We start from the raw sequence: 121073 nt of genomic DNA, 5'->3' as shown, positions 1-121073 counted from the left end.
ATCATCTGCAAATGAAGATGTAGTGAATATAATGAGAAGTGCTGTCAAAATTTGAATAAAAGAAGTCATTTTTTTTTGTATGGTATCACAACTAGTGCCATTGTGTTTATATAGCTATGCGGTTTTTCTAATTTCAATGTTCGTGGATTTAAACTAACAACCACTATTTTCTTGATTTCAATGTCATTTAATGTTTTAAATCATTCATTCATTTATTTTTTTTCATTAAAGTTATTATAGTAGTACTCTTTGTTTAAAAAAACGGTTTTTCTAGTGTGTGCGCATAGGCACATGCTAAGCGCGGAATTTTATATGTTTGACTAATTTTTATTGGCTCTCATATCTTAATAATGGTGGACCCCCCTGCATATACAACCACCACTCCAATCAAAAACTCCCAAACATATAAATTTTCGCGTTTAGCATGTGCCCAAGAGCACACACTATGACAAACCCTTAAAAAAAAGAAAGTTATTAGTAGTACTCTTGCTTGGTTAGTCCCTTAATTCTATCAATGGTATCCGACAAAAACCTCTTATGTATTTAACATATATAAATCGCATAATAATATTTTCTCTATCCCATATTTGAAGTCGTTATTGAAAAGATTATGTATAATAAAAAAATTCTAATATCTTCAAAGTTTTTATCTTCACCTGCATTAATTGTTTTGATTTTAATAGTATCTTATTAATTTCAATACAAAATCTGACTAATACGCAATTAATACATGGGAAAATTATATTTGTTTTAAAAGATTTTTTGAAACCGTCATTCATATTATTAAGTATTAACTATAGTATAGTTCTTTTAAGAGTACCCACAAATTTTTTTCAATTTTTTTTTAAATTACATAATATGTGACTGATTTTAATAGAGGGGTTGATGTACATACAAAGAATCCCACCATTATTACAATCTCATATATCTTCTTCGACCAAAACGTGCCAAAGAAATCATTTGAGAGATTAGTACACAGTCTACTCGTAGAATGATGACTAACATTAAATGAGTTTAAAAGCTAAAAAAGTGGATATTAACACGTGTTAATAATGTAATAATTAGATGTGTAATAAATGCTAATTAATTTATAATAATTACCACATATGTTTCATATATATTTCCCCACAAATAAAAATACTCCATCCATTTCAAAATACATGTCTACTTTGAAAAAATCATAAATATAAAATTATCAAGTAAAAATGTGATGGTACCATCGGGATAATCCAATTCCAGTATATAAGAGAAAGTATCCCAAAATTGGAATTTAATTTTTTAAAAGGAGGACCTACAATTTTTAACTGATAGTGAAACAATTTAAAACAATTTTATATCAAAACACAAAATTCACACATTTGACTTCCCTAATATGTTGCGTCCAATTTTTGTGATGTGTTTTTGATCGTGTTTTTTATGTTTCATTATTAAGTCTTTTTCGTATTATCTGATTAAACAACAGGATTATTTTAACAACAGTGAGCATATAACAACAGAACGCTCATAAACTTGATCATCATACACTCTTTGGAATCCTCTCACTAATAAAAAAAATTATATTATATTCTCCCATCCTTAAATACAATACCATATCCCCCACTTATACTGAAATACATAATCATAAGCATCTGCAATATAAAGATAAATCCCGTCATCTCTTACACTCCAGCGACACTCTTTACCACACCTAGTGCTATCTGTTTTGGGATTAAACATGTAAAAAAGGCCATATCGTTCGCTATCAAAATCTGTCTCCAGTGAACAACACCAAGCTTCGCTGGTTGTCCATGTGAAACTCGTACCAGGGCTCATTGTTCTTTTACCTAGATCTCTGCCTGTAATTGAATGGCAAGAACTGTTTAGATTGTCTTTAGTAAAGTCGTTAGATAGGTTTACTTGAATTTGAACACAACTCACTGAGGACGGAGATGTGAAGAATAAAATGAGAAGTATTGCAAGTATTTGACAAGTAGGAGGAGCCATTTGTAGTGTTTTTTTTATGATCATGATCACGTCTGAGTAGCCTAGCTTGTTGTGTATGGTTATCGAATATATAGTGGCTTTGATTGCTTACTCGTGACTGTCGATAATAAATTTTGGTATTGGAGTATTCATTAATTGTGTAACTAATAACCACCATATATCCATAGGATTATTAGACCATGCATATATATATCTCTAGGAAAATTTTAGGTATTCAAAAAATTATTTTCGATTTTTTTTCCAAATTTATTTGATAATATATAATTGGTTTCATTAATTTGACATAAACCACCTAATTAAAACTAGTCATCTCATTAAATAATTTGAAGACAAAATTTTGGATTGATAACATTAATCATGTCCCTAAAGTAGTTAGTTAATACATACTCTATTCGTTTTAAATATATGTAAAAAAGAAATATTTCAAATAAGCTCTTCTCTTCAAATTCCGTAATTCATTATTTTTGTTTTCAAAATTAACTTCATATCACATATTTCTAATTTGTATAAGAATAACTCTATCTCACGCATTATATTTGATCAATGAGATAAATATGACTATAAATTAAAAATATCAACAAAAATTAAAGAAATATTCTATATGATACACTCGTGAAATTAACTTTTCCCGATGGTATAATCACATTATTGATATCTATCTCTCGTGACTTTGTACTTATGTTTTTCCACGTATTATCCCCTCTTGTTATGTAATATGTAATTGAATTGATTTAAGATTGTAAAATAAATTGTATATTTGAAATCCTTATTAAAAAAAATACATAAAATAGATCTTTGAATCATATAAATTGAGTTAAATAGAGTGAGATATATTTAAACTTCATTCCTGACCTTTGATCATTTATATCTCACTTAGTTTGACTCCGATTTATATGATTTAAAAGTCTATTTCATGTAATTTTTTTTCAAATATTCATTTTATTTTATAATTTAAAATAAATTATATTAAATTTCACATAACATGAGGGTATATATTATATGTGAAAAATCATAAATACAGGGTAATAGGGTCATCAGATATAGAAATAAAAAATATGATGATATTATCGTAAAAATCTAATTACACAGGTGTATTATAGAGAGTGTCCCAAAATTGAAAATTAATTTTTTTTAAAGTAGACCTACAATTTTAAACTGATAGCGAAACAATTTAAAGCAATTTTATAACAAAACCCGAAATTCACACATTTAACTTCCCTAATATCTTGCGTCCAATTTTTGTTATGCGTTTTTATCGTGTTTTTTATGTTTCATCATTAGTCTTTTTCATATTATCCGAGGATTATTTTAAAAACAGTGAACATATAACATCAGAACGCTCATTAACTTGATCATTACACACTCTTTGGAATCCTCTCACTAATAAAAAAAGATATTATTAAATACAATACATTATATGCCACTTATGCTGAAATACATAATCATAAGCATCTGCAATATAAAGGTAAATCCCGTCATCTCTTACACTCCAGCGACATTCTTCACCGCATCTAGTACTATCTGTTTTGGGGTTAAACATTGCGTAAACCCCAGCTCGGTCGCTATCAAAATCATATAGTGAACAACACCAAAGTTCACTGGCTGCCCATGTGAAACTCGTACCAGGGCTCATTGTTTTATGACCTAGATCTCTGCCGGAAACTGAATGGCAAGAACTGTTAAGGTTGTCCTTAGAAAAATCGTTAGATAAGTTTACTTGAATTTGAAAACAACTGACTGAGGACGGAGATGTGAAGAATAAAATGAGAAGTAGTGCTAGTATTTGACAAGTAAAAGAAGCCATTTGTAGTTTTTTTTTTTTTAATGATCGTGATCACGTTTGAGTAGCCTAGCTTGTTGTGTATGGTTTTCGAATATATAGTGGTTTTGATTGCTTATTCATAAAGTCATAACTGTTGATAATAAATTTTGATATTTGAGTATTTATTAATTGTTTACCTAATAACCAATTAACCACCATATATCTCTAAATTAGTTGGTTTTTACATATTGTTTCTGTTTTGAAATATAATTCACTTGACTTTTTAAACATATATTTTAAAAAAAATTGATGACATAATTAAATTTATTATTTATAATCTTATTTTTCTGAATTATAAATTTTTATTGAATTATTTTAAAAATAATAATAAATTTAATTATATGATCAAATGATTTAGAAGTACATGTCACAAAGTGAATGACATATACGAAACAGAACAAGTAATTTAATAGTCATTAATAAGAGTAAGAGTAACAAACTTTTGTTTTTATATCACTACTAGCATTAAACTAGTGTTAAACCAGTGTGACGTGTGAACGACTATACACACACACACACACACAAAAGGTCCTACTCCAATATAAACTACTAGAATAGAAATTAAATGAAAACTAATGCGATTAAGTAGAATGATGCGGTTTTTGGGACCGGGGATGGACCCCGAGATGAGCCTAGACGGGGTCTAAATGGGGCCTAGTAAGGCCGGGTCGGGCCTAGTGGGACCATGGTGGGGCCAAGGTTTGGCTCTTTAAAACTGTCTAGAGTCTGTCCAGGCCTGACGGGCCCGGGTGGATTGAGTGGGTGTGAGAGTGGACTCTAGGTGGGTGATGACATATAGGGGGTGACAATTTTTTATTTTTTTGGATTTTAAAAATTTTGAAAAGGACAAAAAAAAAAGGTTGGCACTTTTTCTTTCCGATATTTTTGATTTTATTCACATTTTTCAAAAAAATTAAAAAAAATCAGGATTTTGTTGAATTTTTTTTCGGATTTTTTGTTTTTTGTATTTTCTTTATTTTTTTTGAACTTCCCGTTAATTACATAACGGAACTGATGGAAATGATACTTTTGAAACTTTTTTAATTACTTGATGATGCGTTTGAAAGTTTTTTTAAAAACATGACCCAGTTGCAAGTTTTCAGCTAGGTTAGTGATGAATTAGCTATTTAACTTTTTTTAAAATTAACATTAACTTGAAAAGTTCAATAATATTGAATTAAAGTTTTTAGTTTTAAAATTTTAAAACTCAAACTCAAATGTCATAAAAATTGATTAGCCCAAACTAATACTTTTAAGTAATTAAATTTGCTTCAATTTTGTTTATATATGCATTTTCACATTTAAGCGAATATTTCCCTTTCCCTAAAAAGAAAAGTGAATTTTAAAAAGGAAAATGCTTGGTGCACAAAATTTTGTACATAATGACATTCGGAAGATTTTAATTGGAGCGGGCCTCCTGTATTCACATCAACCACCCCAATTAAAACCTTCCACGCCAAGGGCCATGTCATTATGTACATATTTTATATACACAATTATGTGCACCTAGCCCTACTCTTTTAAAAACAATCAAATCTTCTCTCCTTGTTTTAATATTTATCTAAAATAAATATAGTGTTGGAATCAATTGATAACAGATTTGATAGGTCAATAATAATGTAAATGCAATCAAAAATTTCAATTAAAACTGAAAATGGTGAATCACAAAAGAAACAATGTAATCCATACATATAATAACTAATTTCCCCAATGGAACTGTAATCTCATGCCATATTCATCAGGAAGATAAAAATAGATTCCATCATGTCTCGCAGTCCAGGAGCACTCATGCGGTCCACATCTAGTTTGATCTCTGCTGGCGTTAAATAAAGCGAAAACCCCCTTTAAATTTCCGGGAGTATTTAGTAGACACCATCAAATTTCATTATCTCCAGGAACATTTATGTCGCCGGTCCATGTCATATAATCGTCAGGTCTTAATATTTTTACACCTAAATCTACATGGGTACTTGATTTGCAAGCAACTCTTAGATTTTCGTCAGTGTCGTTAAATAGGTTTATTGTAATTTGCTCAGAATGAATTGAAAATGGAAATATAATGAGAAAGATGAGAAATGTAGTATAGTGATCGATAAAAGAAGCCATGGAAGAACAAGCTGATGAGGTTTTTTTTATTGATACTTATTACTTGGCAAATACAGATGGCTCACTAATAATTGCTGATACCAAATTTTAATGTCAATATATCATTAATGACTATGTAATAACTAATTTATTTGATTTAATCTCATTACTGTTATATTTCCTCTATCTCAATTTAGATTGCTTAATAAATTTTAAATGCTTGTTTATTCTTTCAAATCTACCCATATTAATTATATTAATTTTTAGAGAGGTTATATTAGATGAACAAAGAAGGGATAATGTTAAAAAAATATTGACAATTATGCATCGAAAGAAGGAAAGAGATCAACTAAATTGGGAGAAAAAAATCTTGTAAATGGCTCAGCTAACTGGGATGGAGGTTCATGGCTGGCTTAGTTTTAAATGCATGAGTAATGAATGTTCATAGCTAGAAATCAATGAAATAACAAATTTTATATGTATATTATTTAATCATAAATTACTTAGAACTTGTTTGTCTAGTCTTAAATTTCTAGATTTCAAGTCATTTTCGAGTTTAAACTTAAAAAATATTTATTTGAATAATAAATCAAAAGTCGGTTTAAAATTAGAATTAAACCAAAAACTGACTTATAACATAAGTTAGTTCAAGATACCAAATGGCCTATTAGTCATAAACACTTGATTATTTAATGACCTAATATCATAGTTCTAAAATTTATTAATTTAACCAATTAATCATCCAATTAATTATCATATCAATTTAAAATATGTAATTAATGTCCAGATAATCATATTTATTTTTTCCCAATTATTCGATTAATCCCCAAACGACGATTTCAATGATTAATGTTAAATAACGCTTTTTATAACACTGTACTTGACGAAATATAAAATAAAAACGGTTAAACAGGAGAAGGATTCCAGAAAGTATGGTGTTGCATCAATTGATTTTCTACGATATAGTATATAGTTTTTGATTTTGTTAAGTGACAAATTCTTTTAAAATGGTGCTAAGATGACGGATAATATCATATTTTAAAATTAATATTTTTTTTAAAAAGTCCAATTATAATGAATCAAAATCTCTAGTTTAAAAATTTTGGAACTCAAACTCAAATCAAATGTTACAAAAATTGATGTAGCCTAACTAATATTTTAATTAATTAAATTTGCTTCGATTTTGTTTATATATATATATATATATGTATGTATGTATGTATGTATGATATTATATAAAATGTGAAGATTATCCTTTTTATAAACCATACGTGTATCAATCACGATTTTATAAGTTATGTAAATAGAAAGTGAAAAATAATCAATTTCCTCTCCTCATTTTCATGTTCATCATACGTAAATTATAGTGTTGAAATCAATCGATAACAAATTTATAATTCGATAATAAAATAGATGCAATAAAAAACTTCGATTAAGATCGAAAATGGTGAATCACAAAAGGAACAAAGTAATTCATACATATAATAACTAATTTTGCCAATTTTGCCAACGAAACTGTAATGTCATGCCCTGTTTGAGATAAAGATAGATCCCGTCATGTCTCGCACTCCAAAAGCACTCATTCGGTCCACACCTGGGTTGATCTCTCTTAGCGTCAAATAAAGCGAAAAGTCCCTTTAAATTTCCGGGAGTAGTATTCAGTAAACACAACCAAATTTCATTTTCTCCAGGAACATTTATGTCGCCATTCCATGTTATAAAATCGTCAGGCAATAATGTTTGTGCAGCTAAATCTTTATGGGTACTTGATTTGCAAGAGAATCGTAGATTTTCTTTAGTGTCGTTAGTTAGGTTTATCAGAATTGGGTACGAATGAAATGAAGATGGAAACATAATGAAGAAGATGAGAAATGTAGGTAGGCAGTGATTGATAAAAGAAGCCATCGGAAAATGTACTAATGAGGTTGTTTTAGTTTATTATTTATAATATAAGGTTTTGAGGTATTTGAATGTACATGGCTCACTAATAATTGTTAGATACAAATATTGATATTAAGTTATCATTAATGGTTATCTAATACTAACCATTTCTTTGTTTAGGAGTTGTATTCAATTATGATTTTAATGAATTGTTTTTGATTTATAGATTTTAATAGATTATACTTCCTTTGTCCCAAATTAACTGTCCAGTTTGACTTTTTGATGGTCAATTTGACCCAACTTTGACTGAAAATTAAAAAATATTTTTACAATTTTACAAAACCGAAAAATATATTCTAAAATAGATTTGATAATCTTTTCAATGATATATATTTCATAATTTTATTCAATTATTTAATATACATATTTTTCAGTCAAAGTTGGGTCAAATTGACCATCAAAAAGTCAAACTGGACAGTTAATTTGGGACGGAGGGAGTATCTGATTTTGATTTTGTGCGGATTTTTGATAAAATATCACATAGTTGATATTAATTTTTTAGAATTTAAGCACAATGTTTCAAAATCTCATGAATTTTGGTCGGATTTCAAAAGCTTAAAATATACCGAAAAGTCTCACAAAATCCATCAATTTATGAAGTCAAAAAAATCAATCAACATTTAAATATCATCAGATTTTAATGAATTTTAACTATCCTAATTGAATAGTATCAGATTTTGTATAAATAATTTAAAATCTCAATTAAATATTCAAAGATTCTGATATATTTTTTAAAATCCGAATTGAATAACCTCGTATTTCATTAATGAAAAAAAATCTTTTAAAACCCTAATTGAATACACCCTTTAATATCATTACAATTGTATTTCATACATCCCAATTTAGATGAGTCATTTGCTTTTATTCATTTCACATGTCTTAAAAGTTTTAAATGCTTGTCAATTTTTCTAAATCCACCCATACTAATTACATTAACTTATATAGAATTTATATTGGAAATAATAAATGTAGAATGGGTAATGAAACACAACACTAGGTTGCATTTAGTTGGATGGAATTAAATGAAAAATTACAAAAAATTTCAATGAAAAAAAAAAGATTGTTTGAAAAAATAGTGACCAAATTAAAGTGATTTTAATTATTATTTTATGAAACTTGCCGGAAAATATGACTAAGAAATGAAATAAACACTCTTTCAAAAATATGTGGATTACAATTCTATCAAAACCAATATATGATCATATTTGAGTAAAAAATATGGATTATATGAGATTACGGTCAAAATTCAGTCCCAATCTGATGAGTCTTTTTGTTCTCATTTTTGGTGATGACCGTCGGGTTAGAGAGAGACGGTCAATATCGGATGATTTATTTCTCCCGGTTGCGAGAGCTCTTGAATTTTATTTTGAATATTTCCTAATGAATTATCAAAAAACCAAATGGTCTAGGAGAGAGAGGCAAATTCAGATAATTTATCCATGCTTGTTGCTGGAGCTTTTGAGTACTTGGAATATTTTTCATGGAGTTGTAAGTTCTTAAAAAAATATATTTAAAATTTATCTAAAATTCAATCTTACAAATTACGACCACAGGTGCTTAAAAATATGGGATAGACCTGTTTTTCATAAAAAGCTCTGAGGTAAAAGTAACTGTTCAGAAGACCTGCATTTAGATTTATCAAACATTATTCACCTTATTCAGCAAAAAGCTGTTTTTGTATAATAGCAGTACGGTGCTAATTCGTTAAAGAAATTTGAGAAGTCACGATAAATGCTGAGCGTTAAACAACAGAGAAATATATAAAACAGGTCCAACAGGGAGCTACAAACAACAGGTCTGATCCTGAATAATTTGCTTGGAAGACGTGAAATAAGTTACTACGATCACAGTGAGAAATACTTGCTCAGATCATGGTAATCCATCACGCTTTGCACGACCTGGCACAGGCGGTGCAGGAGGTGAAGGCTTTGGGATATAAGGCATTAAGGGAGAGCCATGCTGGATAGTTCCATGTCGTATGTAAGCTTTCGAACTTGGAACTGGATCATTACGGCCATAATCTTCAAGATAGTAGTGATCAGCACCCGTCTTACTGGTATAACCAATATTCTGAAGATGATTGCCATTAATGAGAAATATGAGAAAATAACTGAAGTAAACAAAGTTGCCATATTCTGTTTCAGTAAAGGGATTTGGGGAATATCGGGGGGTGATGGAGAGTCGAACTTAAAACCTCCGCCAAACCTGGCTCTGATATTGTGAACAAATCAGTCTAAAATCTTAAGGTGTTAGAAGAAGATTCAAATAGATCTTATGCTATAATTTAACAGAAACAGATTTTCTGACTTGCAGACATTGCACAACAAACGACGCAAACATTTAGCGGGTTGTAGCATTTCATGAAAAGAAAAAAATGTGGATGTACCTTCATTTTCCTGCTTGTCGTAGTGAGAGTCATGTCTTTCTTATGTAGGTTGAAATCAGTATCTGGGATCATTTTGTGAGAAGGATAAATCAACACCAAAGAAATTAAGTACATATATGATCACTAATCTGTAATCACACTAGAAATTAATTTTGTACGATTTTTTCACCTAATTTAACAGCTAGACAAAGTAATTAAAGGCCAGTTTCCAGGGGTTCAAACTTCTGAAATGACCGATATTAAGTAGACACTCAACCAGGTGCTCACCTACAGAAATGTACTCAGTTTCCGGCCCGTTCTTAGTTTGACACACTTTATAGAGTCGCAAATTTCTTAAGCAGACTATACCAAAGTATCTATCTGATCTGTATGCATGATGATAGAAATGTTAACTTAAAACCGCGAGTTAACATTGTATGGTCAGTTGACAAACATGTACTACTGTTATAAATTATGTTAAACACCAAACTACATATAGCTTATAAGCCTATATATTCAGTAAATTAAGTTATGCTCGAAATTTACATGTTACAAACACGATACAGAACCCGAAAATGGCAAGTGATAAGGCAGAGACTTTTATTGTCAGTTAATACTACAGTCTATATCGCTTGGCACTTAAACGAAGAAGCTGAAGAATTACCAGGAAGAGAGGTATTGATGATCGTAACAAGGCAAACCAAAGCTGTCCCAACCAGAAGCAGCAAAATCCAGAACCCAAAGCTCCTCATGATCTCTCTCTCTCTCCTAAATCTCTCTGTCTGCTAAATCTCTCAGTGTCTCTCTCCCTCTCTGCAGGCCTTAAAAATATAGGAGTACTAGCAAAGATATCTTAAAGTTTACCTGAGAAAGGGGGAAGATAGGGGGTGGGGGGTGGGGGGGGGGGGGGGGGGGGGGGGAGAATGGGCCAGAGCCCATGTCTGAGAGTAGAAAATGTGTTTTTTTATGTAATTTTATCCTCATTTGGAAAGAAACGAGGAGAAGTAATGAGAGAATTAATTGCTGTCAAAGTAGTTGAAAAACCAAGACTCTTGCTTCTGAAATGTGCTGCAGCAGAGCAGACTCTTGTAATTCTTATAACTTTGAGACGGATTTTGGGATACCTAGCATTACTCTTAGTTCAAACATTTTTCATGGCTCAGCTTCCTGTGACCAAGATTATGCATATATAATAGCAGAAGCCGGCAAAGAATATAAGTCCTTTATAAGTTAGAAGATACACATATTTTTTATTATAAGCTGAGCCAAACGGTTTGTTAAAAATTAAAAAATGTATTACGGAGTATGTATAAAACTAAGTTTTATGTGGGCGCCATATATCTGCCTGGATTTACCTCAACAGGTTATCAGAAACTAATTTATGACCATACTGATCAAGAAAAATACTTAATCAGGAGAACAATTACCGAATGTAACTACTTAGACCGAAGCAGGGAGATTTTTTTCAAAGCAGTTTGCTATATGAACAGATCTGTTGAAGTGATCAACATTTTGTGATTGTTACAGATATAAAGGAAGAATCACAACAGGAGTGTGCAACACAGGAAGCTGAGGAACACATCACCACACAGGATCAAAACAAACCACATGCTCGTGCAGCAAGTTAGAGTCAGTTAGAGTTAGTTGCAGTCTGTTAGAGCTGAGCTGTATTGCTGAGCTGTAGTTGAGCTGTATCAGAAGATGGTAGAGGATTCTAGAATAGTGTTAGAGCTGTATATATACATAGACTAGCTATCTTCTCTTGTAAGCTTTCATTCTCTCTGTAAATACAAATCTCTCTAGTTCTATTCAAGCTTCATTTTCATGGCTTAGTTTACAATTCTGATATGGTATCAGAGCCAAACACAAGTATATTTTAGTTGTAAATGCACTCGTATGCTTCCGCACTTCGTTCTAGTTCATTAAGCTCATCAACAATGGCGTCTCAATCTCAACCAATCGACATCAATCATCCATACTTTCTCAGTTCTGCAGATCATCCAGGTCTTGCACTGGTTACTGAGGCTCTTAATGATCAGAATTATCATCAATGGAGTCGCTCAGTTCAGATAGCTCTTTCTACCAAGCTCAAGTTAGGGTTTATTGATGGCTCACTTGTAGCACCTGCTTCTACTTCACCACAATTTGTGCTGTGGAAACGCAGTAATGATCTAGTCATATCTTGGATTCTAAACTCTGTCTCTTCAGAAATTCGGAAGAGTATTGTCTATATGAACACTGCCAAACAGATCTGGGATGATCTATTCAAACGTTTTGCCCAAAGTAATGTGCCGCGCTTGTTTAATCTCAGGAAGGATCTGGTATCTCTTACTCAAGGTACTCAGTCTATTTCTACCTATTTCACAGTGTTCAGAGGATTACTTGATGAATTGAATAATTTAGGAGCTATACCTAGATGCAAGATCAGTAATTGTCCGTGTGGTATAAATGCACAACTAGATGAGTATGAGAAACAAGTCACTCTAAGTCAGTTTCTCATGGGGCTCAATGAGCAATTCACTACCACAAGAGGTCATATCTTATTGATGAAACCTCTGCCTGATATTAGTCAAGCATATGCTATGCTCTTGCAGGATGAAAATCAAAGAAATAGCACTAATGTCACGACTAGTATTACTGACAGTTTGGTAATGAATGCACGTTTCCAAAGCACTACCAACACGAACAAAGCTAAGCCTAAGCGTGATGATCGCAAAGGACTGAATACAGGACAGGTTTGTGATTACTGTCATCTATCTGGTCACAGCAAGGATAAATGTTTCGCTCTCCATGGCTATCCTGAATGGCACAAGTTGTATGGTCAGCCCAAGCCTAGAGTGAAACATACTCCTAAAACTACATCTGCTAATGCTGTTGCTACAACTGGTAATAATCTACAAACAAAAACATCTGATATCAATGTTCCAGAGCTTTCTACCTCAGGTTCTTGCACAGATAATCTTTCAGATGCACAGTGCCAGCAGATTATCTCCATGCTTCAGTCCAAGCTTACTCCCTCCACTTATGCTCCATGGATACAAAACAGCACCAACTCTGTCTCAGGTTCAAATTTCTACAGCACAAATTCTGTCATTTTTGCTTCTCCTATCTTAATAGATAAAACTAAAGATATATGGATTTTGGACTCCGGGGCAACACATCACATTACCCCATACTTAGAATTAGTCACTAATCCAGTGACAATTCATTCACAATTACATTTACCAAATGGGGCTAAGTCTGAAGTAACACACATTGGCACTATTCATCTTACTCCTGAATTAACACTTAGAAATGTGCTTGTTGTGCCTTTATTTCACTGTAATCTCTTATCCATTCCTCAGCTCACATATAACACATCTGCCACTATATATTTCTCTGCTGCTAAATGTATTTTACAGGACCATGTGTTGATGATGGAGAAAGAGATTGGTAACTTGTCAGATGGATTATACAAACTCAGTTCTGCTACTCTCAAGTCAAAGTCCTATCTACCTATACAAGCTCTCACTGTTACTAGTCCTTAGGATTCCACTATTCAGCAATGGCACTGGCGTTTGGGCCATCCTTCAGTCACTGTAATGTCTCATATTAAGTCTTTGTCTATTCTGCCTACTAGTAGTCTACAGAATTGTGATGTCTGTCATCTTTCTAAACAAGTTAGGTTGCCTTTTCCACCTAGAGAGTCTAAGAGTACTGCTTTGTTTGAAGTCATTCACTGTGATGTATGGGGTCCCTACAAATTTCCTACACATGGAAATTGTACAAAGTTCTTGACTATAGTGGATGACTATTCCAAATGTACTTGGATATTTCTGTGTTCTTCCAAATCCCAGATTCCACAACTAATCATAGATTTTGTGAAATATGCATTTACACAATTTCATAAAACTGTGAAGATTATCAGGTCTGATAACGGATCAGAATTCACAAATCATGTTTTGAAAACCTTTTGTTCAAACACAGGCACTCTACAACAATTTTCATGTGCACACACCCCTCAACAGAATGGTACTGTTGAGAGGAAGCACCAACATTTACTTAATGTTGCCAGATCTCTTCGTTTTCAAGCAAATCTACCTATTTCATTTTGGGGCGATTGTGTATTAACAGCCACACATGTTATCAATCTGCTACCTACTCCAGTTCTCAATTACAAGTCTCCTTATGAAGTTTTATTTCAAAAACCTCCTGACTATAATTCTTTGAAAGCATTTGGGTGCTTATGTTACATCTCAGATTTATATTCTATGCCTGATAAGTTTCAATCAAGAACACTGAAATGTGTGTTCTTAGGATACCCTTTCAACAAGAAAGGTTACAGAGTCATGGATTTATCCACAAAGAAATGTTATGTGTCTCGTGATATCAAATTTGTCGAAAATCAATTCCCATTTCATGACATACATGCCAATCCTAAATCCAGTACTCATCACATGTTTCCCTGCTCTCCATTTCATGAGCTATTTCCCACAGACAATAGCTTGAACATGCCTGAATTAGAGTCTCAGTCTAGTGACTCCGCACAGCCTGATCATCATAATTCTACAGAGCAGCCTTCTCCAGAGCTTGTGACTATTCCAATATCCAGACCTACTCGCACCAGAAAGGCACCTGAGTAATTTAAAGATTACACAGGCTTACCAATCTCTACTCTTCCATCTGCTGACATTGTTTCAGGTAAACATTTAGCAGCAAACTGCACTTACCCACTTAATGATTACATGTTATATCAATTTTTCTCTCCATCCTATACAAAATTTCTATGTGCCACTGCTGCTATTCCTGTCCCGTATACATACAAACAGGCAAGCCAGGATTCAAATTGGCTCAAAGCAATGAAATTAGAGATTCATGCCATGGAGTCAACCAATACATGGGAATTGGTTCCCAGACCTGCTAATAAACATATAGTGGATTGTAAATGGGTATTCCGGATCAAGTATTTACCTGATGGTACAATTGATCGATACAAAGCCCGTCTCGTGGCCAAAGGTTTCACTCAAACATATGGCTTGGATTTTTTTGAAACCTTTGCCCCCGTTGCGAAGATGACAACAGTCCGTCTCCTCATTGCAGTGGCTGCTTCACAGAACTGGCCTATTACACAATTAGACGTCACCAACGCATTTCTTCATGGTGATCTTCATGAAGATGTCTATATGCGCATTCCTCCTGGTTATACACAATTATCATCCATTCCTGCAGTTAATGCTATTACAGATATTGGGGCATGGGTGTGCAAACTCATCAAATCCATTTACGGGCTTCGTCAAGCTCCACGTTGCTGGTTCACCAAATTTCGAGTCACACTTCTCAAATTTGGCTTCATCCAGTGTCATGCAGACAATAGTTTGTTCACATATCACAGAGGATCACATTTCATTGCTGTTCTAGTGTATGTCGACGATATCCTCATAACAGGAACTAGCAAAGATATTATCCAGGAAGTTATGCAATGCATGGCCAAAGCATTCAAAGTAAAGGATCTTGGTCATTTACGTTATTTTTTGGGCATTGAGGCAGCACGTTCTACTTCTGGAATTTATTTGCATCAACGCAAATATACACTTGATATCTTAAACGATACTGGCCTCACTGCTGCTAGGCCTTCCAAGGTTCCAATGGAACAAAACCACAATCTCAATACCAATACCAGTCTGCCTTTAGCAGATTCTGATACATTTCTTTATCGACGACTGATTGGCAGACTTATATACTTAACAGTTACGCGTCCTGATATCTCTTACTCTGTTCAGGTGCTCTCTCAGTATCTAGCTAAACCACGAGTTGATCATCTCAGTGCTGCATATAAAGTGGTTAGATATCTTAAACAATCTCCAGGTCAAGGATTGTTTTTAGCTGCCAATGCTAAACCCACATTAGCTGCTTTTTGTGATTCGGATTGGGGTGGCTGTCAACAAACTCGACACTCACTTACAGGTTACTGTGTGCTTTTTGGATCTTCCCTGATTTCTTGGAAAAGTAAAAAGCAGCATACTATTTCACGTTCATCAGCTGAAGCCGAATATCGATGCATGGCAGATACATGTTGTGAAATTACATGGTTACTTAGCTTATTCAAAACCTTTGGCTATCACAACTTAACACCAGTAACCCTATGCTGTGATCGTAAATCTGCTCTACATATAGCTAGTAACCCTGTTTTTCACGAACGCACCAAACATATTGATATTGATTGTCACCTTGTCAGAGAACAAATGCAACTTGGGATCATTAAGACTTCTTACATTGCATCACTTGAACAACCTGCAGATTTATTCACTAAAGCACTATCTTCATCTCAGCTTACACATCTTCTTTGCAAGTTGGGAGTTTGTAATCTCTTTCAAACCTCCAACTTGAGGGGGGATGTTACAGATATAAAGGAAGAATCACAACAGGAGTGTGCAACACAGGAAGCTGAGGAACACATCACCACACAGGATCAAAACAAACCACATGCTCGTGCAGCAAGTTAGAGTCAGTTAGAGTTAGTTGCAGTCTGTTAGAGCTGAGCTGTATTGCTGAGCTGTAGTTGAGCTGTATCAGAAGATGGTAGAGGATTCTAGAATAGTGTTAGAGCTGTATATATACATAGACTAGCTATCTTCTCTTGTAAGCTTTCATTCTCTCTGTAAATACAAATCTCTCTAGTTCTATTCAAGCTTCATTTTCATGGCTTAGTTTACAATTCTGATAGTGATCTTCTTCTTGAGTTCATTTCTCAGAATGTTATTCTGCTCTCGGGTGCTTTGCAGCAGATGATCTCGAGCTCCATGATTCATCCTTCATTTTTTCAACACTTTCCATAGCACATATCACAAGCCTTGTTCAGCCTACAAGTTCTCCAATGCAGAGTTCAGTGGTCGTAACAAATAACTTCATAAGTACGAAAATCTTGGAAATGCCAAAGAGAAAAGTTTCAAACCGATCAGGGTAAACTCAAATAATTATGCTTGATATTATTTTCTCCATCATTTGTTTTCGATTCGCCACTGGTTATGGTGGACCCTGATTTCAGGATTCTGTACTCGTCTGTGAATTTAGGGGCACACTCAATGCAGATAAGAAATCCAAAACCATCACATTCCAGGGAAAAGTTCAATTGTTTGCAAATCTACAAAGGAGAATTCTTTCTCGCAGGTTTTTTTTTTTCAGGCCGTTGTTAATTATTAATAGTGCTAAGTTAAATGATCCCTCCAAATTTGGCACTTTCGTGCCAGGCAATTCAAAGTGAAAAGAATGATCACATCCACCACCACAGTGAACATAGTCTTTTTTTTTTTTGATAAAAAGGAATCAATTCATTAATTAAAAGCCATACGGCATCTACAAACACAATCGAAATTGGACAGACGCTGAAAAATATCGCTGTTGAATCCTTCCTTCTTGGAGAGGCAACTGAGCGATTTGAAGATGATTTGAATATACACACTTGTTTCCATCTGATTGGTTTTCACCTGAGTGTTCTGAACAATCGACCATAGATGTGATCCCATGATAACCTTCAAATCTGAATCAAACCCATGAAAATCATGCCGATCTATAACCTCGGTCATGAAAAACATCAAAACACACCAAACACAAAACAAACCAACTCTCACAAGAAGGAGAGACTAACAAAACCCAAATAAATTGGGAACTTATTGAATGAGAAATAAGATTTCAAAACAAGAAAATAGGAAAAAAAAAAGGGGAATCGGGGCTTTCCACCAGTGAAAACTGATGGAAGCCCCTTCAAAAATCTTTGACGGAGGCTAGGGAGGCTAGGGTTTTGAGAGAGAGAAGAGGAGGATTTTGCTGAGTACAGTGAACATAGTCTTATTAATTAATTTGACAGTTTCTATTATCACCAATTCTTATCGTTAGTGTTAAAATTTAATTTTATGAAGCATATACATGTAAATATATACTAACTTAATATTTTTAAAATATAAGTTTTTTCAATAATTAATATGATTTACGGATATTTTTTAGGGAAATTATCAGATATACCGGGTTTTAAGCTTTTAATTGCAAACTTACTACTTCACTAAATTAATTGCAGATTTACGGTTTTAATAGGCAAAAAGAGTTTTGATTGCATTAATACGATACTTCCATTCCTCTTCCCCATTTACTCTCTGAGTCTCTCTTCTTCCACCCTCTTCCTGTATCCCCATTTGTCTCCATCTTTCAACACGCTACCTACCACCAGATCCAACACCACATCCGCCGCACACCACGAGATCCGCCGTCGTCTCCAGCGACGCTGAGTCACCCTCTCCACTCAATCCCTAACCCTAACCCCCCTTTTCTCTTTCCCCTCCCACATCCTCCATCAAATCCGTCGCTCTCTCTGGCACGACGACGGATTCCCTCGACCACGGCAGCGCGATCGCGGGAGAGAAATAATGTCACGAAGACTAGAAGGAGAGATAAATATTTGAGTTGCTTTTGAGTTGATTTTTTATAATTGGAGTTGGTTTTGTTGATTCTTTTGGTTGCAATATTTGTTAATTTTGCTTTTGTGGTTGTTATTGTTATCGGCCCGCAGGGTATTCGTTTTTAACTATTTGTAACTAGTTGCAACTTATTATGCAACTGAACGTAATTTTCAAAAGATTTTTTCAAAGTTGCATTTGTGGTTGCATACGAGGTTAATAACAATTGCCGTATTTTTGCAATTTTTTTTGAAAGATAGTATTTTCGCAATTTGTTTAGAAAAGTAACAGTATTTTTGCAAAAATTCGTTTTGATATGGGTATATATATTAAAAATGCCCTATTTTTTATATAAATTTTAATATTAATACATATAATATAATATAATATATTTAATTTAATTTATTTTAAGAAATTGATTTATGCACGAGTCAAGATTTTATTATAAAAGCTACTTCTATTTAATACAGAACATATAAATTATAATTTATATTTAAATATTACATGTAAATATTTTTTATTATTACATAATTCCATCCGTTTATTAAATAATAAAATTTTTAAATTTCTTATATATATAATAAACATATAATATAATATAATAAAATTATCAGCTACTCTCGATTAGATGTTTTGCTGATCATCATTCTTGGCTTCAAATTTTGTCAAAAATAGAATTAACGGGGACCCTATTGAGTGATAAAAAGTATTTACGAATATTTGTTAATAATATAATAGTACACTTATATTTAATGATTAAAATTGCTTTAAAATTTACATACCTAGTTTGCACTTTGCATCGTATAACAACTTTACCGGATCTTATATAAACGAGCAAGAGCTTGAGGTTTCAATTTCAAGCTTATCAGAAATTTGATCGCGCTTTTTGAACAACACACAGCAATTGAAAAATGGACCCTTCTATAATGAAGCTGCTTGAAGAAGATGAGGTCTGTTTTCTCATTATGTATGGTTATATACATATAATTCTGTTCTGTGTGTATGTATGTTTATATATGTTTAATCTGATGGTTCTAATGAAATCACAGGATGAAACTATGCATTCTGGTGCTGATGTAGAGGCATTTACAGCTGCTTTGAATAGAGATATTGAAGGGGACACTTCTGTGAAGCCTCTCCCTTCTGATTCTGATAATGGTGAGTATAATTTGTGAATTTTGGGTAAATTTTTTGATTGTTTTTGGGTGATTTTGAAAATGGGTTGTCAAGATTTGTGATGATATGGATGCCCTTTTTGTCGATTTTGATGGGAAGTCTGTGGTTTTAGCGGGTCTGTGAGTACGGGGTTGAGTGGTTTTTGGAGGGGGAGGTTAAAGTTTGGATTTTTATGCTGAAATTAGGTGTTGTAGAAGTGGGTGATTGGTATGAATTGATGGGGTTTTCACATTTAGGTTGTGTGTATGAAGTTCTTTTGCGGGTAATCGAGATTTATGCTAAAATGAATATCCTTTTTGTTTGAATGGGTTGTCAAGATTTATGCTATAAAGAATACCCTTTTAGTCGATTTTGATGAAAATTATGGATGTGCTCATGGGAAGGCGAACAGGACCGCTCGAAAACCCGCAGCGCTTGAATTAATGTTTTTGGCGTTGACTGGCTTAGAGTTGGAGGTCAAAGTTTAGATTTTTATGCTCAAATTTGATGTTATGAAAGTGGGTGATTAATATGAAGTACTCGACTTTTTCCATTACGAAGTTATTTTGTGGCATTGTTGATTGTTGATGAAGGTAATGTGAGTTTATTGAGTTATTCAAATGGGTTGCTTAGATTCGTACTAGAATGGATTTGTTCTTTTTAATGGAAATTATGCCCTTCTTAGATTTTCTGAGGGTGAAGTTAAGTGGCGTAGAGTCGCACGTCAAGTTGATATTCTTATGAAGGAATTAGATGTTAGAGAAGTAGGTAACTGATTTAAATTCATGATGTTCTTGTCATATATATACCCTGCACAAGTAATTTTTGGTCTTTAGGTAATTTAGTTGAGGGTAATGTGTATTATTAAACTAGTCTTGATATTAAACTTTTAATGCACGAAAAATATTTAAAGTAATCTACTTTTCTTGACACGTACTGAATAATTTACTCCTAATTTGTGAATATATGTACAACTGGATTTTACAGCAGCTTTATCTCAAGGAAGCAACCATAACCCAGGCCAGTTGTTTCCGCCGTGGCAAGCTTCCAGCCAAAATGAGAATGCCAGTCAGCAAGTTGTAAATGTTTCCCAACAGGAGCTACATGCTTCTATAAGCGAAGTAAATCAGCATGGTTCTGCTACAGAGAATCAGCTACAACAACAGATCGACTCGAAGGAATTAAATTGCATTCCCATGCAACAGAAACAGTCTCAAGACAGTTTTCCGCAACAGCAGACTGAACAGAAGAATCCACATGTATCACAATCATCAAGTGTCCAGAACCCAGACAGGATTACTGCTGTTGGTCAAGAACCGAATAAAGCACAGGATCCAAGTAGCATATCTCAGTACCTTCGGTCACAGAAGATGAATAGTCAACAAGCTGCAGCAACAAGTCAGGCTAATAATGCTTTGAAAAATGGAAAACAAGTACCATTTGCCATGTTATTTCCAGTTATAGAGCCACTACTTGATAAAGACAAAGCCATGCAACTTAGAACTATCTATAATAGACTAAAAGTAATGCTATGACACTGATCTCTATACAGTTGCTGCATTATCGATAATCATCTGAAAATCTAAATCTTTCTGTTTCAGAAAAATGAGATCTCCAAAGATGGCTTTGTAAAGCACATGAGAAGTCTGGTGGGTGACCACATGCTCAAGCTGGCAGTTGTAAAGCTGCAGGAACAGGTAACGAGAAGAAATGTCAAGAATTATGATCCATCTGTTGCAAATGCGATGTTCTACGTTCCTTAATATCGGTTCAGATTATCAAGTTGGATTAAATCTATAATTCTACCTTTAATAATTTGAAAAAAAGCTGATTTGGGTTCCAATGCCGTTAGTTGTTTTTTCGTGAATGTGTTTTGAACCACACAGAAAAGTTACTAGTAATGAATGAGTCGCATCAAATTTGATTACTATAATGTTAAGATGGAAGTATGCTAAAGCAGAGCTGGATTGCAGGCTCCTCGCAGCTCACAAGTTGCACCAACACAAGCTGCCTCACACTCTCAGGTTCCTGCTCAACAACAGCATATGACAATGCAATCTGTTAGTGGCCAACAGTTTTCTGAATCTCACTCGTATTCCCAAATTAATCAGAAGGGTCTCAACTCTTCAGTAAACCCATCTGGTCCCTCTCCGGTGATACGAGCACCAATTGTTTCAAGCAATACGGCAATGGATAATAATGCCCATATTTTGCATGATATAAAACAAGAAAGGGAGCGCCCCATTGCAATACAGGGACTTAATAAGCAGCAGCAGCAACACATGCACTTTTCTCAGTCCTCTATTCCCCCTTATGGAACTACTACAGGCAGCAATTATAACCAATATGCTGGAGGAAATATGCATAGCTCAATGCAATCTCTTAAACAGCAGCCTCAAAATATGCAGGCAAGGCAAGTCCCAATTCATCCAGGCGTTAGCACAATGCAGTCAATTGGTGTGCCCAAGTATGAGAAGCAGAACACTTTCACTGAACCCATGAGAGTGCAAGGTGGAATTTTTTTTCACACAAACCATATAAAATTCCACAGAATTTAATAAATTATCAACATCTGTTATAGAAGATCAGGATAATAGTGCTCTAATTGCAGGACATTATGTGAAACAAGAGCCGATCGATCCAGCAAATGAGCAACAACAGAAATCTCAGCTGTCTTCTTCACAAGGGGTATTTTCTTTTTCCCCTGCACAGTTTGAACAGAAATATGCTTCTGGGAACTTAAGTAACGATTCTATTGGGATGCAGCAATCTAGGGCAGGCTTCTCTACATCAACCAGTATTATGCAGTCAAACGCAGGACTATCATCTATTACAACCCAGATGGACCCAAGTAACTCGGTATATTTCTTACGCGCTTCTGCTGTTCTAATGAATTTCTGATGATTACTTTGGTCTGCCAAATAGACAACTAAAGAGAGCATTAAATATTAAATCCCACAAGAGTTGACCTATAATTTTCAATAAAAGAGATTATACATGTGGAATATCTGATGACATGAATGATATGAATTAGAAAATTCAAATGGAATTACATTATAGAAGAGTCTCAACAATGTGATCTTGTAAGTTGAATTGAGATTACACTGTAGTTGCATCAAATATGTAGCCATTTTAATGTTAAAGACCTGCTTAGTTAAAATTGATCACCACCCAGTAGGAGGTAGTACAGAAATCTTAAGGGCAAACTTCCTGTACTACTAATATTCCATAGCAGGAAACTAATTGGAAGATAACATACTTACTCCAGGTTACTGTGTAATGATCCATGACATTGTGGTCGGATAGATTAAATGGAACGAGAGATATCGGCCCCACATCCATAGGTTTGAAAATTTAGCTGCTTTATACCGTTTTAGAGCAAAAACTGCAAGTGCAAGTTGAATGAGTTTTTAGGCCTATAACATCCTAAAAGACAAAACAAAACAGGAACTACTATTCTGATTATATATATATAAGGATATGGCATGAGCTTTCATTATCTGTGATATATATCTAAGTATATGTTATTGAAATATTCCTACGACAAGAACATGTTGATCTGTTTTCCTTGATAACTTGTTAACATGTATTTATGTACTATTATTGCCTTTATTATAATATTAACTTGGCAAGCCATATTTATTTACGTTCATTTGGTAGATCACAGAAGGAATACATGTATGGTTTAGTTTTACACCACTTTATCACTTGCTGAGTTGCTGGCATAACTTCTGCCTTCTGTTTTGTTGTTGATTTTCTATTTTATTTACATTCATGTATTTCTAATCTTTACACTTTGTTTATCATAGTTAGGTGCCCGGTTAGCATCAACTACACCTTCAGTTGGACCTGGAAGTATAGCTAAAACACCCATGAAGAAGGCCATTACTGGTCCAAAAAAACCTTTAGAATCGCCAGCTTCCGAAACCTTGCAGCCAGCGTAATTGAATATTATAGGCTCTCCTCAGCTTTGAATATCCCTTAGCCTTTTGTTTTCCTTCTAAGCAGTAAATACTTTCTTGTATTTTTTAACAGGAAAAAACAAAAGGTTTTCCATTCTGATCAAAGTATTGAGCAACTCAATGATGTTACTGCTGTCAGTGGAGTTAATCTGCGGGTATATACTTTTGCAATCTCTAATCCACTTCCGAGATAATTTGAGATGCAAGTATAAATATGTTGTGGTCTTTATGTATTTTGATAGGAAGAGGAAGAACAACTATTTTCGGGTACCAAGGAAGACAGTAGAGTCTCAGAAGCATCTCGTAGGGTTGTGCAAGAAGAAGAAGAAAGGTTGTTTTTGCAGAAAGTTCCACTCCAAAAGAAAATGACAGAAATCAGTAAGAATTTGTTTATCTTACAAAACTTAAATATTTCAAAGTCCTAGATGCATAAGTATGTTGATCTGGCAAGAGTTTTTTGCACTTCAAATATTGAAATTTGGGGTTTTTATTGTCAGTGAATAAATGGGGGGTGAAGAGTATAAGCAATGATGTGGAACGATGCCTGTCACTGGTGAAGCTTCTATGACCTTAGTTTAATTACAATATGTGGGATCTTTTCTTATGGTATGAGTTTTCAGAGTGTAGAGGAACGTTTGCGTGCGCTGATAAGTAATATGGTGAGGCTATCGAAACAGGTAATTTTTGTCTCTCTTTTACTTTAATATTAAACTTATAAAATTATTACAATCAAATAATCAATTATAGTAATTCCTCCCCCATTTAATATTTGTAGCGGGTTAGTATTGAGAAGGCAAGACACCGAACTATCGTCACCTTGGATGTACGCCAACAAATTGTAGCAATGAACTTGAAAGCTAGGGAAGAATGGGATAAGACACAGGGTGACCCAGAAAAAGGTCAGGGTGTAAATGAGGTAAGTTTATCTGCCATTCACTTATATATTGTAATGTATCTTAGTTCAACTGAATTTTGTGGAGAGCTGTAACTTTGGAGTTCGCAACTGCAGTCAGAAGGCAATTCTGGAACTGATGGAGATAAGGATAAGGATGACACTCGTGCAAGACCAGCTAAGGTATTTCTTATTGATTGGGAATTTCGTCATCAGGCGGGTGATAAGACAAATTATTATTTTTAATATGTGAAGGCCAACAAAGAGGATGATGACAAGATGCGTACAACAGCTGCAAATGTTGCTGCTCGAGCTGCTGTAGGAGGAGATGACATGCTGTCAAAGTGGCAATTAATGGCTGAGGCCAGGCAGAAACGCGAAGGAGGGGTTGATTCTGCTTCATCTTCTCAGCCAAGTAGAGAGGTAAACCGCAAGCTTGCATCAGCCCCTGTAAGAAATGCTAGAGACAACCAAGATGCTGAGAAAAGGAGTCAATCAGCTACTGTTGCTACATCTGGTAAGTGTTATTTATAATACTGATTCTCATTTTAATGTAAGCACCATGTTTACTGCTATGGATGCCACTGAGGCTACATTAGTACAAATTTGCATCAACCATCTAGCTAAATGAGAGTGGAATGAAATTTGCCAATCCGAATAAGAGGATACTAGATAGCCATTTGCTATAGGCTTACAAATGGGTGGGGGGTGGAGAGGGGGACATTACAAATAATAGTACTCAATAAAGAGGATGAGGAGTTTGACTTTGGTAGAGTGGACACTAGAATAGATATATTAGAAAGCATTAAATATATTTAGCTAGTACATATTTGTATATAAATCTTATATAAATTTGAATTTTGATCCAGCATAGTTAAAACTTGATCCCAATAATGCCAATTTCTGGGTTCTTCCCCGGCCCTATTAACATTTTTTCTGTAATCAAAAGTATATGTGTTGGTAAGAAGTTTTCTATATTGATAGTGCATGTTTGATCAGGAGCAATGAGGAAATCTGGCAAGACTCAGTCCGTGTCTCAAACAGACATTCTGCGTAGTATATCCGTCAAGGATGTGATCGCTGCCCTAGAAAGGGAGCCCCAGACTTCTAAGTCTACATTAATCTATCGTCTGTACGCGAAGCTGCATAAAGATGTCACATGTGAATAAGTGGTGAATTATCAAATATGCTTGCTCACCTGCATGTTCACGCTGGTACATAAAGCCGTAAAATGTCAGGCTGGCCCGACCTGTTTCACAGTTTCTGACTTGCCCTAAATCCTTGGCATCTTTTTTCTGCAACATACAGCACTGCATAAAAATGAATTACATACAGGATGCTTCATTGCTGCAGCTTGTTATAGAGAAACAGATTCAAAATCGATGCCAAAGCTCCATCTTTTTGGTCACCTACTTGTTTCCTTCTGATCTAGAAGAATCCTGACATTATTTTTTTGCACTTGGAATAATCTTTTTGTCCGTGTGACGTAAAAGAATCCTGACATTATTTATGTGTAGTTGAAATTTGAATAATCTTTTTGTATATTATAAACAGAAGTTGCTCTCTGTATACATTGAGTTTACGTTACAAATTACATTATATTCAAATTTTAATATAATCAAAATTTTAGTTTTTAATTTAAAAAATTGCAAGCTCCAATTTTTGAAGTGTATCTTGCAAAGAGCTGTTATTCGTACGTTTTTTTTATACCAAAAATGAAATTATCTATATTATTTTAAGTAATTCTGAGAAAATTTGTTTCGTTATTATATAATAGATAACACTACACAATAAAAAGAGTAAAACAAAATGAAAACATCATATAAAAGTGTCAAATTATTGTCCAGGAATATTTAGCCAGTCAAAAACTTTAAATTTAATTAGTTCGAACATGCTTGCTCCTAAATTTATAGGGCAAAAAATGCTATCGCCCAGGATCGAACTGGGGGCCTTTTGCGTGTAAAGCAAACGTGATAACCACTACACCACGACAGCTTAATTGTGTTAATATCCACTCGCTAACTTAATATTCCAAATTTCAGGGCCAATAAAAAGGGAAAAGATCACAATAACGATATATAAAACGCTAATACAAGTTGAAATGTCCCATACGATAACTCAGTCTCGAATTGATTAATCTATATATCTATATATATAATAAATCCTGAATCCTTTTGCCAACAAATTTACACCCCCTACCCTAAAACTTAATACTAAATTACAACAATTGCCATTGGTTTCAAAGCAACTGCTACAAACAGTCAAACTTAATTAATTTCCATCGCACTACTTTTTTGTCATGTTGTGACCACTTTCCCGTACTTTTGCTGCGTGTCTATACATACAAATACTAATTAAATCAAGACTGTAAGGACATTTCTTATTCAAACACGTGAAGCTTCGGGAAGAAGCCAAACATAAATTCAAATTATACAACCCGTACTCAGCTCCTTTGCTTCTCTACTAGATTTTCAAAAGTGAAAAAACCCTATCTTTACAAATTCAAAATCGATAAATTACCTAACCCAATCGCTGCACGAGATATCAGATCGATCGGACCGGTTTTCACCGGTGAAGCTCTGAAGAAGACGAAGAAAAATACAGAGATCTGAAGGTTAAGACGCAACTGATGTGTATGTATAGGTGTATGTATCTCTTATATTTCAAATTTCGAATCTGATTGATGTTTGTATTTTCTTTGCGCAGATTCATCCTTCGCAAGCTTTATTACGTTTTATTGTGAGGTGCGAGAGCTTTTCTTTGTTACTATATTTTATTTGTTATCTGCTTTTTTAGAAGATGTGTTATATATTCCGTTTGCACACCATCTGTTTGCTTAAAGTGTGAAAAGAGTTTAATTGTTAATACGTTTGTTTATATGTGATGAGCCTGAGTGACAAGGAGGTAGTACATCCAATTTGGTTTTGTTAATTTGTTCTTTCTTGCAATTTCTTTTTTCGTTTTTTTTATCATTTTTGTTTTATGATGCTTTTATTAATTTTAACTTTTACGTGATGTCTTAAGTTCAAATTTTAGGAAGCCATGATGATACCGAGATAATGTTCATCAGCTTTTCGTACAAATTGAACGTGGACATGGAGATATCGAGATAGTGTTACAGGTTCTTATATGTACTTTTTTTCGTTTTTTTACCATTTTTGTTTATGATTCTGATTTCAATTTTTAATATTGTGTGGTGCTTGCAATATGATGTTTACATTGAAGTTTTGGTGTTGGAAATTATTATGAGAAAGCATTGTGCAGAGTTGATATATTTTGTATGAAATAAAACAATGTGGAAAATATTTGGACTTTAAGGATGTAATAAAGCAAATTTAACATAGGAGTTGGCGACAAAGCAAAAGACCAGAGTTACTTCCAGGTTATAGATATATATATTTGATAAGATAATAAAGTATACAGTTTTTTAGTTTTCATTTCTCGCCCAAATGTGTAATATTATATCAAAGTATTCTGTCCTTTAATATCCGACATTCGTATATATTTTTAAAGACATTTTCTAATACTACAAATTTGAAGCTATTGCACTTAATAAGCTCCTAAATTCTTGCAGTTGTGTTGGAGATCAGAGTTGGTTAGTTGTCTATAGTTTTATATAATGATCTCTGCTGGCCTATCAATGCTGTATTGGCAACTTGCATTTCTGAAATTTCGAGCGTGTAATATCATTATCTCTTTTGAGATGTATGTTTACTGTCTTCTTTTATATCATTTCAGATGGATTCGATGATAAACACAAAGCTATTCGGGAATTGGGTCTGACAGGGGAAAACGAAATCGTTTAGAAGGTATGCAATTATATTAAGCTAATATGCATATGTCAATAGTATATTATTGTGTGTTGATATAAATAGAAATGAAAGAATGCACATAACATGTTTGATAATAATTCAAAGTGAGGGATATGGAACTACTAATATATTTGTTTTTGAATCTTTTGTTATAGAATATTTTATATGGATATTTGAGAGTTATTGGAGCTTCTTTTTTTTTTTTTTTTTGAATTACAGGGACTCATGTTGATGTTTAATGTTACCTGGAGTCTTTAGACAATGAGTATCAAACATTGAGATGTCATAGTGTTTATGCACTAAAAATCCTTATGATATTAGACTATTACTGTTTTTAAATTTGTTTATTTAATGTGTTTCTTTTGTATTATTTTTTGATTGCTTTGATGGAGTTTGATCTACATTTCACTCTTCACCTCATTCAATATAGGAATCCTATTGAGTCGAATTGCATTTCTAACATCTGATTACCATCAACACCAATCGATTTTGCCGCCGATTTATGGAAGAAGTATGTTTTTTGCTGTGATATCTTCATGATCGACTCCTTTAAATCTACTTGATTTGAATCTCACATCTTTTATCTGAACTTTCAGGCTAATTGCGATCATCTTAAACTTGATGGTTTCACCTCCTTCCAATCTGATTGTGGTTAGAATTATGATTTCTGTGCATTTTTGTTACCATTCTGTTGTATTATTGTTATCTAATTTATTACAACTGAAATGTAGGAGGCAATGTTCGAAGAAGAAGAAAGATCGATGGGTCCAACAAAAAGAATCATGGTTACTGTATTGCAGTCGGGCTTTGTACAGAAACTGTTCGATTATTTGTCCAAATGAAAGGAATTGATAACATATCATTATTCTAGGTAATCTTTTGTTACAGCATTTGTTTTGATTAATAAAACGATTATGTTCTATCAATTGAAAATTTTCTTCATGTCAGGTGTTCGTTTTTCAAATATTGATTCATGTTGATAGATTTTTTTTTATGAGTGTTAATTTAATTATGATTTATTTGATTATGTTCTTTAGATTTTTTTTATTAGTGATTAGGGTCTGCTGTCATAAAGTAGATTCGATTTAGTCAGATGAAATAATTGTGTGTACCAATTTTTATGAATAACATCTTGGCAGAAGACTGTTTGTGTATCTAATTTGTTGTTCAGTCATACTTTTTAATCATGTTTCAGCCAAGATTTGATTCAGTTGAATGTTCTATTTCATTAGTTTGTTAGCTCTGATGTTAGTTTTTGTGATATTATGCACAATAGCTACATAATGAATAAGTTTTTTATGCATCAGATGTGATTTGTCTAATTAGTTCCTTAACTTTCTGTTTTTATTTATGTTTCTTTTAGTGGAATGGACTTGGGAAAGAAAATGAATCATGGTACTCAAAACTGTGGATCTCAAGACTTAGAAAATCAGCTTAGTAGTTCAAATGTCTGGTACACAGATGAGGGCCAAAGCCAGCAACCATTTCTTCAGTTCAGTCTCCTCTTGCTGCAGAAACACAGGTTCCTGATTTCCGCGATGAAGAAATTATTATCTGTAAAGACGGATAAGCATACTGGTAATAAACTATGCTAGACGGACCATTTTTCCCAGAAGTGAAACTAAACTTGACTACTATGTAAATTCCAATAATATGGTACATATACCCACTTTTTCAGGCAGATGATGGCATGGGATTACCAGAGGAGATTCTTTATGATGAATCGAATTTTGCAGATGCGGTGAAATTGTACTTTATGTTCATCCGGTTTTGATCTCATCTGGACCTTAAATTATTTTCCTCTGTTATTGCTCAACTTCTTGGAGTTTGGTCAAGTTCTTTTGTGCTATTAATTTTTTCTCTTTTGATGGTGCTATATTTGCTATGATTATTCACATGCTTCATTTATTCACTACCATTCTATATTCATCAAGTCGGCATGATTATATTCTTGCAGAAACCATTGTGGTGCAGTCAGAATTTAGCAACATCTTGCATTTAAAGGGGATATTACTACTTTCTTGGACAGCTGCCTTACTTGAATGGGGCTGGTTCTCTTATATACGAGGTATGATCTATATGAATTTGCAAAAACACTTATATGTTGAATTGTGGCGCATGGGGAATCAAGAATACACCCTCAAACGCATTAAAAGTAAATATTTACAGCTTTACAAATCAAAATTTGTCTCCGGATATGCAAATAACAAGATAAGTACGCGATATAGATCAAATAGAGCTTCAAATTTATTTCTTGCTCCAACTCGGTCAAGATGTAACATAGACCACAAATCCAGAATGCTTAATATTTGACAAACTGGACTATTGTGCTACCAAGACAGTCAAGTATATTGTTGCTATCTTATGTTGAAACTGTTGCCCTATGGTTTAGAGGTTTGACACTTCTGAAATGTTTTAGACTAATAGTAATCGAAGCTGGCATTATACAGATGAAAAATGTGCGCACTTTGGGATTAATATCTTTCTCTTTTGCTTGCAAATAATTTTGTTTTGCTAAATATCTTGCAAATAATTTACAGTGTGATGTTTGTTTCTAATTCTATTACTACCATCTAATCAAGCTTTCAAAATATGATTAATGGAATGAAAATGAAACTTGAAAAAATCTCAAACTCCCAGTTCCACACACATTTAAAGAGCTCTATCTCTACTGTTACTATGTTGCCGGAAAATCATAGCTAATACGTGTTGCATCTAGAGGGATTGCACCAGAATCAAAGTCTGCAGCATAGAGTGTGTACACCGCATATAATGTCATTTTCCAGGTACACTATCTATGATTTCCTCATTGATGTTGCTGTAGTACAATATCTACAATTCTGTTTTTTTTTTCCTATCATTTTGCAGCATGATATTGACACTGGTAATATTGTTTCTTTTTTGTTGCAGAAAGAACATCCAAATTAAAGAGGAAGAGTGACGGCAAAATTTGAAGCTGACTTTAACTCTTGAGCGGCAGAGGTGTTACTTAAAGGAGATGTAAGTAATGGTAGATATTCGAAGATTGCATGTAAGTTTTAGCACCGAGAGCAAGAGCTGTCGGTTTAGTCGGGCTACCTCTGGAGCTGATGGTGAAACATGATCAGAAAATTAAATTTTGATTCTTTTTATCTAGGTGATAATATGACCTAAGTGACCATAAAAATTTATACTATTTTGCAGCCACATACTGTCACTGGAATGTGGCAGAGCATCCTTTCTTTTCCCTTTATTATCATATCCACTTGGTGAAGAAATCTCTCATTGATAAAATTCATATATACCATATTCTTTGTTTGCATGTAGTATGAGTAAAACAAAGTCCTCAAATTTATTTCAGCATGTTTTACTTCAGCTGGGGCTATCAGCTCTGCAACATTGTTGGATGTTTCATAGAATTAGGGGTATGTCTGAACACTTCAAACAGGGTTTTAATATGTGACTGGCCTATGTTCCGCTTAAAAAAATGTTTAATTTATTTAATATTATGATTAAGTAAATCTGATTGCTTTGAGCATCCGGGGACATACATGTTTTTACATGATATTGTTTTTAAAAAAAAATATAAAATATATACTATTTTAATGCTTTTACATGATAATGTTCATTAAAAAATCTATAAAATATATACTATTTTAAATATAACACACACATAATAATTTTCAGTGCACATATATATATTCTTATTTAAAAATTTTGAAGATGATATATTAAATAAATAAAATAAGTCAAATGTGAATCAAAAACAAAATTTTGATTTCCATAGACTATTTTTAAGTATATTATCATAAAAGATATATAGATTTTGTTATATAAAATTTTAATTTTAATTATATTGATATTAAAAAATCGAGGTATCGCCGCTAGGCGATGCCGAGAAATAAATATAATAATTTTAAAAAAAATGTGTAACTATATATGATAGATATAGTGACAATGTACAATTTTTATATCAATAAAAAATTAAAACAAAAATTTTAATTATATAACATATAAAAGTATATTCTCGATAATATATTAGAGCATACAATGTCAGTCTTTCTGTTTTATGATAAATTTTCACCAAACAAATAATTATCTTATTTATTAACTTTGAGAAATTTTAGAGATCTCAAAATTGTTACAAAAAAATTTATAAGATTATGTTATTGTAGGTAACTCGATGTAAACAAATGAGGGGGGAGGAGTATCATTTAACTTATAATTACATCATCAAAAGTTCAAAACTTGAAACCTTTGTGTTGAGATATTGAACAACAAATATTAGAAACTTGAAACAAATATCAATCTAACACTGCTTACTTATTACCTCTACCTCTATAGGTACCAAATATATTCACCAATTATAGAAGATTATGTTAAGTACTATGGTAGGAGATAGAGAATAATATTTTTCTTTTTTTTTCTCGCAAAGAGTGTCAAAAATGCTGAACAACACAAGAGGGATTTCTTTATCAAAACAACAAAATGTACATTTCTTATGCTTCTCATAAAAAGAAAGGTCATTTTTCTAAAGTAGATGTGACTGAGATGTAAATAAAGTGTAACAGAATGAATAGTATGTTTTAACAATAAAAGTGTATATCAAAATTTTCTTTTTTATAAAAATTTAGATAGTAGATTTTTATTTAAAAAAAAGTTTAAAATAATTTTTCCAACTATAATTAATGAGAGTATTAGAATTTGTGTTGAGTGCCCGTCCACCGATGTAAACAATTGAGCGGTACGGAGGGAGTAAAAGTTGACGAAAATAATGTGAGATTTATTTTTATATTATAAAATCATACTATTTTAAAAAAAATTAAAAAAATAAAGAATTAGAGGGCATCTTAAAAAAGATGTCAAAAGTGAAAAACATCGGAGTGGATGTTTCTTATATTGTAATAAAACAGAAATCCATTTTCCCAAAACAATTTTTTAGAATTCATGTTTAGTTTAATATTAAAATTAATAATTTTTTTAACAAACAACGAGATTTTTATATCAAATTATATGATGCATGAAAAAGTTTAATTCATTTAATAATTAAAAATGAATTATAAATGTAAAAATACCAAAAAAAATCCCGTGCATAACGGACACAAATGAAATGTACTGTTGTCCTCTAAATTAAATTTGAAAATACCTACAGTTAGAAATTAGATTAGCAAACCACGAATCAGAATATTACGAAGCATTGGAGAAAATAAAACTTTAACAAAAAATATGAAACATTAACAGAAGAGAGGCATTACCAAGCGGAGAAGAAAAACCCCATGCTTGCAAGATGAAGGGCTGTTTCGAAACTGAAAACAAACGACAAACCCCGTATAGAATATTTATATTACCCATTCACAAATAAAAAGCTCAATCTACTTATATACAACCCAATACTAATCCATATTAGAAATATCAAGTTTAAGTTTCACAAGAGTAAATTAAAAATGGAGAACAAAATATTGGGAAAGCAACTCGAACAAGCAAATAAAATATTTTATATTAATTATTATTTTAAAAAGAAAAATAATTTAAACATTAAAAATGCCTTAGCGAAGCGGGCAAAAATACTAGTCTAAATATGATTGACTAGAAGTTTTAGATGAATCTTACAGCGGCAGAGTATTTTCAGTAATGTTAGCAGCTACGTCAGATCCTACAGTACGAGAAATTTTTGTCATTTTTGGCTATTAATTTTTGCTTATTTGCTACTTCGGTAACAAAATTGAATGTAATATAAAATGTATTTTGCGTTCCAATTTCCATAAAAAAAATAATGTTTTTTGCGTGTGCATGATTATAATACGACTAAAACAATTATTGTGACATTCAAACTCACAAACTCACCGTCAAATTTGTAAAATCCTGATACCGAATTTTTGCATTCATAACCGGTCGACGGTCGAACTTAGGCATGAGCATGGTTCGGTTTGGTGCGGTTTTGAGTCAAAACCGCACCATAATCACATTAATTCGGTTTTTAAAATCAGAAATCAAAACCAAACCATAAGTAAATGGTGCGGTTCGGTTTTTGAAATTCGGTTTCGGTTTCAAATGGTGCGGTTTCGGTTTCAAAACCAAATATATAAAAAATATTTTAAATATATTTATTTACATAATTTTAGTAAAGAATGTTTCCAAGTTTTAAAATGTACTCATCTTCATTGTGTCTCAATCAGTTAATTTGTCACCAATAACTTGAATGCACCAGACAACATATAGTTTCTAGGTATGTGATCTGCAGCTAAAATCAAGAAGAGCAGTAGTATCCCAACTTCATTTTTCAACAAAATTCAAACCACACATAAGGTCTCAGCCAATTCTCAGCCTCCTGTTATTATAGTTGTAGACACTGCCTTCATAATTCGGTTTTTCTATGGTGTGCCCAAGGGCACACACTAAGCACTAATTTTTATGAGTTTGGTGCATTTTTATTGGTCATGTAATCATAAATATGGATGGCCCCCCTTGCATTTACACCAACTCCACCAATCAAAATCCACTAAACTCATCAAATTTAGTGCTTAATGTGTGCCCTTGGGCACACACTAGAAAGACCCTTCATAATTTATGTTCAAACTATTTCTATAATAAGATGTATATATATATAATATTATTTATATAATTATATTAATTTATAGAAAATAATATTTATTATAATTATTATTATGGTTCGGTTCGGTTTCTATTCGGTTTTAAAATTTTGAAAACCAAACCACAACCACATTATTGGTGCGGTTTTTATTCGGTTCGGTTTTTAATTGGTGCGGTTTTATTTGGTTCGGTTTTATGCGGTTTTGTACGGTTTCGGTTTCTAGTTCGATTTTGCTCATTCCTAGTCGAACTTGTGAAATTCCGGGATCAACTTTATATTTATGAGATTCTTGTATCATTTAACATTACAAGTAATTAGATGAATACCAGTTTCAACGACCCAAAATACTACCAATTCAGTATAATTATTTATATGTTTTTATTGAGATACAAATACTATGTGGAATGCGAGAGGTATAATATCGAAATTATGTGGTTTGGAATTTTGGATAGAATTTTAATTCGGACCATGCTACCCATGTATCACGGAATCGTTGAGAGTATGTGTCCTCGTTTGAAATGTTGCTGCAACAATTGTACACTATTCCTTGTTCAAAAGGTCTCTGCTACTAGTGTACATTGTTGGCAAGGGGCTCATCAAAGAGGATTGGGTTCCAAACCGTACATATCACATCACAGAGAATTCTTATTCACGGGGTCTTATCGCTCGGTTAGTCCAATTTACATATTTGTGTTAGCTATGGAGCTAGTCGGCAGGTTTCTCTGGACAAAATTCTAAACATGTTAGGGTATCCTGTAATAGGCGTTCTCAGTTCTCAACATATCAATTTGTTCTGCACTTCCTGTGACTTTTAAAAGGATCAATAGTTACGTAGATGAATTTGAATGTGTGCACTATCATGTGATCTTTATTATAATCCTCACAGGTCAAGACATCTTGCTTGATAACATAAATTATTAAGAAGGTGATTAAACAAAATTACAAAACCTTCTAGGTTATGCGTGACTTAATTTGTTTTGCAATATTGTAAGTTTCAGAATAGGTATAGTATGCAATGATGTCTGTTAATTCTTGATTAGGTTTCTTCCCAGTAGATAACATGATTAAAGTATCTCGTCGTGGTTTACCATCTCGCTGTCTTGCGACAGTGTAGTCAACTTACTTAGCTTATATATAAGAATTGAGCTCCTGTCAGTGAAGCATCAAGAAAGTCCAGACTAGGTTCACCCCCTATATTTTTATTTAGTTTCTGTAATTGAAGGAGCTGGTCTACTGAGAGAACATTAAAATTCAAGACTTGGGAAATTTAATAACCATGGATGGCTCTCACAGATCACAATCTTGCATCACTTTGTGGAAAATAATTTTATATAATCGCATTTGGGAAAAGATTCTTTGACTTTCAGAGAATGTTTAGGCCTTGCATCAGAATTCACAGGGCTCATGGACATTAGTAAAATGGCAAATTGCTTTTTTTTTTTTTTTTTTGACGATGATAGTACTTGCAATCTTATAAAGCTTCAGAACAAATTACATGATGAATAAACTCAGGAGCATTCACATGCCAATGGCAAATTGCTTTACTTTATTCTTCTCTTCCTTTTTCATTGTAACCTCCAGTGCAATAGACACACTTTTTCCGAATCAGATTATTGGGGATAACATGGTATCAGCTAATGGTGAGTTTGAACTTGGTTTCTTTAGTCTTGGTAATTCAAACAGTTGGTACCTAGGCATACAATACAAGAGGGCATTTGGGACAGTCGCATGGGTTGCCAATCGAGATGCACCCCTTACTACTTCATCAGGAACACTAACTTTAAGTAGCGAGGGCAAACTTATTATTCAAAATGGCACAAACATGACAATCTGGTCATCAAGCTCTTCAAAATCTTTAGGGAATCCCGTGGCACAATTATTAGACTCAGGAAATCTTGTTATCAGAACATATAATAACTCTGATACAGGACTTATTTGGGAAAGTTTTGATTTTCCTTATAACTCTCTCCTGCCAGGCATGAGGTTAGGGAAGAACTTGGTGACGGGCCTAGATTGGTCGTTGAAATCATGGAAACGCAATAATGATCTTTCTCCAGGGATTTTCCAGTTAAAGCTTGATATCAGTGGTTACCCACAAATGTTCCTATGGGATGGATCAGCTAGATATCTCCGGTTGGGTCCCTGGAATGGTGTTAGTTTCAGTGGTGTTCCTAATTGGGGTCCAAGTGATATCTTTAATTCTGAGTTTGTCTTGAATGAGAAAGAAATGTATTACAAGTATGATTTTATATACAGTTCGGGGCTTATTAGGATAAGCACAGAGCCTGATGGACAAATCATACGCTATACATGGACTGATGGATATAACACATGGAAACCATCTATATTGCTTCAGCCAGATTATTGTGATGCTTATGCACGCTGTGGGGAATATGCTAGCTGTAATTCTAACTCTCTTTGTAGCTGTTTAGACAGATTTCAGCCCAAAAACGTCAAGGCCTGGAGTCGTTTAAATTTTTCTGAAGGGTGTGTTCCAGAGAAGCAATTACATTGTAGTGACAAGGATGGGTTTGTACAGCAGTTAAACAAGAAATTGCCAGATACACGGAGGTCAACTTATAATCTGAGCATGAACCTTAAAGAATGTGAGATGAAGTGTCTGAAAAACTGCTCTTGTACAGCATATGCAAATACCAACATCACTAAAGAAGGAAGTGGTTGCTTGATTTGGTTCGGTGGCCTCATTGATATTAAAGAACAAGGGCAAAGTCCAGACGTTTTTTATGTACGAGTTGCCTCCGGTAAGATTATATTGACCAGTAACTAGAGTCTTTATACCTGTATGTCATCGATTGGAAAAACATAAAATTTACAACAGTTAGATTGAAGTCACCAAGCTAATGTAGTTTTGTCTTTTCAGGTGCAAGTAGTAGTTCCAGAGCAAGGCGAATTGCATTAATTGTAATTGTAACCATAGTATCAATTTTAGCAGTGGCACTTATCTTCTACCTGTGGCATGTCCGCCGGTACAGAAAGCAAAATAGAGAAGGTAGCTGTAATTGAATTTTCAGATTATGTTAACCCTCTCAGCAGTAGACTGTACTATATAAGCACTTCGGTGAACCATCTTAGGTGTCTTCAAAGGTTCAAATGTGCTAACTGGCAAACTTTCCACCAAAATGCATACGCATTCTCACTTTTTACAGGAGAAATGATGGAAAATGAGATAGATGATGGGAGGGAAGATCTCCCATTATTTGACTTCAGAACTATTGCTAATGCCACCAACAACTTCTCCAGCAACTTTAAACTTGGCGAAGGTGGCTTTGGACCTGTCTACAAGGTAATTATACTGCTCCAACTTTAAGTAGTCGGTTTGCTTATTAATTACTAATTAGGATTGAAATTCTTTTATTTAATAAAGTTATATTGAACACAATCTGAATCTTCGAATTCTAGAGAAGCAAAAGCAAAATGTAAAATTATGTACTGCACAATAGATAGCTTAGCCTGACAGTGATCAATTTTAGGGTGTTCTGGAAAATGGAAAAGAAATAGCTGTAAAGAGGCGTTCAACATGTTCGGCACAGGGAACAGAAGAGTTTAGAAATGAAGTATCCTGCATTGCAAAGCTTCAACATCGGAATCTGGTCAGGCTTCTTGGTTGGTCCACTGAGGAAGGAGAAAGAATATTAATCTATGAATACATGCCCAACAAAAGCTTGGATTACTTCATATTTGGGGGTACAATTATCAAATTTACACTTCTTATATTTTTCTAGGAAAGCCAAAACAATGAAACATACACAACATGAATGGAATTTTCAAATTTTGCAGATACAGACCAGAGAGCATCACTAAATTGGCCTAAGCGTTACAACATAATAAATGGCATTGCTAAGGGGTTACTCTACCTTCACGAAGACTCCAGATTAAGGGTCATTCATCGAGATCTTAAAACTAGCAACATCCTCCTTGATTATCATTTGAATCCAAGAATCTCAGATTTTGGCACAGCTAGACGTTTTGCAGACAGTCAAACTGAGGCTAACACTGCAAGGGTGGTCGGAACATAGTAAGAGTTTCCACAGAAATGCATATTTCCATTTCCGTTTTCTTTTCTGATTTATCCAAAGTCAAATAATTTTTTGTTCAATTTGCAGTGGCTACATGTCTCCTGAGTACGCTATTGAAGGAGAATTTTCAGTTAAATCCGATGTTTATAGCTTTGGTGTAATGATAATAGAGATCGTAAGTGGAAAGAAAAACAGATTTTTTAATCATCCAGGACACAACCTTAATCTTATCGGCCATGTAAGTACACATCTGACACTTATAACCTCACCTTTCTGTAAATTACTAGTTTGAAAGCTTACTATATGGCAACATCTACTTTTCTAGGCATGGACGGGTTATAACGAAGATAATCTTATGGAACTAATTGATGTACCAATCCAAGAGTCAGGTGAAGAACATGAAGTGTATCGAGTTATTCATATAGGATTACTATGTGTTCAACAATATCCTGAAGATAGACCAGACATGTCATCCGTACTCAAGATGCTGAGTAGCAAAGTCCCGCTGCCTCGTCCAAATCAACCTGTTTTTTTCACCGAGAGAAGATTAAATGAAGCAAATCCTTCTCATAGCCAGGATGGTTTCTCCATATGTAGCCAAACTAATACATTTTTCGCTCCTCGATAGGTACTGTGATTCTGTCGTGCAAACACTTCTATAATGTGATTGATCAACCTAAACAACCTGGTTTCTTGAGTAAAAGAAAATTGGAGAAGCCATAGCTCGTTTAGAAGAGTGAAAGAAATTCTTTAAGTAATATGCGTGATTTGTTTTGATCCTATCTTCTATTATTGTGGAACTGATATAATATTTCATCTATTATATGTTTGCTTTCATAATTACCAATTTCTAGATCGTTGCAGAGTATCCTCACTCCTCTGTGAGTACTCCTTGAGTAATGAGCAGGATTGGATAACCATGGTGAGTTTATCTTTTGTTATCCGGTTCGACTCTAACTCATTCCAAAGTATTAAAACAGATTGCAAAGCATAAACCTGCATTGTCAAAAAAATAAAAAAAAAAATCTAGTAACTACTATGTGACTATGTGTGAAGCCGCCTGCCCCCATTTTTCAGGGTTTTATTTAATTATTTTTTGTTATTAAAAAAATGTTTTGAGTCTACCGTGCCAGCAGCAAAATCATTCATAGGCACCATTCTTACACTTAAGCATCTTCCTGAAAAGTTGCAGAGTGGGTACAAGTTTTGGCTGATCACCGTCCTGAGCAGGGAAGACGAAATTCCAATAGAGATTCGAGCAATTCATTTATTTTTTAAAATTATTATAATATATTTAATAATATAAATTTAAGTAATTATATTAATATTAGTAAGTCGTTGATTATAAGATTTCAATTTTGATATAACATTATGAGTAATATATTAAATCTTATTTTTAATAAAATTAGAAAATAAATATAAATTATTTTAATTAATTTGTATTATAAACTGAAAAATATTTAAATAATAAATTAATGAGACATATTTAAAATAAAATATATACAATGATATATTTATGAATATTGTTTAATATAATATAAATATAAATATAATATTTATATTATATATGAAAATCGGAAAATAATCGCTAGACCTCATCATCCAACCAGCACCGATTTTCAAATCTTTTTATAAAGGATGTTGTTAAATACACGTCATTTTTAGCCCCGGTCATTCACGACAACTTGCAAAGCTCATTGCAAAGCTCAAGACGACAAGACCGGTAAATAATTCGGTGCGATTGTAACATCCTTACTCTTTACTGTTGTCTGAAGTCAGAATTCATGTAATTATCATAGTATCAATCTGCTGTCTAAAATCTGAATATATGTATTTATCATCGTATCAGTCTCGTTCTGTAGTAAAATTAATTAGTTGTCTGTAATATATATGTACTTTTAATTTTAATAATGTTATTCAGGGCATTTTGCATTTGAATTCTTTAGTTACCAAACCCTAGTGCTACATTTCTCAAAAATGATGAGATACTCTGTCGATTACCCGTTACGCCTCTTCTTCGTTTTCGATGTGTGTCGAAAGAATGGTGTGGCCTTATAGATAGCAATGCTTTTGCCAAGAAACAGCTTAGGAATACCCTTGATTGCAATGCTGGTCTTGGTCTTATGATAGTGGTCAAACGTAAAGGTGATCGAAGGTTTTATTTGGCGGGTTCAGATTCTTTAGATGATGATGAATCTGCTGCTGTTGTGGAAATAGATGATCCGCTCAAGAGTGTGCTATATAATGCTCATATTGTGGGCTCTTCGAATGGTTTAATGTGTGTGTTCAAAAATGTGATGGATGTTTTTGTGTTGAATCCGACAACTAGGAAGTATAGAAAGATAGCCCGTGTGCCCCCTGAGTTTTGTCGAGCTATTATGTGGAAACCCTTATGTGGATTTGGGTATGATGAGGTTGATGATGATTTTAAGGTTGTCATGTTTGCAGAGCCTCATTTTTTTCGTGGCTTAATAACTGTCTACAGCCTTAAAACCAATACTTGGGCAGAGGTTCAGGATGTTCCTGATGACATTCGTTTCACTTTGACTGAAACTAGGGCCTTATTTTCAAATGGATCTCTGTATTGGATGGCACTTAAGGGATTGGATGACCAACTCAATTACAAGTTTATTATTGTTGGCTTTGATCTCAAACTTCGACATTTCAGGGAGGTCCCTTTACCTCCTCTTGAGGGGGCTCATCCAGGTTTCAGTAACAGCAATTTGGTTGATATAGGAGGATGTCTTTGTTTTCTCGACATCCTTGATTCTCATATGGATTTGTGGTTGATGAACTATCCTGGGGCAAAAAGTACTTGGCACAAAGCATTTTCTGTGAAGAAACAGGAAATGCCAACACACACTTCATTCTCTAAACTTGTGGCATTTTCCAGAAAACGAGAGAATATACTCTTATGTTGTGTTTGGTTGGGATGAATGAACATGGAGAGAATGGAATGAGATTTGAACTATAATTTTATTGAATGTATAATAATTTCATTCCTTCCACCATTCCATTCCTAATATACTTAACTAGAGCTCAAACCTTTCATTTTGTGAAGGAATACTTCATTCCTTATCATATCTATTTTCTACCCAAATCTTATCATACAAAATTTGCACTCACTCATTTTTTTTTTCAAAGTCCTCTCTCATACACTCTATTATTTTCTTTTATTTTTACTCATTCTATTCTATTCCATTCCATTCCATTCACCCCAACCAAACACAACATTACAGGTGCGTGGCTTTCACACACAGCTTGCCTGGTATAACATTGACCGTAAGACAGTCAAGAATATTGGGATTCAGGGGATTCCTCTTCAATATTGTTCATTTCCATACACCGAGAGTCTCTTACAGCTCACTGAGGATGAGGCGCTGCAGCAGACCATCAAAAGACAAGAAAAAGAGGAATGCATAAAAATGGAGAAGGTACAGTATTTTTTGTTATTCGTGTGCTTTATAGTTCTGTTTTTCTCTCCCATTCATCAAAACTTTAGCTTTTGGTACATTTCATTAATTTGTAAATTAATTTGGCTGAGACATCAATCTTATGTGCTTATGTATCGCAGTATGTATTGTGAAGACTAATTAGAAACACGGTAGAAACAAACACAATAATTGTTGTGTTTCTGTATCGCAGTAGGTATTTTTTCTAGGTTCTATTACCTCAGTTTCGAGTCACAGTCTCACAGAGCATGAAACAATATCTTATATTTTCCCTAGCTGTTCCTTGACTTCAAAGTTGTACACATGTAATTGGGATATTCATTTGCACACTGTGGTGTACTTCATATCAATTCATATGACAGTTCCGTCATCTTAATGGTAAGCTCACATGTTTCTCTACTGTTTTTTCAATTGAGATATATATAAATTACATGAATAATGTCTAATCTGTTGCTCACCTTTATCAGATTAACATTTTCTTTCCTGGCAATTATCACATGATAATGTTTTGGATACTTTGGGGAGCTCCTGTGTAAATTTTAGAATGCAATAATTGTCTACTTACTCTGTCCTTCAGGCAAACGATCAATGGTTGCTGTTTCTGAGGGTCACTATCATATGTGTTTAGCGTGGCAGAATAGATATCGAGTGATATAGAGAAGATCTATTTAGCATGACAGAGCGTCATTTTTGTCTCTTTTTGAACCATTATTTTATTATTTTTTTGACAAAAAAAAACCATTATTATTTTTAAATTGGTGTATACATGTTGTTATGAACTATGAAGAGGGTAATCGTAGTCTATAATTCGTCAAACAAATGCCATTCTTTTTTCTTATTGTGATATTGCTTGCCAAGTTGAGACATATTTTTCTTGATGGCGGAGAGTAGATAATTCATTTAAGGGCTAATATAATCTCAGTCCAGAGGATCTAGTTCGAGGCTATATCACAATGCAGTATGACATGTTTAATGTTGAAAGTTTGAGTCTTTATATGTGTGCTGCAACTTTTTTCTGCTCGATATTCACTTCTGTAGGTTGCAGATCAGTAGAACTTTGCCACTAGCAAATTGAACATCTGAGTAGTTCACATAATTCTTTACTTCCACACATATAGTCTGTCCAACTTCATTTCTTCTTATTGAAACTAAATGAACTTGTATGAGTTATAAATATTTATAATAATAAGAAATGATTTGCATTGTAATTGTGATCTTGTTACCTGACAATATGGTTTGCTTATAACTTTGTTTTGCAGGAATTCGAAGAGAGAGAGGAGAGACAAGTAGATTTCAAGACAGTGGCTAGAATGGAAGGGAGTTCATCAGAGCACTAGATATATCTTCATTGCTCCATGCGTTTTATTTGTTTATTTAGTTGTCCAAGTGTTTTTAGAGGAAGCAAGTACTGCAGTTTGTTTGATGCAACAGATGATGTTATTTAGATGGGTAATAGTTTTAACATCCTTACTCTTTACTTCTGTTTGAATATATATACAACTTCATCTTATGTATCCCCGTAGTGAAATTTTATTAGTTTGTCTGTAATAAGATTCACACTATTCATACAATCATACTCACACTATTAATTTTGCTGCTACATTTCTTGAAAATGGCTCTCCCTTGTGAGATGATTGCGGAGATACTTTGTCGATTACCCGTTAAGCCTCTTCTTCGATTTCGATGTGTGTCGAAAGAATGGTGCTCTCTTATTGATAGCAATGCTTTTGCCAAGAAACAGATTAAGAATGCCCTTGATTGTAATGCTGGTGTTGGTGTTATGATATCGAAACTTGATTTTGGGGGTGAAAAAAGGGTTTATTTAGCAGGTTTCGATTCGTTGGATGATGAATCTGTTTCTGTTGTGGAAATTGATGGTCCACTCAAGGCTTTTCTCTCTGTTGCTCATGTTGTGGGTTCTTCAAATGGTTTGATGTGTGTGATCAAATATGTAACGAAGGATGTGTTTTTGTTGAATCCGACGACTAGAAAGACTAGGAAAATAGCCTGCGCGCCACCTGAGTTTCCGCGTTCCTTTAGGATGGGTGATAGTCATTTTTTTGGATTTGGATATGATGAGGTTAGTGATGATTTCAAAGTAGTCTTGATTGCAAAGTGTTATCGGCAGTTTCATGGCTTGATAGCTGTGGTCTACAGCTGCAAGACCAATGCTTGGACACGGGTTCAGGATGTTCCTAGTAACATTCAGTTGCTTGGAACTATGGGTTTGTTTGCAAGTGGTTCTTTGCAATGGAGGGCAACTACAATCGGAAAGATACGCAAGCATATTATTGTTGCCTTTGATCTTCAACGTCAACTGTTTAAGGAGGTTCCTTTTTCACCTACTGAGACTTGTGCCGATTTCAATTATTTGGTTAATGCCGGTAATATCTGTGTATTCTTGAACCCTTTAATTCTAGATGGAATGTGTGGTTGATGAACTATCCTGGGGCTGAAAAAACTTGGTGCAAAGTATTTTCTATGGAGCAACAAGAAATAGTCGATATTTATTCGTCCACTAAACTTGTTGCTTTTTTCAGAAGTGGTGAGGATCTACTCTTAGAATTGCAGTCACCACAACACAAAACTTGTGTGGTATAACCTTGACCAGAAGACAATCAAGGATGTTAGGATTCATGGAAATCCTGTTCATTTCAATTCATTTCTATACACGGAGAGCCTTTTACAGCTAACTGAGGATGAGCCACTGCTGCAGAAGCCATCTAAAGACAAGCTAAAGAAGAATAAACAAAACAAGAGAAGGTATAATATGTTCAGTTATTTGTAAGTTCTGTCTTCCTCTCCCATCGGCTATCTATCACTATTTTAGCTTTTGGTATATTTTATATGTTTATTTTTTTGTTTCCTGGGATCTTTATCTTGTGCGCTAACATATTGATAGGGATCAGTGTGTATCATGTTTGGGTTATTTTGACTTGTGCATGATGCAGTTGTGAGATTTTTGTCTTTTTGACTTATGTACTACATAGACGGAGGTTAATATTGTAGCTGTATAATTGGATCTGCCCCGTTATATTTTCTGGTGATAATATTGATTATTATTCTTGGATACTGTATAATTTTCTGCGTTTATTTATTTACGATACATCATTCGACATCACTGTATTAGTTGGTACCTGAGTGTTGGCTAGTACACTTTATTATAGCCCAGCTTTTATTTTTTATTTCTATATATATCTTGTAACTGCAGACTATTGAAATCAGACGACTTTTAATATGTATAAACTTTTCTTAGAATATTGATGTGCCATCAGTTTAGAGATAGCTTAGGGTAGAAATTGTCTGCTGTTCAATCTCCCAAGGTTTTAATCACTGAATTTGATACTGTGAATCATTATTTCATTATTGTGCTGCGTCAGACTGGAAAGAGATAAACTCCTGGGTGTTGTCATTGATAATTTCATGCTCTGGCATCTGTTTCCTTTCTCCAAGTGGGCACATTCTTTTTAAATTTCCGAAACCTGACTTCTGTTCAGTTGGCTTTTTGTTACCGGGTCTTTTTTCAAGATTTATTTCAGAACCCCTGTGTTTGATCAAACCCTTTTGTTTTATTAGAAAACAGGATCATTTAAATTCCAGGACTTAATATTCATGTTTCAGGACTTTCAGTTTGTAACATATTTAAAATTTTAATGCTTGTTTGAATTCACACCACTTCTTCACTTAGTTGCATAATATTCCATAGTAGTTGCATGTGCTTCTCTTCTCATGGTCCAAAATAAAACTATTGTATTCCCACCCAATAATATAGGTGAAGGAAAACTAGGGTACCAACTCAACTCGATTGGGACTCATGCACCGGACACAGGTCACCTCTTCACTCTTCAATGTCTGAATAATCATCATACTCATCACTGTAGTAAGATCCTATCAGTTTTGTAATAATTTATTAAGGGCATTTCTATTTGAATTCTAATTTAGCTTTTAGTTACCAAATCTTGATGCTATTACATAAAAATGGCACTTCCTTAGGAGATAATATGGAACTGCTTTTGTCAAGAAACATCGTAAGACTACCCTTGATTGCAATGCTGGTGTTCGTTATATGATAATGAAACTTGGCGGTGACAAAACGGTTTATTGGGCGGGTTTTGCTTTAGATGACGAGTCTGCTGTTTTTGTGGAAATAGATGTACTCGAGTGTTTCTCTCTGATGCCAAAATCATGGGTGCTTCAATGGTTTAATGTGCGTGTTTGAAAATGGAAGGAAGGATGTTATTCTATTGAATCCTACAACTAGGACGAGGGTTCAGAATGTTCCAAAAGGAATTCGTTTCACTGGCATTAGGGGCTCATCTGCATGTGGATCTCTGCATTGGATGGCAATTGAGTGTCAATTGTCAAACCAATTGCAAGGATGTGATTGTTGGCTTCAATCTCAAACTTAAACAGATCAAGGAGGTCCCTTTTCCTCCTATTGAGGGCTCATGCCCATTTCAATAGCAGAATTGTGGTTGACGTAGGAGCATATCTTCGTGTTCTCGACAGCGATCTGTGGTTGATGAAATATCCTGGGCTTGGAAGTACTTGGTATAAATTACTTTCTATGAAGCAACAGAAAGTATTCGGAACTTGTAGGTTTTAACTTCACTCTACTTGTTTTTTCCAGAAGTGGCGAGGATCTCCTCTTACAGGTGCACAGCGATTACAACGCCCAACTTTGGTGGTATAAACTTAACTGGAAGACACTTAAAAATGTTGGGATTTGTGGGATTCCTCTCCAATTATGTTTTTTCCTATATACCGAAAGTCTCTTACAGCTCACTAAGAATGACCTGCTGCAGCAGAAGCCATCAAAGACAAGTAAAAGAAGAATGTAAGAAAAGGTATAAAATGTTCTGTTATTTGTGTGGTCTATAGTAGTGTGGTTGTGTCTTGTCCCATTCATTATCACGTTTACTAATATAGTTGCTAATTATAGTTCTATCTTTTCTAGGGATATATTTCTATGATTCTATCCAGAAGATCTAGTTTGGGGCTATAAGATACTTGAAGAATGACACGAAGTAGTATGAAAAGGTAGATTTTCTTCAATCTAATGCTCTTGCCAGAGGATTCTTTATAGCAATCATGGTTATTTGTAATGTTGAAAGTCTTTTGTTTATGTGCTGCAACCTTTCTCTGCTCGATATTCATTTCTGTGCGTTGCAGATCAGTATAAATTCCCCACTAGCGAATTAAACACAGAGTAGTTCATTTCTGTGGGCTGCAGATCAGTAAAACTTTCCCACTAGCGAATTAAACATGGATAAGTTCATGTAGTTTTTCTATTCTATGCAAAGAAGCTATCCAACTTGATTACTTTGTATTGAAACCAAATGAAATTGTACGAGTTAAAACATTTCTAAGGATAAATGTGATCTTGTTACCTGACAAGATGGTTTGCTTACACCTGCCACAGGTGTCCCAGCTGGTTAAGACCGTGACTTTAGGGGCTTACCACCCCAAGGTCATAGGTTCGCCTCCACTCGGAGGCACAGAACTAAGTAGACTGTCATTATAATTATTTGTTATTTGTGCGTGGTCTATGGTCCTATATTTCTCTCTCATTTATAATTATGATAGATTTTAGTGCATTATTCTTTCATATAATATGTTCTATTTTGGCCAGGATATCTGGTGCGGCCTATTTTTATAAACAGTATAAACAAACACAATCATGTTTAGATATGAATTGTAGTATATATTTAAAGTTTGCATTGTTTGGGGGTTCAGTACTGGGAAGACTTCTGTTCCTCGCAATTGTTTTTGGGTTTACTTGTTCCTTACTTGGATATATCCATTTTTTGCCTAGCTTTTAATGTTTTGTGATTCATTGTAGAGGCTTAATTAGTTTATTTATCTATCCTAGATTATATTACCTCTGTTTCGTTTCATGGAGCATGAGACAATCTCTGATAATTTTCCTGGATGTTTGGTTAGTTCAAAGTTTGAACACACGAGATTGGGATATGCATTTGCAGTCCGTGCTGTACATTGGATCAATTAATACGACGATATCCTTATTGTAATGGTAAGATCACATCTGTGTCTAGTGTCTACTGCATTTTTGTTTTGAGATATTTAAGAGTTGTGAAGGTGCTTAATATATTTTGTGCTGCCTTTTGTATTCCTCACCTTCACCCAATATAAGTCCTTTTTATTTTACAATTTGATTTAGAATTGTCTGCAAGTGTTGTCTGATAGTCATCGGATGATAGTGCTATGGGTACTCGGAAAAACTCCTGCCTAAGTCAGACTTGCCTGTAATCTCCATTGAAGTTGAACCATGCAATCATACAGGCGGTCAACACTTGTTTTCTGTAATTTAATTTCTACGGACTAAAATAAAAAATCAAAACAAATTACATTTTTAATTATTAAAAATTGAAATCCAATGAGAAAACATTAAATCCTATATGTTGAGTGGAATATGACGACAAAGTTTTGGACGACAAGAGCAAATGTTTGAATAGACAAGACAAGTCCACCTTACCATACAATTAAAGACCTATCACGTAATAGTAATGAATCTAGAGACTAGAGAGTGATTGCTTGTAATTAATAAGTTAAACTAGTACTAAAATCTCAAGGAAGATAAATTTATTAATGTTGTAGTTTATATAATTAATTAGTTGTGAATATTTTAAGACATATAAAATATTATTTTTTAGGGAAAATAGATTTTTTTGCCACTCAACTTATAGTGTTTTTAGAAACTTACCACCCAACTAATTTTTTTATTCTTTTAGTCACTAATGTTAGGTTTGGTTTTATTTTTAGCCACCAGCTTAGGTTTGGATTTGATTACTAGCATTATGATAATTTTTTGTATCATCATTTATACATAGTGATAGTATCTAATATTTTGATGATGTGTCGTATGTTTATATCCTTATATATAGTAATAGTGATATGACGCATCATCTTTCGCTATTAAACTTTCAATGGACTAGCTCAATCTAAGATCTTTCTTAAATTTATCTTCAAAAATTTTAATAACTTTTTATCTTATTACAATTTTCGAGATAAATAAATAGAGAGGAAAACTTAATTTTCGATGATTGTCCTCTATATATAATGCATCATTTTATATTATTATTACTCCCTCCGTCCCTCTCATTAGTTTACAAATTTTCTCTAGTGCTTAGCATGTATTTAAGATTCTTATAAAACATAGTTTCATAACTTATTTTTGTGTGTAAAAATTCAAACGCTGAATTTTCATTCGGAAGAAAAAAAAATAAAGTTATATATGAAACTACATCTTTTAAAGGCCATATAATGCGTGTAAAATTCTTATCATCCAAGGTAAGCGACCTTGAAGACATAAAAAGTACTATAAAAATACAAACATATATCAAATCATCAAAATATTACCGACTACCAATATATTTTAATAATGATACACATAAAATGTAATGCTAATAATCAAATCTGAACCTAACTTCAGTGACAAAAAAAAGAGCTAAATCTAACACTAGTGAGTAAAATAAAAAAATTATAGTTCAGTGGTTAGTTTCTAAAAACACAATAAGTTTAGTTATAAAAAAATTATCATAATGCTGCTAATCAAATCCAAACCTAAGTTGGTGGCTAATAAGAAAACCAAACCTAACATTAGTGACTAAAAGAATAAAAAAATTAGTTGGGTGGTAAGTTTCTAAAAACACTATAAGTTGAGTGGCAAAAAAATCTATTTTCCCTATTTTTTATAATATAGAAATTTTCTTCTTTTTTTTTTGATAAAAATTTTTCTTAAAAAAAGTTATTTATAAAATTACACTATATAGAAGCCATTCTTAATTCTCAATTAAAATATTAACAACCCAGAGAGATAGGATTGAGAGAGCATAAAAATGTATATGTTATAGCTATTGTATTTTTCATATAATAATTTATATATAAACCAAAGAATACATGCTTTTCGGTTCATAAATCAATGACAACATAATTCAAATGCATCTATCTATCAAATAAACATTTACAAACCAACCAGAAAGTGAATTTGACATTTTGAGACTAATTTCCCAGTCATTTGTATATAAATGGCTGGGACACGGAGACCAATAAATTGTGTAAGATATGAGTAAAGTTAGATGAAAAGTAGGTAAAATGGTGGGATCTATTAATATTTAATAATAGATTTGAGATACTGGAGGAAAGTAGTGGGTGTAATAGTGTTTATATTATTATATAATAGAGATAGTGGAAGAAAGTAGTTGGTGTAATGATATTTTATATTATAAAAGTTTACTATTTTTGGAATGTATACAATTGATGGGACGTCCCAAAAAGGAAACTGTATACAATTCATTGAGACGGAAGGAGTAATCAATATTCATGACAAATTTAAATAACCTTTTTTATTCAACATTTTTGGTGTGACGTTTGAAAAGATTTGTGCAACTTTTATTTCACTAAGCAAGATTTGTTCCGTCAACTATTGCATTTTGCCATAAACCAACAAGAGTTTTTTTCTGAAACTAACAAGAGTTATAATTTATAAACCGAAAATAACAGGACATTAGGTGTCCATTCAGAAGGAAAGAGCTACAGTTCAAAAAAAAATTAATAGCGGTCCATTCAGATGGAAAGAGCTATAGTTCCAAAAATATTAATGGTGGTGGGGTTATCAAAAAACTAAAAAAAAAAAACAACAACCTTTTTTTGACTGAAACATCTCAATTGCCTATCTCTATAATAACTCATCTCCTCGTAACTAAAAGTCTGGGAGAAGTCTTCTTGTTTAACTACCTAAGAGTTTCATAAGGATGATCACTATATTTGTAAATTCTATGAAGACATTTTTATAATTTTGAAAATTTTAAAAAAATGAATAAATGAAAAGAGAAATTTTAGAAGGGATCTGTCCTCCATGTCTCTTCCTAAATCCGCATCGGGCTCTCAACCTTTCTATTCAGATCTTAATTATTATTCTAAATATTACATCAAACTTAAGTGACGTGTTTGCATGCATATTTTATCTCAGATAAAATAAGAAATTGTCTTCTACGCACATATAACTGTAATTTGAGTTGGAGTTAACGGTAGACAAATCTTTTTCTTTCCTCAACATCAAATGATATAAATAAGTAATATATCAAATAAAATAGATACACATCACAATAATTATATTTAAATAAATAGTTTATAAAGAAATACAGTAAAAAAACTATTTTTTTTAAATAAATGAGGACGGCACCTCGTATGAAATGGGAATACACAACGAGAGGACTCATCTCAAAAGACATCTAAGAACACACAGGATGCTATAACTAGTAACAGAAAAAATCTAAAAAAACAAAACCAAAATCTCCATCTAAGAAAATAAAATGAAAAAATCCAAAAAAAAAAAAAAAACTAGAAAAACACCGCGACTTCTCCCAAATCTGCCAACCCCAAAACAAGCGACCTGCTCAACTCAAAACAAAAAAGAAACCCATTACAGCAGAGAACCCGGGCTCCACACCTCCCACACCCAACCAACCAAGCCACGCAATACTAACTAAAACCCCCAGAATACCATACCAAACCAGTTCCCTACTTGAATCAAAAAAGCTGGAAAATTCAAAATTAAACTCCTATGCTTCCCAAAAAAAATAACAGTCTGGCAAAAACTATCCCATGCAAGCAATCAACTTAGCAAAAAAAATAAAAATGCAAGCAATCAATGAGACAACACCTATGAAGAAAATCAGCAAATAAAAACTCACACCAAAAAAGCAATCCCAGACCCCAACAAGTCTGCAACAGGCCCCTGCCCACACTTTCTACAGAAAATCGACGATCAGGCCTCTAAAATTGCAGCAAAAACTTGCTACAGCACCCAGAACCGGAGATAAACAAACACCACCACCCCTGCAGGCTACAGCTCTGAAATTTAACCACCACCACTCAAAAACATACCAGCAGCACTCTAAAAACAAAGCCATCTGATCACCAGCAGAGCATAAAAACAAATTAACACAGAAATCGGCCAGACTAGTTTCCACCCATATCTTGAATAATATGTTTACTTAAAAAAATTGAAAAAAATTGAAAATAAATATTTACACAATAATATTTTTTTTATAATTATTTATCATGTAAACTGAGAGGTTGGTGTAGAACTCCTTTTTGAGATTCCTGACCAAAATGGTCAATTTGTAAGATGATTCCGTTTAAGTGGACCTTCCACAAAGCTTCTGAGGATAGAATCATTCATGTCATGTAGGCTCCATAATCATGCATTATTAGTTTAGTTGAAGAAAGCAAACCAATATTATTATTTGACAAGAAAAGATAACCATGCTATAATCAACAGCTAAGCGTCCCCATTAGTATGATTTATTATTTTTGTTGAGTGATATGTACTGTTAACTCCCAATAATTATCCTTTTGTCATGAAGATGTAGCTGCAATAATTTCATGTCCTGCAGACTTCAAGTATGCAAAGACATATTATTTAGTTTAGATTAGTCACTGTAATGCAAATTGCCGGGGGACTATCTAATCATGAATCTTACAAGAGCACGCAAGTTTGGTTTCGTTTATCGTCATAAGATTCTCAGATTCGGATGTGTACAAGAATTTCGTGTCATGTAATTTCATGTTTTCACATGATCGTCTAGGCTTGAAAATGACTGGGAATCAAGAAAGATTTATGTTATGAAGGATGGAATTAATATCAGAAAACGAAATGACTAGTGCTATAAGAGTGGCAATTTCGGCTAACAGGTCTTGTTCGTGTCAGCGATCGGGTCGATTTCGGGTCAAGATAAAATAACTTAAAATTTGATAAAACTGAAATTTGAAGTTATTAGAAATGAAATTCTAATCTTGGGTCATTTCGGTCAATCGGGTGATTTTCGGGTTACTTTCGGATTTTGTCCCCGTAAATCAGATTGCGGGGTTGGGTCGAGTTTCGGGTCGTGTCTGATATTGCCACCCGTGCTAATCCTAGATATTTGCTAATTTTTTCTTATCAGCTCGGACTTAAAATGATTTCCTTGCTAGTATTTAGCTAAAAGTTGGGATTTTAAAAAAACTGAATTAAGGAATTCAGTGAGGACCGGAGCCTTGACTAGCCTCATCTTGATTCCGCTAATGCATTTTAGTCCAACATTTACTGATTTCGGTAGTGTGTCAATAGAGTGGAGCATTTGGCAGATTTTCTTCCATTCAAATCTATGGAGGTACAATCTCCCCCAACTATTCGATTTTGTGGTTACAAACCATTATAATTCCACTTAATAAAGCAGCTAAGCTGTAGCTAATAGACTGATTCTCAGTTGTACCATAACGTGTATCCTAACGTAAGTACATGATAGGTTAACTCAGATATGAAGTAGATTCTCACCTAACGTTAATTGACAACTAATTATGAACATAATTATCTTAAACACCGACGATTATACAATAACCCCAGTGGGTTCTGACACACCAAGGCTTCAAGTGTCGAAACTGTATCAGAAGACCTTCCGTGTTAATCCTCATTTCTTTCTCTTCCTGAGAAAATTCAGAAATACGATAGAAAAGATTAATTCCGCTCCTAATTGAACAATGTCACGTTTAATAAATCCCGATAGGTCTGCAACCAGGCGTAAACAGACATACGTGATGTAAGAATAGGAAACAGTTGCAATTGCAAGACTGTTGCGCTGATGTTAACTCTGTGAAATTCTCTGCACATGGGCCGTTATAGTATATGTCAATCATACATTGATTAGCTTACAAGAAAGACATTATAAGTAATTAGGCACAGTCATGATCACTTCACTGAAACTTGTTTAAGCAATTATCAGTAAGTTAAGCTTAATTATGGCTTCATAACTAGGCTGACAGGTGCGCAATCACATCTGAATAAAACTAAATAACTAAATATTCTTTCCTAGGCCACAAAGAGTTTATCAGTAAGAGCCACAGATTGATTGATTCATATTAGTTTTTAGCACTTAGTGGGTCCAATGCATTATGAAACTTATCTACAAAAGCTGGAATGAGAGTTCAGATTTTGAAGAACACTCATCTGAGAGTGCTTTTGCAAGTTACTGAACCCTGTCTTGAATTCTGGATTGGGTCCAAGAATTTGCAGAGGTGACTGAGTGAATTTTGAAAAAAAAATGAAACTTTGGTATGTTTTATTTGTTGTACTGGTGATATGCTACTATGGTTTTGCAGAAAGAAATATGCCGAAGAAGACATACATAGTTCACATGGACAAGTCCTCCATGCCCTTGAGTTACGACGATCATCTTCAGTGGTATGATTCATCCATTAAATCAGTATCAGACTCCGCTAACATGATTTACACGTACAACAATGTCATTCATGGTTATTCTACAAGGCTGACCACTTCAGAAGCAGAGTCACTTGAAGGGCAGCCTGGAATTTTACTAGTCCAAGAAGAAAGGATATATCAACTTCACACTACTCGGACACCAGAGTTTTTAGGACTTGATGAAAGCGCAGCAGTCAGACTTGAAGCAGGGGCAGTGAGTGAAGTCATTGTGGGAGTGCTGGACACAGGTGTGTGGCCTGAGAGTAAAAGTTTCGATGACACTGGGCTTGGTCCAGTCCCCAGTAATTGGAAGGGGACGTGCGAGGTGAGCAAGAGCTTTGCTGCATCAAGCTGTAACAAAAAACTCATTGGCGCCAGATTCTTTTCACAAGGGTATGAAGCTGCTTATGGACCAATTGATGAAACACTGGAATCAAAGTCGCCTAGAGACGATGATGGCCATGGAACACACACTTCCACTACAGCAGCAGGTTCAGCTGTAACAGGAGCTAGCCTCTTTAATTATGCAATGGGCACAGCACGCGGAATGGCAGAACATGCCAGAGTGGCCGCATACAAGGTCTGCTGGCTTGGTGGCTGTTTTGGCAGTGACATACTAGCTGGTATGGAGATGGCTGTGTCAGATGGTGTACATGTCCTTTCACTGTCACTAGGTGGTTCAGTTTCTGACTACTTTCGAGACACGGTAGCAGTTGGTGCATTTTCAGCTATGTCACACGGGATCTTTGTATCATGCTCAGCTGGGAACAGCGGGCCAACTCCTGAGAGCTTGTCTAATGTGGCGCCATGGATAGCTACAATTGGTGCAGGAACTCTGGATCGCGATTTCCCAGCCCACACTATCCTTGGGAATGGGAAGAACTTTTCAGGCGTATCACTATATAGTGGGAAACCATTATCTACTTCATTAGTTCCACTGGTGTACTCTGCTAAAGCCAGTAACTCGACGAGTGGCATTTTATGTATGACTGACAGTCTAGATCCTGAAAAAGTTGCCGGGAAGATTGTTGTATGTGACCGAGGGGGGAATTCCAGGGTACAAAAGGGCATCGTAGTAAGAGATGCAGGTGGTATAGGGATGATTTTGGCAAATACTGACTCTTTTGGGGAGGAGCTGGTGGCTGATGCTCATCTCATTCCTTCAGCAGCTGTGGGACAGACGGCTGGTGATGCAATAAAGAAGTACGTGTCTTCGGATCCAAAGCCAGTGGCCACAATCGGATTTTCTGGCACTCATTTAGGGATCCAACCATCACCAGTTGTGGCAGCATTTAGTTCAAGAGGTCCAAATCCGGTCACACCAGAAATACTAAAACCAGATTTCATAACACCAGGTGTAAATATTATAGCTGGTTGGACTGGTAAAGTTGGACCAAGTGGGTTGAAATCTGACACCAGGCATGTGGACTTCAATATAATATCGGGCACATCAATGTCATGCCCACACGCAAGTGGATTAGCAGCACTAGTGAAGTCGGCACATCCTGAATGGAGCCCTGCAGCTATAAAATCAGCGCTTATGACAACAGCCTACAACGCATACAAAAATGGAGAACCCTTAGAAGATATTGCAACTGGAATGGCATCAACACCGTTTGATTATGGGGCAGGACATGTCGCCCCTACAGCAGCCCTTGACCCGGGACTTGTCTATGATGCAGATGTTCAGGACTACCTAGAGTTCCTTTGTGCCTTAAACTACAGTTCAAATCTCATCAGGGTTGTCACAAAACAAGCTTTCACATGTGACAGCGGTAAGCAATACAAAGTGGGAGATCTTAATTACCCCTCTTTCGCTGTTCCTTTTGAGACAACCTCAGGAAAAGGGGGTGGCAGCAGTGAACCTGCAGTAATCAAGTACACCAGGACTCTGACTAATGTGGGTACTCCAGCAACATACAAGGTTTCAGTGTCCTCTGAAACACGTTCCGTGAAGATAGCAGTTGAACCAGAACTACTAGATTTTAGCAGAACAAATGAAAAGAAGAATTACACAGTGACATTCACAGCAACTTCCATGCCCTCTGGCACAGTCAGCTTTGCACGCATAGAATGGTCAGGTGGTAAATACGTTGTCAGTAGTCCAGTTGCTTTTAGCTGGACATGATCGAAGCAATGCTGAATAACACAGACCAACCATTGTAAATTATCTGATAGGTCCAAAGGGTTCGCCTCATCAAACCATTCATTACTGTACAGCATATCATTCTACAGCACTATGCAACCAAGAAGGAGATCTGACTGAAGATTTACCAGCATATCACGCAAAGGAGGGAAGGAGATTCATTCTTGATACTTATACTCAAGGATTCATGTGTGTATATTTCTATAGCTCGCTAAAACTGCTCAGACAAGCGACAAATGGCATATCATGGCCAGCTGTTGCACAACTGATTTCAATAAATATAGCACTACACTTCTACTTTTTAGCAATCTTTCCATATATGTTCTGCAAAGTCACACATTTGTGGCCAAAATGACACCTATAAGCACAATGAAGACTAAAAGACATAATAATTGACATCCAGGATATCATGTCAGAATATCAGATCATCTTACAGAACATACATGAGGTATGAGATTTTTCATTGCAACTCAGGCCCGACTTATCTGGGGTCGAACCTTAAGCCAGAGCATTTCATATTACATTCATTTTTGCCAGTACCAATCTTTACAAAAGAAATGCCTAATCTTCGACGCTGCTCTATAGCGATCATAAAAACACTGATAAAATCTAGAGTTAGTACTGTATATTATCAAAGCAAAAAATTCATTATAAGGTAGAAAACTTCCAATTTTCCATAAAATATTTAATTTTTATACAATTGTCTGTTTTACCTAAACATGCATTCTTACTCATTTATTTACCTGGAGACCCGCAAGAAACCTGACCGAGGCTTGTTGGAAATGTATGACCCTCCGCGGGTAACCAATAAGGATAGATGGAAGTTTGCAGGCTCTGGCATTCTGCAAATCTGCATCTCGCTCTGGTACTTACAATTTAGTCCAACATAACTAGTACGATATCGAAAAAGAGAGCATGGAAAGAAAATTGTTGTTTCATTTTTTGTGGTAAGCCATATTCCCGAACCAGCTAAGCATCAACATCAGATTAATATTTTGCAGTAGGAGCATCATCTTAATACATCAGTTTAATGTCCACATGTCGCCCCTGTAGCATCCACCCTGGTCTTGTCTACGATGCAAATGTTCAGGATTATGTGGACTTCCTTTGTGCCTTGAACTATAGTGCAAAACATATCAGGGCTGTCACAAAAAAAAAAAAAAAAAATCAAATGTGACAGCGCTAAGAAGTACAGCCTGGGAGATCTTGATTACCCTTCTTTCGCAGTTCCTTTTAAGACAGACTCAGGAAAATGTGGTAACAACAGGTTACCCACTGTGATCAAGTACACCAGGTCTCCGACTAATGTGGTGTTCCAGCAACATACAAGGTGTCAGTGTCTTCCGTAACACATTCAGTGAAGATAGCAGTTGCACCAGAAGAATTGGCTTTAGCAAATGCAATGAAATGAAGTACACCGCAACTTCCATGTCCTCTAGATTTACGAGACCAATGAGAAGTCATATTTATGGCCTAGCCAACTCCACATTCCAACACTACAAGCGATCCAGAGAATGATAGACACTCTGCACAACAGCTTAGATGTGTACAGGCGTGAACTCAAGTTATTGGATTCGTTTACATAATTTTTGCATCAAAAGTCACTAATATTAAATGAACAATAATAATTATGATTAGAAATGAATTATTTTTTATATGCATCGACGCTTTAAGTGGAATGATGTCTAATTAAAGAAATTTTCGACTCGTTCATGCCCTCAAATCAATCCAATTATTTATTTAAAAGTTTCAAATTAACAATTCGATCCTAATTATTCCAAAAATGTACTTGAATCATCAACTATCTTTGATCTTGTCGATATATGATATACATATTTTATCATATATACTTTTGTTTAATTGATACATGTCCTTATCTAACATGACAATTACAGTAGTCCACAAAATGATAACGGATCGATTTTATCAACAAATATGTAATATTAGTACGATTTTGTTAAAGTAGGTTTATTATCACTTACTATATCATTTAATTTTTTATTTTTGTGAATTTTTAGTATATATTTAATATTACATCATTATAGATTTCCAAAGAGCTCCATTTCAGAATGAAAAGCACATTATTTTATTTATTTAAACTAACAAGCATATTATTTTATTTATTTAAACTAATGAAGTTTTTGATAATAATTCATAAGAGTTTCTTCACAACATTTCATTCAAATAAACCATATCTGCTGGCTGTGTTAGGATTCTTGAAAATGCCTACGATGGCCATTGGATATCTGGTTCGTTAATTTTCCCCAATATTTATATTTTATTTCAATAAACTAGTCAAGCCAAATCTTATAGTGGGATATCACATATATTTTGCCCGTCTTAGTAAACATGAAAAATTGCTTTTCTTTAAATTACATGAGTTCCTATACCAAATTCATGATTTGGCTCAACTCATATACAAAGAATAAGAAATTGATAATGCAAGCACATTCCATTCTCGTCACAAGAGTTATGGCTCTCAGATATAAGCAAGCAATTGACATTAAGAAATCGAAGGTCAAATTTAATATTTCCCTTTACAGGTTCTTAAATCCACTCAGTTGGCTAACCAAATGATATCGTCTGTTGCCAGGAAATGGCACACTGGAATTCCAGGTTTTGCCTTTAAAAGATAAAACGCTACGTAATGAGCATTCCACGACGAGGTGTTCATATGGCAGACCGAAACAGCCTGCACTTTCATTCCATCCCGTCCAAGTAAAGGCACAACACGAATTAAAGTGTCAGGAACATTGTGACACTCATAGACTGCAAATGGACGAGAATCAGATTTGTGACATCCGGTCATTTTTCGCGCAATTACCTTGGGCATTGCGGTGATAGTGTACTCCTGCCACTTTCCAGGAAGAGCGGAGACTGGCTTAACATTTTCTCCCATGTGCTGATACACAAATTCCAGCATTTCTTCGAGGGAGGTCACACAGACTGCCTGCTCTCGTGAAACCGCTGACCCGCATAAAATTTGGCTGTTGTTGAGAGCCTCGGGCTGGGGTCTCTTCAGTAGAGATGCAGATGGAGGGCCTAGATTGGTGAAAAGCAGAGGCATCTTCGTTCCAATTCGATTCACGTCTTCATACCGGTGGTAGACTGTGAGATTGATCATGTCAAAGTTGATGCTTTCGAGCATAGCATCAGAGGCCTTGTTATATTTTAGTTTCTGATCGATGATATGATAAACTTGGCCTATCGTATCGAAGCCAACCCCTTCAGACAAATTTTTGTTAGCCAGGGCTTGGACTAATTGGCTCATATCAAGTATATGATCAGGATACGGTGCGTATTTGGCGGTTTCTAGATTGGCTGCATTCTGGTGACGAAGAATTGTATTATAAAGTGTTTCGAGATTTTGTTCGGTGTTAATTCTGTGGTTGGCAGAAACAGAAACAAAAAGGAGGGCAGCCATGAGAAAAACTGAGACAGCCATTGTTTAAGTACTTCTGGGGAGAGTGTGTTATGAATGAGATGGAACAGAACCTGTGAAAATGATAATATAAATACTAGAATGAGCATTGAATAGGTTGATATCAGTTGTAAGTTGCAACTGATAACTAGCTTTGTACCTTCTTCATATTAGCTGTCTCAGTATAGTAAGTCTTAGAGCAAGTCCAACAGTTGACCTATTTGGTGTCCTAAGTCATAATATAGGGCATTTGATGAAAAAACTTGCTCCAACAATGTCCTAGTGATGCCCTATATCACTAGGACAATCCATTCAAGCCCTATTTTTGAGGCACTCTCTCTCCTTGCCCTATCTCATATTTTATAATAAATTCTTACCAACACTCTTTTTCTCTCTCTATTTTATATTATGTTTTAATGATGAAAGTGAACTTTTAATAATAAAATATTAAACATATAGTGAAAATAAGGCACATTGTTGGAGTTGAAGCTAGTAGAATATGTCCTAAACTACTAGGACATAATTTTTTATATTATATTTAGGGCTCCAACTAGGACACTGTTGGACTTGCTAGCTGTGTACATTGGGCAGTTTTTGAAGAGTTACATTCTGCGGCTTAGTTGTCCATGGGGTCTGCATGGTTCGGATTAGTCGGTTTACCGGAATTGAACAACTCAACCCAATCAAATCAGGTTTTCAAATTTCAAAACAACCCGAACCATGTAAATCCTAAAACCAAACCAATTTGTATGTTTCGGTTTGGATCGGCTTATTAAATATATAATGAAAAAAATAAACAAATGCTCAACTCTCCTATGCATCTCCTATGCATACCAGTATAATCAGATCAGACTACTCGGTAAAACTGAAACATGTACCGCTAGTAACTTAAATATTTTATAATAAATTTTCTGAGGTAAGTTAACAAACTTTACCTTTGAAAACATTGCATAAAATATATCATTTGGTGAACAATAATCATATATTTGTAACATTAATCACTAATTTGGACAACATAATATATTTAAAATATATTCGGGTGTTGGGCTATGCATATATATAATATTTAAAATATTTTATTTTTTATTCGGGTTGGATTGGTTCAGACTTCAGCCAAAAAAACTCAAACCCGTAACCAACCCAATTAAATCGGGTTGATATTTCTTTAAACCAAATACCAGGTTAAAAAAATTTGGATTGGTTCAGTCGAAAAGTGATCAGTTCGAATTGGTTTGATCGATTTACCGAACCGTGTACACCCTTAATTGTCCATATATATTAACTGAATACAGTAGAATACAGTACAACATCCTAAAGGCACGGGTTAAGAGTGTATTTATTACACTACAAACATACTTATTCTTGTATTATAACATTTTCTCAAAATAAGGTTTAATTGCTTTTATGTCTGATTTTCTTTTATATTTCAAACGGAAAGAGTATGGCATTAGTAAAATGCTTTATAAACCTTAAAATACGTGTAATATAAAAAAATCTATATAAAAATGAGTGAGACCGAAGAAATAAGTCCTAGTGTGTGGGACCGAAGGCAGGGCGGAGGGAGATTGAGGCTCGTGGGGTCACTGGACCCCACTAGACTTTTCAATTTTTCGATATATTTATATATGATATATATGCATGTATGCATAAAACCTAGCTGATTGATTTTGTTAAATGGGTATCTATTTGATTAGTAAGGATTAACTGGTTCATATCTTTGGTCTAATACTACTCTTGGTTATAAATTATTATCAATGATGCTTCCTATGTCCGAGTATGCATGTCTTTTTAAAAAATCAAATTTGTCCTATCAATTCTTATTTCTATGCAAGTTTAAGGGCAATATTTTACTAATTTTTACTAATTTTTTTTGCCCCCACTACCATTTAAGGCTGGCTCCGCCACTGACCGAAGGAATATGTCCTAGAGGCGGGATAAAGAGTCAATGTATTCACATAAAGAATATTAGGATGACAAACGGATCGGTTGAAACGGGTTTGGTAAAAACCAGCACTTCCTCAAAATGCTTAAAAATCTCAATACAATCTTCTATAATAACATGAAAATTAGAATCAGCAATACAAAAGAACTGAAACTCGTGAATCAGGAAAAAAGAAAACCTACAAAAGAACAATCTTCACACGATCATACAACACTTCTTTTGTGTAGTTGGAATACATTTATAACATTTCATCAGCAATGGAAATGTTACAAAGGATAGCTTAAAGCCACGTTGAGTAGTCGAATCCCACAGTAGCCTCTATTTCTTTTCAGGGGCAAAAAAAAAAACACTATTTACTACCAGCTTTGAAAGTGCTTTTAGTTATGTCTAAATCCTTGTCTTGATCCACACTGTTCTTGTTGAACTCCATGCCCTGAAATGTGAGTTTGGAAGACCTATATTGGCTACCAAATCCAGTGCCAAATCCCCATCCAAGGCCTAGCCCAACTCCGCATCCTCCCCCTTCACAAGCGCCAATATATATTGAGGGAGATGATCAGCACAGTGATATTAGAAGTATCAAAGAGGTCTACTGTAGAATGTGCCACAAGAAAACTAAAGTTTTAGTGTTTACCTGCACCAAGACCCAGGATATTCATAGGCATACCTGTATCAAAATTTTAACCTTATGAAATCAGAATACCACGTAGATGGATCTAAACTGAGAAGCATAAAACATAAAAGTGTCCGTAGTAAGTTTTGAGTAGTGCATTAGATATCAATTCATTTCCATTTAGTGGGAAGGATTGAATCTCTAAAGTCTACACTATAGTTTGTTAGCTAATACATATAAAATGAAATTTACAAGAAATTGCTAAAATAATAAAACTGTGAGACTACTCTATGACACATGATCCTGTAAAAGATTTTAACAATTTGAAAGATCTCTCTCAATATATGCTATGACCGTTATACTCAACCAATCATCTCATATATCACTGCAAATATGCAATGTAATGTCTAATTTTGAGAAATGTAGTTATAGTATCCAAATCATTCAATTCAAAACATCAACTGATGATAGTACTGATAATGCGCCAAGGATTTTGACATTAATATCATTCAACAAAATTGGAAACAAGGTAACATAAATCTATTTGTACAACCATAAATTTTGACTCAGAACTAAGATAGGACAATAAAGTTAACAAGTCAATTCACTTTCTAATCTTAGACCCGTCCATTAATAGAAGACCGAGTTCATAAAGTCCTAAATCATGAGTCTTATCAGAGGAATTATGCAATTTGACAATTGAATGTCTGGTGTTCAGATAGTTGTTTGTGGTTTTTCTTGCATAATTCTGTGATATATAATTCACTTTTTAAATAAATTCGCTTCACTTCGATGATCCGTGACTGCGCGAAGTGAGGCTTTATGGGACCCTAGCCCCTTGGTGCATATCAGGTGTTTAATAACATTGTTATGTAGTGCTCAGGTCCTAAGCAACCTATTTTGGTGTAATTTCTGAGGCGTGAAGCTGAGGGGTTGCAGAGAGCAAATCAACTATGGAGACTGCGACTGTGACGGTAGGCTAAAAATTTGTGGCAGCAACTCCTAAGCATGGACTGAGGGACAAGAAGGCAGCCTAAGAGTCTAGGGTGAGAGGAAGAATGCCAACAGATATTCTCACTATGACATGGGCAACTGACTCACTAATACAGTTTATTATTAAAAACTCCTGAACCCATCACCCCTTTCTTTAAAAAGTTTCTGAACTTATCAGAGTTCGGACACTAAAAAAAATCACCGGACTTGTGCAGTTGCGCGTGCCCTGATTTCTTTCTACCCTTCCCCTGTTGCAATGCTGATTACTTAATAAACTTCATAGTAGTCTTTGCAAAAACATTTCACATAGAAGAAGTATTTTCTATTAACTTAATATAGGAATAACAAGGTAAGCTCCAAAATTCAGACAGAGAGCATAGAAAGACATCAATGCATATTATTTCATAATCCGAAGCTCTAAATCCTAATAGAATAATCAATTTTCTGGTGTCTGCACTCAATTTGACTGAAGACTTCTTTCCATAGTGCACTCTGTTATTCATATTTACCCAAATTATACAAATCTAGTTATAGATGTTGAAATGTCTCTGTGTCTACGACATCAACTTGGAAGACTTTATGCCAATTTGTATTAATTTAACTGAAAATGAACAAGCCAATAAAAAGTATCATAATCGAGGTTTGCTTCTTCAAAGCACAGGGATTGAAATTTTAGAGGACATGTGAAAGACGCATCAGCATGACTGGTAAATTCTTCAGATGGGCTACATTCTACAAGGCCTGATAGTATACGAGGAATAGTACCCGCTAGTGTTCTCAAAAGTAAACTTCCGTAACTAGTCAGAACCAAACTATCATTAAAAAACAAAAACGTTAAGCTAAAAGCCAGATAGCACATGAGTTCTTGAGAAGGCATTCCAGGGCCGTTCGTCATGAGTTGACCTATAGCTCTTAGATCAGCTAATTCAGATTCACTGATTACTTCTTTCACAGATTCCAGTAACAATTTCTTCTCTCCTCGGAACTGTACCATGTATGCTGCTCGCTCGATTCCAAATATCAGAAGATGTGTGATTCTCATTGAGGCCCTACAATATTTACATAGTACACTGCAACTCCGCGATATATTCAAGCAATAACTGCCTACATATTACCTTAAATTTGATATCTCATTATCTATTTATAACTTTAGGCGGAAAATAAAAACATTATAACTAAAAGCCCGTTCTCTCTAATTTCTGACGCAACAATATCTGTCACCATTAAAAACCAAATCATTCTAAGCGGGGTGTATTCGATTGGGATTTTAAAGGAATTTTTTTCATTCATGAAATCTAAGGGTATTCAATTGGGATTGTTTAAAATCCATTAAACTCCCAATCGAATACACCAAAAAATCACATCAATTTGGGTTTCCTATAGACATAACTCAGCCAAGCGCCAATCTTCCACTAATTAATTAACATTGTCCACTAATTACCACAAAACACAAATAGCAACATAAACCAACCAAACGACAGGAACCATTATCAATCAAACACATTCATTTTCCAAAACCTCAGAATAAAATTTTTCACTAAAATCAATCGAACCATCGAAAACTATCAAAAATTACCTCCAAAACCCCATCCAACACCAAATCCACAACCCACACCAAACCCTGAAAAATCAACACAACTCCATCAAACAATTCAGTTAAAAAAAGCACGCACACGCATATGGGTATTCGAAAATACAATCAATAAGTACTTACCAAATCCAATCCCAGCCCCCTGGAAGTTTGTGAGCACCATTGCTGAAAAAAAAGAAGAAGGAATTAAGTAGCATATACATACAAATATACGTCCATATAAAGAGCAGAGAAATGAAGTATACTTACAGAGAGTGATGAACAAAAACCCCAATTGAGAGACTTCTGAGTTCTGGGTTTTTCTTTGACAGGGAGTTCTTGGTTAGCTGATGCGAGTGAATAATAAAATTAAATATTAATTTTTATTTTTATATAATAAATACAAATTAATTTTATAATTTCTATGCCTAATACCTAGAATATAATACTACCGAAAATGATTAAGTTTTTTACGGAATGATATAGTGTTGTCAAATTTCTAGTTATTCACTTGATGCGGGAGTAAACTATATACTGAATTCAATAAATTTTTCGTGATATTGTAATTTATGATTATTTTTATAAAGAAATTTATGATCGTTAATATAGGATGTATTATGTATGATGGTGTTCCTGTAGTTTAATATTCGACACTGGATCTAAAATTCTTGAGGTTCCAACCAAATCCAGGTATGTTTCATTTAAATAGAATGACAACTCGTATGGATAAGACAAGTTTCAACTTATAAGTCAGATATTAGTTTTTTTCGATAATTACTTTTATTTTTGAAACATGATTTTTAAAAAATTCAGAAGACTATTTTTAAAAATAATCAATAATAATTTATTATTATATTAATAATTTTACACCCAATTTATTGTTAACACCAAAAAAATTATTCTGACACTGTATTAAAAATTAAGTCAGATGGCCCGTAATATTGGTTTGTTATTTCACTTTAGGACATGAAGTTCGAGATTTTGTACACCCTTGTCTACACTTCTGCCCCTGGGTCTTGTCGACTTTAGAGCTTACTAAAATGAATTCCTTCTTACCCTGCTGCAGAAATGTAAGGTTCGATGAAAATACGAACAATCGTCATTATAGGGTCATGTTGGTTTTATCAGATGGCGATGTAGTTGTGTTGCTGGCAAAGTTTGTTAGCATTAGGTGTCGCGGAGATGTCATGAAAGTGAGTGATGAATGGACTAAAGCTTGTCTGGTCTTTATCATTGAGTTTGTAGGGCAGTGCCGCAATGGCGTGTTGCTTTCAGAAAGGAATAAATAGCAACGAGAATGTAGGACATGTCTTTGAATCCGAAGTTGCAGGCGTAATGGATTGAAGTGAAAGAAGATTTTTCTGCAGATTATGACTGCAGTGAAGGACAGGTCTAATGGTGTTGTGATAATGCATGTGTTCTTAGATACGCAGCACAGGATTCAAATTTAGTATAGATTTGTAGAAATCTAGATCAGGGTGATGCTTGCAGCTACTGCAGAGCAGAATTTCCTGAACCCCTGTGCTTCATCATTAAATACACCAATCCAGAATCATGGCTACTTTTGAAAGAACACAGGAAACAAATTGAATCAACGAGGAAGTAACAAACATCGGACTGTTTCATACCATGCGTCAGAAGTGTCCTCAGTTGAAAATGGAACTCCCAAGTAATAGTTGAAAGAATTACCAGACTCGGCACATTCTGAAAATATATACATATTTTTGGAGAATCATAATCAATTTGCAAAACCTCTGCCAATTGCAATTCTAACTTGCAAGAATCTAGATATAGCCTAACATGTGGAATTTTTCCAACACGTTATAAGTTATAACTAATTTCTGGCATATCTATTATCAATGTAAAATCTGTTACTGGTTGCAAATTTGGTTCGATGAGCTGCAGCTGCAACGGTATTCTTTGCTCTTGTGTTCTGGGGAATCTCACATGTTTCACTGCTAGAACTATGTCCTATTTCAGCAGGAGGAATGAAGCATTCTAATGACAGACCTGGAACATTAAATGCAACTTCTTCGATTGTCCATGCCTCTTCCATCCTCGTCTTGGTGTGACTCATTGCTGTTTCTCCAAACCTGAAAAGGGTAACCACTGACCGCCCTGAGTGAGCAATCATGATTCCCTCAACAGACCTATAGTCATCCAGAAATGAATTGATCGTGGTTTCCCAATAAACAGCATCACCGCCAATGGTTTGCACACGAGTCAAATGAGAGTCTTCTAAGTGTAGGAGGAGCCCTGTTTTCTGGCTGAAATAGCCAAATAAGACATGTCGTATGATCTCTGCTGGACCTTCACTCCTTGCTTTCAAAGTTTGTGGATCAGCCCTAAGTTTGAGGATGAAACAATCCTCTCCATCGATCTTTTTTTCACCTATGCATCTTGCATTAGTAAACATATTTGCAGTTGTTCGTGGGTCAAGACCCTACAAGCAAACAATAAGTCCGATAATCAATTCCCAAAGTAAATCAAAAGAATATAAAGCTACAAAGACATGAATGAGTGCAGGCATTTTCACCTGAAGAGCACGGCGCAATGGTCTAACAGGACCCTTAGCAGCATGTGAACCAAGCCATGGTGTGTGCCTCCATACAAGTTTCCCATTGCAACCAGCATGAATCTTGCTACCACCAAGTGCAACCTCAACATACCACATGTCTGGATTCATCTGCCACAAAACAAAGCCACCAGATTCTGTTGTTCTAGAGGAATTTCTACTCTTAACCGCTTTTCCAGCTGTCTCACTATCAAAGGCTAGCATCCGCACCTTCCCCGTTGCATATGCATTGTGAATACAGTTGTGAAATTTCTGCCCTCCCGATGCTGCTATGTACTGTTGCAATATGTACTGAGCAGATGAAGATTCCTGCAACAACAAAAATTTAGAGTCAACATTTAACTTAATGTCATCAATTTTTGTTAAATTGTACCTTTTAAACTATTGAGGCAGTATTACAACCCCAAAGAAAAGCTATCTAAAGGTTGTAAAGCACACACTATGAAACACACAACGCCACAGACAAGTCCAATTGTAACTCAAATATTAGTTTTCTTCCGAAAAATGGAAAAGAACACATTGAAATCTCATATAAAGATTGCTAAAATAGGTAGCATTCAGCAAAGGAGGACTAAAATGGCGATTTTGCGTTTTTCAAACACACGAGTCTCACCTTTAGACCATCGCCAACTACATATAATTGCAGAAAGGTGATCCCACATCAAAGGTTCTATGTTCAACCACTGTAATAATCTATTTCAACAACGTTTGTTTTAATCTATATGATTCAGTTTAAGCAGATTGGAGGATATGGGTTAGCATTGTAAGAAACAAATCATGCATGAAAAGAAACAACACTCTTCACAAGAAAATGAACAATATTTTCTTAAGAATACTGACCAACTAAAGTGCACCAATAAAGTACATTATCAAAAGTACCAAACTGCAAAACATGGAACAAATTATAAATATGCTTCACAGTACCATAGAATAAGACCTGGACCAAGATTCTAGTTGGTTTCGACGTAAGTATTTAAATTTTTGTACGTGTAATCAAATATTTAAATTTAAATATTAATCACACAACAAGAATTAAAAAAATTATTTAAAAATATACTACCCCGTCCCGCTCATTTCTATACAGTTTTTTTCTCACACGCATTCTAAAACTTTTAAATATAGTTCTATAATTTATTTTAAAAAAAATTTGTTTTCAAATAAAATTTAAACATTAAATTTTTGTTAAGAAGAAAAAATAATGTTATAATTAATTAAACTGTATTTTATAGAAATATTAAAAATAAGTGTTGGTATTCTCTTCATTCCTACGTATACATGTATACTAATCAAATACTTGCTAATCAACAGGAGGGAGCAGTCAGCAGAGTAATGAATAAAAAAAAATAAGAGATAATAGAGTTAAAGGGCAACATACAATGGGAGTATCTTTGATGCTAAGATGAGGAAAAGGCTCATTCCAGCTAACATGCACAGGAGCCAAAGGCGCCCCCAACACACCCATAAGCATCCTCAAATCCGACGGTGCACGGCTCAGTGGGGCCCTCATCCACTGACCCCACTTCCAATCTCGACCGTCCATTCCTTCCTCTGTATCTGGGCCTTCTCTTAATGGCGCCAAAGCTTCAACAGGCCTGAGCCCACCGGATTTTTCGGCCAGAAACTCCTGCATTGCTACCTGGGTCACCCTTTTCCGGGTCACAGAACCCGAGACTGACCCGCCGGAAATGCTTTTCCGGCGAGTTCTTCCCGGAGAGAGGCCTCTTACGACTTCTTGCTTTAATGCAGAAAAGAAGCCTTGTTTTTTCTCCATTATTTAGTGTATTGCAGAGACAAAGAGCAGTTGCTTTCTGTCTTGTGACTTATCTAGTTTAGATTATGTAATAAAATGAAGTGTGCATGTAAATAGTGTAGAGCGTGTGGATTTATAGCTGCACATATGTGATATGTTTAAATTTTAATGTGTTTGCGAAAGAAAGCAGAAGGTAAATGTTTAAAGTCACCGAGTGTTTGTGTGTGTGACTGTGGTATGTATTTCGAATATGTACATATAACGTCCTCCGCACTAAAAATTGAAATTAATCGGTTAACTTACCCCTGTAAATCTATGAATTTATAGGATATAAATTTTTAGTTAAATCAAAATATATTTGATAACTTAATAAATATTTTTTAAAAGACTAATATAGACACAATGTTACGACAAAAAACAGATGTTTTTAATTTAAATTGAAAAATAGATGTAAAATTTTAAGGAGATGTTAGATGAGAATGTAAATTGACAATGAAAACGAGTATTTCAAGTATTGAGTGAAAATGGATTCACGTTCCATGCTATGAAATGACAAATACAAATGCCTAATATAATATTACAAAATAGCGAATCCAAATATGAAAGATTTCGATTATCCTTAACTAAGTTTATTACTATTCATTATTTATTATTCATGAACAAACGCCCCAAAAATATGCGGTCCTAACATACATTAGTGGTATATTACTATATTTATGCAAAGTGAAATATCGGGTAGTGTAAATGAGTTTGTCGTTCTAGTTGTGAGTTTGTTGCGAAGATAACGGTAGGGAATAGGTTGGTAATAACGAAATGGCATTTGTCAGAATCGGGATATCTGACTTCTTATCTAACCTGAGAATTTTTCAGATCTTGTCGTAATCATCTTTCTGTTTTTATTTTGTGTTGCTGGTTTATTGCGGTAAAATATCTATTTTATGTGGCACCGTATTGAAAAAAAATAAAAATATGAGAAAATTAGGATAATTTCAAATGATCTTTGTATTCTCGAGTCATAAGAAAATTATTTTATTGAATATCAAACTATAATTTTTAAAAAAAATTACATTAGTAAATAAACTTATACCAGTATTACAAGTATCTTTTGGTTTAACCCCATTACTTATTTTTCATTTTTTCCGTTTAATCTTTTTGGATTTTCGTTTTTTCCGGTTGTTTCCATCCTAAAAAGATATAGGAGCATAAAGTCGAATGTCTTATATGTATTTATTTTATCTGTTTTTACTTTTTGAAAATTTGGGAGTTGGTTGTGAGTGTGGTGTCGAGAGACAATTATAGAAGTTTATAGATATCGAATAATTTAAATGTAAGGATATATTATATATATTATATACTCACTCCGTCCCAGCAGGATGTTTACGTTAATTGTTTGCACGCATTTTGAGACTCTTATAAAGTATAGTTCAATAATGTTTTTTTAATTTTTCTTTTTTTGAATAAAAGTTTAAACGTCAAACTTTTTTCAGGATTTTTTTTAAAAATAAATATATAATGTAAGTATTTTTTATAAAAGTTTTAAAATGCATGTCAAAAAGTAACGTAAACTGATGGGACGGAGGGGGTATAATTTAGCGAAAATATATAAATAAATAAACATGAGGCCTACAACGCTCTTCCTACTATCTACCAATAAATTATCAATCCTTTTGTACGTATGTGTGTGCAAAAGTATATGGATAGCAAACAAAGACCAAAGTACAAGGGGTTGAAAAACTAGGTGCATAGTGACTAGCGAGGTGTGGACTACTCAGCTTTGTGCCGCAGATTGCGGATACAAATGGGTAGGCCGCTTCTAGTTGACCCATACACTTTAACCTCTACGCTTCAATTATTCTACTCCTACCAAATTAGGCGGGAGAAAATGCCTGAATTTCATGATTCGAGGCTGAAATATCCTGAAAAAAAATATAATAATCTGAAAATGTGATCGCTAATATAACAATAAAATATTATATCATAGAGTGTTAAATTTGTGATAATAAAACACTGAACTACACAATATAATATTTTAGTTTTACTCCCTCCGCAAGAGAAGCGGCACACATTTTAATGCTCCTCTAAAATATAATTCTATAATTTATTTTTTTAATTTTATTTTGAATAAAAATTTAACTATTGAATTTTTATTTAGAAAAAAAATCTTAAAAATAAGTTCTAGAATCATATTTTATAGAATCATTAAAGTGCGTACCAAATAGTAAACATATAGAATTAATTGAGACAGAGTGAGTATTATTATATGAGTTTGAACTTCAAACATTAGATAAAGTAACGAATGTTACATAATTTTACTTTAGGGATTTTAAATTTTGCAGGTATTTTCATATGAGTTTCGGCTAAAAAAAGGATAACATTGCAAAAGATAGCCTTTTCAAAACATGTTATAAACGTTGAATGTTAAAACGTTATAAATATTATGTATATTATCAATATAGGGTTAATGACTGATTTTTCATTCTAAATTTTACTCGTGTTACATTCATTTCTTTATACTATTTGTTGGATGTCATTCTCAATTTTTTATATTTTAAAAAAAAAAAATTTGTAAATTTTTATAATATTATAATTTATACCACGACTTTCATCTACTTCTACGAATCTACTAATTAAATTGTAAAAATACCATATTCACTTCCTCATTACTTTCTCTGTCCTATCACTCTCCATCCTCCCTGCACACTTTCTCTCTCCTCCCTCTCTATCTCCACCTCGGCTCCTCACGTTCATGATTAATAGCAATCGGCATTACATCTTCAACTCTCTTGAACATGAAAATTCATACACACATTTATGCATACACAGATGCAAAAATACGAGCAGAGCACATGTAGAGAGATTCGGGAGCGGTGAAAGAGCCTGAGCAAACAGAAGCGGTGGGGCAGAACGATCGCATAGAGGAGAAAACGCCGAGAGCGATTGAACGATGAGGTCGCGGCACGGATCTCGAGATGATGAGAGGTGGAGATGCGTCGAAAATCTTACACACTCCTCACATTCCGGCACTTATTATAATGTACCAAGTGAGAGTATTTATAACAAACTTATATATTAGGGTTTATTTTCTAGTAAACAAATTTTAAGATCTTAAAATCAACTAAAATAATAATTTAAGGTCAAAAATCCTTCTAGGCCAACTTTGAACTTCCATAGTGTGAGAAAGCCATATATATATATATATATATATATATATATATATACAGTTGAGAGATATTTGTGCCTGAGAAAATCTAAGAAGGTAGTCGATATGTTTAATATCCTTCTCAAATCCTCACCATAGCATGACCTCACCAAAATCATTGATGATGCAAAAATAATAAAATCATTATTGAAAGTAAGCATTAAAATCCTCATTCGTCATCCATTTCAATAAACTATACGTAAATATTATAAGGAGTCATATGATAAAAAATTTAGCGTAAAATACTGAACAACACAACCTCGGTTCCATAAGTTTTATAGTTGGAGAACGGGGACTCGACACGTATTTTAAGAGTCCGTAAAACATGCTTGTATAAATTTTTTTAAAAAAATTTCTCTTTCTAAATAAAAGTTTAGTGTTTACATTTTTATTCAAAAAAAGAAAAATTTAACATAAAAAATATTAAATTATATTTTATATGCACCTTAAAATGCGTGACGAAAAACGAAAAAAATATATGGAAATGGGTAGGTGGAGTGAGTATAACTTATAACATTGAGAATACTTGCTTTGCCCTTCTTGAGATTTTATATTTTATTGTATAATTTAAGTATAAGAAGTCGGTTGTTCGAGAAAATTAATCGATTGAATCAAATTTTGAAAAACATGAATATAAGTAATGAATAAAATAATAAAAATTTGCATAGATTATTTATTATAACTAAGTATATGCATAAGAGTATTGTATAGTCAAATGTCACAGTTCATACGATCAGATACTTTGTAGATTTGCTCCACCAGCCCCTTCCAAAAGAGTAATAACTTTAAGATACATGATAAATATGTTTCCTTAACTACATATCTGATTTGATTGTAGACTCTCTACTAAGATCATACAGTATTTTGCAGTGTTTTTTATTTTTTAGAATTTTGATTGTACCTGTGTCTTATTTCTATTTAACTAGTTGAATCTTCAAATGAAATCATTTGTGTGAGAGTTCTAATTTTTTTAAATTCACTGTTCATGTTTATTATATGTTTTTTAGCGTTTTAACAGTACCGATGCATTATTCATGTTTAACTAGTTGAATCTTGAAAATAAAATCATGTGTGTGAGTATCCTAGTTTCTTTACATGATTTAATGTGTTTTTTGTATTTTAAGGATTTTGATTGTACCTATGATTTGTTACTGTTCTATTAGTTAAAATCTTAAAATGAAATATTTATATGAGTGTCGAGACTCTTTTCTTCATCTTTATGTATGAAGTAATTAGTACAAAATAAGATGTATCTAATACCCAATATTTTCATTTATTAACTTTATTGGATGTCCAATATTTTCATTTATTAATTTTATTGGATGTCTAATCTGTAGTTGAACAAAAATGTTAGTATTTATAGTTATTAAAATGTCTTACTCCTCTGTTTATACTTTATCATGATATACAAAATTATTTATGTGTTTAAATTTATTTCAGTGCAATTTATTGAATGAGATGCCTGATCTGGAAAATGATTTATTTCAGTACAATTTATTGAATGAGATGCCTGATCTGGAAAGTTGTATTCAACCAGAGAGCATGCACTAAGCTTGTATATACTATTTTTCTCGACACATGTTTGTTTGTATATATATACTTTTTTGACTCTGTCTTGTTTGATTGTATATTTCAGACTGTTGCTGGGCGATTTCCGTTGCTACAGTGATAGACTATCTTTATTATTTTGAAAGGATATCTTCGATATATAATTATTTATATATTTGTTTCGGTATTTGTGACAAACATTAAAATTAAATTCACCTAGTAATCCTCCCAAATAGGACATTAATTTATTTGATTAATTAAAAGTGGAAAGTTATTTTTGGCAAGTAATTTTTAATCTCTAAATTTTCCTTCATATCAAAATACATTTATTTTTAAAGGAAATTTTTCTGATTACGCAATAGTGGCGCAGAGGCGTTTCGTAAGACTAGATTACTTCTTTCTTGCTACTGCAATATTAAAATTACATGACGCTCGAAAAAGGACTATCAAGATTTGGTATTCTTTAGAGTACTCATGTTACATTATTTACAAAATTTATATTTAAAGTAATTTATTCCATATTTAAAACATTTATTATCTCTCGGAATAAATTATTTTAAATCTTTCAAAAATTACTAAATCCTTCATTCCTCAAGATTTATTTTATCCAAGGAAGGATTTATTTTCTCCATATTAATATTTGTCTCTAAAAATATTAATATCACTTTTATACCTCTTCTGAAATATTTTCTCCCGGTCTCTCAAATTCAGTATTTTTTTCGGAGAAAAATATTCACAATACTTAGAAAGCTCTTTCAACGTATCAAATTCATGATTTATCATGAACAATATTTTTCTAAGTATTTTGGTATCAAAACCTTCGTCAAGTATCCTTCTCTGTTTTCCAAAAGACGAAGTGTTTCGGTTTTTCATAAAACGGCTTTTATCTTAGAAAATCGGTTTAAATACCTTAAGATTATTCCCGTCCCTCAAAAGTATTTTATCTTTATGGGAATATATTTTAAGTATTTATTCAAGTTTTAAGTTTGGCCATATTCCCTCTCTGATAATTTCGAAAGAATTATCGTATTTTATTTAAAACCCGAAAACCTGATTTATCGTTTTAAATCCAAATAAAATACTTCCACTTGCCAAAATGACTTGAAACTTGAGATTAGCCAATTAAACATTATTCTTAGTGCATGGTTAAATTTTCGTAATTTTCCGAGAACTTGCATTTCGGAGCGTTTTCTGTCTGCCGACCCGATCACTGGCTGAACGTTTGACCAAGCTAGGGTTGACCAAAAATTACCAAAATTTCCAGAATGCCATTTTCTAATATTCTAAGATTTATCATATTTTTTCCGTAATTTATTTCGCACGTTCGAAATATCGCATTTTTAATGTAACGATTTTTATCGGTATCTCGTAAAGCGTGTCTGTCTTCTAGTGCAATAAATGCCCTGCATTTTTAGTCCAAGATGCTGGTCAAGAACACCTTTTTAGGTGTGGGGGACAAGGGGACAAAGTTGAGTGGTGGCCAAGGTTTGCAAAATTACCATTTGCATTTTTACTTCTACTTTTCTTACATTTACCCCACCCATTCTCTCCTATAAATACACCCCTCCACCCATTCATTTTTCCTAAGCTAATAGCCAAATATATGCTGAGATTTTAGAGAAGAAACACTCTCCCAAAGTTTATTCAAGTGCCCACTTCTTCTACTTCATCTTTAAAACCTTCGATTCTTCATATATTCCGATATATACAAGGTTTTAAACCCCGAAGCTTCGTTCCACCCAACCAAGCTCCGCTCATCTTAGCATTTTCATAAACCACTCGTTTCAACCTCCCGAAGGGCTGCCCAAATTCGTTCGTGTGCTTAAAGTCGTATCGAACCTCCGACGAGTTTCTCCGGCGAACTTTCGTGCATTAATCGTGTAAGTGGTTTCTTTTAGCTTCAATTATCCGAGTCTTAATCGACCATTTTCAAAGGGCTTTTTAAACAAATTTCTCTTCATCTTAAGCTCTCTTGATTTCAAAATACTCGAGTTGGCCACTCGTTATTATCGGGAATTTGTGCACTAACTTTATTTGCTCACTAACTCATATTTGTGCTCCCATTCCCATCACTCCCATACCCTTCTTGTTTTAGTGAGAAACCCATTTTTCAGCCCTGTGCTCGGTGGGGATATCATTAAGATAAGATACGTGGTATTACGTGTTTATTTTCCGAACGTGTGTGACGTGAGTGATTTTACTTGTTTCGGTGGTAAACCCCGTTTGGGCCTTTTCGCTATCGCGGGGTGTTATCCGAACAAGCTACTTGGTTCGATTGCGTTCGTGAGAGTGTGTGCGATATATCTTGCTCGACTTCGACTCCGTCTTTTCAAACTCACTCATCACTCGATTTTATTAAAATCAACAACTTATATTTCTCCGCGCGATATAATTTGTTAAAATTGAACCAACGACTTAACCACCATACTAAAACGTTATAATCGACTAATTTCAACGTGGTTAAAATTGGACTAAAACTTGCGGAACCAAAACTTTTATAAAACAAGGATATATTTGCTTGTGGATATTGTGTTCTAACTTTTGCAGTGAGGTGAAGTGAAGTGAGGTGATCTTCGTTCTAAGACCCAAGTCTTTGACGTATTGACGGGGAGTTGATAGTCATCGCACCGTGAAGAAGAGGAAAGACCCAAGACCTAATACCTAAGATCCAAGACCGGCGAAAGGTTTAGAAGTACAAAGACCACTGGAGGTGCAACGACTTTGAGGAAGTAACGAGGATAGTTACGTTCCGAGACAAGTCTTGTTATTTACATTTATAGTGAGGAGGTAACGAAGAGTTACGCTCCAAGATATATATTTGTAAAGGCTTCTCCGCCTACTGTAAAGGAGTTCTTTATAGTAGAGAAAATCTCGAGTCCGGGGAGGAGCTCGGGGACTGGACTAGGGGTGAGTGGACTCCAAGGGTTGAGTTAGCCACCGCGAACCAGGATAAAATCGCTCGTGTGATATTTTCCTTTTCTTTTCTTACACTTCCGCACGTAACTGCCAATACTCTCGATACAAGTTCTAAAGAAGGGGTGAAAACTTTTTAAAACGACATAAATATTTTTAATTGGTGATTAAGCTATTCAACCCCCCCCTTCTAGCTTAATTAAACCATCTATCGGGACCTAACAGTTGGTATCAGAGCAGTTACTTTTTTAAGTGCTACGGTTATAAAAGCACTCTGTAAAGTAGATCCGATATGGCCTTTATTAATGCTATCGGTTGTAGTGAAGGTCTCTCAAATTCTAGACCTCCTTTGTTTGATGGCACAAACTTTGCCACATGGAAAACTAGATTTCGCATTTATGCTAGAAGTCAAGGTGTCAAAGTTTGGATGGCCATAGAAGATGGTACAATACTTCCGACTAAAATAGTCGACGATATTATCATCGAAAAGAAAGTAAGTGAATATACTCACGATGAAGAAGATAGAATGAATATCGCCGCTAAAGCGGAAATGGTTCTCACAAGTGCACTTGCAGAAAAAGAGTATAAACGAGTAAACAATTGCAAGTCCGCACAAGAAATGTGGAACAAGTTAGTAGTTACCTATGAAGGAACTACCGACATAAAAGATTCTCGAATGGATACTTTGATCCAAGAATACGAGAACTTTAAACTCCAAGATGGAGAAAATATCATCGATATGGAAACAAGGTTTACGCGTATCATCGATGAATTAACTCAACTCGGAAAGAACTATACTCAAAACGAAAAGAATCGTCGGGTTCTTAAATCTTTGCCTCCGAGTTGGAAAGTTAAAGTTACTACGATCAAAGAGATGCACAATCTCAATGATTACCACATCGATAACTTATTCGGGAACCTTCGTGCTTACGAAGAAGATAATGTTCCGGATAAGGTCATTCCTAAAGTGGAAGACAAAAAGAAAAATATGGCTTTGAAGTCCATCTTAATCGATGAAGATGAAAACGACGAAGAGTTGAACGAAGAACTCCAAAATCTCGACGAAAGTGAGATAGCTCTTTTAACGAGACAACTCCGTCGTGTACTTCAAAGTAAAGCTCAACGGTATGGAAAAGGCTTCCTTAAATCGAATAATCAACAAAGAGTTTTTAACTCTAACGGAAGGCCAAATTACTCTCAAAATTATACTCCTAACAATAAGAGTAATTATCCTACCACGGGCTATAACAAGGGCAAAATCAATCAAAGTCCCAATGGTTATAATAATGCCAATAACAATGGTACTTACACTCCTCCTAAGCCAAAAGAACAAACTCCGGAGGAAACACCTAATGTGTGTTTTGAGTGTAAGCAACCCGGTCACTTTAAACGGGAATGTCCTAAGCTCTCTAAGGGACGAATTCTCGTGGCCGAAAATGGTTGGGATTTAAGTGAAGATGAAGAAACTTCGGAAGCTACGGAAGAAGTGGTTAACTTGTGCTTAATGGCTCTCGAGGATGATTCTTCGTCATCGGACATCTCCACTTCAAATGATGAGGTAAGCTCTCGTACTAAACTTTTACATAATATGCATCTTTTTAATGACTCTTCGTTAAACTTGCTAGATATGAGTAAAAGTGATTTGATTGATTTGTTGGTTGAAATGAATGAAAGAAATAATAGTGTAAATCAACATACCCTCTCTCGGATAAGTGAATTAAATCTTAAACACGAGGAGGAAGTCTCATCTTTATGTGAACAAAACGATTTCTTGAAAAATGAAAACAACAAGTATAAGGATGTTGTTACAAAGCTAGAAATCGAAAATATATCCTTAGTTTTGAACACCGAAGAATTAGAAAACGAGAAGTTACAACTAAATGAAAACACTCGTATGCTTCATGTTGACTTACTAAACTTAAAAATTCAAAATGAGTCATTGGCTCAAGGTAAGTCAAATTCGGTTGTTCAAAAGGATAATGATGAATTGGTTCATGCCTTAAGTGAAAAAGATGAAATATTCGAGTTGGAAACTCAAAGGCTTAAAGATGAACACTCCAAGATCTTAGCTCAAGTTATGAATCAAGAAAGGATTCTTAACGACAAAATTAATATTTTGAGCAAAGAAAAAGATGATCTTGAGAGAACAATTCAAAAGTTCACAAAAGGGAATGAGTTGTTAGATAAAATGGTACATTCGAAAATATCATATAACCATGAAGGTTTAGGATATGATAAAAATGCTCAACCTAAGAAGTTTGTACAAGGAAAGAAACAAACTACTTTTGTCCCCGCAACACCAAAGTATAAATGCTCTTATTGCAATAAAGATGGACATACGGTTGAATATTGCAAAATAAAGAATGGTGAGATTAAGGGGAAGTATATGTGGGTTCGTAAAGGAACTAAACCATATACAAAGGTTGATCGTTTTGTACCTAATAACTATGTTGATGGCACTCAAAGAAAACCAAAGTTTAGTTATGTTCAAAAACCCATTGCTTATCAAAATAGAAATTCGGGGTATAAGACATATACTAATGGTCAATCGTCTAGAAGTCATTTTGTTCCTAATCATCGTTTCTATCCTCAAAATACCATGTATTATTCAAATGATAGAAACAACATGTATCAAGGTGGCAATTATCAAAAACCAAGATACTATGATTATTCTAGGAACAATGCATCTAGAAACTACTATGTACCTACTCATGCTTATACCATGCCTAGTTTCTATAATGCAAATGCTTATCATGATACTCTAACCCGAGGACCCTCAAGACAAAAGGGTACCTATAAATTCTATTGATTTGTTTTGTAGGTGTGCCTTGTTACTAAACGAGACATGTGGTATCTTGATAGTGGTTGTTCGAGACATATGACCGGTAATAAGTCACTCTTGAAAAGCATTAGAAAGGTCACCGCTGGAAGTGTCACGTTTGGAGATAGTAGCAAGGGGAGTATCATTGGTATTGGCGATATTGGGAATGAACATTTCAAGATTGCTAATGTACAACTAGTTACGGGACTTAAGTATAATCTTCTCTCCATTAGTCAACTTTGCGATAATGGATATAAGGTGATTTTCTATCCTACTCATTGTTCTATCTTAAATAAGGATGGAAAATTAATGCTTACTTGTCCTCGTAGCAAAAATGTGTACACTTGCGATATTAGTAAACATTCTAATGTATGTCTAATTACTACACAAGATGACCCTTGGTTATGGCATCGTAGATTAGGTCATGCGAATATGAAGTTAATAAAGAATATCTCAATGAATGATCATGTTAGGGGTATACCAAAGTTAAACTATCAAAAAGATCATACTTGTGAAGCTTGTGAAATTGGAAAGCAAATACGAGCTTCTCACAAAGCTAAGTTTATGGTATCAACCTCTAGACCTCTCGAGTTATTACACATGGATTTAATCGGACCGGTTCCGGTACTAAGTCTCGGAGGTTGTTCTTATACATTGGTCATTGTTGATGATTTTTCACGATTTACGTGGACGGAATTTCTCAAATCAAAAAGTGATGCTTTTGAATCATTTGCTTCTTTATGTAAGAAGATTCAAAATCAACAAAATAATACCATTGTCTACATAAGGACTGACCATGGTAAGGAATTTGAGAATTCTAGTTTCACTACCTTTTGTGAGGATAATGGTATAACTCACAACTTCTCGGCTCCATACACACCTCAATCTAATGGAGTTGTAGAAAGGAAAAATAGGACTTTACAAGAAATGGCAAGTACCATGCTTAATGAATATCGTCGTCCTAAATATTTTTGGGCCGAAGCTATGTCTACAGCTTGTCATATTCTAAATCGAGTCTTATTACGTCCTATGACACAAAAGACTCCCTATGAAATTTATTTTGGAAAAACTCCTAAGGTTAGTTATTTTAGAGTTTTCGGGAGCAAATGCTTTATCTTAAATTCGAAGGATTACCTTACTAAATTTGATCCTAAATCAAGTGAAGGTATATTTCTTGGTTATTCGACCAATAGTAAAGCATATCGTGTATTTAATCTTAAAACTCTTGTGGTGGAAGAATCTATGAATGTTGCTTTTGATGAATCAAAACCACCCTCGAAGTATATTGATCTTGTTGATAAAGAAGACACCGAAACGGATGGTGTTGAAGATGTTATTCGACAATTCGAAAATATGGATATGGGTATTTCCCCTCCTAATAATCCATTAGAATTGTTGCAAACCGAAGATGAACTTCCTAAAGAAATTCCATTGATAAGAAGTCATCCCTTAGATAATGTTTTAGGGGATTTGACGAAAGGAGTTCAAACCCGGTCACAAGTTCAAAATGTAGTAAATCATCTTAGTTTTCTTTCGCAAATTGAGCCTAAAACTGCTAAAGAGGCTTTGCTAGACGAGGATTGGATATCCGCAATGCAAGATGAATTAACGCAATTCACTCGTAGCAAAGTTTGGGAACTCGTTCCTCCACCCGAAGATACTTCCATTATTGGAACTAAATGGGTGTTTAGAAATAAATTAGATGAGAATGGAACGGTTGTTCGCAATAAAGCAAGATTAGTTGCTCAAGGATATACTCAAATGGAAGGAATTGATTTTGATGAAACTTATGCACCGGTAGCTAGAATTGAGTCTATTCGTATGTTTCTAGCTTTCGCGTGTCATAAAGATTTCAAAGTATATCAAATGGATGTAAAATCTGCCTTCTTAAACGGGATATTGGAAGAAGAAGTTTATGTGAAGCAACCTCCCGGTTTTGAAGATGCAGTTAATCCAGAATATGTGTATAAGCTATATAAGGCTTTATACGGATTAAAACAAGCTCCAAGAGCTTGGTATGAAAGGCTTAGTAAGTTCCTATTAGAGAATAATTTTAAGATGGGAACGGCCGATAAAACTCTATTTACACGACAAGAAAAAGATGATATACTACTTGTCCAAATTTACGTAGATGACATTATTTTCGGTTCAACAAATAATGATCTATGTAAAGAATTCTCTGAAAATATGAGTAAGGAATTCGAAATGAGTATGATGGGAGAATTAAATTTCTTTTTGGGTTTGCAAATTAGGCAATCCGATGAGGGCATACATATTTCACAATCTAAGTATTGTAAAGAAATGCTCAAGAAATTTGATATGGAGAATGCTAGACCCATATCATCTCCTATGTCAACTTCTGACAAATTAACAGAAGATCCGAAAGGAATTCCTGTTGACACTAAGAAATATCGTGGCATGATTGGTAGTTTGCTATATATTACCGCTAGTAGACCCGATATTCAATATAGTGTTTGTAAGTGTGCTAGATTCCAAGTTGCTCCAAAGGAATCGCACTTATCCGCTGTTAAACGGATATTAAGATACTTAAAAGGCACGATGGATCTTGGCCTTTGGTATCCTAAAGGTGTACCTTTTGAACTAGTATGTTTTTCTGATTCTGATTATGCCGGACATTTGGTAGACAGAAAAAGTACTAGTGGTACGTGTCAATTCCTTGGTGGATGTTTAGTTTCGTGGTTTTCCAAGAAACAAAATTCTGTATCCATATCCACTACGGAAGCTGAATATATAGCCGCTGCTAAATGTTGTGCACAAATATTATGGATGAAGCAAACATTGGCGGATTATAATATTAATTTTAATGTTATATCTATTTTATGCGATAACACGAGTGCAATTGACTTAAGTAAAAATCCCGTATTGCACTCAAGATCAAAGCATATAGATATACGACATCACTTCTTACGTGATCATGTCAATAAAGGTGATATCAAAATGACTCATGTGGAAACTGAGCATAATGTCGCTGACATATTCACAAAGCCTTTAAGTTCCGAAAGATTCGCTAAACTCCGTTTGGATTTAGGAATGCTGGAATATTCAAAGTGATTAATTTTGGCCAAATATATTTTAAATAGAATTTTTATCATATATACTAGTCATCTTACGTGTGAGAAATTTTATCAAACGAAATTCTTCTTGTGTGTACTCTTAAAGTTCAGATTTGTCAATGAGAATTTATTGATCGGACTTTTATGAGTTAGAGCACTGATTTATTTCGTATACAATTGATAACATTTCTTAGGCGAGCGAATATTTTATTAAAAATATTTCTAAGATACTATGTATATGGCATTAATCCTATTTACAATACACACTTTTTAATTGCCAAAATTAATAATAATATAATTTTAATATCCACCTATTTTATGTGTTTGATGATTATACATAATTTTATCCAATATAATTTTAAAATACCTTTTTCTCAAAAATTGGATAAATTTATGAAATTATCAATTTGTGGATTATATTTATTTACCCTAAATTTGGTAAATATAATTATTTTATATTTATCTCCTAAATTACTTTTTATTAAAATTTTGTCCAAATACACTTGAAATCATTTTTATAATTTGGACAATAATATTCTAAGGGAGATATATATTTTTAAATTATTTTTCCGATTTTTTATACTATTTAATATATATTTTTCGAAAATAAATGTATTAAAAATTCAAAAATCTGTTTAAAATTCGCGGATCTTTAACCCTACCCGTATAAACAAATCCCGACCCGACTTGCTGGATTAATCCTAGCCATCAGATATAACCCTAGAGTCTATCTCGACCGTTCGAGATACTTATATATGTATATGTACAGTGCATTGAAGAGTAGCCGCACTGTTCATTTCTCTCGACTCTCTCTCGAGTCTTCTCTCTCGAACTCTCTCGAGTTCTCTCTCCTCTTCAATGGCGATTTCATGCGTCCTGATTATCGCCTCTTCAATTCGATCCTTACTACACTTCATCTATTCGATCTAAACACTGGCTTTGCTTTAAATCGATCTAAATCTTATGGGTAGGTTACAACAAATGGATTTCGACCCCGAAATCTTATCGTCGCCTTAATTGACGATGAGATTAGGTCATAATCCAACATCTATATATATATATTATACTAATCTCAGTTGATTTCGATTCGTTTTTCAAAACCCTCTTTCTAGGGTTTCTCAAATCGACATCTCAAATGGTTTTTCTAGATGATTTTGCAGGTTTGATGATGATTCTAGTATAGATCGGAGATGTTCAACGCCTTTTCACTCTGTCTTAAGGGCTAGGGGTTCTCGACGAATCAGTATCGCACCTCCCTCCGCCGATTGAGAGCCTACAAATCTCTTATCTCACTCAGTTTGATTTAGTTTTCGAAACCCTGACTTTAGGGTTTGTATTTTACATCGATTACTAACCCGATTTAATTAGGTTCTTGCAGGTACTGGCTAAAATGGTGAGTCCTTGACTCGACCAAGTCCGATTGGACGAAAATCTGTTACTTAAACCCAAGGGGTTTCAAACCCTAATCCAAGCATCGGGGCTTGTAGCTTGTTTGTTGGAGCTCGGACTCGATCCATGCAATCCAAGCTGAATCGAGGGCGATTAAATCGCTTTGAGGGTTGGGTGTTAAAACCCTAACCTGACCTCGAAGTCAGTTGGACTTATGGTCATGTTTACAGCGCCGGAAACAGCTTAAAGACTTCTGAATCTCCATCGTTCATTTATCTACAGGCTGTAAGGTAAGGATTTCAGGAGATTCACTACCCTGAAACTATGGTGAGGGGTTCTTACGGCCTATGCCGCTCTAGAACTCATATTATATCTCTTTGTAATTAAAACCGAGTATATGTGGTTGTGGTTGAATGACTTATATGAATATGTGTGTTAACTGACCCAGACATGCTCTTGTTCCTTTTAAAATGTTACACTGTTGAAACTCTGTTTGTGACATGTTTTTAAAACTGATTATCTGTCTGTATTAACTTTGAAAATTTTAGTTTGAAAAATGAACTTTGATTGACTAAGCTGTGCATTCATGTGTGTAAAAAGTATTGTCTGAACTCGAATTCATGCCATCAAGTATTATGTGTCAGCATGTGTTATGTGAAAAACCTGTGATGTATATATGACTTGGCTGTTGAAACATGAGAATATGTCTCCTTGAGTATGTATCTTGATAATATGAGTGTTATTGTGGATGAAATTATGTGCTAAATTTCTTGACACATGAATATATATGTTAAGTTGCTAAGTCAAAAATCTAATGTTTCAAGCTGTGGTAAAAATAAGTGTGTCAAAATTTGTTAGAAAATCACTAATTTTTAATACCTTGAAAGCATGTATGTATCCTCACTAAATTGAATAATTTAAAACGTGCTATTTTGACTATAACCTCTGATTTTGTGAAACTGTTGTGCTAAATAAATCTTGGGAATTAAGCCCTTAGTCACATTCTGTGTTAATACCTGTTAATCTGAGTATGTTATCCTATATGTATGATTTATAAGAAAATTAGACTTTATGAAAATAGGCTAAAAATGTTTTTGTAAAAATCTGCTATAATCTGGCTTTCTGACCATAAGTTAAATTAGATAAAGTATTGAGTCTTTGATAATTTGAGTTATTTTTAAAACTGATAAAATACCCATACTTGTCAAAATTATTTTTTTAACCTCTCTTAAATTCTATGGAAAACTCAAGTTTTGATCCCTATATGTGTTTGCTATATATATACCTTATGTGAGAATTATATGTGAGGCTGCTAATGCTTGTTTGTTTTCTGATGCCATGCCAGTAGAGCTTTGAAATCTTAAGTTTTCTGATACAAACTTCTGATATTACTGGTTATATGAATCTCTGTGGATATATATGTATGCAGTCTGACTTCTTGTATTATGTGCAATGGTTGAAAATAGTATCCTTCATTAATTGTATAGTCTGGCTAATCTCTGCTTAACAGACCTGCATCCTTCTTGCTTGCCTGATATATAAATTGTATGTACGGATTATATCTAGTCCCTCCTTATCTACTTGTAATCCAATGCCATGAATAACTAATTGCTTCATGCTGAGTGTCTCACTGGTACTTGTAATATCTGGATGATTAAACCTTGTCCATGCATACTCTGTAAAATATCTGATGTGATGAAATACTACCTGCTTTGTCTGCTTAAATTTGAAATGTATTATGGTATAAATTGCATGAACTAGTATGAATGTCATATAATACCTGCTGTCTGATCCCTTGTTTGTGTGAAATACCATGGTATTTGCCTAATAATTAACTTGAATGGTCATCCAAATCTACTGGATATAGTCATAGGTGATAATCTTTGTATTAAAACAGTGAATGATAGAACTTAAGTCTAGAACTAAGTATATTATGCATAATTCAAACTGCTTGTATATGAGTTCTGTGCTATCATGCCTATCTTGTATCCTGTACCTTGTGAAAGTTTGAATGTTATCCACCTGTGTATACCTTTGAAACTTGAAATCTTAACTGTACTGGAGTTTCTGGAAATACATGTTATATGTACTTGCTGAGATATGCTTAAATGCCATCAGTTTTTGTCTACTTAAACTATAATATGCCAGTTGTATATGATCTGATTGTATGCTATGTGACAAATTTGTATATTTGACTTGTTATGGATACCCTGACTATGCCAGTTGTTTAAGTGGAAGCTGCCAAGTATTGATAAGTTGGTACCTGGATGTGTGAGTATTCTATATAGGAACCTGGTCCTTTAGAAATTATTTTGAGAAATAATTTAATTAAATTGGCACACTCACACACCTGCCCACACACAAAGACATGGCTGGGGATCCCTTTGAGAGCCCCAGTATCTTGACACTGGTGTGTTTAACGGCCACTTAGAATTAGGAATCACTTTAATTAAATAATCCTGTAATTTAGTTTACTTCTTATAATCTGGACTGTAATATCAAGGTATTTAACTCTCCCAAGGCACTGTATTTTGAAGATTACCTGTGATATCTGTTCTGCTACTTGAATGCTTGATCATGATTATTGTATGCTTGTTTGTAAAGTGATATGATGCATCTGTTATACTGATATGATTCGACTTTTATTATGTATCGATTTTATTCGACTGGTTTTCCAAATAAAACGAAGTTCTTAAATTTAAAAGGAATATTTTACTTCGAATTGTAAAATTTGGATTAATTGACTTTCGAGACTAAATAAAAATTGAATTTTTTTTCGGATTAAAGTGTTCTCGACTTTCTCTCACTTAAAAATGAAGATTTCTTAAAATCGAATTGGTTTGATAACGACAAAACTCGAATGCTTTTAAAATTTGGGAGTTTTTTTTACAATTAAAACTTGTACTATTTTTCTTGGAACTCAAAATTCTTGTCTCTTCTTACTCGACTGATTGATGTGCATACTTGTGTGCTTAGCTGTATTTAAATGTATATCTTGCTTGCCATCTGTTCTTGAATTATATTGTCAATGCAAACTGTCCAAATAAGCAGATGAATGTCCCCTGGCTTCTTAAAATATATTATACCTGACCCATTTTTAAATCTGCATGCTCAACTTATCTTTTACTTTAAAAGAAAAACATTAATAACCTTTCAAAAAGTCTTGTGACAAAACGGATTTCAAAAAGTGTCATGTCTCATTTAAGGTGGTATCTTACAAAATCCCTTGATTTTTCAAACAAATCTGTGAACTGATGTCATTTGTGGGGTCCCTTCATTTACTATGATAGAGAACTTAGTACCATTCCTTTATTCCCTAGAAACCCACAAACTTCCCCTGGCCAAACAGAACCTAACCACCTTACTATATATACCACTGTCCCTTTCACTCACTTTACACCAAACTCACTTAAACACAAAACACCCAAAAATGAATTTTCAGTTACTTCCTTCCAACCCGAATCCCGACCCTAACACCCAACAATTCGACCCTAACCTCCTTGACACCATGGAAACCAAACAGCTTGTCCACTCCCAACAAGCCTCTTCTTTCAAATACTACACCCCTAAACAAAACAACTCCACTGCCACCTCCCTACTCCGAAAACCACAACATTACTACCATCCCTACCTTCCGAACCAAATTCCCTTTGCCACCAACTATAACCTTGACCCATCCCAAACCCAAACCAAAATTTACTCAAACACCATTTCCCCTCCCATCACCTTGCCACCTGTTCTCTATAGTAGGAGAAGGAAGAGCTCCACAAGTGCTCGGGTTCCACGAGTTATCAACCTTTCAAATGTTGGTAAGTTGAGCAAGATGATGAAAAATTTTCAAACGGGAATGATGGTTTTTATTCAACAAAAAGGGGATGTTCATTCGTTTTTAATGACTGCCCGATGGGACAATCTGATTTTTTATCGTGGTCAAAATTACCACACTTACCTAATGGGTGAGTTCTACGGTAATTTAGTCACGAAAACAAATCAGGCTGGTTTGTTTGTGTTTGACAGTGTTGTTCAAGGTCAGACTATCCATGTTACTATGGATGTTATTTTTCGGGCCTTAAGGATCGACCCAGCCCATATCCCTCAGCCTTGTATAAACATTTACGAGGCTTACAAGTTTAATCAACGGGATTTCGAAATCCACATCGGATTTTTCTGTGGGACAGATGCTCCCATAGGGTTGTGTCATGAGAATTGCGGAATTAGCTTCAAGCACTTTCTGCCTAGTTACCAACAACTAGCTATCATACTTAGGGCTAATCTGCTGCCTAAACCCCAAGGTGACCAATACTTTGACTTCATTGATTTAAAAATCATGTACCAACTAGTCACCAATAGGCTCGAGTTTAACATTGTTTATGTGATTATACTGAACATGTTTCTTGCTTTTCAACTGGATTACATGCCTTATGGACTACTGCTCACTGCTGTGTTTGACTTGTTTAAAATTCCTACCCCACGTGTATTTGCTCAACGTGTAGAATACTGTAGGATAGAGAATTTAGTAGTTGAACAAGTTCCCCTTAAGAAAATAGTGCCTTATAAGTATGGTCCCCCTACCCCTCCTGAAGAATCTGCTAATAGGGATTATGCTAGAGAAAATGTGATTTTAAGATCTGTTATTGATGAGCTTAAGATTAAAAATGAGAATAATATACATGAGATTAAAGCTCTTAAAAATGAAATCTTAGAAAATTCCTCTAAGATTACAGATCTAGAAGGCAAGCTGGGGATTGAGCAGGTAGAAAATGGGAAAAAGGCTGTGATAGAGTTAGATGATGATGTGGACTTTGACTCTGTGTGTGCTGGTACTGTTTCTGTGACTTCGAATCTGCCAAATCTGACAGATTTTAATGCTGAGCTGGGAATCGTGACTGCTGAACCGAATGCTTATATCGGTTGACTTTTCTGTTCTGATATTATCTAATGTGTGTTGTAAGGATGTTTTGTTGTGGGGCCAGTAACGTTGTTTCTACTGGCGTATAAAAATAAACTTGTTGCAGGTTTCTATTCCGCAATAATCAGTGAACCACACTGATTACAAGGAATATTTTGGTTGTAATATAAAACCGGCAATATTTCGGATACATTTGTCTCGTTTATTTTTCTGCAAACACGAGAACACACAATATTTATTTATTTATCGAAATTAATTTTGATAGATTAAGATCTCAAAATTAATATTCCGAATATAAAATTTAATTCTCGATCGAATGATTTAAAATCTCGACTTGAATGATAATATTAAAGGGCAACGATTTAAATACTGCTCTCGAATTAATTAAAATTCGAATTCTTTCTACAAGTTAAAGTATAAAACTGACTTGGCTACTATATATACAAAAAAAATCGATAATTTCATTTCGATTTTACAAATAAAATTAAAAAATTCGAAAAGACTTATGGGAATGAATCAGTCTACTGACTACATGTAATTCCACTGCAATTAAAGAAAAATCTGTTAAGATTTCTTCTAAATGGGAACGAAAAGACTTTATCTCCCATCACATGAATTTCAAAGCTATCTCTTCCCTAAATTAAAAGATCTTTTTGGTCTTTCTCAACCAAAGGGGAAGAAAACGATATATAAAATGTAAAGCATTCCAAAGGGGAAGGAGAACATGTGTGTATTAACGGGAAGAAGACGTTATTATATAACGTACAAAATTTAAAAATTTAAGGAAGCCTTCCCAAAATAAAATGCAAAAATCACTTTCTAACAATCTCTTGTCTATTTCAGGATCTCGGAAGGATTATGTGCTAAGTGCTTCGTGTGAGAAAATGTATTTTCTAAACTCATGCATACACGTAGGGGAAGCACACACTTTTAAAATTTAATTTTGTGTTTGTTTGACAAATACCAAAAAGGGGAAGATTGAAAGGATATCTTCGATATATAATTATTTATATATTTGTTTCGGTATTTGTGACAAACATTAAAATTAAATTCACCTAGTAATCCTCCCAAATAGGACATTAATTTATTTGATTAATTAAAAGTGGAAAGTTATTTTTGGCAAGTAATTTTTAATCTCTAAATTTTCCTTCATATCAAAATACATTTATTTTTAAAGGAAATTTTTCTGATTACGCAATAGTGGCGCAGAGGCGTTTCGTAAGACTAGATTACTTCTTTCTTGCTACTGCAATATTAAAATTACATGACGCTCGAAAAAGGACTATCAAGATTTGGTATTCTTTAGAGTACTCATGTTACATTATTTACAAAATTTATATTTAAAGTAATTTATTCCATATTTAAAACATTTATTATCTCTCGGAATAAATTATTTTAAATCTTTCAAAAATTACTAAATCCTTCATTCCTCAAGATTTATTTTATCCAAGGAAGGATTTATTTTCTCCATATTAATATTTGTCTCTAAAAATATTAATATCACTTTTATACCTCTTCTGAAATATTTTCTCCCGGTCTCTCAAATTCAGTATTTTTTTCGGAGAAAAATATTCACAATACTTAGAAAGCTCTTTCAACGTATCAAATTCATGATTTATCATGAACAATATTTTTCTAAGTATTTTGGTATCAAAACCTTCGTCAAGTATCCTTCTCTGTTTTCCAAAAGACGAAGTGTTTCGGTTTTTCATAAAACGGCTTTTATCTTAGAAAATCGGTTTAAATACCTTAAGATTATTCCCGTCCCTCAAAAGTATTTTATCTTTATGGGAATATATTTTAAGTATTTATTCAAGTTTTAAGTTTGGCCATATTCCCTCTCTGATAATTTCGAAAGAATTATCGTATTTTATTTAAAACCCGAAAACCTGATTTATCGTTTTAAATCCAAATAAAATACTTCCACTTGCCAAAATGACTTGAAACTTGAGATTAGCCAATTAAACATTATTCTTAGTGCATGGTTAAATTTTCGTAATTTTCCGAGAACTTGCATTTCGGAGCGTTTTCTGTCTGCCGACCCGATCACTGGCTGAACGTTTGACCAAGCTAGGGTTGACCAAAAATTACCAAAATTTCCAGAATGCCATTTTCTAATATTCTAAGATTTATCATATTTTTTCCGTAATTTATTTCGCACGTTCGAAATATCGCATTTTTAATGTAACGATTTTTATCGGTATCTCGTAAAGCGTGTCTGTCTTCTAGTGCAATAAATGCCCTGCATTTTTAGTCCAAGATGCTGGTCAAGAACACCTTTTTAGGTGTGGGGGACAAGGGGACAAAGTTGAGTGGTGGCCAAGGTTTGCAAAATTACCATTTGCATTTTTACTTCTACTTTTCTTACATTTACCCCACCCATTCTCTCCTATAAATACACCCCTCCACCCATTCATTTTTCCTAAGCTAATAGCCAAATATATGCTGAGATTTTAGAGAAGAAACACTCTCCCAAAGTTTATTCAAGTGCCCACTTCTTCTACTTCATCTTTAAAACCTTCGATTCTTCATATATTCCGATATATACAAGGTTTTAAACCCCGAAGCTTCGTTCCACCCAACCAAGCTCCGCTCATCTTAGCATTTTCATAAACCACTCGTTTCAACCTCCCGAAGGGCTGCCCAAATTCGTTCGTGTGCTTAAAGTCGTATCGAACCTCCGACGAGTTTCTCCGGCGAACTTTCGTGCATTAATCGTGTAAGTGGTTTCTTTTAGCTTCAATTATCCGAGTCTTAATCGACCATTTTCAAAGGGCTTTTTAAACAAATTTCTCTTCATCTTAAGCTCTCTTGATTTCAAAATACTCGAGTTGGCCACTCGTTATTATCGGGAATTTGTGCACTAACTTTATTTGCTCACTAACTCATATTTGTGCTCCCATTCCCATCACTCCCATACCCTTCTTGTTTTAGTGAGAAACCCATTTTTCAGCCCTGTGCTCGGTGGGGATATCATTAAGATAAGATACGTGGTATTACGTGTTTATTTTCCGAACGTGTGTGACGTGAGTGATTTTACTTGTTTCGGTGGTAAACCCCGTTTGGGCCTTTTCGCTATCGCGGGGTGTTATCCGAACAAGCTACTTGGTTCGATTGCGTTCGTGAGAGTGTGTGCGATATATCTTGCTCGACTTCGACTCCGTCTTTTCAAACTCACTCATCACTCGATTTTATTAAAATCAACAACTTATATTTCTCCGCGCGATATAATTTGTTAAAATTGAACCAACGACTTAACCACCATACTAAAACGTTATAATCGACTAATTTCAACGTGGTTAAAATTGGACTAAAACTTGCGGAACCAAAACTTTTATAAAACAAGGATATATTTGCTTGTGGATATTGTGTTCTAACTTTTGCAGTGAGGTGAAGTGAAGTGAGGTGATCTTCGTTCTAAGACCCAAGTCTTTGACGTATTGACGGGGAGTTGATAGTCATCGCACCGTGAAGAAGAGGAAAGACCCAAGACCTAATACCTAAGATCCAAGACCGGCGAAAGGTTTAGAAGTACAAAGACCACTGGAGGTGCAACGACTTTGAGGAAGTAACGAGGATAGTTACGTTCCGAGACAAGTCTTGTTATTTACATTTATAGTGAGGAGGTAACGAAGAGTTACGCTCCAAGATATATATTTGTAAAGGCTTCTCCGCCTACTGTAAAGGAGTTCTTTATAGTAGAGAAAATCTCGAGTCCGGGGAGGAGCTCGGGGACTGGACTAGGGGTGAGTGGACTCCAAGGGTTGAGTTAGCCACCGCGAACCAGGATAAAATCGCTCGTGTGATATTTTCCTTTTCTTTTCTTACACTTCCGCACGTAACTGCCAATACTCTCGATACAAGTTCTAAAGAAGGGGTGAAAACTTTTTAAAACGACATAAATATTTTTAATTGGTGATTAAGCTATTCAACCCCCCCCTTCTAGCTTAATTAAACCATCTATCGGGACCTAACATATTTGGATATAAAAAAAAGAAAAGTTTGAACACTCCCCCAAGATATATTAGACCGCGTTTGGCACTATTACCCCTTGAAAGTAGAAAACCCCAATAGATAAGAAGATTGGATTAAGACAGAGGTGTTAAAGAATATGAGGCTGGATTTCTCGCTGACTATGAGTTTAAGAGAAGATTGGATGAAGACAGAGGTGGGATCGATAAAAGATCAGAGGTAATTTTATAATTATCCACCCTCACGTTTGTATATCAATATATATTTTGAATTATTTAATATTTTTTCTTTGATTTTGTGTCGTAGTTGCATAGGATTTTTACCGGAAACTATCAAATACTTGAGACGGTTCAAGATGTGATTTAATCCCTGAAGAAGAAAAAACAGGCCATGATCAGTTTCATTGTTGTGACCCGAAAATTTGCCTCCTACATAACATATCAAAAAATTGTTTTTCCATTTGATTTAATTTATAAAATTAATATATTAAAACGAAACTTAAAATATTAAAATAATTTATTAAGCATGCGAAATGTGTAGATAAAGATTATAGTAGAAACATCTTATTATGTAATTCTTTACATAATAGAATTATGTAATTCTTTACCGGTGCACAACATAAACAATTCATTTCCATTTTGATTAGAATGTTCAATTTCAAAATGATAACACATAAAACAAAATTTTAATATTTGGACTATGTATTTATTTACCGTTACATATATGTTGTATAAGTAGGAAATGGGTGTTTACAGGCTACCACCTACTCGTGGTGATGATTCTTTAAAAAAACATGTTGTTGTCATTGTGGGTGCGAACGAGGAGGAAAACTATTTTAGATTAAAAATGGTGGGGAACATGAGGAGACAATGGCTATAAGAGAGTGGAGTTTGTTGCTTTGAAGGAAAAATATTTTAGATTAAAAATGGTCGGCAACATGAAGAGACAATGACTATGAGAGAGTGGAGTTTGGTGCTTTGAAGGAAAAATATTTAGATTAAAAATGGTTGGGAACATGAGAAGACAATAGCTATGAGAGAGTGGAATTTGATGCTCTGTTCAATCCTCAACATACAAACAATACTATTCTAGCGGAAGATTTGAGTTCTTACGTGTCTATCTTTATAAAATAAAATTAATTATTATTATAACTTATTTAAACTTATTCGATGAAAGATTGAGATATATTGATGTATTTTAATTGAACGTTAGACCTATTTGATGCAAGATTGAGATTGATTATATTATGTTTTTAGAATAACATACGTTACTTGAAATATTATTTCAACAAATAAAATGATCAGCACTATATTTTTTCGATATATTTTTTTAATAGTTATATTTTTTCTGTACATTTCTTCAAATAAGACATCCAATGCATGAACTTTTTTATTCGATTTTATTAATGCATAATTTTATAACATTATATTTTTTGATCTTTTGTATTATGTAAAGGAAAATTTTTGTAGCCCTCAAATTATCTGGAAAATAATTTTTTTAAGAGCTCCTCTAATTTAAATATCAAAAACAAAATTTTCTTTTTGATAGTCTAACTTTTAAGGAAGGAATCCTTTTTATGGTCTAAAAGCAGTGCAAAATAAAATGACGAAAACTCTTCATCCCAATCCAATTCGCATCCTTTCATCCTCAAATTAAGATTTTATTCTTCTTATTTCATAATTATCTTCACAACATCTATATATATGTCTTCGAAAATCTACAATCATGATACAACACCTCATTAAAATTACAAATACCCTTAAAATGGATATTTCTCTTTCTATTAATCCATTTCCACTCTAATATTTGTTGTACAATTTCAAATCTTATATAATTATATAATTTTCACTCATATTTCTACTCCAGAATTTTTTAAAAAGACGAAATAAAGTAAAAAAATGGATGTAATTATAACATAATTTAACTCTTAAACTTTTGCTTCAAAAATAAAATGAAAATGAAAAAAATAAAATGAAAATGAAAACACATTTATTTTCAATTACACTGCAGGTCTTAAATTCCAATCTTCTCCCAACCTTTTTTTTCCCTTTAATAATTAGAGTTAAGTTCCATTTAGTTCACATATTTACTGTAGTAACGTAGACCACGTATGTTCTGCAACTATAGAATGGCATAAAAACATTGCAAAATGTATGAAACTTGTTATTTTGTGAAATACATTCTATAAATATCACTATTTCATGAAAAATATTGAAAATCATTTATATTTGACAAGTAGAACACATATGTTCTGTAATATGTAAATATGTTCTGCAAACTTAACATGTTTTGCAGATTTTTAACAAAATAATCATGTTTATAGAACATGATTTGCAAAATAACTTGCTAAAAAAAAATGATTTGCAAATTAACACATTTTACAATGTTTTTATTCTATAGTTGCAGAACATACGTGGTCAACGGTATTACAGTAAATATGTGGACTACATGAAACTTTGTTCTATTTTTTGTCAGAGTATTTTGTTATTATTATTAGTTTTATATTATTGTTATTATATATCCCTTCTTGTGAAATTACGGAACTGCCCCTTCAGCCCCTCTCTCCGTGCTCCTCCCCATCATTCCCCTCCCCAGTTCCCCCTCTCTCTCCATGCTCTCACCGCCGTCGGCGGTGATTCCGTTCTCCCTCCGCGCCCCACACACACGCTTTACATACACACAACCAACCCATACACACGCACATCTCTCCCTTTCCCCTCTATCATCCACCACCGTCGCCGCCCCCGGCATGCCCACACACAGCCGCACACACCAAAACAACACACACAGCTCCGTTTTGCTCTCCGTCGACCACTCCACTTCCCTCTGCGCCTCCGGCTGCCAAAGCTGGCGACGTGCCGCGGTGGTGCCCCCGCCGCCACCATCTCCGAGACCTCTCCCCTTTCTTCAATTCAACACCAAATACAACAACACCCAAGCTTAATTTACAAATCCAATACACAAAATTGAAAATCCCAAATTGGGTTTAAACCCTAATTTGTTCCAAAATTTTGGGAAGAACTTCTATTTATAAACAAATTTAATAAATTGCGATAATTATTATTTACACCATTTAATTTTTTATTTTTTTTTTGTAATTATGGTGATCGGGGCTTATATTTTAAGCCCAGTTGTTACAAGGACGGACGTTGAGAAAGTAAAGTAGACAGAGAAGAGGGGAAATTAGGGTTTGGGAGAATGGACGGCTGCAAGGGTGCACACCATCTTACGGCGAATCAGCAAGCGGGTCCAAAGAAACAGAAGAAGGGAGAAACATCAAAGGGAAAATCGAGGGAAGAACGATTGGACATGTACATAGCACATTTTAAGGATTCGACAATAATTTCTGCATTCGCAAAGGATGTAGATACCAGTCGCCCTCATAGGATGACGTTTCGGGAGTATGCCAGTATGCGTCTTGACGAGATAGAAAACGAAGTGAGTATCTTGTTACATATACAATTTTTCTTTAGATGTAGTTTATAATAATAATTATCTTAGATTTAATTTGCTTAACGTTTTCCGAATCTCTAATTGTTTTGTTTTTACCGTCGTAGAACTTTGACCTTGAAGGAGACTATTCGAATATCACTGAGGCTGGTCCCCTTGTTCGTCTCTACGACCCCGAAGCAAATATCAGGGTGTCTGATCCAGATGTGTTCACTGAAATCATGGATTGCTCGCGTTTAGCAATTGAGGATTACAACAAGTCAAATGTAATTGATTTATTTTTATTTAGTACCCCTTGTATTTTTTACCCTTTTGATATCTTATACAGTACTTATGTTTTTTGATATTACTATTATTTACAGGGAACACACTTTGAGGTTGTGAATTTGCTCAAGGCCAACGTTGAGGCTCTTTGTGCTTATAGGTACTACATCACGTTTGAAGCCATTGACAAAACTCAAAACATTACTCAGTCCTTTCAAGCTAAGGTCGCTGTTTGTATCCCTATTACTGTTAGAGATGTTCAGTTGGTTCGGATCAGACAGCCCCCTGAACCTTATTCTCCATGAAATTAGGCCATGAGCAACAAGGTAGCCTTAGACTTTTATGTTTTTGTGATTTTATTTCTTCTCCTTCTCTTATTAGGTGTTTGTCCCTTGCCAACCACTAGTATTTTTCTCATCTTACTGCTGCCACTAACTTTGTCGCAACCCATTGTTTTGACTCTGTTTGGAATGTATGCAGGGATATGACCTTTGTTCGTTTTATGTGTCAGAGTAAACCGTGGGTGATGGCAGGTAACATCTAACTAGTGTGTCCGATATGAGTAAACCGTTGGTGATGGCAAGTAACATCTAACTATTGTGTCGCCTCGGTTTTAAATATTATCTAATGTCTATCTATGTAATAATTAATTTGAAGCTACAGGGGAGTACCCCCAACGATTATGCTTCTTAGGTTCTTGACTTGGATGGATTCTATTCTCTCGTATGTATTATATAATTGTGTGTCTATCTATCTATTATCTATGCAATGGCTTGGACATTAATGTTGACTAGGGCGCCTTTATGTATTCTATGGTGATATGCAGGTTGTATGTAGAAGGTTGTTTTATGTAGAATCTGTATGCCTTCTTTCATCTTGTCCCTGCCCTTAGCTTGCGACTGTAGTATTCTCCATGTGTCTTGTCCCTGTCCTTGGCTTACTAGTTGTTGATTTCATTTTAACATTAGTTACCAATTACAAGTTGTTCAATTAACTAAGAGAGCTCGTAGGAAGCTAAAGAGGATCTGTGCGATCTACTATTTTCACATTTTATGTTCCAAGCAGTGAACTATAATTAAAATGGCATAGTCTAAAAGGCTGATATAGATATAAGAATTATTTTTAGATTATTGGTCCAGATCCATCAATTACTTACGATGATTGTCTCAATTGCTTGTCACGGATCCGGACCTCATTTCTACGACTCACTGCACTATAGGGGTTATGTAGATGGTTTAAGATAAAAGAGGATAAAAATGGGACGGTTAACATTGATATGATATTTTTTAATGTTAAGTTGGATCTAGAGAAGCAGTAATTATTTATTTTTTTAAAAAGATATTCCCAAGATCTGCATTGCAGTGTGTTGAAGTTTGAGAACCTATTGCAGTCGGTGTAATATCACTGAAATTCCTTTTGCAATGTCTGGTGGACAATAAATTGCAGCAATGACATGTGTTAAGACTTTAAATTTTTTAAATTTTAAATCTTATCGCCATGTAAGTTACTATCAGCACTGGATTATGGTATGAATGAAAAACTAGTGAGACTAGGGAGCTGGAAAATCTTAGCAGTTGGGATGATACCCAAAATTACTCAAATTCACCCTTCAATCTAGATGGATGATTAGGCCACATGAAAAAAAGGTTTGTTAAGCACAGATCATCTAATAATCCTTTGTCCAATGATGAATGAAAAATTGTACATAATTTGATGATGTTCAACTTACAGACTCTCAACTTGCACCTACATCCGAGGAGAAGTTATCCTGCAACAAAATAGGACAGTTCAAGATTTCAATCTTAACAGTGGCTATAGCAAATAAGATGAGTGCTAGATAACAAGACAATACATGAGGTGGCACCTCCTGCCAGAGATTATTACAATATGATCATATATCCAACTTGGTGTTACAATGATCATGTTCATGTTTCTTTCTTTACACATTCGTGTTTTTACCAGCTACTGTTGTGCGAATATCACCTAAAAAATATCTAAATTAGTTGCCTGTATGGTCCAAGAAATTGTGTTTGGTGATTGAAAAAGGCGTGCTTTTTACTGAGTTTGAAAATTTTGTTTAGTGATTGATTCGGGTGTATGTTGAATGTTTCAGTGAGTTGGGCCTTCTTTCATTAGCTTTAATATGTGCTAGTATGTTAAATCTTTTATATCTACATGCCATCACCAAAAACACGAATTTCTGTTCTTAATATGCTCAAATGGATAGATTTCTCCTGAAAGATAAATGTAACTATTTAAGTAAGTGTATTTAAGTAAGGGTCCGGGTCCTATGTTGCAGTATAGGATATTTGACATCCAACGGTTTTTTCCCCCGCTGAAAGACATTAATCATATATTTTTGATGAAATTGCAGGAGACCCTCTGTTTCTTTCAGCGGAAAAATCACCATCCTAGGATTTTTACCACCCAATGATTTTTTTCAAGCCTATTGTTATTGATGTCATTCTTAAAACATATGATTTGAGTAAGGTAGACCTTTTGAAGCTCCAACGTCGACTTGGAGTTTGTTTTGCATCAGTACAGGGGGTGGTTGTAGTGATATTGTTCGGCTTTTTTAGGCCAAAGAGGCTGCGAAACCATTTGGTTGCTTTTCTCATGTTTTGAATCAGGTGATTAACGTTTGGGAAGATGGAATTGTGTGTGAATAGAGAAAATGAGGATAGATTCAGTGTTGGGCACAGGGGATTAGAGTGTTGTACAATTTCTCATGAAGGCAGAAATGACAGAGTAACTTCGGTTGCGTGCCATTCTTTGGCTTATATATTTCGTATATTTGACTTAACTTATAAGTAATTTATCAACCAAAACAAAACATTTGCAGGTTTAAGAATGACATCAATAACACTCGAACTTTCTAAAAACATATGCAATTTGGTGTTAAATTAAACATATTGCGTAAGTTTGGCATTATTTTAATGTTGAATTGTAGTTGATTTTACACTATAAGTTACACTATACTAGTATTGTAGTTGGGTTGAAATTGCTCTGATTAGTTTTATATTGGAATTTTTTGGGCAGTCAATTTCATCAAAATTTTACTTAATTTATATATGTTGTATTATTTGAAAATATATAAAAAATATGCTTTAAAATAAAAAAGGTTACATGATGATCTTGTAAATTGTAAATGAGTATTAGAAACAATATATATTTATCATCTTTTTATAAATATTAACATATGTTATTAATAGCAGTTTTATTTTTTTTATTTTTTAACTAATTATAAATTATATTTTTAATTTTTTAGTTTATAAAAAGAGAATATAATTTTGAAATAGAAGACATTAGAGTTATGATAGTGTTAGTCCTGTTGTTCTTTTAAAGTGTTCCTATATATGAGAGTGTTCAAATACAAATCTATCTATTATATATCTAATAGAAGAACTGTGAGTAATTTAATTCGTTGAGACTAAACTACCCTTCTCATTGTACATATATATATTCATAAATAGTGATGCTATTATTGACCTTTTATGCTAACATATTTATTAGACATTAATATCTCTTCATTAATATACATTAATTACTTTATAATTAAAACTCCAATACATATAAGTATATAATATTTATAATTATGATTTAATAAAAGATAAATATCTAGTATTTTTTATGGATCAAAATTTAATGGATCAGTGGCTTGTAGTTCAAAGATTGCAGTAAAGCAACATTAAAACCATCTCCAAAAGCCTCTTAGGTAGCTCTTAAATGTAAAACAAAATAGTAGACTCCTGGTAAGTTAATAAAAATGCTCCAACTGTAAGTACTGTATAGTGAAGAGAAGCTCAAACCTAGATTAGTAAAGCATTGAAAAGATATCTACACATGCATACAATTATGATATATCAGGTTCTTATAAGATTCATGTTGTGCATAAATGAGAAGAATTTCATAAATTGTGTTGTGCATATGTATTATTATTTTGAAGGGTTTTCTGGAACACCTGCAAATGTTTTTCTGTTTATCTACCGGAATTCTGGTAGTTAATCTGGTACTAAGAAATTAATAAAGGGAAGATACATTATGTTTTATTAAGTGACAGTTACCAAAATTCTTTAAGTAGATTTTTCGAGCTATTAATCAAATCTCTTACCAACTAGACATCGATTTAACCGGATTTTATCAAATTGGATCAAAATCCGTCCGATTATCGATTAATCCGTTAATTTGGCCGATTTTTAGAATTTAATTATTATGATTTAATAAAATTATATGTGTGTGTGTATATATATATATTAGAAAGATTATAAATATAATATATAACTATATGACAAAGACTCTAATTCGGCAAGAATCTCATTTTTTGTAACAAATTTTCAATAATTTTAGGCGAGTGGTATTTCAATTATATAATAAAATTTTAAATAGTCTATATTTTTTATATTTATATTTTAATAAATATCATAATAATGAGGTTACGTGTATACATCAATACAGGGGTCGTTTGGATAAACTTAAAAAAAGTGACTTTTTTCTCAAAAAGAAAAAAGTGGACTATTAGTGAGAGGTAAGTCTAGATTTATAAGTTTATTAAAGTGTTTGAAAGAAAGTAGAAGTCCTAATAAAAAAAAATAACAAGATGGAATAGCCAGAAGCGGAGGCAGCCTAACATACACATGATATACTTCAAATACAAACAAATATTACATTTAGATTACGTTTATAATACAAATAATCTTTATTTAGAAATGATGAACAAAAATATATTAGATATATTGAAAAAAATAATTTAAAACAACCCGTGCTTTGCACGGGTTAAAAAACTAGTTAAATTAGTGTACAAACTACAAAGTAAATTGGATAGCCCAAGTGGTGGATTTCTCTATTGTCCCGGGAAACCCGCGTTCGACTCTGGCTCATCCGAAAATTATTAGCCCACACACCAGTTAATATACACCCTCCCACACATGATCCACATAATCCCCTCTGTTCTTAATTTGAATTTTCCCGTCAATCGGTGAACTTTTTTTGAAATCTGACTTCATTGTATTTTTATTCATCTCGCAATGATTAATTTCCATACCATATGTGCTATGTTTCAATTTGATTTGGAGACTTTTTAAATTTAGTTTGTAGTTTGTACGTTAAGAAGGTTTGTACTCGAGTAAGACCCTATATATATATATATATGGACCGGTAATTTCATGTTGAAGATAAAGAAGGTTTGTACTCGAGTAAGTCCCTATATATATATATATATATGGATCAATAATTTCATGTTGGAGATAAAGCTCCAAAGAAGCCATCCAACTAGATGAGATGACTAGGACAGTTAAAGAATTTATTATCACAACTTAACTGAGAATTCTTGGCCCAATAACATAGTATTATTTATTCTTAGCTAAATAATTGATTCTGTCATGTCTCATGTATGTGTGTAGGAAATGGGTGTACATCTGTTTCTATGGGGAAACATGCCGTTGTCATTGTGGGCGTTAACGAGGAGTAGAGATGGTGGGCGTGAACGAGGAGTAGAGGCAGATCCTGATTAAAATTTTGTAATTTATATGCATATATTTATTCAATCTCCTTAAATTTTATTGTTACAGTAATAAATTTTTAACTAAAGGCAAAGATATACTAGCCAGGGGCAAAAATATATTAGGGAAAAAAGTAACTACACTACTAGTATTATTTTTTTTTCGACAAACACTACTAGTATTGTTGATAATGTTGTGAAAACGGTAAAAAAATGTTGTGCAACGGTAAACAAATGTTGTTGACGGTAAGAAATTACATAGTCTGAATATTAAAATTTTATTTTTTGTGTTATTAATTTGATATTGAACATTCTAATCAAGGTGGACATGACTTATTTGTTAGTCTCTTGAAATTCTAGCTGTTGGATATGTTTGGCTAGGTTCTAGTTCTCTTTTGGTCTGTAGCTTTAGTAAGGTAACAATCAGTCACGTCTCTAGTGGTTTTAATGATAGTCTCAGTTTACCTAAAAAATTATGAAAACCACTATGCATGAGCATGAGTACCTTAGACGTTTCCAGATTTTCTGTTTACAATATCATCACTACTTATGGCTCGTAGTTTGTTGCGTACCGTTTTAAATTTTTTCTCTATAATTACACAAGCACGGTTCATCTGTATTATCAATATTTATAATGAAGTGAAGTCGATATGTTTTCTTAAATAATTTATAATATAATATATTTGGCAAATATTTAATTTGTAAGAAAATGAAACAAATACAATAATAACAGGACTTTTTGAGAAATAAACGTCATTTTTTGTTTTATAATAAAAACATTACTTAGTAAAAAAAAAAGAACACAACTCTTTTATAAAATCACAATTTACAACCAAATATAACCAAATGAGACAAAAAAATAACCTACACAGCACGTAATTGAGATTAATTAACTTTTTCACAAAACGTTACATTTTTTGTATTTGATTGCAAATTATATATATAAAAAGCTGTATTTAATTAATTTAAGTTGCAAACTGTCTTCTAACAAATATTATAGTTTGTAATTGTATTGAATTAGTTTACTTAAAATAACAAGTATAATTTCTACTTTATAATTTATAATTTATCACTCACTTAGTCAATGGAAGGTTGTCAAACGCATAATTCGGATACGGATATGTCTATATATGTATTCGTATCCGCAATCGTCGGATCCGCATACGAATAATATCCGCTTTACTTCGGACACGGATAATATCTGCTCTGTCTTACCATAGTGATGATGTTTTTCGAACAATTTTTTTTTTATAATTAAGCTCAAATGATATTTTTATATATGTATAAAGTTTTGAATCAGGTTACTAACTTTTGGAAGATGAAATTGTGTGTGAATAGAAAGAAAGAGGATAGATTCAGTATTGGGCACAAGTAGAAGTAGAAGGGGATTAGAGTGTGAACTATTTCTCATGAACGCAGAAATGACAGAGCAACTTCGGTTGCGTGCCAGCTTACATATTTCGTACATTTGACTGAACTTATAAATAATTTATTACTCCCTCCGTCCTCCTGAGTAGTATACATTGGGGGACGAGGACGCGGCACGGACTTTAATGCTCCTGTAAAGTGTGGTTGTGTAATTTATTTTTAAAATTTTATTTTTCTGAATTAAAGTTTGGATGTTATATATTTATTCATAAAAAGAAAATCTCAAAAATAAGTTACGGAACTGTGTTTTATAAGAGCATTGAAATGCGTGTCGAGCAGTTGAAAAGAAACGTATATAATTAAATGGGACAGAGGGAGTAACTAAAAAAAAACATATGCAAAAACAAAACATATGCAGGTTTAAGAATTACATCAGCAACATTATAACTTTTTGAAAACATGCAATTTGGTGTTACACTAAACATATTGTGTAAGTTTGGCATTATTTTTATGTTGAATTATAGTTAAGTTTACATTATAAATTACACTATACCACTATTGTATTTGGAAAGGAAGTTGCTCTGATAAGTTTTATAGTGAGATTTTTTGAGTAGTCAAATTCATCAAAATTTTATTGAATTCATATATGTTGTATGATTTGAAATATAAGAAAAACTATACTCCCTCCGTCCCGGTGATTTATATACAAATGGTTTGGACACGGAGACCAAGAAAAAGTGTAAAATGTGAGTAAAGTTAGAGGAAAAATGGGTGAAGTGGTGGGACCCATTTATATTTAATGATAGATATGAGATAGCGGAGGAAAGTAGTGGGTGTAATAGTGTTTATATTATTATAGAATGAAGATAGTGGAAGAAAGTAGTAGGTGTAATAGTGTTTTATATTATTAAAAGTTACTATTTTTGGAATGTATAGAAATGATGGGACGGCCCAAAAAGGAAACTGTATAGAATTGACTGGGACGGAGGGAGTATCATTAAAAATCTCATCCAACCTATTTGAACATGTAATTTTCAATTTTTTAAAATAAAATAATATGCTTTAATCAGATTCATCATTGAAAAAAAAAACAACTAATTAAAAACCGAGAAACATCGTTAATCGTTTTCCTAACCACAGAGATTTTGAACAAACACTACAGGCTACGCGGCAAAGTTGATAAATGATTGAATATGCAAAAAAGGGAATTTATAGTTGTTAAGCAGGTAGGTAGTATGAAAATGAGATTTACACCACAAAAATTGAAAACCACCTGAAAAGACAGACTGTACTCCACTCAACTTCATTCTTAGGAGCTAAACAATTTTTCCAACAACTTTCGGGTCACACTAAATTCGTGCCTATAAATATACCCTCTCGAAAACTCTTAGTCACGTACAAAAATTTATAAATTATCGCGGAAAGAAGAAAATCCTCGATGAAGATGAAATTCGTTCTCGCGAGCCTTCTAGTCCTAGCTCTTGTGCTCGGCCAGTCCCTGCAAACAACAATGGCTGGCTCAAGTAAGTTCAATATTTACAATGGACATGCATGCCTTAAGCTTATTTTGTTGAATACCAAATTATCTCAGATGTATTTTGGAAGAGTTGGTTACTTTAAACGATGACGTTTTTCATCTATTGATATCAGGCTCGAATCGTATAATACTCGGTGTTTATGTTTATGCTTGGTTTCTGTTTTTCATCTATTGATTTCAGGCTCGAATTGTATAATAGTCTGTGTTTATGTTTATGCTAGGTTTCTGCGACTCCAAGTGCGCGGTGAGGTGCTCAAAAGCAGGGGTGCAAGATCGGTGCTTGAAGTATTGTGGGATCTGCTGTGAGGCGTGCCATTGTGTGCCTTCTGGAACTTATGGTCACAAAGATGAGTGCCCTTGCTACAGAGACATGAAGAACTCTAAGGGCAAGCCCAAGTGCCCTTGATTGTTTCCCTGAAAATCCAATAAAATGAGCCTTTCATGCTCAGCTACGTCTGAAATGTACTTTTACATGTAATTGTTTGCTTTCATCAAGATAATAGACTAATTATTTGTGTTTAGCAGCACAAAACGAGATATTATCATGACTGAAAGCTGGAATTACTTGTATGATTTATATAAAAAAATAAGTTGTTGTAAATAAATGATTTTAAATGCTTGGATGATCAAGAAACTTCAGAATTTGTAGCATAAATACTGTAATGACAATGAAGAAACTCAGTTCTGTAAAATGTGGTTAAGTAATCTTTCTAAGCAGAATCGTTCATTGAAATAACCCGATGAAACTGCCCGAAAAAATATTGAAAGGGAAATAATCAAAACCAGAGGATTAGTCGCGATCAGAAGTACTGGTTTATGCCATAATCAGGTTTATTACGCGTATAAAATGCTGATTGCTTGTTGGATGCTAGTGTACGATGAAAGCGATGATGCCTTTGTTGAAATTCAGAAAGCTAGACAGATAAGTCGGTGAAGTGGTTCTGTCAGCTTCTCCCACTGCCGCCCCATTTTCATGTTTTCTCCCAGAAAAAGCACAGCTGTATTCTGTTCTTTTTTTCTGTGCATCAGTGTTGTAAAAAGCGAGAATCGGACTTAATCGGTGACGTCACGGAACAAGGATTAATCCGGGATTAATTAGATTGATTGGGGAATAATAGGATATTTAATCAATTCAGCAAGCTACGAAACAAGGATTAATCGTGATTAATCACCGACTTTTAGAACAGAGCTGCGTATCGTCAATGCAGTAATGTAAATATTTTGCGAAGGGAAATAATTTGTAATCAACTAATAATCGTATTACAATGAATCGCCGCCAAGTTGAGGCGAGGATATAAAAGAAACACGAAGAGAGTAGTTGAGGCGAGGATATAAAAGAAACACGAAGAGAGTAGCCATTTTTATTACTAAATGGCAATATTGTCAGATATTACAAGGCGTGTAAACCGCATAAGCAAAAGAAAAATTTGGTCCTGCTGCAGGAAGTTTGTCGCGGGCAGGATCGGTTAAATGAAGAAGCAAGTACGTACAACTCGCTTCCTGCAGCACAAAAGCTTGTATTAGCAAGATCATGTCAGAAATGTTGCAGGGCTTCCGAGTCAACAGAGTCTGACGGAAGTCTGGTATATGCAGATTGCCCTTAATTTTTATGTAACAGATTTTTTTCTTCGTCATGTAGAGGAAGAGGAAGAGAGAGGACTTACTTACTTACATTAAGCTACTTTAGCCGGAGGGCTTCACTTGATGAGAATGCACCTCACTGGAGACGCATCAGCGTGCAACTTTAGAGGTAGGCAGTGAATGGTGTATGGAACATTCACCTCGACTCCATCAAGCTTTAAGCCTTCCAAAGGAATAATATCCTAAAGCATATAGCTCAGTGTTAGAATAGATTTCAAAACATTATCCAAGCCACTCGTATCGATTCTGACTACCTTGCTGATGGAAAAAGTACTAAAAATTCTGAATGAGTGTCGATTATGTTATAGAAGTTCAATTACTTACCTTATTTTTCATCAATACTAGATGTGGAGAAAGAACATCGAAAGCTGAAGCAATTGACAGGTAATCAATTCCTATAAAACAGAAAACAAGTTAATAATTTTGAATAAAAATGTATGAAAATGTAGACAACTGGGAGAAATTAACATCTTACCAACAAGTTTAATATCAGTATTATCTACAAGATATTGTGCTCCATCCTGTGTGAATCCCACGTAGCTCGAGTCAAACTCTGTAAAACTCATGAGTTTCCTGAAAGGAGGAAAGGGAACGCGGTTGTGTTCAGACCATTTGATGAACAAATAGAGTAATAATCATCAGATGGTCATAAGGATAACAGTGTATCGTTGTTCTGAGAACTTACTTGTCGGTGTTTAAGGTCCTGAAAAGCACACGCTTTACTCCCCGGGGAATATTCAAAAGCTTCATAACATCAGCTGAGAAATGCAAAATCAAACAGTCATGCTTTGTAAAGGGTATGGCATTCAAGTAATAGAAGTGTCATGAGCATACCAGTTATGTTCTGGTCTCTGGGAACGTCAACCACGATGGCAGGTCCTGCAGAGATCATATGCAAACATATCTTTAATAGACGGCAATGAAACCAGATTATACATCTGCCATTGCTACCAAATATAAATTAAAAATAAGAAGAGGAATTCACCATTAAGTGTCTGAAGGTCAAGAGTAGTAGCATCAGTCTGCTGATTAAAATACTCTATGAAAGCATGTGAAGGAGCATCAGTATGAGTGCCCGAATGGACTTGAATTGTCAACAGGGAGTTTGTAGTTTTAAATCCTTTCCTCTGGTCACAAACTAATGTCAGAATCTCTCCAAGACCTTTTTTGGAGCCATACGATGGCATCGTGGGAACGTACTCGTGTGTGATGTCAATTATATTCAGATCCTGACATTCTACGAAGGTAGCAGCAACAAAGAAAGCTAGAAAGGCGAAGAAAAACAACGCTTTGGAACCCATGGCCCAAATAAAACAGAAGGAAATGAAAAAATTCAGGCCAGGGAACAATCTATAGGGAACAATGTAAAATAAACTTGTAAATGCAAAATTATAAATGGAACACAATGCCATCGTTTGATGAGAAAGACGGTATATATAGATGATTTAAGCCTTTAAATTTAGAGATTCGCGGTAGATTGTTAAGAAGAACCTGTAATTATTTTTAGCAGGAATCTATGATTATACGGCACCTCAATTTTGGAGCAATTCAAGCAGAACCAGTCGTATATCCAGGTGGTGTGGTAAGAAATCCTTCTACTATTAATACACTAAAATGGACTAATGGTTGACATAAATTTTTTAATATCTGATTAAAGCATAAATTTTTAGATAATTCTAAATTCTTAACTTTTACCACAAAAACATATAATGATTCGAAAATTTTGCTTTCAGAGTAACAAAAACATGCAGTGCACAGTCTGCAACCCCTTTATAAGAAATTTATCAAGACTAATATTTGGCAAATTCGAATTAAAATGTATGAAACTAACAAAGTTATCAAACTATCTGCATAATATACTCTTTAAATTTGGCTCAGAAGGTTGATCATTGTCGGACGAGGCCTGTACTTAGCCATCAATGGTTGAGCCATGGGTGCGGTTAGTCCACTTCCTGTGGTCATGTCCACCATTTCCTCGCCCATGCGATCCCAGTCAAAGCACTGAATCAATGCTCCTAGTGTCAATCCAACTATACGCATCGCCAATCCCTCTCCTGGACACCCTCTCCTGCCTGATCCAAATGGCATCCACTTACACCCCACATTGGCCACATCAAGACCTTCAAATCTCTCTGGCATAAATATATCAGGGTCTTCCCAGTAACCAGGGTCATTTTGTATTGATTTGACATTCACCAATAACATTGTTTTACGGGGGACAAAAAAACCACATACAGTGGAATCCATCGACGACTCGTGGGGTACAAGGAATGGAGCTACTGGACTCATCCTCATTGTCTCACGAATGATGCATTTCAAATATGGAAGCTCAGCCAAGTCTGTCTCATCAATTAGACGATGTCGTGGGACACAATTGTCAATTTCACTTTGTGCCTTCTTGAGCACATTCGGACTGTTAAGAAGGAATGCCATCGCCCACTCCATCGTATCAACTGATGTACTGACCCCTGCCTGTAACAGAGCCTACACAAAGCAAGATAGTCCATATAATATCAGGTGATTAAACGAGTAGCTAAAAGCATGGAATCAATTTCAATAATACAAATGGATTCATCTGTAGGAGACAAATCATTACAAGATTGGACATACTATGAATTTATATTTAGTTCTTTATATTTATTCAATTCAAATTTTCTCAGTCATGTTGTTAAGTTCAAACCGCAGTTTCATTTATTTATACACACATGACAAAAGTTCTTACCAGCATGAGACTTTTGATAGTTTCATCCGTATAATATTCGGGTTCTTTATGTTGCAAAGACAACAGAATCTCAATCATAGATTTCTCCTCTGATTCTCCAGTACCATCTGAGATTTTGTCACGAAATTCTTCAATCCACTTTTGCACAAGCCCATCTCTTTTCTTATGCAATATCTTCAGCTTCTTTTCCATTTTATTGAACAAAAGCCATCGAATAATTGGCATAAATTCTCCAACATTTGATGCTCCAACCAAGACAGATGACTCCGCTATTATCTCCTTAAATCTCTTGGCCTCTTCCGACTTCAATGTATCCTCCCCGAAAAATTTCTTCCCAGCAATCATCCTAGTCATGACATTGAACATAAGTGTACTGAGCACAGGTTTCACGTGCAAAGTTTGATACTTATCCTCACCGCAAGATAGTACCAATCTTTGTATCAGTGTCTGTACCTCATCAGACCGAATCTGAGATAATTTCTGTAAGCGGTAAGTTGAAAGAATCTCAATAGAGGAAATACGTCTCAGGTTTCTCCAGTGATCACCATAAGGCCCCCAAACAATACTATTGTAGTTGTAGCCGAGGTATTTTGCATAGAGCAGCTGAGGCCGGTTGGCAAAGTTGATGTCGTTCTTGGTAAAACATTCTTCAGCAGCTGATACAGATGAAACAACAAGGACAGGACGAGAGCCTAGCCGGAGGAAAAACACTGGACCATACAAATTGGAAAGATTCGATAAGGTCTTCTGAATAGGCTTCTTTAACAGGTAAAGGTGACCGATTATAGGTATAACAGGAAAAGGACTTGGTGGGAAATTCAGGAACTTGTGAAGGAGATGTTGCGTGATCACATACAGAGCTATAATGCATGGAAGGTACGCGTAGAAAACATAAGCAATATCCATTGATTGTACAGTAGAAGTGATGGGAAAAGCAGGATTAAGCCCAAATCTATGTCAACGTGTTAATATCGAAAAATCTATTGGACACTAAGGACTGGAATGAGTCTATATCAGACTTATTATCTTATCTTATCTTCATCTTCATCTTTCATTTGAGAGGGACTTTTACGTTTAAAATGAGCACCATCAGAGGCTAAGTATGTTAGGTGCAGAAGACCCCACTGCTCCCATGACTAAAGACAACAAGAAAGGCCAAGATTGTCAAATAAAAAAGTAAGATGAAATACAAGACTTAATCACCCAACAAGCATTTTAATCTTATGCCAGAGCATCGCATTTATCTCACTTGAAACAAACATAAGATGGCATCAGCAAAAGTCTGATTAATAATTGTTAATTTATGTTAGTTTTTCATTAAGTAAATCAGTTGAACTAAAAAGTTATAGATAATCATGTAACAAGAGACAACACTTGCCAACTTCTGGATTTTCCAAGGTTTGTCACCAGAATAATCTCCCAGGTTTTGACCATTGGTATCTTGGGGCGGTGCATGTACATGAGTGCGCGATACGGGAATATAGGAATTCGACAAATGTAAAAATATGGAGATTTGGTAAATATTAATATATTAAAGATATATGCATGTATTTGAACAATTAGTATTTAACTAGTATAAAATTAATTATTAACAAGAATTTATAGGAATCCCCGAGCACCCAAAAAATCTCAAGAATCGAGTGTGAGCTGCGGCGGGTGAGCGAAAAATCCCTGCTTTGTAGCTGGAGGCTAAGTGACAATAATCCGATAACTTTCTCTATTTTTAGTGCATCTTTCCGTTCATATTTATGTTGGCAACATAATTGGATTTAGTTTTCATAATCTTAAACCAGTTTTTGCCCCTTCAAGGCTTTCGAACTTTCCGGACTCAGAACTTTCATGGCTCTGACCATAGTGAACTGTAAAATGCAGCAGGGATTTTGTAGTGAGGGGATCCTTGTCTCTGATCAGTAACAATTTTTTAGAAATTCAGGACCAAATTCTTTGTTGGAACCAAAAAATAAGATAGCATCATTATGTTGTCTGGTAATATGAACAATAGCCAATGTACCACTCTTTGTGGAATCTTGTACAATGTACTGCTTGAGATATTGTTGTCGGCACAAAAGCCTTTACAGATGGCGTTTAAGGCCTCTAATGAAGCTATTATGGTTAAGTACTTAAGTCCATCTGGTAAAACATGATAAGTTTGTATTATTGAAGCCCCAGTGATCATACTGTAATTATAACTTATCAAATTGTTTTTCTATGTTAACACCAGCATCTTCTTGATTACTGGAGTATTTCAATAACGTGTTACGTCTGTAAGTCTGTAACACTGTCATGATTCAGTTCATATCTTGCTGCAATTTTCTTTATGTTTAACAATTTAATTGTACTGGTTTAACATAATCCAAACCAGATGTTACTGATTTGAGCCTTGTATGTAGAAGCAGATACAACAAAAGCAGCCTTGTTTTATTAAATGGAAATATTGTTTACAAGGCTTTGACTACACATGAGCGTAATTAATATTCATTTCTGCTGCTGCCATTCCTGCCACCTTTTAAAGAAGCAAGTCCATCTAGCTTGTTACCTGCAACACAGAAGCTTGCATTAGGAAGATCGTGTCGTGATCCTCAGCAAAATGGTAGTAGAAGGCTTTCGTATTAGCAGAGTAGGAGAAATATTTGTGGATGCAGTATTAGTCTTATTTTATTGTGAACAGACTTTTCTGATGTTATGGTTGCACGAAACAAGGCATAGTATTTGTCAGACTAGTAACTTGTAACAAGAAGTAAACGAGGACTCGACTGAGAGCACTTACATTAAGCAAATGTAGGGGGGATGCTTATTGGGTAAGAATGCACCTCACTGGAGAAGCATCAGCGTGCAATTTCAGAGGTAGACAGTGAATGTTGTATTTAACACCAACCTTAGCTTCATCTAGCTTCAAGCCTTCCAAAGGAATGATATCCTAATTCATATTGCTCAAGTTAGAATAGATTTCAAGAACTCTAAGCAAGTTTGCTGTATGAAGTCGACTGTCTTGGCGATTATGAATGCCATTCTGATAAATTTTTTCATGAATACAGTAAGAATATTGTAGATTATGAGTTACTTACCTTATTCTTCATCAATACTGTATGAGGAGAAAGAACATCAGCAGCTGAAGCAATTGACAAGTAATCGATACCTACAAACAGAGAGAGAGAGAGATTAACAAACTAGGAAAATATTTCCAACAAATATGCAGAATGTTAGGAATGATTAGCCAAATACAGACAGCCAGTCTTACCGACAAGTTTAATATCAGTATTATCTACAAGATATTGTGCTCCATCTGTGGTGAATCCCACATAGCTGGAGTCGAACAAGGTGATGTTCATCAACTTCCTGAAAGGGGTAAAAGTGATGCAGTTGTGCTTAGATCATATGCTAAACATAGGCTAAAATTCGGTACTCATTCTCATAAAGAATCTGTAAGACTTACTTGTCGGTGTTCAATGTTCTGAAAAGAACACGCTTTACTCCTCTTGGAATGTTCAACTTCTTCATAACCTCAGCTGAGCATTGAAAATGAAGTCAAAATGTTATGCGTTGTTAATAGAATCATAAAGTAGATGCTCGGAAAATAATATCAAACCAGAAGCATACCAGTTATGTTTTGGTCTCTTGGAACATCAACCACAATAGCAGGGCCTGTTATACATCAGCAAACAGATCTTCAGTCAAAGAGTAGTATAAATAAATCAATACAAAGATAAAGAAATCAAAGATTATGAAATCACCATTGAGTGTTTGAAGGCTAAGAGTGGTGGCATCAATTCCTTGATTATAGTAATCGATAAAAGCATGTGAAGGAGCATCAGTGTGAGTGCCAGAATGAACTTGAATGGTCAATAAGGAGTTTGTGGTTTTGAATCCTTTCCTTTGGTCACAAACCAAAGTCAAGATCTCCCCAAGACCTTTTTTGGAGCCATAAGATGGCATAGCAGGAGTATACTCATGTGTGATGTCAATTATATTAAGATCCTGACAATACGCGAGGCTGGCAAAAGCCAGCAACAAGGCACAGGATATCAAAGTCTTGCTGGAACCCATGGCCTGAAGACGAAGGTGGCCGACAAATTCAGGCCACAGAGCAAGGACTCTGAGATATGGATTATAATTGCACACGAGTTTGTTTGACAATCAGGTTGGTTTATATAGATGATCCAGAGGGTCAAATTTGGAAAACTGGGATAGAAAATTAGGAAGAGCCTCAAATTTTCGGGGTTCTTAGAGCAGGGAACTCATGATTTTTGTGAACAGCCTCATTTGAAGGCTACATGTAGATAGTAATATTAGATTTTCTTTTACTATTAATACAATGGTTGAAATACAAGAGTTTTCTATCAGTTATCTATTTTTGATCGATGCATAATTATAAACGTGCCGTTCTTCTTTTTTTTTTTCAAGAAGGCAATTCTAATTATGAAGTCGTCATACTATGATCCCAAAAATTTAGTTTCAGTGTTGTGCGGTCTTTTTTAGCACATTATCACCCTTTATATAGGCAAGCAGAAATCTGAGTCCACATTTAGCTAAATATCAGTTTATGTTCACTGTCATTTTGCCAGTGAATTACAGTTTACAGGAAAATCGCATAAATTAAGCTAGTAATGATCCTAGTAAAAGGCTTTTCCCTGACACTTTGAGATTTTAGGAGAACAATTCACTTAACACGGTAAAAACCTTTTCCCTAACACCTCGAGGTCTCTGCAGAACTCGTCACTTAACATGTACATCTTTCAAAGTTAAGTATTATCTTATCTTTATGTTTCATTTGAGTGGGAGTTGTGGATCAGAAGAGATGCCATAGACAAAAACTAGCTACAGAAAGACCAACTGCTCCATGCTGGACCACGTGCATGGAGGGCCAATTATACCAAGCAGAAAATGGCAATGAGATACAAGACACAATCAGTAAACAGCCTTCTTAACTTACATGCCAGAGCATCACATTTCATTGCATAATTTGTTCAAATTTGATTCAGGTGGCTTGTCATTTTCATACGGGGCTGACATCTTACTACCAAAGGTCGGAGCTTTGGCAAGGTAAGTCCAGGCCCTTCAGTCATATCAACTAATTCTTTTCCGATCCTTTCCCAGTTAAAGCATTGGAGGAGTGACCCCAAAACTAACCCTAACATACGCATTGCCAGACCTTCACCTGGACAGGCTCTCCTTCCCGACCCAAATGGCATAAACTTGTACCCATCTCTGGTTCCTTCAAAGCCTTCAAACCTTTCTGGCATGAACTTGCTTGGTTCTGCCCATATTTTTGGGTCATTTTGAATTGCCCACATATTTACCATTAGCATGGTGCCTCCTGGGATGAAGTAACCTCCTACTTTGCAGTCCGCTGATGATTCGTGTGGCACCAGTAGAGGGCCCGCTGGGTACATTCTCATTGTCTCAGTTATGATACAACGGAGATAGGGTAGCTGAGCTATATCCGACTCATTTAGGAGACGGTCATGTCCCACATGATTGTCAATCTCATCTTGCGCCTTCTTTAGAACATCAGGATTGTTTACCAAAAGAGATAATGCCCATTCGATAGTTACAACTGTAGTATCAGTTCCTGCTACCAACAGATTCTATTTACAAAATAAAGCAGTTAGACTAGATTCCCTCGACACAAATCAAAACATTGATACATATAGTATGCAAGGACACATGTGTACCACACAAGAACATAATTATTAAGTTTAAATCAACGATTTGATCTAAGGATTCAGTTGATTCGTGTTTTCTTTAACTAAATTTCAACCATACAAAAAAGCCTCTTTAGGAAGTATACTGACATGCTATTTTTTCCTTTCAAGACGAAGCAGAGGCAGAACAGGGACTCTTTTAGAAACATACCAGCATGCAAAGTTGTGTACATGGAGTCTTTATAATTGATGGTTAAGTGGTTAACGCTGCACATATTTGCTGTGCAAGTCAAAGGTGTAGCTAGATCTAAGAGCATGAACGGATCTAGTAAGAGGTACGGGACCACGTGTCCCCCCTAAATAATCTATACTAATACATGTGTGGTACCTAAAGATACACACCTCTTAATCAGTCCGGTTTAAGTAAAATCATATCTGAAGTCTAAATTCAGATTCATTGTCCAATTTTCAACAAGTCTAATCCTTTTATGTTCTAGGTTGCATACCGGAGATTCGGATCAAGTTTAATAACTAAACCGACACTCTATCTGTTTCAATCGGATTACACTGACACGAGTCTTGGTGGTTGTTTGTCCACATACTACAAACAAATCTTTTGATAAGACTCACCAACTCATCCCATACACGAAAGTACTTCTATATAAACAATCAACGATAATTCTGATTTAAGATCTGTTAAATAACTAAGTAAAAGAGAATCAACAGAATCATACCAGGATCAAACCTCTGATAATCTCATCATTGTAGTATTCAGGTTCAGTTTGTTGCAGAGATAACAGCAATTCAATCATGCTCTTCCTTCCAGTTCCACCTGATTCCGTCTTGTCGCCGCCATTCATATTCCGTCTATGCTCATCAATCAATTCCTGAACAAATTGATCTCTCTTTTCCCTCAGTAGAATCATTTTCTTCTCTATCCCTCTTTTTTCGACCAATTTCATCACAGGCAAAAAATCCCCCAAATTCGAAGCACCGCTAACAGCAAAGGTCTCCGTAACAATCTCCTTAAACCGCCTCGCCTCCACCTCATCCGCCACGTCATCATCACCGTAATATCTTTTTCCCGCTATCATCCTCATCAGGACATTCAACATCATCTCGAAAAGCGTGGACTTCATGTCCACGCTCTGCTCTTTCGAGCCTCGAGAATCAGAATTTCTCGAAGCTCGAAAGAGCCGGTCTAGCAGAATTCGAGTCTCCTCGACTCGAATAAACTGGCTAGACTGCAGCCGTTGAGCTGCAAACACTTCGACACTGGCCATACGACGGAGATTACGCCAGTGATCTCCGTACGAAGCCCACGTGAGCGAAGTGTAGTTATAACCCAGATGCTTTCCCGCCAGCAAATGTGGACGGTTAGCAAAAACTACATCATTTTTAGTTAAACATTCTTCTGCAGCAGAGGGAGACGAGACTAATAGAACTCGGCGAGAACCGAAGTTAAGCAGAAGCAGAGGGCCGTGCTTGGCGGAAATTTCGGAGAGTTTCCGGTGAAGTGGCTTCTTGAGCAGATAGAGATGACCGAGAAACGGGAGATTTAAAAACGGAGTTGGAGGGAGATTTTGGACCTTGTTAAGGCAGTGTTTGGTGAACATGTACAAGATCGGAAATATTATGAGCATGTATAAAACTGAGAGCTCCATGATTGGCACGCGGAGATGATGGTGTTAACCGGTAAGCTGCAAGTTAGTTTTGTGTTTATATATACGTTGTTCAAGTTTGACCGCAGCGTTTGCGGAAATATTACACCTAGAGCTGTTCACGAACCGAGCCGAGCCGAGTTTTGACCGAACCGAGCCGAGCTTTAATTTTTTTTCTGACGAGCCGAGCCGAGCCGAGCTTTTTAATCGAACAAAAATTGTGTTCAAGCTCGGCTCGTTAACTAACGAGCCGAACACGAGCTTGTTCGCGAACAAATACGAGCCGAGCCGAGTCGAGTCGAGTCGAGCCGAGCCAGAAAAAAAATAAGGACAAACCGCTAGTTGACTCTTAAAATAGCAAACCTAATAATTTCAATTTTTTTGAAACTTTGTTTATATCACTAAAATGTATATATGTTAACATCCATACAGTTGGATCGGTAAAAAATATTTTTTAAAATATTGAAACACTAAATTAGGATTAAACACTAGTTAGCGGTACTAGTCAAACTTCTACTTGCCTGTTAAAAACCAAATAAAATTATTATTTCCTAAAATTTTGTTTACATCACTAAAATATATATATATTATGTTGAATTCTGAGTCCAATAACATATATAAATTATAAAAAAAACCCGAAAATATTACATTTTTTCGAGCTTTAACGAGCCGAACTCGAGCCGAACGAGCTCGAGCCGAGCTCGAGCCGAGCTCGAGCCGAACATACTAAAAGCTCGGCTCGAGCTCGTTTACTTAACGAACAATTTTTTGTGTTCGAGCTCGAGCTCGTTAACTTAACGAGCCGAGCCGAACGAGCTCTTAACGAGCCGAGCTCGAGCTTGTTCGCGAACAGCTCGGTTCGTTAAACAGCCCTGATTACACCACAAGAAATTATTAATTTATTTTTTAATATTATAATTTAGCAGGTATTAATATAACAAAATATATTGTAAAATGTTCCTCCACAGTGTGGTTGGTTGGATGTCCTCAGAGATTCATGCTTAGGCCATCTCCAGCGATTCAAAAATTCAAATTTAAATCACCAACTGATCTAAATTCTGATTTAAATTTTTGAACAATTCCAGCAGTGTAATCCAAATTCTGATCCAAATATTATTTTGTATATTATATTACATAAATTTTATATTAAACTATATAATCTTAAATTTAATTTTAATCATTAGTAACTACTTATATTATATTTAATTAATTAAATTAATTATACTTTTAACATCGATCAAAGCATCTCAAAATCAAGGAAATGAAGATGAAGTTCAAGGATCTCAAAATGATATGAATGGCTATGAACAATATTTTGATTATCTCGGAGGAAACAAAAATAATCTGTTTTATGTTTATCTCGGACAATATTTTATGCATGTAATGTACACTTTTTTTTTTGAATTTTTATGAAATTTGCTTTCCTATTATTCTAAGTTTTTACTAAAGCATTAATTTTATTAATTATTAATTAAATATTAATAATCACAAATTAATTTTAAGTCCGATAAATGAAGGATGGAAATAACAAAATCATTATTTCATAATAAAGTAGGTGATCCAAATTTGGATCAGTGAACAGTGGTGATCCAAATTTGGATCAGTACTATTCACTGATCCAAATTTGGATCACTTTTTGGATCACTGCTGGAGAAGAACTCCAGCATTTGAGGTAATCTGTCCCAAATTTGGATTTTTGGATCCTGCTGGATTTGCCCTTATAAGTCAGAGAAACAGTTTGTTCGTATATTTTTAGTTTTGGATCGTGAGTTTATAAATCTAGCAAATGAAAATCTTAAAAATTAATTTATAATTTATAGTAATATTTATATTTACTATACCAGATAAGTAGTAAATATAAAAGAATCATCTACATATATATATAATTAGAAATTATTTTTCACATATAACTAGTGTTTTATTAATAAATAATGGGAATTGATAAATAAACTCCAAACTTTACTATTTAAACTCCAATTCTACTTTTTCCTTTATCTAAATCGCATTATCACCTATAATATGGATGAAACATGTATAAAAGGCATCGGTTAATGTGGTATAAAATTTACAATTGGAGCTTAAATAGTAAAATATATATGGAGCTTATTTATCAATTCTCTAAATAATAAACATTTTTTGAATTAAATCAAACCATCCCATTATTTTGAACTTCTCAGCTTTTCACTTCCAGTTTGTAAGTGAGAAATTAATAATCTCTTGACATAAATGATACTTAGAAATGATAAGTTTATAGAAATACTCTCTCCGTCTCATTTTAGTTGTCACATTTCTTTTTTTGTTGGTCAAATTGACTAATTTTTGAACAAAGATTACAAGTTACTCTTTCATTATTTTAAAAAACTTAAAATTTTATCTTAAAGTAGATTAAAAGTTATTTTCGGTGACATAATTTTTTTATTTTTTCAATTGATAAAATATTAATAAATTTCAGTCAAATTTTGATCAATTTGACCGGCACAAAACCAAATGTAACAACTAAAATGGGACGGAGGGAGTAGTTTTTACCCAGAGGCCCAATGTCCGTAACTCTCTTGAAAAAGATTTGCGGTTCACGAGATCTTATTATTACCGATAATGACATGCTATCACAGTGCCGTTTCTAATATGATGATCGAATAAATCGCGTAACAAGTCAGATATTCATTATATTCCTTGTTTGGCTTCTAATGCTTGGAGTTCAATTTCATTGTCAAGTTGGATCGTTCGATTCGGATCTTGTGTGCGTTCATTTTTTAGGCCAAACAAACACGTTAAATCATGAAAGTAAATAGAAAAGCTTATGTCTGATAATTGTTTACTTATGTCATCAAACTTATATATCGACGTTAGTATAAGCCAAGATAAAAATCCTCCTCTTCTCTCTCTCAAAACCCTAGCCTCCCTGGCCTCCGTCAAAGATTTTTGAAGGGGCTTCCATCAGTTTTCACTGGTGGAAAGCCCCGATTCCCTTTTTTTTTTCTCCTGTTTTCTTGTTTTGAAATCTTATTTCTCATTCAATAAGTTCCCAATTTATTTGGGTTTTGTTAGTCTCTCCTTCTTGTGAGAGTTGGTTTGTTTTGTGTTTGGTGTGTTTTGATGTTTTTCATGACCGAGGTTATAGATCGGCATGATTTTTATGGGTTTGATTCAGATTTGAAGGTTATCATGGGATCACATCTATGGTCGATTGTTCAGAACACTCAGGTGAAAACCAATCAGATGGAAACAAGTGTGTATATTCAAATCATCTTCAAATCGCTCAGTTGCCTCTCCAAGAAGGAAGGATTCAACAGCGATATTTTTCAGCGTCTGTCCAATTTCGATTGTGTTTGTAGATGCCGCATGGCTTTTAATTAATGAATTGATTCCTTTTTATCAAAAAAAAGCTAGAGAGATTATCTTGTGAACCAGCACTAAGTCCAAATAATATAGCTAATTTTTAATATTTACAATAGTGTTAGTCCAGACATAGAGGAACAAAATGTCTAGAATAATCTTAAAATTTAACGTTAAAGAATAATTTTAGCGGCAAGAATCAAAGTAGATCGAAGGACGTAGCGTATCTGCTTGCGACATATGCACGGGTTACAGTATGTTCAAAAAATTACGAAATATGAGATAAAATCACATCACGATGATAATAATAATATAAAACCGTTTTATTGATTCAAAACACGTACTCGAATTTCTA

The 121073-nt window shown here is 34.3% G+C and overlaps 15 protein-coding genes, 2 long non-coding RNA genes and 1 other non-coding gene across 21 annotated transcripts; 9 read left to right on the top strand and 9 right to left on the bottom strand.

The window, feature by feature from the left end:
- Window positions 1-9459: 9459 nt before the first annotated feature.
- LOC108213618 (uncharacterized) lies at window positions 9460-11084 on the bottom strand. Its single transcript, XM_017385426.2, has 3 exons — window positions 10861-11084; window positions 10218-10279; window positions 9460-9901 (listed from the first exon to the last, which is right to left on the bottom strand). The coding sequence occupies exons 1-3, from the start codon at window positions 10946-10948 to the stop codon at window positions 9701-9703; spliced, it is 351 nt and encodes a 116-aa protein (XP_017240915.1). The 5' UTR covers window positions 10949-11084; the 3' UTR covers window positions 9460-9700.
- Window positions 11085-19398: 8314 nt separating this feature from the next.
- On the top strand, window positions 19399-26218 carry LOC108215126 (transcription initiation factor TFIID subunit 4b). Of its 2 annotated transcripts, none has more exons than XM_017387479.2 (16): window positions 19399-19572; window positions 19672-19780; window positions 20768-21300; window positions 21379-21474; window positions 21751-22288; window positions 22389-22465; window positions 22544-22636; window positions 23587-23717; window positions 23813-23894; window positions 23982-24117; window positions 24237-24292; window positions 24360-24416; window positions 24515-24655; window positions 24749-24814; window positions 24887-25148; window positions 25631-26218. In XM_017387479.2, the coding sequence occupies exons 1-16, from the start codon at window positions 19534-19536 to the stop codon at window positions 25798-25800; spliced, it is 2586 nt and encodes an 861-aa protein (XP_017242968.1). In that variant the 5' UTR covers window positions 19399-19533; the 3' UTR covers window positions 25801-26218. The 2 variants fall into 2 exon arrangements, with proteins under 2 accessions (XP_017242968.1, XP_017242966.1); XM_017387477.2 differs by having other exon boundaries at window positions 19401-19572; window positions 20765-21300.
- A 335-nt stretch (window positions 26219-26553) lies between these two features.
- On the bottom strand, window positions 26554-26626 carry TRNAV-UAC (transfer RNA valine (anticodon UAC)). Its single transcript has one exon. It is a non-coding gene; the product is annotated as a tRNA-Val (tRNA).
- A 391-nt stretch (window positions 26627-27017) lies between these two features.
- Window positions 27018-30021, top strand: LOC108210616 (uncharacterized). Its single transcript, XR_001804875.2, has 8 exons — window positions 27018-27245; window positions 27338-27375; window positions 27656-27752; window positions 28370-28440; window positions 28874-28954; window positions 29040-29094; window positions 29175-29314; window positions 29807-30021. It is a non-coding gene; the product is annotated as an uncharacterized LOC108210616 (long non-coding RNA).
- A 347-nt stretch (window positions 30022-30368) lies between these two features.
- Window positions 30369-31744, top strand: LOC135151702 (uncharacterized). The gene is made up of 3 exons (XR_010290581.1): window positions 30369-30511; window positions 31163-31229; window positions 31354-31744. It is a non-coding gene; the product is annotated as an uncharacterized LOC135151702 (long non-coding RNA).
- A 3808-nt stretch (window positions 31745-35552) lies between these two features.
- On the top strand, window positions 35553-39871 carry LOC108212026 (G-type lectin S-receptor-like serine/threonine-protein kinase At4g27290). Its single transcript, XM_017383757.2, has 7 exons — window positions 35553-37776; window positions 37896-38024; window positions 38182-38318; window positions 38506-38719; window positions 38813-39050; window positions 39139-39289; window positions 39377-39871. The coding sequence occupies exons 1-7, from the start codon at window positions 36510-36512 to the stop codon at window positions 39677-39679; spliced, it is 2439 nt and encodes an 812-aa protein (XP_017239246.2). The 5' UTR covers window positions 35553-36509; the 3' UTR covers window positions 39680-39871.
- LOC108211394 (F-box protein CPR1-like) lies at window positions 39811-49451 on the top strand. The gene is made up of 8 exons (XM_017383755.2): window positions 39811-39814; window positions 39906-39973; window positions 40998-42485; window positions 43763-45266; window positions 46276-47054; window positions 47134-47350; window positions 47461-47543; window positions 48447-49451. Exons 1-3 carry the CDS (start codon window positions 39811-39813, stop codon window positions 41985-41987), a joined length of 1062 nt encoding a protein of 353 aa, XP_017239244.1. The 3' UTR covers window positions 41988-42485; window positions 43763-45266; window positions 46276-47054; window positions 47134-47350; window positions 47461-47543; window positions 48447-49451.
- On the top strand, window positions 44116-44940 carry LOC108212024 (F-box/kelch-repeat protein At3g06240-like). The gene has a single exon (XM_017383754.1). It carries the CDS (start codon window positions 44116-44118, stop codon window positions 44938-44940), a length of 825 nt encoding a protein of 274 aa, XP_017239243.1.
- Window positions 49452-54256: 4805 nt separating the features above from the next.
- Window positions 54257-57215, top strand: LOC108214642 (subtilisin-like protease SBT1.7). The gene has a single exon (XM_017386765.2). It carries the CDS (start codon window positions 54608-54610, stop codon window positions 56891-56893), a length of 2286 nt encoding a protein of 761 aa, XP_017242254.1. The 5' UTR covers window positions 54257-54607; the 3' UTR covers window positions 56894-57215.
- A 2049-nt stretch (window positions 57216-59264) lies between these two features.
- On the bottom strand, window positions 59265-60357 carry LOC108212023 (BURP domain-containing protein 6). The gene has a single exon (XM_017383753.2). It carries the CDS (start codon window positions 60354-60356, stop codon window positions 59469-59471), a length of 888 nt encoding a protein of 295 aa, XP_017239242.1. The 5' UTR covers window position 60357; the 3' UTR covers window positions 59265-59468.
- A 1971-nt stretch (window positions 60358-62328) lies between these two features.
- On the bottom strand, window positions 62329-65861 carry LOC108211317 (protein TRIGALACTOSYLDIACYLGLYCEROL 5, chloroplastic). Its single transcript, XM_017382882.2, has 5 exons — window positions 65721-65861; window positions 65595-65636; window positions 65457-65501; window positions 62909-62941; window positions 62329-62796 (listed from the first exon to the last, which is right to left on the bottom strand). The coding sequence occupies exons 2-5, from the start codon at window positions 65632-65634 to the stop codon at window positions 62624-62626; spliced, it is 291 nt and encodes a 96-aa protein (XP_017238371.1). The 5' UTR covers window positions 65635-65636; window positions 65721-65861; the 3' UTR covers window positions 62329-62623.
- A 1192-nt stretch (window positions 65862-67053) lies between these two features.
- On the bottom strand, window positions 67054-69913 carry LOC108211729 (uncharacterized). The gene is made up of 3 exons (XM_017383406.2): window positions 69401-69913; window positions 67987-68334; window positions 67054-67893 (listed from the first exon to the last, which is right to left on the bottom strand). The coding sequence occupies exons 1-3, from the start codon at window positions 69794-69796 to the stop codon at window positions 67285-67287; spliced, it is 1353 nt and encodes a 450-aa protein (XP_017238895.1). The 5' UTR covers window positions 69797-69913; the 3' UTR covers window positions 67054-67284.
- Window positions 69914-96145: 26232 nt separating this feature from the next.
- Window positions 96146-98104, top strand: LOC108211100 (uncharacterized). Its single transcript, XM_017382605.2, has 4 exons — window positions 96146-97038; window positions 97158-97316; window positions 97413-97640; window positions 97795-98104. Exons 1-3 carry the CDS (start codon window positions 96799-96801, stop codon window positions 97617-97619), a joined length of 606 nt encoding a protein of 201 aa, XP_017238094.1. The 5' UTR covers window positions 96146-96798; the 3' UTR covers window positions 97620-97640; window positions 97795-98104.
- Window positions 98105-105542: 7438 nt separating this feature from the next.
- Window positions 105543-106321, top strand: LOC108211856 (peamaclein). The gene is made up of 2 exons (XM_017383565.2): window positions 105543-105702; window positions 105938-106321. The coding sequence occupies exons 1-2, from the start codon at window positions 105618-105620 to the stop codon at window positions 106120-106122; spliced, it is 270 nt and encodes an 89-aa protein (XP_017239054.1). The 5' UTR covers window positions 105543-105617; the 3' UTR covers window positions 106123-106321.
- A 618-nt stretch (window positions 106322-106939) lies between these two features.
- LOC108213761 (cyclase-like protein 1) lies at window positions 106940-108908 on the bottom strand. 3 transcript variants are annotated; one of them, XM_017385553.2, is made up of 7 exons: window positions 108343-108908; window positions 108192-108236; window positions 108043-108115; window positions 107833-107930; window positions 107682-107752; window positions 107385-107539; window positions 106940-107216 (listed from the first exon to the last, which is right to left on the bottom strand). In XM_017385553.2, exons 1-6 carry the CDS (start codon window positions 108767-108769, stop codon window positions 107414-107416), a joined length of 840 nt encoding a protein of 279 aa, XP_017241042.2. In that variant the 5' UTR covers window positions 108770-108908; the 3' UTR covers window positions 106940-107216; window positions 107385-107413. The 3 variants fall into 3 exon arrangements, with proteins under 3 accessions (XP_017241042.2, XP_017241040.2, XP_017241039.2); XM_017385551.2 differs by having other exon boundaries at window positions 107050-107216; window positions 107389-107539; XM_017385550.2 differs by lacking the exon at window positions 106940-107216 and having other exon boundaries at window positions 107263-107539.
- A 184-nt stretch (window positions 108909-109092) lies between these two features.
- Window positions 109093-111086, bottom strand: LOC108211738 (cytochrome P450 81Q32-like). The gene is made up of 2 exons (XM_017383416.2): window positions 110080-111086; window positions 109093-109841 (listed from the first exon to the last, which is right to left on the bottom strand). The coding sequence occupies exons 1-2, from the start codon at window positions 110983-110985 to the stop codon at window positions 109221-109223; spliced, it is 1527 nt and encodes a 508-aa protein (XP_017238905.1). The 5' UTR covers window positions 110986-111086; the 3' UTR covers window positions 109093-109220.
- Window positions 111087-112476: 1390 nt separating this feature from the next.
- On the bottom strand, window positions 112477-114358 carry LOC108214910 (cyclase-like protein 2). The gene is made up of 7 exons (XM_017387154.2): window positions 113811-114358; window positions 113677-113721; window positions 113513-113585; window positions 113318-113415; window positions 113145-113215; window positions 112847-112996; window positions 112477-112615 (listed from the first exon to the last, which is right to left on the bottom strand). Exons 1-6 carry the CDS (start codon window positions 114121-114123, stop codon window positions 112871-112873), a joined length of 726 nt encoding a protein of 241 aa, XP_017242643.1. The 5' UTR covers window positions 114124-114358; the 3' UTR covers window positions 112477-112615; window positions 112847-112870.
- A 625-nt stretch (window positions 114359-114983) lies between these two features.
- Window positions 114984-117436, bottom strand: LOC108214909 (cytochrome P450 81Q32). The gene is made up of 2 exons (XM_017387153.2): window positions 116456-117436; window positions 114984-115664 (listed from the first exon to the last, which is right to left on the bottom strand). The coding sequence occupies exons 1-2, from the start codon at window positions 117383-117385 to the stop codon at window positions 115044-115046; spliced, it is 1551 nt and encodes a 516-aa protein (XP_017242642.1). The 5' UTR covers window positions 117386-117436; the 3' UTR covers window positions 114984-115043.
- Window positions 117437-121073: the final 3637 nt, after the last annotated feature.

Source organism: Daucus carota, chromosome 3 (genome assembly GCF_001625215.2).
Source record: "Daucus carota subsp. sativus chromosome 3, DH1 v3.0, whole genome shotgun sequence".
Classification (NCBI taxonomy): domain Eukaryota; kingdom Viridiplantae; phylum Streptophyta; class Magnoliopsida; order Apiales; family Apiaceae; genus Daucus; species Daucus carota.
This window is presented reverse-complemented; position numbering and strand designations above follow the sequence as displayed.

Bases quoted from the DNA above. Each gene is read 5' to 3' on its own strand.
- LOC108214909 (XM_017387153.2), bottom strand. From the start codon at position 117,385: ATGGAGCTCTCAGTTTTATACATGCTCATAATATTTCCGATCTTGTAC. The intron at 115,665-116,455 runs GTATGATTCTGT...TTTTGTAAATAG, and splicing joins TTATCAGAGGTTTGATCCTG to AATCTGTTGGTAGCAGGAAC.
- LOC108213761 (XM_017385553.2), bottom strand. From the start codon at position 108,769: ATGGCATTGTGTTCCATTTATAATTTTGCATTTACAAGTTTATTTTAC. The intron at 108,237-108,342 runs GTGAATTCCTCT...TGATCTCTGCAG, and splicing joins TGACCTTCAGACACTTAATG to GACCTGCCATCGTGGTTGAC. The intron at 107,931-108,042 runs GTAAGTTCTCAG...TCCTCCTTTCAG, and splicing joins AGGACCTTAAACACCGACAA to GAAACTCATGAGTTTTACAG.
- LOC108212023 (XM_017383753.2), bottom strand. From the start codon at position 60,356: ATGGCTGTCTCAGTTTTTCTCATGGCTGCCCTCCTTTTTGTTTCTGTT.
- LOC108213618 (XM_017385426.2), bottom strand. From the start codon at position 10,948: ATGAGGAGCTTTGGGTTCTGGATTTTGCTGCTTCTGGTTGGGACAGCT. The intron at 10,280-10,860 runs GTAATTCTTCAG...AAATGATCCCAG, and splicing joins CATCAATACCTCTCTTCCTG to ATACTGATTTCAACCTACAT. The intron at 9,902-10,217 runs GTACATCCACAT...AATCATCTTCAG, and splicing joins CGACAAGCAGGAAAATGAAG to AATATTGGTTATACCAGTAA.
- LOC108215126 (XM_017387477.2), top strand. From the start codon at position 19,534: ATGGACCCTTCTATAATGAAGCTGCTTGAAGAAGATGAG. The intron at 22,466-22,543 runs GTATTTTCTTTT...ATTGGGATGCAG, and splicing joins AGCTGTCTTCTTCACAAGGG to CAATCTAGGGCAGGCTTCTC. The intron at 23,718-23,812 runs GTAATTGAATAT...ATTTTTTAACAG, and splicing joins TCCGAAACCTTGCAGCCAGC to GAAAAAACAAAAGGTTTTCC.
- LOC108211394 (XM_017383755.2), top strand. The intron at 39,974-40,997 runs GTGAGTTTATCT...TGAATTCTTTAG, and splicing joins AGCAGGATTGGATAACCATG to TTACCAAACCCTAGTGCTAC.
- LOC108214642 (XM_017386765.2), top strand. From the start codon at position 54,608: ATGAAACTTTGGTATGTTTTATTTGTTGTACTGGTGATATGCTACTAT.
- LOC108211856 (XM_017383565.2), top strand. From the start codon at position 105,618: ATGAAGATGAAATTCGTTCTCGCGAGCCTTCTAGTCCTAGCTCTTGTG. The intron at 105,703-105,937 runs GTAAGTTCAATA...TGTTTATGCTAG, and splicing joins AACAACAATGGCTGGCTCAA to GTTTCTGCGACTCCAAGTGC.
- LOC108211738 (XM_017383416.2), bottom strand. From the start codon at position 110,985: ATGGATATTGCTTATGTTTTCTACGCGTACCTTCCATGCATTATAGCT. The intron at 109,842-110,079 runs GTAAGAACTTTT...TGCTTTGTGTAG, and splicing joins CTATCAAAAGTCTCATGCTG to GCTCTGTTACAGGCAGGGGT.
- LOC108214910 (XM_017387154.2), bottom strand. From the start codon at position 114,123: ATGGGTTCCAGCAAGACTTTGATATCCTGTGCCTTGTTGCTGGCTTTT. The intron at 113,586-113,676 runs GTATGCTTCTGG...TTCAATGCTCAG, and splicing joins AAGAGACCAAAACATAACTG to CTGAGGTTATGAAGAAGTTG. The intron at 112,997-113,144 runs GTAAGTAACTCA...AATATGAATTAG, and splicing joins CAGTATTGATGAAGAATAAG to GATATCATTCCTTTGGAAGG.
- LOC108211729 (XM_017383406.2), bottom strand. From the start codon at position 69,796: ATGGAGAAAAAACAAGGCTTCTTTTCTGCATTAAAGCAAGAAGTCGTA. The intron at 68,335-69,400 runs GTATGTTGCCCT...TTGTTGTTGCAG, and splicing joins GCATCAAAGATACTCCCATT to GAATCTTCATCTGCTCAGTA. The intron at 67,894-67,986 runs GTGAAAATGCCT...GTTTGCTTGTAG, and splicing joins CATTGCGCCGTGCTCTTCAG to GGTCTTGACCCACGAACAAC.
- LOC108211100 (XM_017382605.2), top strand. From the start codon at position 96,799: ATGGACGGCTGCAAGGGTGCACACCATCTTACGGCGAATCAGCAAGCG. The intron at 97,039-97,157 runs GTGAGTATCTTG...TTACCGTCGTAG, and splicing joins TTGACGAGATAGAAAACGAA to AACTTTGACCTTGAAGGAGA. The intron at 97,317-97,412 runs GTAATTGATTTA...TATTATTTACAG, and splicing joins AGGATTACAACAAGTCAAAT to GGAACACACTTTGAGGTTGT.
- LOC108212026 (XM_017383757.2), top strand. From the start codon at position 36,510: ATGATGAATAAACTCAGGAGCATTCACATGCCAATGGCAAATTGCTTT. The intron at 38,720-38,812 runs GTACAATTATCA...CAAATTTTGCAG, and splicing joins GGATTACTTCATATTTGGGG to ATACAGACCAGAGAGCATCA. The intron at 39,290-39,376 runs GTAAGTACACAT...CTACTTTTCTAG, and splicing joins ACCTTAATCTTATCGGCCAT to GCATGGACGGGTTATAACGA.
- LOC108211317 (XM_017382882.2), bottom strand. From the start codon at position 65,634: ATGGTGCTCACAAACTTCCAGGGGGCTGGGATTGGATTTG. The intron at 62,942-65,456 runs GTAATTTTTGAT...ATTTTGATACAG, and splicing joins TGTTGGATGGGGTTTTGGAG to GTATGCCTATGAATATCCTG. The intron at 62,797-62,908 runs GTAAACACTAAA...GCGCTTGTGAAG, and splicing joins TATCCTGGGTCTTGGTGCAG to GGGGAGGATGCGGAGTTGGG.
- LOC108212024 (XM_017383754.1), top strand. From the start codon at position 44,116: ATGGCTCTCCCTTGTGAGATGATTGCGGAGATACTTTGTCGATTACCC.